This window comes from Ammospiza caudacuta, chromosome 13 (assembly GCF_027887145.1).
Source record: "Ammospiza caudacuta isolate bAmmCau1 chromosome 13, bAmmCau1.pri, whole genome shotgun sequence".
NCBI lineage: Eukaryota > Metazoa > Chordata > Aves > Passeriformes > Passerellidae > Ammospiza > Ammospiza caudacuta.
Genome location: NC_080605.1, coordinates 20,166,741 through 20,289,798, shown reverse-complemented (window position 1 = coordinate 20,289,798; position 123,058 = coordinate 20,166,741). Strand labels below are relative to the sequence as shown.

The following is a 123,058-nucleotide window of genomic DNA, read 5'->3' as shown; positions in this document are numbered from 1 at the left end:
GCATCGCGGGGCTCGGCACGGCAGCGGCAGCGGCAGCGGCAGCAGCAGCAATGCGGAGCCTCCTCCGCCGCCCTCCCGCACGGCTCCCGGCCGCTCCCGCACCGCGCACCGCGCACGCCCCGCGCCCTCCCCCGCGCCGCAACGCTCAGTGCCGGGGGGCCGCGCCCGGCCCTGCCCGCATCCCGGCCCGCGGGGGCCCGCGCCGCCTGCCCCGGCCCGCGCTCGGCGCTCCCGACGGGGATAAATCCCGCTCGGCAGCGAGCAGGATCCCGGGCTCGCCGCTCTGCCTCGGCTTTCTCCCGGCGCCGGGCTCAGGGTGGATTTAAAGAGACAGGAACTGCGTCGCCTTCGCCTCGCAGCCCAGCAGGGCCGCAGCCCCCCGCAGCCTCCCGGGATGCTCCCGCAGTTTTATTGATCGCTCCGGCTCTCCCCGGCGGGGCGGAGAGGGGCCGGCATCCCCCGTGGGCGGGCGGCTGGGAGACGCCGGGCATGGGCCGAGCGGCGCCGGGGTCCGGGCAGAGCCCGCTCGGAGGCGGCCCGGGCGCGCCGCAGCTGCAGCGCGGGCCGGTTGTTGTTTATTGATGGAGAGGCCGCGCTGCGCTTCGCCCCGGGCTGGGGACAGCGCTCCGGGCTGGGTCCGGATCCGCCGGGTGCCGCTCCCCTGCCTCCAGCACCGCGCATCCCACCGCGATCCTCCCAGCCCACCGGGAGCCCCTCCGCGCTCCGCTCCCCGATATCGGGGATTTTCTCCCTGGGATTTTTCTCCCTGGGATTTTTCTCCCCGGGTTTTTTCTCCCTGGGTTTTTCCTCCTCTCCTGGAATCCTCGCGTTGTGCCCCCGGAGCAGGCGGGGTCCGGCTCCGCTGGCGCATCCCCCTGGATCGGAACGTGCCGAAATCTTTTTTGGCACCGGGATGCGTGTGCGGGTCCGTGTGCCTGCAAATATCGATGTGTTTGTGTTAATACACCAGGGGATTCACGCACCACTATTAAAGGGGGAGCTGTGCTGGAGAATGATTTCAAAGATGCTCACAAGTGCTTATAAAGCAAAACCTGCGAGATGGAGGAAAAACTCAGCTCTTCCCCAAAATCTCGGATTTCACCACCAGCGTTACTGGAGTGGGGGTTTTGAGCCAGACCCACCTTGGCCAGGACTCCAAGGAAAAAACAAAACAAAACCAAACAGAACAAGCAGTGTAACTGCTGGTGATGGAAACCCGCGGGATTCGGGCTGTGCATCCCCTCCGAAAGGCTCCTGTGCTCGGTACCTGCCTCTCTGCCCACCCACCCGCAACTTTCAGCCTGTGGCTTCCCACTCAGTTGGTTTTTTTTTTCCCTCTCTCGATGCATTTTCTTGTCCATCCATGGAAACACATCACCACCCTCCTCTGGAAGAAAACCTTCCTCTCTCTCTCTCTCTGGGAGCTGGAGGGAAGAGATGCAACTGGAGTGGGTGGAAATTTTCCCACTGAAGCATTTCTTTCCAGTAGAAAATGTCTTTGCAAACTACACCGAGTCCTGAATGCAAGAACTGTGCTCATTATACATTGGGGGGCTTTGTTGTTTCCTTCCCCAAAAATCCCACACGCCAGGTGCTGCATTTTTTGGCAACTGCAAACTCACTCTTTTTTTCCCCCACAGAGGGAGAATTTGGGTGGGAACCCCCAAAGTTTCCAAGAAAAACACCAGAACTGAAGTTGCTTAAACACATATCAAAATTTTGGCAGGGAACAAAAGAAATTCCAGTCCCCTTCTGTTGCTTTCTCGGTAGTTTTAGACAGTCGTAGTTGTTTTACATGTTAATTATCCAACTAATTATTGTCCAGCTGTTCTTTTGGGGGGGATTTGGTGGGATCTGAGGCAGGCACCAAGGTGAGACACCCCTCTGACCAACGTGGGATGCTGCTCCTCATAAAGCAGGTGCTTGAAATAACAGCAAGTTTAATGGCGCCTGGTGAAAAAGAAACTCCCAACAATCCTGCATTTCCACCGTGGACAGAAAACACCCATTGCTCCCACTGCCCAATCCTCCTTCTTCTTCTCCCATCCATGCCCAGTGATTTATTATAAGCTGTTTTGCCTTTTATTGTATTTTTTCATCATTATTTTTTTCATCCCAAACTTCATCTCACTCATCTCCTCATCCACACATGCACCAGGGGTTTAAAGAATGAACCTGTCAGCCCTATCTGACACCATCTGTGTCCCTGCAATGGGCCACATCTCCTGGGGGAATCCTGCAGCCCAGATTTCCTGACCTGGCGTGGCAGGAGGGAAAAGCCTGCTGGCACTCAGGGCTGCTGTGAAATCCAACCTGGAATCTCCCTCAGCCTCCTGCACATCAGCAGCGCTGAGGAAATGTGAACTGGTGTGCAGAGGACTCCCAGGGCTGCTCACTGGGGCCTCACCTTCTTGGTATCCCATCCTAATTAGGGATTCCCTCCCAAAATCCCATCCAACCCTTCCCTCCTTCAGTCTGAAGCTGTTCCTCTCCTGCCCATGTCCTGTATAAACTCCATCACCTCTGGGATCACTGAGCCATTAAATCCACACCCTAACCCAGCTCCCAGTGCCTCAGGGTGCCAGGGAATTTTCCTGCTGCAGCCCTGTGTTCTATCCACCCTTTCCATCTGATTTCCACTCGTGCTTGTGGGTCCTGACCTGCCAGTCCTGCCTGGAATCCCACTGGGACTGGCTGGGAGCAGCTCTGAGTCGTTAACAACAAGGAAATAAATGATCCACAGAGTTTCTGGATCAATATCCTGGGAAATAAAGCACGAGGCAAGAAGGGTCTGCAGCAGGGACTCGACATATTCTCGTTCTTTAAGCAGCCACATCCTTAATATCTAATAAAAACCATCCATAATATCTAATAAAATCCTTGGGATCCCTGGGGAATTCTGGCTGAGCAGTGGATGCTGGAGGTCCTGAACTGCCAATATTAAAATATCCTCAGAACTTTGTGGGGAGGAGGAAAGATAATATCCTAATGGAAAAAAATATTATCTCCAGCATGAGGGAATTCCAGATTTATCCTCACTCCAGCAGGTGAGGGTGGATTTCTCACTGTGCCAGGCATGGGCCTTTGTGGCTTGATTCTGTTATATGCAAATAAAGTAAAGCTTAATGCAGTAATGTATAAAAATCTGTATCTTTCCTTGCCACTTTAAAAGTGAATCAGAAAATAATTACAAGTCAGATGAATTCAGAGAAGGACTTTAAGTGAAAAACTTGTTGAAAAGGGAAAAACCTTTAAGAATATTTTACCCAAAAAACAGCAACACAGGCAGGAATCTTTGTTAAAATAACCAACACAACTTGGAAAGGAAGGGAAAGAGCTGCCAAGCCTGACACACAAAACATAAACACACAAAAGGAAGAAAAGGGAAACTGGTTGTAATTAATAAACCTCAGAAGCTGGGGAAATTAAAGACAGGAGGATATTTTCCATGAGTTCTGAGCAGCGGGGTGATCCCACAGGGAAATGGGAGGTTTATCAATGACACAGCCATGGCAGGAATGCTCAGTGAGGGATTTATCCTGGTGTTTGGTGGGAAAAAACACAACATAAGCTAAGGAAATTCTGCCCAGGAGAGCCCAGGAGCATCCAGGTGGTGGAACTGAGTGGTTTTAAACCAGCACATCCAAATTACTTGAGATGATTGTGAAGGAGGTGGCCAAGGAGCTGTGGGGACAAATGATGGTGTTGTCCAGGAGGTCTTGGAAGAGGCACTGGAATGCCAGAGGGCTGGGAAATTTCAGGACTGGGAAAGTTGAGAGAATTGGGAAAGTTCAGAGCATTGGGAAAGTTCAGAGAATTGGGAAAAATCCAGCACCACAATCCAAGGGGACAGGACACCACAGGATTGAAGGGTTTAAGGCTGGGAGGTTTCTTGGACAATTATGGAACCACAAAAGCTGAGCTGGGTAATTAAAAGAGGCCAGCATAATTGGTAATTAGAGAGGGTGCTGTAGTGAGTGGCAAAGAGGATGTGAGGGAAAAGGCAGTGGAGAGCTCTGGCTTTCACCTGTGGAGTGATGGGGGTGTGAGGCAGAGATAATCACACCATGGAATTCCTCAGCCTTGCACACAGCCCTGGGCTCGGTGCCTGCCATGGAGGGATTGGGAAAAACACCAAATCATCAGCGCATGAAATAAATTAAACTGCAAAAGTGAGAGGGCTCAAGGCTTAGCTGCAAACAGGGAGGGAGGCACCGAGCAGGACAGGTCTGGGATGAAGTGACAGGACAAGGGGGAATGGTTTTAAACCCAAAGAGGAGAGGTTTAGATCTGATATTAGGAGGAAATTCTCCCTGTGAGGGTGCTGAGACCCTGGCACAGGTGCCCAGAGCAGTAACCCTTGTGGGGATTGCTCACCTTCCACGCCACTCCTGGATTACACAGGTGGTGCAGCCACCACCAAGCACAAGAGCCAAAATATTCCCAAGGTCTCCCACCACTAGATTGAAATGTGCAGCTTTGGAAAGCAGAATGATTTTCGGTTTTCCTTCCTGCTCCATCCCTCCCCCAGTGAATTGAATTCCAGGGGTGCAGCATCACCTGATGTTGCCCCTGAGTTTTCTTTTCTTCACTTGGTCTCTGGCTAAATGACCCCCAAACCAATTAAAGCCCAGAAGGATGTTGCAGCAAGCAGAACTGCTGCTAATCTTCCAGAAGATTGGAACTTACGGAAGTGATTGAGATGGTGGGAAATTACATTACTTGGACAAGGTCAGCCTTGGAGTTGTAAGCAGCATTTTTCTTTTTTAACATGTGGCTGCTTCAATGTTAATAATCTCACAGGTCAGGAGAAGCCAAGACCTGGGTTAACCAGAAAGGAAAACTCCTGTGTGTCCTTGGGTTTTTCTGTGCGAAAAGAAGAAGAGCTGAGGAGAAAAGGATGAAACGTTTGGCTCTGTGCAGCAAGGGGAAATGGGTTTGCAAGGAGAGAAAGGATGGGGCTGGATAATGGGCATGTTCCAGGCATGTGGGCAATAAATTACCTCAATTGTGCTCCCCGTGCTGGGCATGGGCTGAGTGCATGCCCTGGTCACTGCCTGTGCAGCATTAACCTGCTGCACAGGACGTGGCTGTTTATCCTACCAATTACTGCCAATCTAATCAGCTTCAGCCGGGTAAAAATAGAGCCAGTTTCCGTGTGGAAATCAAGAGGCACAAAAACAGCAGCAAAGAAGCTGATCCTGATCAGCCAAGCACATGGGAGGGAAAGGTTTGCAGCAGGAAATGGGTTGGGATGGTTTCTCCTTGTGGGCAGGTGGATCTTTTCCCTCAGGGCTGGGTTTTCCCCAGCATCCATCAGGCATGAAGGAAGGGGCTTGGGAGTGTGGGAATCACTCACAGGCAGGCTGAGAGCTCCTCAGAGCAGGGATGTGCTCTCAGGAGGGAGGGAACAGGGCTGGAATCAGCTGGAAGGGACATAGAAAAGGAGGCTGATGGATGGAATGCCACCCTGGAATGGTTTGGGTTGGAAGGGAACTTAAAACTCATCCCATGCCATCCCATGGCAGGGACACCTTCCACTGTCCCAGGCAGCTCCAATGTCCAACCTGCCCTTGGATCCAGGGGCAGCCCCAGCTGCTCTGCTCTCACCACCCTCACAGAATCCTTTCCTAAAATCTGATCTAAACCTGCTCTCCATCAGCTAAAAGCCATTCCATGAGGATGGATGGATGGATGGATGGATGGATGGATGGATGGATGGATGGATGGATGGATGGGGGATGGATGGATGGATGGATGGATGGATGGATGGATGGATGGCTGGATGGATGGATGGATGGGGGATGGATGGATGATGGATGGATGATGGATGGATGGATGGATGGATGGATGGATGGATGGATGGATGGAAGGATGGATGGATGGTGGATGGGTGGATGGATGATGGATGGATGGATGGATGGATGGATGGGTGGATGGATGGATGATGGATGGATGGGGGATGGATGGATGGATGGATGGATGGATGGATGGATGGAGGATGGATGGAGGATGGATGGATGGATAGATGGATGATGGAAGGAAGGAAGGAAGGAAGGAAGGAAGGAAGGAAGGAAGGAAGGAAGGAAGGAAGGAAGGAAGGAAGGAAGGAAGGAAGGAAGGAAGGAAGGAAGGAAGGAAGGAAGGAAGGAAGGAAGGAAGGAAGGAAGGAAGGAAGGAAGGAAGGAAGGAAGGAAGGAAGGAAGGAAGGAAGGAAGGAAGGAAGGAAGGAAGGAAGGAAGGAAGGAAGGAAGGAAGGAAGGAAGGAAGGAAGGAAGGAAGGAAGGAAGGACAATGGACTTGAGTTCCTGTGTGCTGTAGGACACACCCAGCAGCTGTGCTCAATAAGATCAAGCTGCTCTCCCACATAAGGGCCTGCTGAAGGAAGTATCAACCAAGGAGAAGAGGAGCAGGACATGGCTAAATCCCAAAACCCAGCTCTGCTTGACTCTGCAGCACATCCTGACAGCTTTCCCTGTGGATTCCAGCCAAGGTGGCTCAGCTTTGGAGCCGTCTGCTCCTGTCCCTGCTCCCAGTGGGGACCCAGAGCAGATGGGACCAGGGCTGACCCTGAGCCACACCAGCAGGGCTGAGCTCACCCTCCTGACTGGGAATTCAGGGCAAAGCAGGAGCAGCAGTGTCCTGAGCAGGTGGGTCAGGGCTGTGTCCAGCACACAGCCACCTCTTTCCCTGCTTTTTTGGTGCTTCTGAACTCAAAAGTCAGAATCATGCGTTGGCTGACAGACGGAAAACCAGGGGTGCTAAAGGAGCAAGAGGTTTGTGTGGGACAGCAGTTTTCCAATAAAGGACATGGCTCGGCAGGGGCTGGGATCCCATCCTCTTTCCCTCCTTCCCTCCATCCTTTTCTCATGTTTGCTGAGGGCCAGGGGTACATCTTTTGTGATCTTGGAAGGTAAAAAATTAAACCAAGGGACAACAATGGGATTTCTCCCCAACACACTTAATTTGCCCTTTTACTTTACTGGATCACCCTACAAAAAATGAGTGTTGAGCTGTCTGTCCATTAGACACCCCAGATCCATCTCAAGGAGGACACAGGGAGCGGCCCTTTGCCCTTCTCACCCCAGCTGGAAAATCCCCTTATTTACAGGGACATGGCTTTTCCAGCCACCCCCATCCCCTGGATTTACCTCCCTCCTCCCCTGCCTGGAGCTCTGGGCCACCCTTGGCAGGGCACAAACCCCAAGGTGACCAATTTCCCACAGCTGAAAGGTGCCTGTGGATAAACCTGAGGTGGCCAGGCTTGCCCAGACCAAGCAAGGCCCTCATGTCAGGGCTCAGGATGCTCTGTCTGAGCCCGAGGAGCGGCAACGCTGCCGATAATTAAGGGACATCTGTCGCCCTGTGCTCCTGCTGGGGTTGTCAGGAAATGCTGACATCATGTGAGGAGAAGAAAGCTGCTCTGGAGCAGGGCTTGGCATGCTGGCTTCCAGCTCCAGCCCTGCCACGGGCAAAGGCTGCTCCTGCCCAGGGCTGGGGGAGCTGCTGTGGGGCTCAGCCTGCCCTCCCAGGAAGGGACACGTCCCAAAGCTTTGCCAAATCTGGAGAAAAAGCCATTTCTGCTCCCTCTGCCCCTCCTCAGCCTGGAGACAGGGTTCAAGCTGCATGAGGTTAAAAAATAAGCAGTTTGGAGGGTATTTTTTTTTTTTTTTTGCTTTGAGGGCATTTGGGGTATTTCTTGCCAAGAGCTTAGAGATTTTTTCTGGCTTAACAGATACAGGAAGTTGGGTTTTAAAATTCGGAGTGTTTTTATAATCCAGAGAAGTTGAGGTTGTGGCTGCCTTATCCCTGGCAGTGTCTAAGGCCAGGCTGGACAGGGCTTGGAGCACCCTGGGATAGTGGAAGGTGTCCCTGCCATGGCAGGGGTAAAATGGGATCTTTAGGGTCCTTTCCAATCCAAACCATTCCAGGAGTCTGTGATCCCTAAGAACTCCTGGACTGTGAGAGCTGGGATTTACAAGTATTGGGCAATTGGATTTTTAAAAATTTTTATTATTTCCTCAAGCTCCCAGTGGGCTGAATCCTCAAATGTGGCATCACTGATGGGGAAACTGAGGCAGGGACCAAGGACTCACTCACTCCTCGGCTGTAACCCTTTGCAAAAGGTGCTGCTCTGACCCTTGGGATTAGAATCTGCTCTCAGAGGAAGAAATAAACCTCAACCAAGTATTTTGGCACCTGATGAGAAAGCAGGGCTCCCTCTCTCAGTTTAATGGAGCTGCTGATGGACGAATTCCTGTGTGAATAATGAATGTTTGGAAATGCTCTGAGCACTGCAAATGCAAAGGACACTGTGATTTCCCTGGGCTCTGAGAGCCAGTGGCAGAAGTTCCCAGAATTGTTTGGACTGTAGCAATAGGGATTTATAATTCATAACAAAGAAGAAATGTCTCTCAGTGAACCAGGAAGACACAGGGATGTAAAAAAGTTGAGGTTACTCATATTCTTTTCTTATGAAATTCTGACACACAAGAGTGGTCAAGGATCTTTTTTTCTGGGAAGATAAATACCTATGGAGGGATTTATTCCATATTTGATGTAGGTTTTCAAACAAGGTTTCCTCCTTGCAGTCTGTTTTGTAGGGATTTAAACAGATGCACACTTCAATCTGGAATATCATGTCTGGGCTATCCAAACATGAGAAATTCCTTTGCTTCCCAAAAGCCAGAGCAGAAAGTTATCCTACACATTTCATGCATTGGGTTTAAAGGGAAAAAAAATAATAATAAAAAAAAGCAAAGCACAAAACAAACCCTCAGAAAACTGCAAGGCAGATTCAGATTCGCAGGGTTTTGAGATCTGCTTAAGGAATCAGCAAGCAGGATTCAGGAGCAGTTAATAACAGCCTGTATTACATGGCACTATTAACATGGGATAATCCATGGAAAAGAAAGGGTGAGGGATAAAGGAACATCACCCTACAACAGTGAGACCTGCAGAAATGAAGCCATGAGAATTCTAAACCAGATTAACTCAGCTGTCACTGTCAGGCACAAAGCAGGAGCAGCAGGGATGGGGAGAGGAGAGTGTTTGGATTTTCCCTGGGATGGGATGCACACCTTGGTCCTGCTGAAACAGAGGAGCCCAGGTGCTGATAAATCCCTGTGGTGAAGTGAGGGAACTTTGGGGTTTGGACTGAAACCCCTCCCAGACATGATGGGATGAACAGAGCTCCCCAAAAGGAGCAGAGCTGGAGGCTGCATTCCCTGTCCTCATCCACTTCATACCCAGCTTCACTTCCAGCCAGGAAAACAATCTTCCCTGGGTTTCCACCTTCTGGAGAACCTCTTCTCACAACCACCCCAAGCTCCTCTTTTACCCTCTGCTCATATTTCCAGCATTGCTCGAGCTTCCCTTCAAACTTCCTTCATGGTTTGACAGCATTTCCAAGACCCTGTGAATTTTGGCTGGTTAATTCTGGAGATCTCAGGGTGAAATCTGGTGCCGCATGAAAACCTCCTCCAATTTGCCTCCAGCTTACCTTGAATGCCCCATCTTCATCAGGAGACAGGAGAACACAGGGGGATGAAATTCTAAAGTAAGGGGCCCAAGTCAAACTTTGGAGTAAAAACCCTCCAGGTTATTTGTTGGAAGAGAAAATTTGGAAGGAACTGGCTTTCAATCTGCCTGCAGGCACCCAACTGATTAGCAGAGCTGCTGAGCACTCAGATTTGGCCTTCAGCTCTGGATTTATTGACCCTGAGTGCTCACACAGAGCTCTGGAGTGCTGCAGAGCAGCCTCTACTCCTCCTGACGTGCTGGCAGCACCATCCGTCCCTAAATCTCTGTTCAAGCCTCCAAAATTCCTGTGGGGCTGAGGGATACATCCCAAAATGAGGAAATCACATCCTGGGGAAAAGCAGAACCATCTGAAATGAAACCCTGGCCCAGCTGAAGTCAATGAGAGTTTGAACAGGGCTGAGCTCTGCAACAGGAGCCTGCTCCAGTGTCCCAAAAAATCCTCCTGAAACAAGAGCAGGCTGCCCGTGGTTCTCATCAGTCTCAAGCACTTCCTATGTTTATTTTCTTGGCCCAGCCCCAGCTTTGCCAGTTGCTGCTCTGTGCTCTCTGCTGGCCTGTGCTCGCTCCCATGTCCTCACACGTCCTGGCTTCCCTTCCCTTCCCATCCCAAACTGCTCAGCTGTGCCTCTCTGAGCCCTGTACCTCAGTATTTATATTTACTCCCCAGAATGCCTTGGGATCATTTTGGGAAGGGCTCCCCAGCAGTGGAAGATGAGACCATCCATTGGTGGCTCTTCCCAAGAGGATGTGGCTGCAGCCCCAGGTCCTGCTGCTCCCATCCTGGGTGCTCACAGGGATCAGGGACCACAGACAGGGTTTGTTCTTGTCCCTTGGCCACAGCAGCAAGGAAACAGCCAGGCTTGGGCAGCCTGTGGTCTGTCCAAGCTCCACATGGAATGCACTAAATCCCTCCTTGTGACACCAGGGATGCCACCAGGACCAAAAGGTGGCCACAGCCAACAGCAGTACTCAGCCAAGAGTGGTTTTATTGGAAAACTGCTGTCCCACACAAACCTCTTGCTCCTTTAGCACCCCTGGTTTTCCGTCTGTCAGCCAGAAATTATTGCCAACGCATGATTCTGACTTTTGAGTTCAGAAGCACCAAAAAAGCAGGGAAAGAGGTGGCTGTGTGCTGGACACAGCCCTGACCCACCTGCTCAGGACACTGCTGCTCCTGCTTTGCCCTGAATTCCCAGTCAGGAGGGTGAGCTCAGCCCTGCTGGTGTGGCTCAGGGTCAGCCCTGGTCCCATCTGCTCTGGGTCCCCACTGGGAGCAGGGACAGGAGCAGACGGCTCCAAAGCTGAGCCACCTTGGCTGGAATCCACAGGGAAAGCTGTCAGGATGTGCTGCAGAGTCAGGCAGAGCTGGGCTTTGGGATTTAGCCATGTTGCCTTCCCCTCCCTCACTGCTGGCACCTGTAGCTTTCCAACACTCATCCCAGGGAGGTTCCTGAGCCCTCATCAAGCAGAAATCCATGTTCTCCACAAGGTCCCATGCTGGACAGGCAGGAAAGGGATGTACAAGGATGGATATGCCCAGAGCAGGGCAGGGACACAGATATCTCATCATGGTTGATGAGACTTCAGAGTTTCCCTTTGCAGCACAGAGGAACCACTGTCCACACTGCTGGGAGGGACAGGACACAGGGAATGGCTCCCACTGCCAGAGGGCAGGGATAGGTGGGATATTGGGAAGGAATTCCTCCCTGTGAGGGTGCTGAGACCCTGGGATTTTTGCCCAGAGCAGCTGTGGCTGTCCCTGGATCCCTGGCAGTGCCCAAGGCCAGGCTGGAGCACCCTGGGACAGTGGAAGGTGTCCCTGCCATGGCAGGGGGTGAATGAGGTGAGCTTTGAAGTCCCTTCCAACCCAAAGCACTTCTGTGATTTGTGATTTCAGTGATTCTATGACTGACTTGTCATTTGTGGTTTCAGTGATCCTCTGGCTGATCCCAATAGTTTCACTAACCCTGTCACAAAATTACAGAACTTTTTTTTCTCCAAAGCTTCCAAACCAAGCAGGACACTTTAAAATCTGCTGTGCCTGCTGCAAGCAGCCCAGAGCTGAGGATATTCTGCTCCTCCAAAGGGGCTCCTCTGGGATGGAGATGAAAATCCATTCCATAACTGGGCTGTTTCCTGGTGTTGGGTGATTTTTGGCAGACTTGGAGTAAAAGAATGGGGCCCATCCTTTCCTGAGTGTCCTCACCACTACACCTCGAGCACAACCAGTGACAGCCATACAAACTATTGCTTTCCACCAGAACCACCACTTTCTTGTGGATAAATCTTGTTTTCTTTAAATGAAGATTTCCTATTCACATCCAAACAGTGCCCAAAATTCCTTGGGAATGTTGAGATGTCCACATCCACTTCTTGAAATCACATCTCTGCCTGCAAAATACCCCCAGTAAAGTTTGGACAAAGCTCCCAGGCACATGGTAGGATTCTTGGAAATACCCTCTGCAAATCCAAGGGTTGGACTTGATGATGCTTTTGTGTCCCTCCCAATTCAGAGCATTCTGTCATTCCACGGTTCTACTCTAGAAAGGGCAGAAAAATGAGAAAAATTGTCCAAAAAATGAGTATATGGCTTTGCCCCGCCCCGAAACACACGGCCCAAAGTTGTGTTTTCCACGATTCCTGGGCTCTGTAGCAACAGTAGGTTCCTGGCACCCTCTAATGGAAAAGCTCTGTCACTGAATCACCGTCTCGGGCTGCGACTCTCGGCTCCTGCCGTTCTATTTTTAATCCAATATCACAGGAATAACTAACTGCGAGCCAGGCACGATGCACGGCGTGCCAGGGAGGACCTGGAGAATGAGCAGAGCAAATGTCAGGGCTGCTCCTGGGGAAGGGGAGGCTGCCTGGGGCTCCCAGGGATTGCTGCTTTGCTTATGGAAATGCAAGGAAAGAGCTCACCAGCACTGACATTTGGGCTTTGTTTGTGAATTTAAGGCACCTGCTCCGAGGTTAATCATGTCACATTGCCTGTCCTTCCCTTTCTCCCTCTTCTCCCTGGGCTGCGTTGATAGGGTGGAATTTTTTAGGATATTTTTCCAAGTTTGGCATCCTGGAAGTTGGTCCAATCTCAGGTCGTGTTGTATTCATATTGCTGTATATCATATTTCTAGAGTCTCATACCTTCTCTCGGTGTTTTCTTATGGCTGCTTCTCCTCAGCTCTCAGGCTTCAGATCTCTATCACGTCGGGGTCACCAGTGGTTGTAATCATATTGTTGTTATTAACTAGAATCAGGGCAGGGTCACTTATACAATGCAGAGATCTTTTACTGCAATACATACATTTACTCAGGCCCCTATAAGGTTGGACTTGGCTCTGGAGCTGTTTGTAAACAGAATTCCTGGTTGGATTATGAGGTGTTTTTAAAGCTAGAAAGTGACACCCATAGCCAGGGAAGCTCTCCAAGGGTTTGTCCCCAGCTGGGGGGGGACACCTGACATTTGGAGGCGCAGAAAAAACGGGGTGGTGCCAAGCCCAGGGTTCCTGTCAGCCTCAAACATCCATGGCCAGGAAAAGGGGGCAGGACACAGCAGAAGCTGGGATCCAGTCTGGGGATCCCTGGGCGGATCAGGAGAAAGAATTGGATTTTCCATTGGTGGCTCAGTGAGAACCCTGCCCAGGAAAAACATGGAATTTCTGCCAAGGGAGAGTCTGGCCCTTGCTGAGCTGGGTTGAAGCAGGACCCAGCCCATCAATCTCACCCTTGTCCTTTACACTCTACACCCAGAGACAAATAAAATCATTTAAATAACTGTTTAATACAGGAAAATCCAATTTCCAGCAAACGCTGCTCCATGCCAGTCTCAAAACTGTGGAGGGGAGCTCGGAGTCCTTGGAGAGGGGCTCTTCATCAGGACACAGGGAATGGCTTCAAAATGGGAGAGAGTAGGGTTAGATGGGATATTGGGAAGGAATTCCTGGCTGTGAGGGTGCTGAGGCCCTGGCACAGGTGCCCAGAGCAGCTGTGGCTGCCCCTGGATCCCTGGCAGTGCCCAAGGCCAGGCTGGAGCACCCTGGGACAGTGGAAGGTGTCCCTGCCATGGCAGGGATGGGAATGGGATTAATCTCAGGGTCCTTTCCAACACAAACCATTCCATGATTCAGTGGTTGGCTGCAGTGGGCAGGAGTTTCCAGTGGCATTTCCCTTGGGAAAAGGCTGCCAAAAACCAACAAAAGCTAAAGAAGAAAGCAACCTGCCCAGAGCCTGGCAAATGTGCCATTGGTGACACCGAGGGTTTGACACTCCCATGGCCACCTGTGCATCCTTTGTCTCACCACAGAGAGCAAAAACCAGGCTGGGATGTGCCAGACCAGAAAAACCACAGGGCCAGAACTCCCCAGTGTCCCCTGAGGGTTACCTGAGCCCCTCAGGTGAATTTTACCTGTGAGTTTGAGGCATGGTGGAACACAGACCTCTGGAAGTGAAAGCCAGTCCCGAAATTCAGCAGGTCCCTTCTCAAATCCCTTCAAAACCCTTTTTACTTTTAGAATCCCAGTTTCCACAGCAACAAGACACACAGCTCTCTGCGGAGTTTGGGGCTATAAATAACCCCAAGATCTATAGTTGTGATATTAGCTATGAGGGCTTTAAAAAAAAAAAAAATAAAAATTGCATGTGGTAATGAAGGGAAAGGCTCAGCGCTGAAAGGAAACAAATTTAATGAGGAAAAGATGGTTCCTAACTCGGTTTAGAGAGCAGCTCTGAACAAAGGAAAGCTGCTCCTGGTAAGATCCTGCCTTTTCTGACAGTCAGATTGATTTCAGTCGGATTTTTGGGAGTGGTGCTTTACAATCTCCCTTTTACCTGTGTTGAAACGCTGAGCTGTTTTTAAAAAAGAAGGAAAAAAAAGGAAATTAGGTGTTGTTTCCCCAGCCCTGCTCGTTGAGGGGAGGCAATCAGAAGGTGACACTGAGCTGGGTTTCAGCACAGCCCGACCCCTGGCTGCCACAGCAGCCACTCCATCCCTCTTTGGGGAAAGGATGTCTCCGTGTGCTAACTTTAAACAAATCTTTTAATCCCAATTGCTGCTCTGATCTGGGAGGGAAGCTGCTATTCCTCGGGATGCAGTCAGAGGGCAGGAATTCGCTCTGCTGGCCCCAGAGAAGTGCTGGCCTTCCCCCCTGACATCAGCCTGTAAACAAAGGCACAATCCCACGAGGGAAGATAAATATTGGCCGTGTTGGAAGCAAAAGAGGAAATTAAATAACCATCACATGGCATGAAAAGCAGCTCATCAGGGGAGGGGGGACTGGTGGCTTGGAGCTGGCAGAACAGATTTGTATACAGTAGTGAGGAGGAGGAGATGAGGAAGGAGAAGAAAGGCAACACAAATCAAAGAGTTATTTGGAGTTTCCTCTCTCACAAACAGAAGGTCCATGTTATTCAAACAGATGCACTGCGTGTCACCAGTTTGCTGGTGTTTGTTATTTTAAGGATGGTCTCAGGAAGAAAATAAATTCCACGCCGAGGCTCCTTTATACCCATTTTAGGCAGTCTGTGGAGAGGAGCCCAAAGAGTGGGGTTGTGGAGATTCCTCCAGGCTGAGCTGCTGCTACATCCTCTGCTCTGTCTCTCCAGGAGGGAATTTTAGTGAATTTAGTGCTGGGAAGGAATCCCAGAGCAGCTCCAGCTTGGGGCAGGCTGGGGCAGAACCCACCAGCAGCACTGTGGGGCTGCAATGCTGCTGATCCTTCCCAGGGGACACAAAAACTGGGAGGAAAAAGGTGCATGGTACAGGATGGACAGGCAAAACCCAGCAAAACATGGCACTGCTGCTGATCCCTGCCAGGGGACACAAAAACTGGGAGGAAAAGGTGGCTGGTACCAGGCAAAACCCAGCAAAACGTGGCACTGCTGCTGATCCTTCTCAGGGGACACAAAAACTGGGGGGAAAAGGTGGCTGGTACCAGGCAAAACCCAGCAAAACATGGCACTGTTGCTGCTCCTCTGCAGGGGACACAAAAACTGGGAGGGAAAAGGTTTCTGGTACAAGATGGGCAGGCAAAACCCAGCAAAACATGGAAAATGGAAGTTCTTCTCTGGCCAGACATTTCCTACACAGTCCTGAGTGCCTTGGGCTGGGGGGACAGAGGGGAATATTCATTGAAATGTGATCCCTTCAATTCCAGCTGGGATCTGAGCATCCACTGGGATCCTCTCAGGCCTCAGCACCAGCTGGAAAATCCCTGTGGATGGTGATCTGCTGTGGTGCCTCTCCAAAGGAATTGGTTTTGTAACCAAAACCAGGGAGCAGAACAATGCTCTGAGCCGCACAAAAATCAGAGTTTGTTTCTCCTGAAGGTGTTGGTTTGTCCATGGGGAGAAAAGTGAGATATAAACCACATTATTCTGGCCCCCAGCAAGTGGTCTGGTGGAGATCTGTTGATGTGACACAGGCACAACGAGACAGCTTGGTGGTTTTACCTAACACTGCCACACTCAGAGCTGTAGGAATTTAGGAATTTTTGGTGGGAAAGAACCAGCACAAACATTATCCATATACAGAAAAAAACCCAATTTAAAATAAAATTAAATGCCCAACTGAAATTTCTGAGCTCAGAGTGCAAACATTTAATTCAGCACCTCCTGCCCTGGTGACATTTCTGGATGGATTGTGTTTTCTAAAAGGTTTTCAAGCTTCTCTCCTCCTCTGGATAAAAGCAAAGCAAGAGGAGACATGAAAAACCTTTCCCTTCAGAGAACACATCAGGCACAGGACACACCATGGGACTGAGGGAACATTTCTGTCCCTGTGATTAACTGATCACCGCGCAGGACACCTCAGAAGCTTTTTTATTAAAGACACAATAGATTGGAATCAGTAAGAAATAGTAAAAGGAAAGGAAAACATGAGGCATTGCGGAGGGAGCAGGCACCAGGCCCATCCTCTGAGGGCTCTGTCCTGCTCCCACTGAAATCAAAAAGGAGTTTCAGAGTTGGCTGCAGTGGGAACAGGAACAGTTCTTAAGGCACTAATTAGTACAGCTGGCTGAATAATGCATAATGAACAGTTCATTCAGCTAATTTCATCTCTTTTTCTATTCATGACTTGCCTGTGAACCAATCCCAATTTTCTCATTTTGGTTGTCATTCAGGAGCTATTTGTGGGTTTCTTCAGGAAATCATCCCCAGTGTGTGATTCCAGCGTGCATCCCAACATGTAAATATTGGGGATTTGCACAGAAGGGTCCAAGTGTGGGACCTGCAGGTGGCACAGGTGATATCAGCTCTCCAAAGGTGAGATGGGAGACCTGGGGCTGCTCAGTCTGGAGAGGAGAAGGATCCAGGGAGAGCTCAGAGCCCCTTCCAGGGACTAAAGGGGCTCCAGGAGGGACTTTGGACAGGGATATGGGATGGGGAATGGCTTCCCACTGCCAGAGGGCAGGGATGATGGATATTGGGAAGGAATTGTTACCTGGGAGGGTGCTGAGGTCCTGGCACAGGTGCCTAGAGAAGCTGTGGCTGCCCCTGGATCCCTAGAAATGCCCAAGGCCAGGTTGGAGCACCCTGGGATAGTGGAAGGTGTCCCTGCCCTGGGAATGGATTTTAAGGTCCTTCCCAACCCAAACCATTGTTTCATTTCTATCCAAGCTGATTTTCTATAACCAAGAATTTCAAATGTTGCAAAGAAACACTGAACTTCACACCCACATTCAGCACACACTTGGGCACTTTCCTTTTCTTCCCCATCCTTTCTCCTCCAGCCCTTTAAAAGGATCTAGCTGGTTGTTGGAATACTGACCCAAGGCAGGGAGAGAAGGGATAGGATGTGAAAACACCCCAAGGAATGTCACTGGAATAATCAAGTAAATACTTCCAGATTTTCCTTTCCAGCTCTGAAGTGTTTTGGCCTTAGCAAGGACTAAATTAACATTGTGTAATGGACGAGGGCTGGAATCAGCCTGTGCATCACAGAGGACAACTCTGGGCTGTGCACATCCCTAATTCGGTAAAGTCACCCAAAATGTGACTTTGGTGGGGTAAGATTTAAGAAAGGGAATATTCCAAGCAGGAGTGCAAAGGAAATTGCTGCCTGTGCTGGGGCAGGGCTGAGGGACAGGGAACCCAGGGAAACCCAGGGAAACTCAGGAGTGCTTCTGTGGCAGCAGCTCCCCAGAGAGATGAGGAGCAGGGGAAGGGAGCTGGGCAGAGGAATGGGCAGCCAGGCCCTGTGGATTTTCACTCTGAAGGAAATCCCACAGCGACTTTGGCTCTGAAGGAAGTCCCCCAGGGAACCACACAAAGCCAGAAGGGCATCCTGGCTTCTGGGGCCCGGGAGGGACATGCCAGCACTGCTGGAAGGGACACACAGGGGACACACAGGGCAAGGGATGCTCACGCTTTGAATTTTGAAAGGTGGCAGATAAAGCAGAGAGTGATGGAGAAGGGATCTTCGCTGAGGGAGAGGTGAGCCTCTCTTTTATGCCTCCAGCTGGGAAAAATCCCTGGAAAATCCGAATTTGCAGGCAGCTGTGAGCGTGGCGGAGCCATCGGCAGAGGGCAGTGACACTCGCAGGCACAGCTCAGCCCTGGCAGCCTTCAATCCATCCATCCATCCCCTGTCACAGCAAGGACACCTTCCCCACCCCGCCCAAACCAAAGCAAACCCGCCTTAATCCTTTGAAAATCAGACTCCAAGCGATGCTGCAGACCCGACAGCTGGCCGCTTTTTGGTTTGAGGTTTTTTTTTGGTTTTTTTCCCCCCTCTCTTCCCAAATCCCACGTGATATTTTTCTCTGCGCTTCAAAGCCGGGGTTTGTTTGTTTTTTCAAGCCCGAGAGCTCCAATTCCAGCATCTGCGTGGAAGCCGACAGGAAATAACCCGTGGGCTCAGGAGTAGTTGAGAGAACATCAAGGGCAATATTTATCTTTCTTTTCCGTGGCTCGGAGCGCAGACACGCAAGGCTCCCGCTCCTGCCTCCCACCGCAGCCCGCCTGGATTACAGGGAGGAGCCGCAGGATTTCGGGGAGGGTTGGGAGAGCTGCCAGGGCAGAACCGCCGTGAGGAGCGAGGTTTGGAACAAAACAGCCAGGATGGGATGAGGAGAATGGGGATCAGCATTTCCCGATGATCAGCATCGCGAAATTTGGTGTGACAGGACAAGGAGCGTCTCCAAAGGTGGCGGCAGCTGTGGGGTGAAAAGCACAGAGATCCCACTTTGAACACCCTTTGTCAGGTTTTATGTTCATCCATGTACAGAGTGGGCTTTCAGATTGGATCTCCCTGGGAAGGCAATTCAGTCCCAAAAAGAGGGAAAGCTGTTTTGGCACCGGAGGAAAGGCTGCCCATCCCAGCTGACTCACACCCCACACAGCAGTGGGTCCATCTCTGGCTTTAAGGGTAATTTGGGGAGAAGGTTTGGGATTTCCAGGCTGGATTTCTGGCAGAAGTGTTGAGATTTAAGCCACATTTAGGAGGTTTAAAATGTCAAACCTGTCATTAAATGGGCAGAGGATTTTGCAAGTGTTGAACAGCCTCCAAAAGTCTCTGAAATGTGATGGGGGAAAGCTCTGAGAAGGTCCCTGTGGAGTTCTGTGGGCTGGGAGCACTGGGCATTTGATGGATCTGGGTAACTCAACTGGTCTTTTATCCAGCAGCCTCCCAAATAAATCTCCTCCTTTTCCATGGTAGAGATTGTCATTCCCATTGTCTCTGTGGATGGACACAGAAGTGAATAATTCTCCTTTCACACAGGACTCAGCCACCTGCCTCACACTGAATTATTTCAGTTAATTTTTATAGGCTTTTGGCCATTCTGTGTTGCATGGAGTGAAACTCACAGGAAGGAATTATCTGTGATAATTAGGATATGATAAATCAATCCTGTGATAAAGAGTTTGGCTACAATGGCTCTGAGGTGCTGCTTGGAGGGAAAGAGGTACTTAAGCCAAGCTCCTTGTTTTAACAGGATTGAGGAAATCCAGACAGGAGAATTCAGATCTTAAAACAGCAGGGAAAATTGAGGTGTTGAAGGGCTGGACCCTCTCTCAGTCCTCTGCTGACTGCAACATCCAACAGCAGCCTCTGCATGCTCTGAAAACACAAAAAGAGAAAAATGAGTTATTGCTTACTGATTACTCCAGCAAGGAATCTTCCCCAGCTGTGCCAAGCATGCACAAAGAGAATTTTCGGGGAGAACAGGCAGGAAATGGGATGATGTGGGATAAATGAGGAGTTCTGTGCTCGCAGGAGGGACAGGGCAGCACAGGCACCCCAGAATGACCTTCACTCCCAACCACTGCCTGGACAGGTGGAACTCGAGCTCCTTCTCAGTTGATTTATCTCCCTGAAAGCAGTTCCTGGCTCTGCCCCTGCACAGCCAGGAATTCTTGGTGACAGAATTATGTCACGCCCCTTTTGGTTTCCTCAGGCTTCACCCAAAGCCATTCTTATCAGAGAAAGGCTCCCAGTTCATCTATTACCATTCAGGTTAGGCTTTGTTTTGCTATTTGGCATCAAAGACAAAAAATTTCTGTCTGTAAACAACACAATCACTCTTTTGCAACAAAATTCTCATTCAAACATTTATTTAGACTCAGTCTTAGATGTGGTTCCAAGCAGAAAATTTCAACCTGCTTCACCTTGCTACAGAAACCTGACTTTGAGCACAGCTTGGTGCTTTCAGGATGGATTAGTGGGTAAAGAACATACTTTAAGGATGGATAAAAACATCAATATAAGCAGAAAGGCCACCAAAGAACTCATCACGCCCATGCCAACAGCCTGGCCCGGGGTAGAACTCAAGGCAGACCCTTCCTAAGGGAGTGAGAGCACTTCCTCTGTTTTCCACACATCCCTTCCTCCCACGGACAATGCCAGGCACGGCAGGAAAAGGAAGCACATATGGTTTGCACTCCATGAGGGATCTCTGCAAGGAAAGGACACACAGAGAGGCTCTGGGGCTGTCAAGGACCCTCTCACAGCAGGAGCTGCAACAGAAGCAGGGCTGTGTCTCTTTACAATAAATGGCATTATGCAGCCCCAGCCAGTGCTCCCTGCCTGCTGACTCCTGCATTTCACTGGGGCTCCAATAAATGCGGTCCATGGCCTGTGATATTCCACAGGGAAATAAAAAAGGATAAACTACCAGCGTCTGGAATGTTTGTGGTGCAGCAGTTCGTCTTAGCAAGGTGCATAATGAGATTTCCAATAAAGCACCACCCAGAGGAACCAGACTTTTTCTCTTCTGTGATACCAGCACAAGTGGTCACACAACTCATGTGAGAGCCCACATTTGGGCATCCCATAAAGATCAGCTCCAGACAAAATGCAGTTTTGCCTTTAAAAGCATCAATGTTGGGTCTTTTGTTTATCTGCGGCACAGCGACATTGCACTTGTGAAAACAAAACCCACGGTCCACCTTCCAAGATTACCATCACATAAATACCAAGCCTGGATTCATTCACTGCCTGCCTGGGGCTGCATTTAAAAATGTTATTCCTGGCTTGTCCCAGCTAAAGATCTTCACCCATGTCATTTATCCAGCTGATGCACAGTCTGGCTACTGGGCTACCACAGCCAAACCGCTGAGTCTCATGGAAAAACACCATGAAAAACAAAAATTGTGTCCACCCAATGCCGTCCGTGCAAACCTGCAGCCACAATCCTGCTAGAAAATGTGCATTGCTACAGCACTGTCAATCAGAATCATGGTTTAGAATGGAGAATGGGACTGTGGGGGCCAAAAAAATGATCATTTTGAGAGGTCTTTGGTGTCTCTTTTGTTTCCACACTGTATTTAAAGACAATCTGGAGTCAGGTGCCAAACTGGCAGCGGGTTGGGCTGGTGGCGGCTCAGGCAAGCGCCGCTGCCAAAGCTTTATCGCGGTTTTGGCATCACCAGGCAGCCAAAGCTTCATCGGGGTTTTGGCATCACCAGGCAGCCAAAGCTTTGTCAGAGTTTTGGCATCACCAGGCAGCGGCAGCAGCTCGGGCTGCATCCCCGGGGCTCTTTGTCAGCCTAAAAACAACCCTGAGGAGGGAGAGCATCGCAGCCATTCCCGCTCCTACTCCACGGGCTCCTCGTGGCTGGAATGAGGCGCTTGGACAGAAAAGGCAGGGAAATCTGCCCACGTTGGGAGCAGCAAACAGCACGGGCAGCACTCGGGCCCGGGGGACAGACTCAAAATGCGCCGGCCATGAAGGACAGAATGAAGGAAGGAAGGTGCAAACACACGATTTGGGCTGCCAGGCTGCACCCCGAGCCTCCTCTCAAGCCTGTGGGGAGGACAGGAGCGCCAGGCCCAAACCCTTTAGCTGTGTGGGGTCAGCGGGAGCAGGGTGAGGCACAGCTGTGCCCGGAGCGGGGTCAGCGCCCCTCAGAGCCCCCCGGGCAGCGCCGGCCGCAGCCGCGGCCCCTCCTCACCCGAGGGCGGCCACACACAAAGGGTGGCTTCTCTCCCCCCTCTCCTATTTAAGGACTCTTCGACCAATCAGCGCCAGGGGCGGGGCTAAACAGGGAGGATTGACAAGCCCCCGAGACCCCGCTCCAGAGAGAGCGGAAGGGGGCGGGGAGAAGCGACCGCAGCCAATCGGCACGGGCGAGCTGGCGGCTCGGCCAATCAGCGGCGTAGGGGGCGTGTCCCGCCGCGGGGTCAGGCCGGGAGCGAAGGCGCCCGTCGCTCCCTGTTCCTCCCGCTCCGCTCGCGGCCGAGCCTCCTCACCGCGGGATCCCTCCGCCTGCGCGCAGCGGCCGGCGGGGTGTGCGCGCCGCTCCGTGCCCCTCCGCCCGGGAGGGATTATTTCCCGCGGTCGCGGCGGCGGGGCGGCCCCGGCGGGGCCGGGGGATGGAGGCACCGGGCGCCCGCCGGAGGGACGGAGGAGCCGCCCCGTGAGGGAGGAACGGGAGCGCAGCGGCCTCCTCGGGGCCGCCGGCGGGCGGGGACCCCGCGGCCAGGCCGCGCCTCAGCGCTCGGGCCTGCGCCGCCCTCAGCGGGGCCCGGCCCGGCCCTGCCCGCCCGGGGCTGCCCCAGGCCGGCTGTGCGAGCCCCGGCCGGGGCGTGCTCGGCGCGGGGCACCATGGTGGAGAAGCGGTGCCCGCGGCTGCAGCGGGACGGCGTGTACCGCTGGTTCTCCGAGCTGCCCTCCCCGCAGCGCGTGGAGTTCCTGTGCGGCCTCCTGGACCTGTGCATCCCGCTGGAGCTGCGCTTCCTGGGCGCCTGCCTGGAGGACCTGGCCCGCAAGGATTATCACTCCCTGCGCGACTCCGAGATCAAGGCCAACAACCCCGCCGACCTGGGCAGCCTCACCAACCTGACGGACGAGGTGGTGCGCAGCAAACTGCTGGTGTCCCTCGCCCTGCTGGGCTCTGCCCACCGCGAGGCCGCCGGGGTCCTGTTCCGCACCCTCACCCACATCGACTCGGTCATCAACAACTACGGGCTGCAGCTCAACGAGGGCCGCACGGGGGATGAGTTCCTGTTGCTCTTCACCATGGCATCCAACCACCCGGCGTTCAGCTTCCACCAGAAGCAGGTGCTGAGGCAGGAGCTCACCCAGATCCAGAGCCTCATGGCCAGCACCAGCAAGAATCCCAGCACCTCTACCCTCAACACCATGGCAACCTATCCTGGCTGCCATAAGGTGGGTATCCTGCTTTCTGCGCGCTGGAATGGCACCGGACTGTGCCTCCGGCTCTCATTTTAAACCGTGCTTTAGCACAGGGCTAAATGGCAGCTACAGAAGCATTGGTTGGTGATGGGGATGCTCAGCTGAGGGCACAGGGAGAGGATGGATGGAGTTTTTACGAGCTTGTGGCATTTAAATGAGAAGGGGTTGACGAGCAGATCACCAGCAGCAATATAAACCCTCCCTGATTGCTTCTCAGAGCATCTGCTGGGGGAACAGTCCTGCCAGCTGCGTGGAAAACCGTGATTTAGGAAGGGGAATAAAAGCATCTCCAGATAAAAGCATCTGTTTGAAAGTTCCCCCTGAAGAAGTTGGAAAGGAGCAGTAGCTGTCCAGTGTCCAAAGCAGCTTGGTGAGACTGGGTTTTATTTAGAAGAATGTGATGGCAAACGTTTGGAGTTGCTGGTGTTGAGCTCAAAGAAATGTTGTCGTTTTGTGTCACTCTGCGTCCCTCGGGTATTGATCCTGGTGTCGGGGTTCACCGTCATTAACTTGCTGTTCTTTCATTCAGTTAGGCCAGACAGGGACGTTTTAGGATGTGCTGGAAGTCATTAGATATGTGTCTGCTTAATTGCTCTCAGCCCGCCACAAATTAGGGAGTCAGAGTGTCTGTGCCTGATTTTAACCCGCTTGAAAGTTCAACCTGAGCCCCAGCTTAGAGGGTGCCTGTGAGAAGTGAACAGGCTGCAGCCTTTGAGGGTGAGTGCATGATTTGTTATCCTGCTCTTGGGAAAGGTGAGGAATACCCAAAAGCTGTGAAAACCCCTGGATTGGAGTAATGCCCTAAATAAAGCTGGTTCTCAGGGCTCAGTAGAGATTTCACTGAGTTGAGTGTTGAATTCCAGACTGAGACAGAAATCTGTGCAGAGTCTTGCCCTGAATACAAATTCCCTTCCCATTTCATGTTTCTTTAAACACCTCTGCTTTGTAAAATTGAGATGTTTTCAGCTTCATATTTTTCTTATCCTTCCTTTTCTATCTTGTTCCTAATCTCCTGTAGTAAGGGGGAAGGAACAAGGCATGGGAGAGCCTCTTCATTCAGCTGAGACTCCATGTGGATAAAATATAGCTGGAAAGAATATTTCACCCAGGATGTAGAAGGATATAATTCAAACAGAAAAAAAAAAAAATCTTCTTTTCAGGTACTTCACTACTTGCAGCTCCCCTTATCCAAATGATGCAGCGACCCTGGCTTGGAAAGTTGGAAAGGAAACACTGTAAATCATATCCAAGATAAGACAAGCAAAAAATAGAGATAAAATCAGGCAGGCAGGAAGGTTTTTGAGAGTCTTCTTTCTGAGCTGCAGGATTTATGGAGCTGAGGAACTCCAGCGCTGTTTCTGTCAGTCTAAGATGGACGGAGAATCCATCCTGCCATTTTTCCTGCCAGGAATGAGGCAGCCAGGATCTTTAGATTTTTTTTCTTTTCTTCTGAGCTCACTGAAGGGTTGTCTCTTTGAAAAGCACATTTTTATAGATTCTGTGTTGAAGAATCTTGGTTGCTAAGTACAGAGTTGTGAGAGGGAACACAAAGGTGACTTTGCCTTCACAGTCTCTGAATGTGCATTTTGTTTGAAGTGATGCACATTTCCTAAGGATTATTTTTTTTGTTGTTGTTCTTAACTGGGTAATTCTGTTACTTTTAGAGTGAGCAGTTGGCTTAAACCAGGAGTTGGATGAAGCAAGTGGAAAAAACAATCTCTCTCTCCATTCAGCCCTGTTCTGTTTAACTATACACAAATAAATTCCAACACCGAGTCCTTGAGGTGTTACCAAGTGATGTTGTGACAATCCTTGTGCTGTAACATCACCTGGATAAAAACAGTGTGGCTGTGGAGAGAAACTGAGTGCCCTGGGCTGCTCCTCCTGCTTGGAATTGGAGAATTCCCTCCCTGGTGCCAGCACTTTCTCCTGGCTCCTGTTGCTTTACTCCAGGGTTAGCCATGCTGAGCTGGTGCTGAAAGCTGGGTGTTAAATGGGGAATTCTGCTCCTCTCTGAGCTCATCCTTGAGGAGCTGGAGAGCCACACTTCATTATTTGAGGTCCTGAAAAACTTCAGGGAGCTGGGGTGGTGTGGATGTGAGGGGGGTTGCAAACAGGGAGTGTTTGTGACCTGAGTTATCCTCAGCTTCCCCCTGGGGAGAGGGGAATTGGGTGTAACTCTTGTGTAACTGTACCTGCCCTGCTGCTACAATTTCTGATTCATGGTTAACTTGTTTAGTCAGGGAGATGCAACAGGAATCTGAGCAGTGCTCTTTGTTCTCCTTGCAGAAACCAATGACAATGTGCTGCTTCTGCCTATTAAAATATGCCCCAACCTGATATTTGCAATAACTTTTTCCAGAGGATTGGACCTTGCATTCCTTCTTCCACTCCTCTTTCTTAGTGAAATATCTCAAAATCAAATTGTGTTTAACAGTTGATACAAATTTACTGTAACTATTTCATGATTCCTCAAGTAGCTCTGGGGTAGGTGAACACAGCTGAAGGTGGTCAGTGATACAAACTGCTTTTTGCTGTTTCCTTTTACTGCCTGCAGTTGCTGACTGTGAGATGGCTTAAAACAGCTGCCCATGTGGTTTTTTGTGCTTTTTCTTGTCTTAATCTGAACCTTATCTTTGCAGGAAAAGGTGGCTGTGGCTGGCTTTAAGTAGGTCAGTAATTATTAGGTTGATGGTTTCTACCTGATGGTATAAAATGAACATTTTATGAACAGGAAGGAAAATGCTGCCCTCTCTACATTGCCTTGGACTCTGTGAGGATGGAATTAAGGAATATCCTGAGTGCAGCTCCTGGTGCTGCCCAGGACATCCCAGCAATCCCTCCTGGCTCTGCACAGCTCCTGCCAGGAGGGGACAGCAACAGGGACAGGGACAGGAGCAGAGGGAACAGCTCAGGCTGGGCCAGGGCAGGCTCAGCTCGGACAGCAGCAGGAATTTCCCATGGAAAGGGGGGTCAGGGATGGGAAGTGCCCAGGGAGGGCTGCAGTGCCCATCCCTGGAGGTGTCCCAGCAATTCCTGAGCTGGCGCTTGGTGCTCTGGGCTGGGGACAAGGTGGGGATGGGGTGTGGGATCTCAGCACCTCAGGACTGAGGTGCAGAGAGGCCAAGACCACCCTTGGGGGGCTCGGGAATCCTGGAATGTTGCCAGAAGTGTCTGGTGGCACGATTTTGATCCTACACAGGAGATGAGACCTGTATGAGGACTGGGAGGAATTCACTGGGTGAATGGTGAAGGGATAAGTTAGTTAAAGTGTAAAACACAGGGTTTGGGATTTTGGTACAGGGGGGTCTAAAGAAGTAAGATGGGGGAATTGGGGCGTGTCCTGTCCTTCTTCTTCTTCTTCTTGGCCTCCATCTTCTGTGGTGGTGGTGGCACTTTGGGATTGGTCATTACTAAAAGTGCACCGGTTAATAAGGGTAGAAGGCATTGGGGAAAAATGATAAATATTGTACACGTAACTTCGGGTATAAAGACAAGTGACCGCCCGGGGGCTTGGGGAGTGTGCTCATGGCTGGCTGCTGTGCAGACCTCTGTCGGGCTGAAAGAAAATCTTTTAGATAAACAATTAATAAACACCGAGACCGAGACAAGATCAGAAGTCTCTCCTCGTCCTTTGAAGCGTCGGCTCTCCAAGGCCATCCCTGGGAATTCCCTGAGAATTCCAGAACACCTAAAACAGCAGCAGAAAACCTTACAAGCCTAAACAGCCGAGAAACCCAACAAGCGGCCTCCCGGAGCTATCTCCGGTAATAAATCAGCCGGACATAAATCAGCAGCAAAGAAATAAAGAAGAACGCCGGAAATCTACAATGGGGCACAGGTTGGATTTGATCACCTTGGAGGTCTTTTCCAAGCTCAGTGGTTCTGTGATTCTCTGCTGGAGTGGATGGCAGATGGGAACACAAATCTGAGCTTGAATTCTGTGATCTACATGGATGCTGGGCATCTTAATATGAATCTCTGCATGGACTTTCCTTCTCAACAACTCCACTGCCAGTAACTCTAAGGACAGAACTGCAGAGCTGGGGAAGTTATTCATGAATCTGTCACTCTGTTTCCTGGAGTTCTTTCATCTCCTCATTAAAATTGTGCTCTAAAACCAGGGAAATAAGAGAATGCTTTGGGTGCTCAGCACCTGCTCTGCTGTGACAAGAGCTCTTCAGTGCAGCCAGGGTGATGAGCTGCAGGTTTAGATCAGATATTAGGAAGGAATTCTTCCCCATGAGGGTGGGCAGGCCCTGGCACAGGTGCCCAGAGCAGCTGTGGCTGCCCCTGGATCCCTGGCAGTGCCCCAGGCCGGGCTGGACAGGGCTGGGAGCAACCATGGCAGGGGCTGAAACGAGATGAGCCTTAAGGTCCTTTTCCACCCAAACCATTCCCTGATTCTGTGGTGATGATTCTGATCTGGTTGTGGCCTCAGGGCTTGGAGCAGCCATGGCAGGGCCTGGAGTGAGATGAGGTTTGAGGTCCCTTCCCAGCCAAACCATTCCCTGATTCTGTGATGATGACTCTGATGTGGTTGTGTGTCATCATCAACAGACAGGCTCAGGAACAGCCACCCTGAGTGCAGTTTGTTTGCAGCTGAAGAGAAATAAGGGGCAGTGACCCCAGATTTATGTGCTTGTTTCAGGCTGGTATCTTGTGAATGGGAAGGAGGGTTCCTGCCCAGTCAGCTTCCAAACACTGCCCCAATGGCTATTTCAAGTTTATAGCATAAGGGACTATTTTTCACTCATGCTAATTCCATAGGCTCCTCTAAAACCTCCAAAGAACTCCAGGCTGTGCTTTGGGAGCTGTGGGGTTGCTCTGAGGGATCCATTTCAAACACTTTCACCTGTCTGCACTGTTTGCCCAGGAGCATGAATGGACAGAACTCCATTGAGAAATATTCTGATATTTTTATTTCACCAATGGAGGGATGAGTTATAAAAAAACATCTCTTGCTGGGTTGGAACTGAGTTGTCGAGCCCTCCCAGAGACAGCAGTGCAGCTATTAAGTGATCTATGGCAGCTGCCTTTAGGGCTGCTTTTTGAGCTTTGTAGGGATGGAATAAATAATGCCAAACTTAATTTTTAGCCTCTTTGGGGGTATTTCATGGATTTAGCAGATCCATGTTGAGAGCAGTTGCTGGCTGGGATTGGAGTGTTTACTCCCTGGTATCAGGAGCTGCTATCTCAGAATGATCTCACTTTGCAAACCACATCAATCCAACCTCAGGAGCTGTAGGGACAGGTCTTGTAGCTTCCAGCTGGTGACATTGCCAAGCCCTGCATGTCTTTTGCGTGTCCTTTGAGAATTTTGGGTACTCCAGGCAACATGGATTGCACACACCTCTTGATATTCCACCTTAGAAATGTGAGGCTTCCCCTTCTGGCTCTTTTCTTACTCATGGTTTCATTTGAAATGTGATTAAAATGGTTCAGTCTCAAACCTGCAATATTTTCAGAGCTTTACATATAAAAGAATCCTTGGCCAGTAACAATATTAATTAGCACCAAATTCACTTTGTCTAATTGTATGTTACATGATGAACTTGAGTTTAGGAACCTAAAGGAGTTTGCTTGGGACATGCACTGTGCACCCAAACATCAGGAACAGAGCAGCCAAAAAAAGTGTGTTGAGCTAATGATGATGATGTTTTTTCCATGAACTGTTTTCCCATTTATTTTTGCACAGGCTGAATGAAGTTTTTGTTTTAAGAGTGCATTCCACTTCACTTTTTAAAATTTGCTCTTTTTTCTACCACTTACCTCAGAACTGTTAGTTGTCAGTGCAGAAACACTGAAGTGAGGCTCCTTCTTGTGGGACAAAGATAAAGATGTTGGATGTTTTGGACTGTGCCAGATCCAAAGTGTTTTAATGGAATCTGCAGGAGCTGGAGGAGATCCTGCAGCAGATCCTGAGAGGAGAAGCAGAGCCAGCAGAAGTTTAACCACACCTCACAGGCATTCCAGGGCTGACTTCAAAGGTGCTGAACAGCAGCCTTGTTTGGAAGTGTTTAACCATTTGGTTTGGTGGGTTTGGAAATGTTTGAGTTGCTAAAAAGGAGGTGCTGTCACCTTCAGTGCCAGTGGGCACAGCCCTGGCAGGCAGAGCTTGGCTTCTCCTGGCATCTTTCATATTCAAATACTCCACTCTCCATTTATTTGCTCTGCAGTGCTTTTTATCCCTAAGAAAAGCAAACATTGTCCCAAGAACATAGATAAGATTTCTCAGAGCCCACAGAATTTTATCATAGAAATGCTGGATATAATTTGTCTGTGGAAACAAGAACCATTGTCATACTTCCACTTGAATTTGACTTCAGTTTTGGAGGCAGTTGAATTGAAGCTGTTTCTTCCTGAGGTTTGAGATGGATATTAACTCAAGCAAAAGGATGTTGGTATGGCTCGGATCTGTGTTGCTGTGAATGAGCAGATTTCTAAATTCCTTGCTCTTGCATCATGCTGAACCCGAATTTTTCCACTGATTCCATTGGGATAATTATCCAGTAATCAGCATTGGGAGGGATAAACCTTTTAACAGGTGTTCAGACTAGAGAGTTTCAGGGGTTTTGTGAATAGCTGAAGTGATCCAGAAATAATCAGATCAGTTACTTAAGAGCAAGGTCTTAATTTTAATTACAGACCTGCCAAGTCCTGATGATAAATAGTGAAAGTGAACTTTCCATGTGTATTATGAATTCTTCTCCAATGCTGCCTTCTTTTATCACCATAAGAGGAAGAAAGAAGGACATTGAGAGGCTGGAGGGTGTCCAGGGAAGGGAGTGGAGCTGGGAAGGGTCTGGAGCCCCAGGAGAGGCTGAGGGAGCTGGGAAGGGAATGGAGAATCCTGAGGGAGCTGGGAAGGGAATGGAGAATCCTGAGGGAGCTGAGGGGGCTCAGCCTGGAGAAGAGCAGGCTCAGGGGGGCCCTCCTGGCTCTGCACAGCTCCTGCCAGGAGGGGACAGGAGGAGAGGGAACAGCCTCAAGCTGCTCCTGGGCAGGTTTAGGATGGATACTGGGAAAAATTGCATCATTGTAAGGGTGTTCAGGCACTGGAATGGGCTGCCAGGGAAGTGGTGGAATCACCATCCAAGGAAGTGCTCAGAAAATGTGTGAATGTGGCACTGGGGATATGGTTTGGTGGTGATCATGGTTGGACTTGGTATCTCAGAGGTCCTTTCCAACCTTAGTGACTCTGCTTCCATCATTCTGTGGAGTTTTATCACACTCAAGCCATTAATTTAGTGAATATTGAGGAGGGGAAGGAGGGAGAGCTGGAATTCAGTGGATTTGTGATCTGTCAGTTGTTGCAGGACAGACAGGGCTGGTTGGCTTTTGGTGGCATCAGGTGAAGAAACAGGATCAAGTTTGTGCATCAGTGCTGGGGTGTAGAGCAGCAGTGTCTGTTCCAAGGTCTGCTTAGAAATAGGGATTTGTTTGGATTTTGAGGTGGTTTGAATGATTGGTTTGTAAAATTCAGATCTGATGAGTCCAGTACCTCTGTGGTAGATTTATGTTCCTGTTATTAACAGTGTTCACCATTCTTTAAGCAAAGGGCTTTTAGTGGGAATGAGTCTATAAAATCCAGCCCTGACTTATTTTGGTCCATCTGTTCTCCTGAATTCATGAGCAGCCTGGGAGCAGGTGTGTGATTGTCCTGTGGTGTTTAAGTAGCACATGGCTCATTTCATTCCAGAGAGTCTCCCAGGACAGAACATCTGATCAGTTATCCATTATCCCATTTCCCTGGGAATTGCCTCTTCACCCTTTGTGCTCCTCCTCCAAGAGAAAAGGTGAATTTTGTAGCTGCTGAAACGTGGAGGCACCTGGCTCTTACAGCTTATCTGGATTGTTGGAACCACTTGAATTTTAACACAAACCAAACACTTCCAGCTGCATCCACATGCCAGTCCAACAAAGCAGCTGAATTTGTGTAAATTCAAGTGCTGAGCACTTCACTGGCTATGTGGAGAGTGGGGATATTTGTGAGCACTTCTGAACCATCCTCATGGAAGAGCCTGAATCTTCCAAAGGAGAAGGTTGGAATTTTCTTCTCCTGGGAGAGCAGTCAGGCGTTTGGGTATGAGTAAATGCAGGAGTGCTGCCTGAGGCTGTGGTTTCACAGGACTGCCTTGTTACTACCCAGAGGAAGGTGTTGGCTCACTCCTGCCCCTCCTGGCCTTGTCTCAGTGCATTTGCAACTCCACATCCCTGCATTGGTTGCCCTCATCTCCCACTTGGATTTAGCCTGATGAGCAATGGGTGTCAGCAATGCATTTTTATTCAGATTATTTAAAACCCTGAGTTCGTCCCTTTGGTGGGATCAGCCTGAGCTTGCAGGGGCTCTGTCCTTGCCATCAAACCTCTCCTGGAGCGCTGCTGCCAACAGGATTGCACCATGTTAAAGGCTTGGTGTTAACCTCAAATAAGCTGCTGTTAATACTCAGTAATATGAACCTGGCAGCACAGGAGGTGAGTGGTTCTTACCCCTGGAGTCACTGCTCCAATTCCTGGCCTCACTCACACGTTACCTGCTCCTGGAGGGCAGTTTATGGCTAAAAACTTCTTTTTTTAAAGGAGAATTCAAAAGCCAGTATGGACAGAAGCATTTCTCTGTGGGACTCTCAATTTATCACTGGCCATTGTTGAGAACATGGAAAAGTTTTCCTGTGTGATCAATGAGAGAATTTGTTTGTGTGGCTTGGAGCTGCAGGACCTCACTTAACTCACTCATTGCTCCTATATATTGTTTGCTGTTCCTGTGTAATACATGACCTAAATTTCTTACCTAACCAGGTATAGAAATCCATATTTTGTGCCCTCAGATCCTGTATCATCGTTCCTTGTGGTGCTTTGGGTAGTGGCTCCGTTGATTTTTTTTTTAATGTTTTTGGCTCCACTTCAAACTAAGTCAGCAAATACTTTGCTATTAAACCATGTATTTTCTGTGCTCTGTTTATTTTTCAAAGGAACAGATAATTGCTGTTTTGGTAAAACTCTGACCACATTAAGTTTGACTCCTATCAGTCCTGTTATTTTTATGAAAGGCTTTGCTGTATTCAGTGTTAGCAAAGCTCACAGCTCCCTACATTCCCAGATTTCCCATTTTCCAGTGACTCCCACTATGGAAAACAGTGCCTGAAAGGGCAGCACCACCTGTGGGAAGCACCTGGGTTTATTTTCCTGTGTGCTTTTAATGGATTGAGAGCTTAGGAGAGTTCTAGAGCTGCTTTTGGTGTCCAAGAAGATCTAACCCTGTCAGGACCTCTCTGGTGCTGGGAAGGAAATCACAGAATTAACATGGCTGGAAAAGACCTTGGAGATCATCAAGGCCAACCCATCACTGCACTCTGGGGGAAAAAGGTTTGGTTTGGATGATGACAGGTGAAAAATGGGAGAAATGTGATAATGGCAACATTCTAGCAAGGAATTCTGCTCCCTTGGCACGTTTGTCATCAACCCCTGGGTCAGAGCAATTGTTTCTCTTGCTGGTAACTCCTGGGGGTGGAGGACTCCAGGGCAGCATTTAGTGATCCTTCTGAATAATCTGTGGTGGGAAGATACAAAAAGATACTTTTCAGTAGCTGGTACCAATTTTGATCCTGTCATGATTGCAATGGAGGGTGAGGCACAGAAGAATTCACTCTGAGCCTCAATCGCTAAGCAGTGATCAATTTTCTTTGTTATTTTCAGTTCTGCCTTTAACTTGAGATGCAGGAGACAGCAGGGTTTGCATTGGAAAATCAGAAGTCCATCTGTGAGCCAGATGCTTTGCTGTGGAGGGAGCAGATCAAAGGGTCCCAGGGTGATCAAGGTTAGGAGGGACTCAAAGCTCATCTCATTCCAAGCCCCAGCCCTGGGAGCATCTTCCTCTAGACCAGCGTGCTCCAGTGAAAGATGCAACATTAAAGTGGAGTAAAAATAATTTTAAGGATCCTTTCTGCACCCACTTTCAGCTTTTAGAGGTGTTGAAGGAGCCTCCAGGCCACTGAGGTGTGGAAGGAATTCCTGAGCAGAGCAGTGAAGCTCTGGAGAGGTGCAGCACAGGGTTTTCCTTCTCCCTGGGAATGCTGGGCTGGGTAAAATCAGGCAGAATATTTAACTCTGCTGCTAGTTTTGATTGCTCTGTATGGACTGTTTCTGCTGAGGTTCTCAAGCAATTTCTGTAGAAAAATCCAGTTTTATTCAAAGGTCTAATGCTGTTTTTTCTTAGACCTTGAATGATTCATGGGGACTTTTCCTGCTTTTATAAAATGTCACTCCTGTGGTTTGTTATGATGTATGGCCTGAACATTCCTGGTTCCCGTGATGCCAACTTATCCATCTTCTCTGTGGCCTGTTAGTGCCTCAGAAAACAAGCCTTGAACAGTTCTGGAGCTGCAGATGTTTATTCCTAAATGGCATCTTGGCTTTCTCAGAGATGTTACAGCTCCTAAAAGGTCCAAAGCAATTTGCTCCCTGCTTCTCCAAACCCTTATCTCCCTGGAATGCTTCATTCTTTATTCCAAATCCAGTTTGTCCTGAGTGGCTGTGTGTGCTGAGCCTAACCCAGGGATTCAGGAGTGTTCAGCTATGGAGAACTCTCCTTCCTGAATTTACTTGATGTTGAATTTCTGCAGCTGAATTTGGACAGGTCCTTCCTGTGAAGCTTTTCCCAGTGTTGCTCCCAACCCTCCCAGGACAATATCTCCTGCAGCCCTGAGCTGATGGGTTATTGTTCCTCTGTTTGGCTTGGCCTCAAGTTGGGAAAAAAAAATAAAAAGAAAGAAGGAGAAAAAAATTGCTGTTACTATTTTGGAACTTTGATTTGCAAACCACTTTTCATTATTTCACTTTCCCCTAAACAAATCCAAACCCTTGCAGTATCGTGATGTTTAAGTCAGTGGAAAAAATGATTTCAGAATTTGGAATGGAAGCTTTAAGCAGTGGGATTCAGTGGTTCTAACACCATTCAGCTCCCTAACAAAGTGCTCCATTTGGAACTAATCAGAGCTTTGTGATTTTTCTAGGCCAATTTGGAGCTGCTTTGATGTGAGACGGGATCAGATAGTATGAGCTCAGGCAGACAAGACATATGGGCTAAATTAATCCTCAGCAAGTCTAGGAAAATTAAATCTTTATGGCAAAAAAATGGAGGTTATGTATAAACAAAATGCAAATTATAAGCTGCACGCGATGCTTGTTGTAAGGAGAGTGGAGAGGAGGGAATACAAGATAAGAGGCAATAAATTGTAACAAACTGCTTGTTCAGAGATTTTTCTGGAGCTGTGGGGCTGCTCTACCCAGCTTCAATCATTCTGAGTGTTTATATTTCTGATTATTCTGAATATTTGGGACCTGGTTGTCCAGGATAAGGCAGCTCCTTTCCCAGGCTGCTCCTCTGGGCTGTCCCTTTGCCAGGAGGATGGTGCTCAGCCCTCTGGAACTTCCTCCCAGCAGCCCTGGGCTGGAGGGAGAGTTTAATGAGCTCCAGGAGAGAGGCTGTGTGAGATAAGCCCAGCTAAAGACTGACTCTGGCAAAGGAAATTTCAGCTCTTGCCCACCCTCCTGCCAAGCTGGGACTTCAATGGTTGCTCTAAGGAAAAGCTTCGTGTTAAGTTTTGTTAGTGGTGGGAAGCTGTGCTGAAGAAACAATGTATAATTAGATAAATATAACATTTTTGCATTATATATATAAAATAAACTTCGTTTTTTTGTCAAGAAGTGCTGAAAAGGAAAGCAGCTCCCTGTAACCCTCTTTTTTCCTGACACTCATCTGCCATCCTGGATTGATTTCTTTACACGTAGAAGCTTTCTTATGGATGTCAAGTATATGGAGCCTTTCACTCGTTCCACTGCCTTAAGTGTGTATAAATCTATAAATGTCACTCTTAAAATGGAGCTCACAATAGGTAATTGTGTGGAGTGGGGCTGTGCTATTTCTGACTTGCATTGTGTGTGCTGACTGACGGCACCATGGAGCACGAGGGTGTGCAAAGAATTGTTTTCTGCAAAATTCTCCCAGCTCAGGGGCACTGTGTCAGGTTAGCAGGGTCTGAGGGAGCCTTTTCCCTACCAGGGACCTGGAGCTGCTGCTTCTGAGTTACCCTGAGTGAAGGAGAACTCGTTTTGTTGTGGCAAATGCACGTTTTCTCCTGTCATTTGTGCCAGGCTAAAAATCCATGTGGAATTCTAATTACAGCTCAGGTTGATTCCAGATGGAACAATTGAATTTCAAGTCACACAGTTCCTCTGAGTAGGTACTGGGAGTGTTTTTGTTGGTCTCAACTCCCTCTTTAAAGCACCTTTCCAAGGTTTTTAAACCCTTTTTTGTTTTGATGTTTCAGCCTTCTGCTTGGGCATTGCTAGTGTCGAAGTTTCCATTGAAATATGATCACGACAGGTTATTAAATGGCAAAGACAAGAAAATCAGGGTTTTGCTGAGAATTTTTCATTGCAATTTGTTGTGGAAATGCTTGGGAATGCCTTGAGTCTCATCTCTGGAGAGGTAATGGAGCCCCATGGAGCCACTTCCCTCTTCCCACTCTCTCCCATCCCAATGCCAGGGGAGCAGAACTCCTGGCTTAGGATAAATTTAATAGGGAAAACAGAAGCCACACATGCAAGCCAAGCAAAGGAACCAATTCCCCATGGATGGGCAGAGATTAGCAATGCCAGGGAATTTCATGGGTCACGATGACTGGGGAATGGTATTGGGGTCACTGAATGTCCCCTGCTTCCTTCTTCCCTCAGCTTCCTGTACTGAGCATGATGCCACAGGCTGGAATATCCCCTGGAGCAGCTCTGCTCTGCTGGCTGCCCATGACCTGTCCCAAACCCCTCGTGTCCCATCCCAAACCCCTCGTGTTCCACCCCAAACCCCTCGTGTTCCACCCCAAACCCCTCGTGTCCCCGTCCCAAACCCCTCGTGTCCCCGTCCCAAACCCCTCGTGTCCCCACCCCAAACCCCTCGTGTCCCCGTCCCAAGCCCCTCGTGTTCGTGTCCCACCCCAACCCCCTCGTGTCCCACCCCAAACCCCTCGTGTCCCCACCCCAAACCCCTCGTGTTCGTGTCCCCATCCCAAACCCCTCGTGTCCCCACCCCAAACCCCTCGTGTTCGTGTCCCACCCCAAGCCCCTCGTGTCCCACCCCAACCCCCTCGTGTCCCCACCCCAAACCCCTCGTGTTTGTGTCCCCACCCCAAACCCCTCGTGTTTGTGTCCCCATCCCAAACCCCTCGTGTCCCCACCCCAAGCCCCTCGTGTCCCACCCCAAACCCCTCGTGTTTGTGTCCCCACCCCAAGCCCCTCGTGTCCCCACCCCAAACCCCTCGTGTCCCATCCCAAATCCTCGTGTCCCCATCCCAAACCCCTCGTGTCCCCACCCCAAGCCCCTCGTGTTCGTGTCCCCACCCCAAGCCCCTCGTGTTCGTGTCCCCACCCCAAACCCCTCGTGTTTGTGTCCCCACCCCAAACCCCTCGTGTCCCACCCCAAACCCCTCGTGTCCCCACTCCAAACCCCTCGTGTTCGTGTCCCCACTCCAAACCCCTCGTGTCCCCCCAGCCTCTGTGCTGGTGGGGTAGAATAAGAACCCAAAAAGGCCTCATCTTTGTCAGCCCTGTTCAGCAGTGACCAAAACATCCCTGAGTTCTCCACAGCTTCCAGCACAAATCCAAACCAGCCTCACACCAGCTACTGTGAGATAATTAACTCTAGGCCACCCAAAACCAGCACAGCGTCATAATGTAAAAGTGACATTTTCCAGGAGCCCTTTTCCCCAGTTTTCTTGTGGAAAAGTTAAAATGTGTTGTGTGCAGAGGTTAAAGGTCTTGCAATCTCTCTGCAATTGACTGCTGGGTGAGTATTGTTTCAAAAAGAATTATGCTGTAAGGAGCTTTTTAGATTAGCCAAGATAATCTCCCTTTGTGAATAGCTGCTGACTGAAAGCACTTCCCTGAACTGTTACTTGGGGAATATCAGGAGTAACACCCTCAGCTCTGAGAGAAACCAACTTCTCCTGAGTGCCTTCCCAGGGGATCCCTCACTCCAGAGGAGGTGTGATGTTTGTGTGTTCCCTCTGCTTATTTTAATGGATTTTTGTACTTTTCCTTCCAGGTCACTCCAAGGTCAGAGACCCCCATCAACAGTGTCAGTAACAGCTTGGAAAATGTGCTCCACACATCCACACATTCCATGGAGGAGTCACTACCCAAGAGGCCTTCAGGGAAACACTCCAAAGGTTTGTCCTTCTCCTTGTGCTGCTGCCTCAGATCCTTGGTGATGCTCAGTTTTATTTTCATTGGGATTGGAGGCTGGAATTTTGCTGCTTCACTTCTGGCTTAGCAAAGTTGCACAGAAATTTGTAGGAAGAGTGAGTGTCAGGGAGAAATGATCAGTGAAAGAGGAATATCCTGATTTTTCCATTAGGAAATAAACAAGAAGGTTTTTTGAGATACCTCCTTTTGAAATGCCAGCCTTGCTTTCAAGAAATATTCTCCAAGAGTGGGTATCGTGGACATTGCACCTCTCAGCAGGTTATTTCTTGGATAAAGCAAGAAATATTTCTTGCTTTATCAAAGGGGAAAAGCATTTAAACAGTTTGGCTGCCACTTCCACCTTTCTCCTGCTTTATAAGTATGAACTGAATGAAGAGAAGTGGAAGAGAGGAGACTTTGCACCTTTCTCTGTTACAAAATAAATCTGGTTTTTCTAATGCTGTATTGGATACTGACCTGGCTAAAAACTGGCCTTAGCAAATCAGGGTTAATTATTCCATTTCCACACTCCAGGCTCTCTTTGCAAATATGAAAATGTCTCGGCTAAAATGTGACTAGCAGTATTTTTATTTAATGCATTTTAAAGATCACTGGTAATGAGGAAAGTCTTTGAACTGGGAGCTGCTCTTTGTGCAGAACAGCTTTTGTGAGCCCTGTAGGGCAGAATTAATCAGGGGAAATATCTGCCCTCATATGTTGCCTTCCAATACCATTAAAAATACTGTCAGGCACCATCTACATTTTTTAATTTGGATTTTGTTCTCTTTTCTTCCACTGGCTTCCTATAGAACTTTGCAAGTAGTATTTGATACCACAGAAATTCAGTAATTTCACAACACATCTTCACTCAGAAGATCTGATACAGCTCAGGAAGGGTTAAATGTCCCAGGAAATGTTGAGTTGCCTCCTTCTCAGTGACACACTCCCCTGTAATCCCAGAAGTGGAAGGAGCAGGCATTTTTTACAGCCCAGTAATGCTGCAAGGAGCCATTTCTCCAGCTGTAAAAACCATCAGGGTAGAAGAAAACGCAGCACTAAGCAGAAGCATGGCTGGGTTTGTGGCTTTCATCTGATTAAAAATAGGACAGGGTTCAACACTGTTTTCATTTGTACTCAGTGATTGCTATTCCAGTACCATATATGCTAAGATTAGTCATGGTATGCTGTGAAAATTAATTAGGTTTTGCTCTGATCTGTTTTTCTCTTATAGAATACCTGCCTGGTGTTCAGTTGAATTTACAGACTGCCTCAGTGAGGGTTGGGAAAAGGGGGTGTGGAACAAATACTGATATTCTGCTTTCTGCTTCAACAGCAGTGTTGAATTCTCCTTCATGTGTTGGAGTTCTCTTTCTTCAGCTTGGAGTGCAATTTAGGATTATTTACCACCTGAATGCACTGTTCCTGACTTATATTCCTCATTTTCATAGCAAACACAGCTCTTCATTTGGCAGGACCCACCAACTTTTTAACCTGGAGCACAGAAAGCTCCTGGAGCGTCATGGAAGCACGGGATGCTTGGTTTTCATGTTGTTTTTTAGTGAGCCTGGTTTCAGGCAGCTTGACAGGACAGGATTTCTCCCCAGAAGTAATGAGCTGCCCAAGGTCAGCATTCCTCTCCTGGCAAAGCCCTGGAGCTGGAAGTGTCTCAGTTAAAAAGGCTGGAGCTGAAACATGAGAAAGAAAAGAAAAATGAGAAAGGTGCAGTATTTGTTGTGCTTAGCTGGATTAGAGACAGTTTGTATTAACCCAGGGAATGTTTTAATCCTCATTTGGAGACATGTCAGTAATTTAATTTACTCTCCACAGCTGAACAGTGACTGGGGTTGTAGTAGCTTGGGCCTGGAAGCTCTCAGTGACTGTTTTCCTTAATCCACCACTTTTGGCATCAAATGTTGGAGTTCCTGCATGGGAGGGAGGCAGGGAGAGAGGAGCACTCTGCTGGCTCTCTCAGGGGCAGTGTGTGCTCCTGGATGTGGAGCTGCAGTGTTTGCACAGCTCGTGCAGAGACTTGTCAGGTACCTGGCAGGGATTTCAGGACTGTGCTGCCTCAGGACATGAATTTCTAACAGGACTGTCAGCCTGAGAAGTGCACCAACCTTTGCTTTTACCTCAGGGGCCCAGCTCGCTGTGGGAGCACTGTCACGCATTAAATCAGAAATTGTGGGATGGTTTGGATTGGAAAGGACCTAAAGATTGTGTGATTCCATGGGCAGGTGCTGGATCTGTGCTGCAATACTCAAGTTATTGAGAGTGGTGAGCAGCAAACTCTTGGTTTTTTATCAGAATTCCTCAAATTTTTTCCTGCTCTTTCTCCAGGCTAAACCCCTTTGTCCCTGCATACATATCTGTGGTAAAATGGGATAAAGCAGGTGGACATTGCTTCCAAATGAAAGTTGTGGCACTGGGAAGTTCTGTGCCTGCTGGCATCAATGTTTTGGGGATCTGTGCTCTATCTGGGCTTTTTTTTTTTATAAAACAAAGTTTAAAAAATTGCCATATGCGAGTAGAGAAAAAAAATACAGGTGGGTTCTGAAAGAAGGATGTGGAGCGATGTGGGATCTCAGCACCTCAGGATGGAGGTGCAGAGTGGCCGAGATCACCCTTGGGGGGCTCGGGAGTCCTGGAATGTTGCCAGAAGTGTCTGGTGGCTGCACTTTGATCCTACACAGGAGACGACACCTGTATGAGGATGGGAGGAATTCACTGGGTGAATGGTGAAGGGATAAGTTAATTAGAGTGTAAAACACAGGGTTTAGGATTTCTGTACAGGGGGGTCTAAAGAAGTAAGATGGAGGAATTGGGGCGTGTCCTGTTCTTCTTCTTCTTCTTCTTGGCCTCCATCTTCTGTGGTGGTGGTGGCACTTTGGGATTGGTTATTACTAGAAGTGCACCGGTTAATAAGGGTAGAAGGTATTGGGGAAAAATGATAAATATTGTACACGTAACTTCGGGTATAAAGATAAGTGACCGCCCGGGGGCTCGCAGTGTGCCCATGGCTGGCTGCTGTGCAGACCTCTGTCGGGCTGAAAGAAAATCTTTTAGATAAACAATTAATAAACACCGAGACCGAGACAAGATCAGAAGTCTCTCCTCGTCCTTTGAAGCGCCGGCCTTTCCAGGCCACCTAGACGGCACAGAAAACTTACAGAGCCCTTGTGAAATCCAGCAGCTGTAACATGCTCTGAATTGTGCTTTTTATTCCTGTTTTGACCAGTGATTTAGGGCTGTTCAAAGCTGTTTCCACAGATGAGGAGTTGTTTTACCTGGAGGTAACTTTGGGAAGTGGGGGCTTTCCCTGTCCTCAGGATCTGCTGCTGTGCTGGAAGCTGCACCCAGGCTTGTTCACAGGTATTGAGGCACTGACAGATCTCACTGGTCAGAGATAAACACAGATTCTTGGGTTACATACAATTCAAATTCCAAAAGAGATCTGTTGCTTTCTGTCTCTCTTCCCACTGTTCCTAGAATGCAGTCAGGTTTTAGTAATGGTTTTAACAACATTTGAACAAAATAAATTAAAATAAAGGTTAGGCATTTTTTTATCTCCTGAGCCTTTCCCTGTAGCAAAGTGGTTAAAAAAAGTCACGAGTTAAAATTGCTTTTCACTGTTTTGTTTTGCTGGCAATCCTCTGCTGGTAGCAAAGGGAAATTCAAGAAATTCCATTTTTATTCCAAAGTTCAGGAGGAGCTGTGTGGCCCATGGGAAGCCCTGTGCACAGAGCTAATTTTTAACAAGCCTGTGGATGTAGGGTTGGGGTAATTCCCAAAAGAGAGTAGTTATTGGTTATCACAGCTGACTGAAAAAATCAGCTTATTTTTATTTGTTCAAAAAAGCAGTAGGAATTTTCCATGCTCCAGAGATGTTGTTAATTACTCTTTTGCTGTCAGGTTCCAAGGATTTGGCCATTAGGTGGAGAGCAGTGGAGGCAAGTCCTGCTCTGTGCATGTGACATATTTTAGCAATGTATTAAACATGCTCACTGACCACAGCATATTTTCCAAAAGCACAGAGGAATTAAATGCATTAGACCAGATGTTGAAGTGCAGAACAAAAGCAGCTTTATTATAAAGTCAACATAAGTTACAAACATCCCAGGAAGAGCCTGTGCAGGCTTCATGCTGCCACTGCTCTCAGTAAAATCAGTAAAAATCTCAGTAAATCAATAAAATCCTGATTTGTCACAGCCTCTGGGTGAAGTTTCCTGCTCTGGAGGTTTAGAAGTTGCTCATCCCTGTTCATTTTGCAGGTGGCCCTTGCCCTGTCCCTCCCAGAGCCGCCTGGACAGTGATTTCCTCAAGTGAACAAGTCTCATTTTCTGCAAAGTGACAGGAACTCTCCTATTCTTGTGTTTCCTGTGTATTTTTCTTGCCTTTTCTCTGTTGCCACACAAAACCCTCCAAATTGTCTCCACGCCAGCCTGATTTCAAATGAGGCAACTGTTGAAATCTGATCCTCCTGGAGTGAAGCTGAATCATAATCCTTGCGACACAGGATCTAAGGATAGGCACAAACTGCTTCTGGAGAGTGAGGAGTAAAGCTTTGAGATGGAAAATGGGGACAGGAGCCTTTATTCTACAATCTCTTCTCCATTTAGCTCTGCTGAGCACAGGAAAACCAATTGCTTAATTGAAGGGATGCTCTGAGTCCACACTCAAGGTCCTGAAAGCTTTGATGTGTCCCAGCCTTGGACAAACACATGGAACAGCACATGGCTGACTGGATAAAAGTCTGTGGGCATGAAGGAAAGCAAGCTCTAAATGCATCTCGGGGATATATTGATTGAGTTTTCAATCAATATTGGGGTGTAAATCTGTCCAAAGCTTGCAGAATGCTGCTGGGCCCAGGTGGGATCACTGGGAGGTGGCTGTGGTGGCTGTCACGTTAACCAGGGCTGGGATCTGAATTATTTCATGACAATAGGCAGCAGCAATGGGTGATGTCAGCCTCCCAGAACTTCTCAGCACTATTTTTGCTGCTCTGTTTTCCTTGGCAAAATGTGTTTGTACGGTCTTGCACCTTTTTTTTCTCTCCCACTTCCTTGACTCATTCTTTTTCCATAAGAAACCAGGCTGCAGGAGCTCTCCCAGTTTCATGGTGACCAACAGCCTTTTCCTCTTGAAATGTTTGACACCAGCAGAAAATACAGAGGGAGGAAAAAAAAAAGCTCTGAAATCTATTTTGTTTAGGTCCAGACTTTAGACTGCCTTGTTCTGCATCAGTTGTGGAGCTGGATTATTCTATTTTTAAGTAACTGCATCATTTCCAACAATATTGGGTCAACTACTGGTATGGTACAGCTTAAAGAAATATTTAGGCTATGATAATCCTTCAGGAAAAATCTCCCTCTCCCAACTGTATATAATTTTTCAGCTGTTTGTGTATGTCCTTGTTCATTTTCCTTCTGAAGGGAGAGCTCTGCTTCTAAACTTGAGCAATGTAGGTTGAGATCACACAGCAGGCAGTGCATTCCTGACCTTCTGTCTGTGCCACACAAGTTGTTTGAGGAATATCAAGTATTTAAAGTGAATTCTAGAAGTCAAACCCAAGGATTAGCATGCTCCAAAAAAACATGTTTGGCTGTTGCACATTTTCCCCTGTGGTACAGGATTATTGTATGGTAAGGGATTTTTTGGTGATGCATAAATCACGTTGCTCAATGTGGAGTTGAGAGTTCAGTTCAGGTTGGAGCTTTGATTTTGCAATGAAGGCAATACTCAAGTTTAGGGTTTTAAAAACCATCAGAAATGTATTTCAGTTCATGTTTTTATTGATAGTTCAGTTGTCCTGTGCTTACAGAAAGCCATTTCATGTCCCCAAAGCCAGGGTGAATGGTTGTTGTAGAGCAGGGAGTGGAGCTCCTCATGCTGGGGCTGCACTTGGACTCTGGCAGATTGATGTTATCAGCTGTTAATAAGGTAAAAGTTAATAAGTTAACTTATATCTTCTCTCCAGGCTGGAATCAGTATTTTGTCACCCTCACTGCCTCCTTTTCCCTGTAATGAGCCTTGTCAGGAGAGATCTGGGATGGCTGTGATAGGATGGGAATGCGAGGAGGCAGCACAGACACTGCCTGGTGGATGGGGAGGAAGAGGAGGCAGCACAGACACTGCCTGGTGGATGGGGAGGAAGAGGAGGCAGCACAGACACTGCCTGGTGGATGGGGAGGAAGAGGAGGCAGCACAGACACTGCCTGGTGGATGGGGAGGAAGAGGAGGCAGCACAGACACTGCCTGGTGGATGGGGAGGAAGAGGAGGCAGCACAGACACTGCCTGGTGGATGGGGAGGAAGAGGAGGCAGCACAGACCCTGCTGTGGTGCATGGGGAGGAAGAGGAGGCAGCACAGACACTGCCTGGTGGATGGGGAGGAAGAGGAGGCAGCACAGACACTGCCTGGCTGGGTTTGGGATCCATGGCCCCCATTCCTGCCCCTTGTGCTCCACAGGGAGGACCCCAGCACACCCAGAGCTGCAGTGAAGGATGCTCTGTGTGGGTTTTCCTGTGGCTCTTTTGGGGTTCATTTCCCAGAGCATTCTTTAATTTCCTCTGAGCAGTTTTAGTTGTGTCCACACCATCTGCCTTGATCCCATATTCCCCTAAAATGATGGACATCAAAATAATGGATATCAAGCATTTAACCTGAGGGCCTTACCCTGAAGCTGCTGAGTGATTCTCTAACTTTGGTTTTGTTTGGATTTCCTGCCTGTTTTTCCTCAGTGAGGAGGTAGAATCACTCTGCTTGGTCCCTACCTAATTAACTGCTGAGCCTGTTGATTAAATTCATTCAAATTTAACAAAGCTATTTAGAGATTTTATTTACAGTGGTGTCTGCATAGAAGAGACTCATGCATGCTTCCTCCAGGAGAAGTGAGAGCAGCTGAGGTACAGCCTGGATCTGTGGGAAATCAGGCCTTGTTTTGCTCCTTGGTAATCCATAAAATCCCAGAATTTGTGTTGGAGGAGACCTTAAAGTTCATCTCATTCTTCCACTAGCCCAGGTTGCTCAGAGCCCCATCATTCATCTTGATTTTATTTATCCTTGTGTTAAAAATAAAGATCTGTGTGCTGGGCAGTACAATTTCCTTATTAAACAGTAGGAAATGAGCAGTTTTCTGCTACAATAGGATTTGACAAAGAACACTTAATTTGGAGGAGTCCATTCAGTTTGGCTTCAGTGGGAGCTGGATGATACTTTTGTTTACAATTAATTTAATCAAGCTACTCAGAAAAATTTAAATTCTAAGAATAGGATGCTGGTAAATCCAGCTGTGCCAAGTATTTTACCTCTCTAATGCCATCCTCAGGAACATTCCTGATCTTGGGTAAGGACTATGTACTCATCAATATCTACTGTGAGATTATAAACTCTTAATTAATATTATTTGCATTTTTCCATGGCTCTCTCAGGAGGCCACACACAGGATGTGCATTCCTAGAAGGATTCTCCCATTTCCATGTCTTTGGAGTCCTGGAAGTGCCTTCAGTGGCACAGGAGTTGTTAATGAAGGTGAAATTATTGGTCATTACCTCAACAGCTCTGGAAGCAGCAGCATGACCTCCTTCCCATAATGGAAACAACAAAGCAACTCCAGCTTTTCATTAAAATCACATTAAATGGTGAAAAACAGTTTTTCTCACATCTTAATGGTAATGGTTTCATACAGCCCATCTTCTGAGGCAGAAAAAAGGTGTTGGGAGAGCTTTTCCTGTGGTGGAACTAATGCTTAAACCTGCATTATTACTGAAAATCCTTAATTAAAAGCAGGAGATGAAATTTAAAAGTTAAGAAATTAACAAATAGGGAGGGATAACAAATATGTAATTCAAGACTGAGAAAAGAACCAAAAACCCCAAGAAGGGACATTTTAACTGCTGCTTTTTGCCTCCTGGCAGTGGCTCAGTGGGGCTGGACATTGCTGTGTCTGCAGATGGAGAGAGGGGTGTGAGAAATGCTCAGAAATGCTCAGAAATGCTCAGCTGTTCCTGCTGCCTTCAGAATGCAGCACCCTGAACATCTGGGCGTTTCTGAAATAGCCCATTCTGCTGCCATCTCAAACAGGGCCGTGCAAAAATTTAGGAAAGAATTTAAGATAAATGCCTTGCTTATCCTATATAGGCCCACATAGCCCTTAAACAAAATTGGATAAAAATTGGCACTTCAGAGAAGAAAGCAGGAGTGATTCACATGTATTCCTAGAAATCCAACACATCCCTGCCCATTTTACATCCTGACACCACTGTACTAATGACTAAATGGCAATTTTCTGCTGCATGTCATGCTCAGGAAGCTTTTACAGCTGGTTACTTGTTCGCTGGTAAATGTTCCTTCCCTTAACAGTTTATTCCTAAATCCCCCCATTTTCCAATGCACATTTTTCATTTCCATCTACCTTTCCATTTAGATGAATTCTTGCCTCCATATCTGAGGGTAATAGGCTTAAAGCACAACAATTTTCTCAATAGGTAGCTGGAGATTTTAGAGGTATCTGAATATACAAGTTAAAAATGGAGTCATCTCTCTCATAGTTGTGGGTCCAGAGCTGCAAATTTCTGGGTATTTAAAATAAATCTGAGGTTTCTTGCTTGCCTTTGATGTCAGCATTAGAATTCTCACTGGGGGCTTTTCTCTGCAGACATGGGAGGCTGTGAGTTTGGAAAGAATCAGACTGCAGCAGGGAAAAGATACCAAATATTGTAGGAGAAATGGGTGATGTTGGGAATTGGAAATAATAAATGAATGAAAATGGGGCTCAATAATAATTGAGCTCAGTTGAATTCTTGGGAATTGGAAATAATAAATAAATGAAATTTGGGCTCAATAATAATTGAGTTCAATTGAACTCTTGAAATTGGAAATAATAAATAAATGAAATTTGGGCTCAATAATAATTGAGCTCAGTTGAATTCTTGGGAATTGGAAATAATAAATAAATGAAATTTGGGCTCAATAATAATTGAGTTCAATTGAACTCTTGAAATTGGAAATAATAAATAAATGAAATTTGGGCTCAATAATAATTGAGTTCAATTGAACTCTTGAAATTGGAAATAATAAATAAATGAAATTTGGGCTCAATAATAATTGAGTTCAATTGAACTCTTGAAATTGGAAATAATAAATAAATGAAGTTTGGTTCAGCCTGCCATGGAGCTGGGCAGGGACTCTTCATCACGAGCTGGAGTGACAGGACAGGGGCAGTGGCTTCAAACTGAAGGAGAGTTGGTTTGGGATGGATATTAGGGAGGAATTATTGGTTCTGAGGGTGGGCAGGCCTGGCACAGGTGCCCCTGGATCCCTGGCAGTGCCCAAGGCCAGGCTGGAATGGACTTGGAGCCACCTGGGACAGCAGAAGATGTCCCTGCCATGGCATGGCTGGCACCGGATGAGCTCTAAGGTCCTTTCCCACCCAAACCATTCCATGATATGAAAGAACAAATGTGAGAAGAGTCCAAGCAGTGGAATTGTGTCCGCGATTCAGTTATTTTGGGGTTGTTTAAAGGAAGTTGTGTTCTCATGTTTAATGACAGCTTAATGGAGTTGTGATGAATGGTGTCTGTTGGAAAGTGCCAGAGCAGAGCCTGATCCTGGGACCTGCATGCAGACATTGCTGGGGAAGGGAAGCAGCTGGAGCTGTTCTTGGATTGGTTTTAGGGACTGAAATGAGAATGAAATCTCATTTGTGGGTTGCAGACAGTGGGAACTCAAAGTTTGAGGGGCACTGCTGCCCCAAACCCTCTGATTGTGGTCCCTTGTACTCCCTGGAGCCTTCCATGGAATTGTGGATCTCATCTGCTCCTTTGTGCCACACAAGCAGAGGAGACAGACAGTCAACTTTGGCATTGTTTAGGTCCTTCATTTCTAATTTAATTTTCTTTTGTTCTTTTGAGCTGGAGAGTCACAGGCTGTAATTATGCAAGACAATGCTTTTGATTAAAGTAAATTTTCTTTCTTGGGTGCACAGAAATGCTAAGCTAAAAGGTTAATGTTTCATTTGCTTTCTGCCTTGTTCTTTTATTTCTCCCTGGAAAAAAAAGAAGGAGAGGGCTTGCTGTGCTGCATGACTTCCCTGCCTGGAGTGGATGCATTTCATCAGTGCAGGGTGTGGGTGCTATTTTTAGCCATCACTCAGAGGGGCAGCCCTGCTAAAATTACATCATTAATATCCCCAGTGAAAGGAAATGGCAGAAAACACCACAGGCCCTTTGGAGTTTCTCTCCCTATTGTGTTTTCCACTCCTGGGGGTGAATTATTCCAGGTGTATCATTCCAGCAGAGTTGTTTACAATCAGTTCTTGTGAAGAGGCCTGAGGAAAAGTGTAATAAGTGAATTTGTCTGCAAAACCAGCAGGTATGAAATAGGTCTCAGTGGCCTGGAGAGCTCCTAGTTCGTATTCCTGTTATTAAGGAGTTCAGGGATTTGCTGGATATCCAACTTCTGCTAAAGAAGGTGAGGACCAGGAGCTTTAAACATGAATTTTTCCTACAGGTGGGGTTTGTTTCATTCTGTAGGCCCTGCTAAAGGTCTGCTAGTGAGTCTGGAGATTCAGAGCTTCAGGACTTGGAGATTTTTAGTGGATGGAGTCTGGTGATTTTTGCATTCTTTTAGCTCCGTTTCTGGGCATTCTTATTGCCCTGGCAATAAAATGTACTGTGGCTTTTCCCTCCTGCTTCATAGATGTGTTACAGTTACCCAGCAGTGGTGTGGTGTCTCCACATCAGTTGAACTGCTGAATTAGAACTTCCTTCTGCCTCTGAATCACTGGTCGAGTCTTGTCTGGGATCCAGCAAGAAGGAACAATGAGTTGTACAGAAGGAGAAAAGGGAACAAGAATCTTAAAGCCTGAGAACAGAGACATGAAAATTGCCACAAAAGGGGAAGCTCACAGAAGTGGCTGTGCAGGGATATTTGTTCCTCGCTGAGCTGAGCACTGAATGCATTTGTGGCTCTTGGCAAGACTGTCTGTACTCAAGGATTTTCTATTCCACATGAGTCCCTCAGTCTGGTGTTTTTACACAGCGTGCTAAGAGAATTTTTGTTGTTGTTAACAAGGCTATAATTCCTTAGAAAATAAAAATTGAAGCTGCTATAAAATGACTTTGTCCTTGCTGCTCCTGCCTGTTATTGCAGCCTTAGTCATGAGTTTCTAATGCTGAGCCTGGTCTCAAAAAATGCAGCAAACAGCACGTGCTTATTTCCAGGAGCATTAAACCCTGCTGGCCTGGAGCAGCCCTTCCAAAGCAGGCAGGCTGCTTCCTTCATGTGCCTTGGAGGCTGAAATGCTGCATTTCTGTGCACTTGGAATCCCTTAACTCCTCTGGGTAGGGACAGGAATCCTTGGAGCCATCTGATCCCGGGGCTGTGGTGTTTTAGCACCAGATGCCCTTCGAGCCAGGGCACGTTGGCTGAGCAGCTGCAGCCTCCTCCCCTCCCTCTGGGCTCCAGCCATGCCGATATATGGTTACAAACTGCACCCTCAGGCTGCAAAACAAACAGCCCTGTGCTGGAGAAATGTATATTTATATATGGGGCACTCCAAGCTGAAATCCTGCCAGGCAAATCCTCCTCAGATGCACTTGGGGTTGGGTTCATGTGGGGTGTTTTAATAGAGCAACAGAGATTGTGATTAGCTGAGTGGTCTAAAATCTTTATTTAATCATGAAGTGAGTAAAATCTTGGGTGATTTTAGGGAGGGAAGCTAATGGGTAGTAACAGCTTTAGCTCAGTGCCCATTTTCCTCACCGCCAGCCAAGGTGGTTTGTGGTTAGTTCAAGGTGCTTTGTATTTCCCTGGGTGCTGCTGTGAGACTCCGTTTGCCCATTGGTATTTAGGACACTGCTCCACACTTCAGAGCAAGCCCCAGCTCATGTCCCCAGCTGTGGGGACCAGCTCAATGTGTCACTTTTTGCCTGGTTTCCTTTCTGAGGCTGGAATCCCCTCTCTGAGCTCAGGGGAAGCAGCTGCTCCGTGCAGAACTCAAACTTCAAAGCCCTCAGCTCAGCTGGGTTGGGATATTTGGGGTTTAGGGGAGTCTGGATTTCTGGGCTTTGCTGCACTTCAGCAAAAAATTGAAAGTTTTCTGTCAGTTTTTCCATGGAGAGTGACTTTGCATGTGTGATTTTTGTAGGTGAATACAACTTTTAGATCAGAATTAATCATGAGGCTCACCTTGGGTTTGAGGGGGCTCAGGGAATTTTATGTGCCAGAGAAAATCCTTTCTGGGGAAAAGCAGGAGATTTCTCTATGATGAGCAAAGCTCCTCTTAAGAATGAGAAACAAAGCCAACATTTTGTTTAAAAGTGCTCTAAGAATAGTAAATAAAATAAGCACTCCATCAGATAAAACCAGACTAAATATACAACTGCAGCTTGCTTACCCAGAAAGTAAAATTATTTATATCCAAAGTTGAACATTTCTCTTGATTTCAGAGATGTTTTTGTTAGATAAATTCAACACAGGCAGCCTGCTTATTTAAATTTTCTGTGCAAGGCTGATGTCAATGGTTACTGGAGCTGCCCTTCAGCCCAGGCTCTGGGGCTTTGCTCACTTTTGCAGGAATTTTTTTCCATGTTTCTGAGCTAACTGGGAGAAGAAAATGAGTCAGTGAGCAAATGAGGTCCAGAGCTACATCCAAAACTTACACAGCTCACTTGTGTGCAAGAAGTTGATCAGCTGCAGTTGCAGTAAATGCAGTGTGCAAATGGAATTCCTGGAGCCCACAGGGCACAGAACCTGAGCACGTGTTGATCCCCACTGTGGCTGATCTCTCTGAATTTGTTGTAGAATATCCTTAAACCTTCAGTGTTGCACATATTTACCTAAAACCATGTTTGAAAATGCCGTGGTATCAAATCCCATCCTTCAGGATTCCTTTTCCCCTCCTTTTGGCCTGATATCCCAAAGAGCTGCATCCATCCTTGGTTAAAGCTGTTGCAATTCAGGAATTTATTGCTGGGTTGTCCCTGATCTAAACTCCTGCAGCCTTTTCTGGCTCTGTACACAATTTTTGCACCCAGAGCACCATTCCACATTTCACAGCAGATCCTGGGGATGTTCCCAGGCCCAGCACCTGCCCAGTGGTTTGTGTTTGTGTTCAAATTCAGGCCAATCCAGCAGCCTTTGCTGGGTACTTTATTCTGCAAAAGCTTTTTCTAGTCTCAGAAAATTAAAAAAAAGACAACTCATCAGGCATTTGTGTGCTCAGTGGCCATGGCAGGAGGAGCAGGGATGCAAAGTGGCCTCAAGGATTTGGGCAGAAAACCCTTCAGAACAGTGCTTGAAGCCATTCTCAATTCTTTCAGAGCAGCTGAGTGGTTCTTCAGGGTTTTACATTTTCCTGTCCAGATGGGAGCTTTCTCCAGCCTCCAGCACAGGCACTTTGGGCTTTTGGGAAGCTTTTGAATCCAGGGAATTTGCACAAACCATCTTTAGGCTGATTGACTTTTGTGGTTGGCTGAAGTGCTGACAGGATCATTCAGGATTACTCCAAAATTGCATGAATTCAGTTCAAAGCTGAGCTATATAGGTTTTTTTTTTTTAATTTTAAATATCTGTTTTGGAGAAACATAAGAAGGTCACTTAGTTGGCAGCTTAAATCAGCCAAAGTGAGGAAATAGCAGGGACATGAGAACTCCTGGTTTGGTTGGGGTGAGTGATACAATCCCAGCCTGTTATTGCTGCTCTGGGCTGCCAACACTCAGCTCATGGCCTGGGGTTTCAAAAAAGCTCTGGAATTATTCTTTCCTGTGGAATATTGCACTTCATAGCCTTGCTCTTCAATTAAAGCAGCATTGATTTGTCACCTGAACTCCTGGTGGAGGGGGGTGTTGGTTTGGATCTTAAATACTCTGTGCATTGGAAGAACCCTTATTTTTCAGAGAAGAAATTTATCTTACACAGGAAAATGCCAGATCTGAGAGCTTTCCTTGCTGACAGAAATTTTTCATTATGTCCATGAAACTTTAATTTCCAGGGTTTTCCTGTTGAGGAGCAGCCAGCCAGAAGATTTTCTTGCTAAGTAGTGAAACTGTTCTGTTTGCTTACAAGGTTTTTCCCAGCTGCACTTTCCTTTTCCATGGAAAAACTGTTGTCTGCTCATTCCCTTTTAGTTTTAAAGGATAGCAGCAGAAAACTGGATGGTGGATGTTGTTTTGAGGCTGAGCAGGATCCAAATGAGTCCAACTCGAATTGTATCTTCCCTTTACTGTAGAACTTCAATAATTTAAAATTTAATTTTTTGTTTTCAATCTAAACATTCAGTTTAAGTATTTAACATTAAGTATTTAACATTTAAGTATTTAACATTCAATTTAAGTATTATTTACTTGCAGAAAGTATTTGAGATCACTTCATTGTACAAATTAGGCCTCTTCACATGGTGTTTTCTCCATCCATAACCAGTGCAGGATGTGAAAACAGGTTAATATCTTTATAGATGATCCTTCTGGAGAAGTCTGAGATGTCACTAATATAATAACAAAAGGTCATTTTCACGTGACAACTCAATGCACTGAGCAGCAGATAGAATTGCTTCATCTATTCCTACTTTTGACTTTTCTAGAAGTAGCAAAGTAAGATGATTTTCAAGAAGAAACATTTGTTTCTTTGCCTGTTTTCCCTCAATATTTGAAATACTTCTCCATGCTGTTGAGTGGGAGCGTTTCCCCCTCTGCTGTCTCCACAGACAAGCCCATGGCTTGTCAATGAAGTGAATGATGCTTTAATTGTTTGCTGCAGTTCCATGCCAGGGTGTGTTTGGTGGTTTGGAGCAGTTCCTGCACCTGAGCACTCCTGTGCTGCTGCTCTGGACTCTGGCCCATCAGCTGGTGCAGGTCAGAGATCTCTGGGGAGTTTGTGCAGCTGTCAATGTGTCACGGACACACCAAGGGGTGTTTTTGCTGGCTGGGGAACGGAGCAGAGTTCAGCTTGAATGGTTTCAGTGCCATCCTCTCCAGATATTGAGTGTTCAGAGCCTGCTGGGTGCAGGGCTGGAAGTTGGAAGTGAAGCTTTGGGATGCTCTTCCAGGGAAATTTTCCTCTGAAATCACCTCAGGGACACTCAGCAGCGCCAGCCTTTAGTGACAGATCAGATAATTAGAAGATAATATTAGAAGATCTGTTAGAATATCTGTTAGAAGATAATATTGTCATTCTGTGGTTTGTTAAAGGAGTTTCAGTAAATAAACACAATGATCTGAGCTCCTGGGACAGTCCCCATCCCTGGATGTGGCACTCTGGGCTGGTGTCAAGGTGGGATCTGTCACAGCTTGGGTTTGATGGCCTTGGAGCTCTTTTCCAGCCTCAGGGATCTTGGGATAGCACCCACACCAACTTCTTGGCACCCTAAAGATGCTGATCACATTTAAATCTCAGTTCTCATCCTACAGATTCAAACCCTAATATTTGATTCTGCAGGTTTTCCTCAGGCCTCCATTATTCTAGTAAAAGAATAATTGAAGTTTTGAGGAGTAGGAGAAAGGGAAATCAAATTTGGTGATGAGAAAACTCAGTCCTTGTGTGTTTGTGCAGAGGAGGATCAGTGTCCGTGCTGGGAACAAGAGGGGATCCTGAATTTTTATCATAGCCTGGATAAAAAGCATTAGAAAGATTTAAAAAGTGAAAGCAGGAAGTTTTCTACAAAACAACCCAAAAACCCCTCTCTTAAGCTGATACTTATAAGCAGTCAAAAAACCCAAACAAAAAGCCCACAAACCCCTTTAATTTCTGCTCTTTTGTTGCCATGAATGTGCTTTGCATGGAGCAAATAAATTCTTTTCTGTGTTTTCCTTCCCTCCTGCCTGTGTATATGGGAATATAAATCCTGGTGGGTTTGTGGGGAGCCTCTGTGGGATTTTGTTCCCAGATTTTGGCATCTGCTGGGCAGCAGGAATTGGGAAATGCTGCTTTGGAAGCATTGCTTCAGCACAAAGAGGAGATGATGATGCCTTGTGAAAGTGGTGCTGCTGCATTTCTGCCCACTTCTGTGTAAACAGGGATGTGGGAAGGATTTTATGAGGTCCCTTTTGTTCCACTTTTTCAACACAAACTCAGTTGCTTGTCATGGTTTGATCCCTCTTTCCATGAAAGAAAATGTAATAAATCTTTCAGTGCAGAGGCCTCATTTATGATTATGGCCTCCTATAGGAAGGATTTAACGTAGGGTTTTTGTTTGTTAGTTTTTGGTGGTTTCTGTTTGTTTTTTGTTTGTTTTGGGGTTTTATTTTTGTTTTGTTGTTTTTGTTGTTGTTGTTGTTGTGGGGGTTTTTTTACCTAGTTTTTTTTTATTATTTACAAATAACTTCCAGCCTTTCTGCTGTTTTTGGTCAAGTACCACAAACCAAAATGTTCAACCCAGTTTCAGGAGATTCAGATTTTGCCATTTGGGGAGTGGCATTTCCATGGTACGTCGCACCCAAACTGACCCTGCATCCTGGGATTTCATCAAAGGAAATCCTCTAGGTATGGAGTGGGGAAATATTGGATTTTCTGGAAAAGGGTTGGGCCACAATCAACACTCCTGATTTATCTTTAATTACTTTACTTTTTTACTTTACATTTTCAGGAGGAGCACAAAATTCTCAGTTTGGGCTGAGGCACTAATCTATCTAATCCTTTTATTAGGATGGATCCAGCAGCTGTAAAGAGGGAATTATTAAAAGATCAATATCTGATTGATGTGGCTTCTCAAAATGTCTCTTCTGCCCTTGCCCACATCCAGAGCAGGTTTTACCCTGACCTTTTCCAGCCAGGAATGGCAAATCCTGAAGGGTTGGAATTGCCCTTTTGCTTTGTGTTTCTGCTGACATTTTGGGAAGGGGAGGAGATCCAAGCTCCTGCTTTTTTTGGAGAGAGAAACCAGAAATCCAGAGGATTTAACACCTGGTGTGAGCAGAGGGAGGGAATTGTGTGTCCCTTCCCAGGAGCACTGAGTGAGCAGATGAGAAATGCTCCAGTATCAGCCAAAGGGGTGAAAATCCCCAGCTGGAAAACAGAAAATAGGAAATATGAAAATAGGAAAAAACAGGGGAAAAGCCCCCAGGAAACAGGAAAAGTAGGGAAGCAGAGCTGAATACAATGTCTGCAGGCTCCTGGCTGCTTTCCCTGGCTCTGGGGCAGGGTGGGAGGCAGGGCTGGAGCAGCACACGAGGTGACATCGGTGACATCGCTGCTGTCCTGGCTGTGCCTCAGGGCTGGAGGGTTCCACACTCAGCCTTCCATGTGGATACCCTGAAATGGACTCCAAAACTACATGGAAATGCTGCTCTTGTGTTCACAGAAAGCAGCAAATAATAATAATTTTAAAAAGCCCTTAAGGGATGATGCTGGAAGGTCCTGGCAGGTGGTGCCACAGCCCTGATGGAGCTTCTGCACCCTGAGCTTCTCCAACCCCCTTTGTTTTCCTGTCCCCCTCTCCTGGGGATCCCATCCAGCTGTTGCACTCACCTGCTGCAATTTCCCAGATATTTCTGGATAAATCTCCACAGCAGAAAGCCTCATGTAATATACTCTGGGAATCTCCTGAATTAGGAACTTTAACTTGTTGTGTCCCCTGGGTTGAGAAATTGGAGTTTTGCTGGATTCAGCATCCTGAAAAGCCATCAGTATCATGTGTCCTTAATTCTGTACAGAGGTTTTTCTGCTCTGGACTCATTTATTGGGGTACTGGGTAGAGTCAGCTCTTTGAGCTTTTGAGAGTAAAAGCAGTAAATAAAAATCTCTTTCTTTTTTTCTTCCCTTTGTACTTGGTGGATGGCACCTTTTCTTCTGGAGTTCTGTAGCACTGATTGAATAAAGTAAAGCTTCAGGGCAGGTTTAGGAAGGTTATTTCAATAAAACCAACCAGAAGTTAAACAACACACAGAGTAGGTGAGAGGCTACAGAACACAAACATACAACTTGATAAATTAAACAAGATTTCTTCAGGCAGATGATGTTTTTCAGGATATTTTAGGTAGCTGAGAGAAAATTCCTGGAGCTCTTTGTGTGATATGAGGAATTATCCAGTTGGTTGTCCCTAAAGCCTGTCCAGGACAGGAACTGCATTTCCTGCTCTAGAACAGAGCTCATCTTACAGGATCAGTGCAGAAATCTCTACCTAAAGGTCCATTTTTCTAATTGCAGTCCTTTTCCAGGATAAATTCACTGCAGTGGGTTTTATTCACTGGGAGGTTCAGACTTTGAGCAGGAAAAGGTTGTGGCACTGTCAGCACCACCAAATCCAGGGGTGATTTAAGGTTTGTCATTAACCCACAGAGTAAAACAGGAATAGCTTGGGTTTATGTCTCTGAGTAATCCAATTCTGCTGCAATTGCTGGAGATGAAAAATGAATGTCTGGAAGAGATGGGCTTTGAATCCTTTAGAAATGCCAAATGATAAGAACACTTGCAGCAAAGTGATGCTGGGTTTGCTATAAACAACAAATGTTGCATAACACAGGCTGTGTTTTTCAAAACCAGATGTTGCAGCAGTTGACACCAGGATTTCTGCAAGTTATTTGCTCATCCTTCAGCTGCTTCACCACATTCCCCCTCTCAACACCCATTTTACACATTCTTTCTCATTATGATCCTGTAGTACTCACAATTCCAATCAATATTCAGTTTATTTTAGCTGTGATCACAACTCAGGGGGCCCTGAGTTCTCTCAAATAAATGTACTGAGGTAGATTTTTTTTTAATTAACCTTTTCAAATCTTCATGTTCAAACCTTCATACCACTGAATATTGTGTGGATGGCTCAGCAATGTCTGGTGAGCAGATTTATCCCTGTGGTGCTCAGCATGGGGCACAAAATCATTTCAGAAGCGTGAGAGGAGCCCAGTGAAATCTTTTGAAAGGAACAAACCTCTCCAAAAAGCAGAATGTGCAGGAGAAAGCAGTAAGTAATGAATTGACATTATTGCTAAGCCCAGGGATTGATGTCATTGTAATTGGGAATTACATGGAGGAGGATCAGAACAGGAATGTTCATTTTCTCCATGTAAAAACAGCCACAAACATCTGTAGAGCTGAATTTGGGGGGCTTTCAGAATTTTCACTGTAAATAAAATTTAAATAAGAGATTTTTAAGCAGCCAAGACCCAGGTGACAACACTAACATTTGTAAATGAGCAGGACCTGCAGAGCTGTGCCCAGCTCTGGGATTGCCAGTCAGGAATGCTGGAATGAGTCCAGAGGAGCCCAGGGAGCTGCTCCAGGGCTGGGACACCTGGGGGGGCTCACCTGGAGAGGAGAAGCTCAGAGAGAGCTCAGAGCCCCTAAAGGGGCTCCAGGAGAGCTGGAGAGGGACTGGGGACAAGGATGGAGGGACAGGACACAGGGAATGGCTCCCACTGCCACAGGGTGGATTTAATGGGATTTTGGGCAGGAATTGTTCCCTGCAGGGTGGGCAGGCCCTGGCACAGGTGCCCAGAGCAGCTGAGGCTGCCCCTGGATCCCTGGCAGTGCCCAAGGCCGGGCTGGATGGGGTTTGGAGTAACCTGGGATGGTGAAAGGTGTTGGGGTTGGACCTGGATGGGCTTTAAGGTCCTTTCCCACCCAAACCACTCTGGGATTCTCTGAGGACACAATAAAAGAATTTAGAAGGTCTCAATGGAACCTTCAGGCCACAGCTGTTGGGAAACAGAGGGAACTCAAGCTTGGGTGGAGCCTCCCTGGGGACAGGGACAAGCGAGGTGACACAAGGCAGGTGTTGTAATGGTGCTGCTGTAATTTCACTGCACTGTTTTCTTGGGCACTCAGGAGGGAGTTCCATGTGATAAGCATTGGGTTGAGTCTTCCTGATAACAAAAAGTTAATAATAAATAGTGCTGAAAACAGGGTAACAGCTTGTAAATGGGGATTCTGTGGAAATAGTAACAGAATTCTGGGCTTTGCTTGTGAGGACTGCTCAGTGAACACACAGCAGGTATAGCACCTGTCCCTTTGGGCACTGGCACTCACAAGTGAAATTTTACTGACTTTTGGTTGGGATAATTCTGCTTTTGAAGTTTTAAGCCAATGTAAATTGGCTTTTTGTAGGAAAAAATTCATGTATGTATCCCCATGAGTGCAGTCAAAAGGCAGGAGGAATTTATAAGAGAATAGAAAGTTGATGAAATAAAGTTTTTTCATGGTGAATTCTTATCTGGGTGTCTTGGGAAGTGGGAGTCTCCCAGAACTCAGCACACCAAATATCTGATGTGTAAGGTGACCTGTGCTGGCATTCCATCCTTTCCACACTCAGATCCTGCTTTTACTTGCACCTTATTCCAAGTGATTTTTTTCTGTGAAGCTGCAGGAAGGGAGGAGTCAGGATGTGAACAGAGCCATGAAACCACACTGAACTTGTAAAGCCAGGCCCTGAAAACATGGAGAGTTCTTCCTCATGCCAGTTCCCCTGGCACGGATGGTGTTTGTTCCTTGATGCTATTCAGATAATTCCATGTGTGTTATTACAGAGATGAGTGGGGTGGTAAGAGCTTTGCTTGGAGTGGATTATTTGGGTTGAAACTGCTTGGAATGAAACTTTCCCAAGTCTGGAAAACAGCATGAAGTGGTGGTACCAACATTCCTGAGGGAGGAAGTTGGAACTGGGCACCTGGAGCACCTCCACAGGTCATGGGATGCTCTCAAAACAGGGCCTGGCACTTCCCAAAAGTCATCACTTCTGTCTGTATTTAGGAATATCCTCCTCATTCTTCTTCTCTCTTTGTTTTTCCATAGTGAGTGTTGAAAAAGTGGAATTGAAGGGGCTGGCACACAAGAAGAATGAAAGAAATGTTGAGTATTCCTTTGAGGTAAGTTTGGGTTTCCTTTCCTGTAAAAGAAGGGAGGATAAAACCTAAGGAGGAGTTGAGGAAATTTTCAAATTTTATTGTTAGATCCCAAAAATCCTTTGTGAAAGCAGAGCACCTTTGGGACTGATAGCTTTTAATCAATGATTTGAAAGTCATAAATGGCTGTGGATGATGCAGAGGTTGGTAGGTGGGGATTGGCAAAAAAATCCCCAAAAAACATTTTAATGCAGGAAATTTTGGCAGTGTTTCTTTAGGGGGAAATATGATGCCACCCTTACAGGATATTATCCATATCTACATCCAATGTTCATTCTTCTGCTGGAATGCAGAAACCAGAGGGAATTTCAGTCGTAATCTGGACAGAGAACAATGTGGGCTCTGAGGGCACAGCTGCTGGAAAGGGGCAGGGAGGGAGTCTCTGGTGGGATGTGGCTCCAGAAGGTTGGGGAGTACAGAAAAGCTTTGGGAATTCTTCAGGGCAATGAGTGCTGGGTTTCTCTTGGAGCTCTCATAGGAACCCATCACACCTGAGATAGCCCAGCTACCCCAAACAGCATAAAATCAGCAGGATGGCTTCTGAGGCAGTGCTGGAAACAGAAAAAGGTTTGATAAAAAGGCAAAATAACAAACTCTTACAGAGAAGAACCAAGCTAGGGGCAAGAGGTTCTTGCTCCTGCTAGAACATCCCACAAAGGCAAATATTTCCTTTGTTCTCTTCCTTTTCTAGTGAATTAGCTAGGTGGGACATTTTGGCCTCTGTCCAATTGGCAGCCCCAGGTTTGAGGTGAAGTCCCAAAGGTGCTGTGAGGTTTCTTTGGGAGAGAAACTTCTGGGCTTTCTGCCTTTTTAAGCAGACAAAGAGTAATTGAATCACTCCATCAACAGGGGGCTCATTCCTACACTTAAGGAAACCTCAGTGGAGCAAAAGCTGGGGGAGCTGACTGGAAAGGGGATTTCACCATGGTCTGAAAGTGCTGTGTGAGCTGGAGGCAGCTTGGCCTGGGTGGCAGTGGGAGCAGTGCTGTGGCACAGAGAGAGAGTGGCACTGACAGTGGGAGCAGTGCTGTGGCACAGAGAGTGGCACTGACAGTGGCAGTGGGAGCAGTGCTGTGGCACAGAGAGAGAGTGGCACTGACAGTGGCAGTGGGAGCAGTGCTGTGGCACAGAGAGAGAGTGGCACTGACAGTGGCAGTGGGAGCAGTGCTGTGGCACAGAGAGTGGCACTGACAGTGGCAGTGGGAGCAGTGCTGTGGCACAGAGAGAGAGTGGCACTGACAGTGGCAGTGGGAGCAGTGCTGTGGCACAGAGTGGCACTGACAGTGGCAGTGGGAGCAGTGCTGTGGCACAGAGTGGCAGTGGGGGCAGTGGAATGAGTGTGGCTCAGTTTCCCCCTGCTGTAGCCTGGGTTTGCTCCCATCCCACTGCAGGGATGAGTTCATTGTTCATCCCCTGGAACCTGGGGCATTGGTGCTGCTGAGCAGCTGACAAACTGGAGTAAAGTATTCCAAAATTTGGGATGCACAGCCCAGAAAACAGCTTTGGTTTGTTTGATGAGACAAAGTAGGGGGTGAGAAAAGGAGAAACCAGAAGGAACCCAATTATCCACGACTTTCACCAAGTTATTCCTTAAAACTCCTCAGCATCTGTTGGGATTTTGGCAGCATTAACCTCTGCAGGGCTGGATTCATGGAGAATGTCCCAAATTTGCTGAATCCCCCAATTGTTCCAAATGTCATCAGTCACAGACAGGATTTTTCCGAGGGCTTTTCAAGCTCTGTATGAAGCTTGCAGTTGTCTCCACTCCAATTAAGATCTCGTGAAACTTCTTTTCCTATTACAATTTTTTCTATAAATAACAGAAATTACTGTACCCAGTGTTTGCCTCAACAGCTTGAACTGAGGGAAGAGCAGAGACTTCAGCTGAGTTGATAAATTGCTGTTTGCTGGGTTAAAAACCCAATTATGGAATGGTTTTGTTTTGTTTAGGAGCTTGGGAATAGCAGGTCAATGGATGGAGCAGTTTAGTGTTTGTAGTGCTATTGTTCCCCCCATTTACAGTTCACATTATTGTTTTATAAGTATTGAAAATTCAAGTTTAAACAGAAGTCATGACAGTTGTTGAGTTATTACAGAACTAGAAAAAAAGAGAATATTTCCTGTACTTTCTGAAATTCTTTGTGAATTAAAAAAAAAATAAATATTTACCACAAACTTAAAAAAAACCAACCCACAAATTTGGTAAAACTGCTCAAGTTTCTGTCTTCTTTTTCCCCCCTTTTTTTTGTATAACAGCTCTGCTGAGAGGAAATTCCTCCCTTATGTAATATATTTTGAAATCCTCTCCTCTCCCCACTCATTTTGGCAGCGTTTGGATGGCTGGAAAAACTTTGTGTATGTTTGGAGTTGTCATTGAAACGAATGTCATGTGAGAGGCTGCTCTGTGATCCCCAAACTCCCACCCAGCTCCTTCCCCCTGGATCCAGCTGCCTCCAGATGCTCCAATGGATATTTTGGATCCATAGGGATTCACCCCTGGCCTGTCTCATGCTGATTTTCCAAAAATCCTGATTTTTGGCTTCATTAAACCTCATCTCCCAAGGAATAAATGCTTCAATATCCAAGGGTGTCATGGCTTGTTTGTGTGGGCAGAAATAGTGAATATTCCCTTTTTTTAGAGCATGGACAAGATGGAGTCTGGAGCAGGAGCTGCAGGAGGGTTTTGCCTGGATTTTTGCTGCCATTCTCAATTTTTCTGGCATATGGAGTTGATTAATTAGCAATAGGCAGCTTTGTGTGGGGGGAGCTGTTCCTGTTGGAAAGCAGATCCTACAAACCAGCTGTTTTCTTTAACAATAATGAGGGGAAAAAATTCCATTACTCCGTGGTTGCTTGCTTAACTCTGGATGTCTGCAGGGTGTAAGGGCTGTGTAAGCTCTGAGGGCTTTTCCAAGCACCCAGAGCAGTTGATAAATGTAAAAACAGCAAGAATTGGGCAGCAATTTTGTCCTTGTGCACATAAAAAATGTGTTTCCTTCTTGCTGTCACCCATCACAACATCTGTGAGGGAGAGTTGATACCAATGAGTGGATTTTGAGGAACCAAATTAAATTAATTACTAAAGCAAATGCTTCTTGCTCCTCCCCAAGGTCCTGTGGTCTGATTCTTCGGTGACGTTGGTAACCAAATCTTCTGCTGAAGTGACTGAATTCATTTCAAAGGTAAAGACAATAAGAAAAACACCTTGAAAAGGAAAAAAATGTTTTGTCCCTCTCTCTAATTTTGTTCAATGATACTTCTCAAAATGTGCCAAGATAATTCAGATTGAATTTCATAAAATATTTGATTTATAACAGGCAATGGCCTGAACCTCATAGAAATAACAAAACTTTTCAAGTTTAATTTTTCATATCCTCCCCATTTAGCTGTCTCAGCTATATCCAGAAGAAAACTTGGAGAAATTCATTCCCTGCTTAGCTGGTCCAGATTCCTTTTACCTGGAACGGAACCACATGGACCTGGAATCAGACCTGAGGTATGCTGGGATCTTGTGGGGTTTTTATCTTGACACTGGGCTTCTTTCACTGAGAAAAAGAAAAAAACCCCAGGAAATAGAAATATTATCTCCATATTCTAAATTACTTCAAAGAAATTAGAGCCTGATCCTAAGCTTTTTTCCTGGATGTTCCATTAATTTCAGTGCATAACAATTTTTCAGGAATTCTTTCTTGAGAAATACAGATGGTAATAATATTCTTTTTTAAGCTGGAGAATTGATATTTCCTCATTCCTTGTGAAGAACAAGTAGAGGATCACTGGCTTTGCAAAAGTTTGTTTTGGACTCAAAAATAACCAGAATTGTTTAAAACAACCAAAACTCAGGAAAAAATAGAAGCTTGAATATTCACCCATCTGTACTGAGGAATGGGTTGTGGGGATTTTTTCTCCCCTTTCACAGAGTTTTTATTTTCTCATTTTAGGTTGTCATTTTATTGAGGTGTTTATTTTACTTTAATATTTAAAAGTTAGGTATGTATTTAGCTCTTATTAAAAGATTACATTTTTGGAAGCCTTTAACAGTTAAGAAATTTTTTGAAGTCTTACCTTGTACTTCCTTAAATTATCACAAATCATCTGGCCATTATTTAATATAAAGTATATTTTTAGTGTCATAATCTGTGGCAGATCACATCAGGTTTCTCTTTCTAAATATGATTTTCCTAAGAAAATAGGAGTGACTCAAATTCCTTTCAGCTTCTACTGTCTTTATCTACACAAAACAAGATTATTGTAATATTAGTATTATTCTGATCCTAATATGTTATTATTATAAAATTAAATGACACTTTAAAATATTAATTATTTATTATTTCTTAGAGCTTCTCCTTTCCACTTTTTTTTTTTCCCTAAGCCATGGTGGATGTTGGTTTTCCATAGGCAGCAGCCAGCAGGTGCAAGGCTGGATTGTTTTTCATGGCAGGCAGCATTCCCAGGGCTTGCTGTGCTCCAAGGAGACTTTGGGAGGCTGCAGGGAATGTGTGTGCCTGCTTGGGAACAGCAGCCTCTGCAAATCTGGGTTAATGGAGCAGCACCTGCCCTGCCAGGGCTCACTGCAGCTCTGCAGCAGGGGAGAGGCTGCTCCAAGGTGCTGCTCTGCTGTGAAATTCAGCCCTGAACTCTGGGGTTTCCAGCTGGGAAACACCTCTGCGTGTGCGAGGTGCAAAGCTTTGGGAAATTGGATTTTTTTGGTGGAATCCAAGAGTGGTTTGGGTTGAAGGGAGCTCAAAGCTCATCCCATCCCACCCCTGCCATGGCAGGGACACCTTTCACTGCCCCAGGCTGCTCCAAGCCCCAGTGTCCAGCCTGGCCTTGGGATCCAGGGGCAGCCACAGCTGCTCTGGGCACCCTGTGCCAGGGAAGGATTTCTCCCCAATATTTTATCTAAATCCATCCTCTTCCAGCTCAAAGCTGTCCCTCCTTGTCCTGCCCCTCCATCCCTTGTCCCACAGCTCCCTGGAGGAGCTGGAATGCTGTTAAAGGGCTTTTTTCCCTTAAAAGAGGCACAGGGAAAACGTGACAGAAGTTTTGCCCTAAACTGCCAGACTCTGCATCTGCTGTTTATCTCCAAGAGGAGGAAATTCAATAACAGATCCATCTCTATTTTATATTCCTCAGGTTCCAGCATTTGAAAGGCAATGTTCAAGTTTACATTTGAACATTTTCTGCCTTAGGAGTGTTCAGGGTTGCTGAATGAGGGGTCTTTGCTGAAACACTCACCAGAGTGAAAACAACCCCAGGGTAACAGGGTTTGGTATTAAAAATAAGAATATCCATAAATTTCCAGAATTCAGAATGGCATGGTGTGTTTCAGCTTTTCAATTTCCAATCTGATTTCCAAGTGTGTTGTCCAGAGTGCAATCTGATGGATTTGGGAGGCTCTAACAGAGCAGGGCCTTTGTTTGCTGCAGGTACCTGGCCCCGTTCCCTTCCCATGTGGTGAAAAACGACCACGTCAGGAAGTTCTTCAGCACGTCATCTCCCTCACAGCAACTTCAGAGCTCAAGTGAGTTGAAATAAAGTTTAAAAAAATTTTTTTTTTGTACTGCATTTCATAAACTGATGCCATTTGTGACTCTGTTCCTTGTTTGCAGATCCTGGCAACCCCTCCCTGTATAAAGTAGGAACTACGCTGGGAACATCTGGAAGGTGAAATATTTATCTTGTTTAAACTCATTATCTTAAAAGGCAATTTTCATGTCCTCCAACAAAACCCAGACCCTCTTTAAGGAGCCAGTATTGTGGCTTCCATATGGAAAGATTAAAAATTTCCATGGGATTATATTTGGGCATCTTTACTTCTTTTTAATAATACAGAGGCTGTTCTGTCAAGCTTTTTTAAATCACAGAGAGGCAGCAGAATATTTCTGATCTGTGATTAGTGAAGGAAATTATTGAAGGAAAATTCTGTTTAGGTGGAGATCAGCTTCACCCTTTGCCAGAAGTGCTTTGTTACAGAGCTGTGGAGCAGGGCAGCTACAAATCCATACCTTGGCTCCAACTGGGGTGGTTTTTCCCAGAATTTCTGTGAATTTTTCCAGATTTCTGTGGCTGATCTCTGGGTGTCACAGCTCATCCAACTAACCCCAGCCCTGTTCCTGTTTTGCAGACCTATATGTGGGGTGGCTGGAATTCAGAGTTCCCAGAGCCACGTGCCGCACTCGGGCGCTGCCCCGGTGTCCCTGGCGCACTGCGCGCACTCCGGCGGTGCCGGCTCCGCGCTGGGATACCGCTCCCAGCTGGAGAGCTCCTCCCCTGCCATGCTGATGTCTTCCAGCCCCCAAACCCCTCAGACACAGGAGCAAAACGGGATCCTGGACTGGCTCAGGAAGCTGCGCTTGCACAAGTATTACCCCGTCTTCAAACAGCTCACCATGGAGAAGGTAGGGCAGGACGTGGAGGGGAGCAGGCAGCTTTGAGTTATCCCCACCTTCTCCAGGCTGGGAAATCTGCACTGAGGGTCACACCAGTTTCTGGTACTTGCTGGGGAGGTTTTCACTTTGTGAAAGCAGTAATGAATTGATGAAAACCTTCTTGCTGTTCTCACTCTGTGTTGTGTCCGGGGCTGTCCAACAGCTGCTGCTTCTCCCAGGCTTCCTCGTGGAGTGCTTGGAGATCCAGCTGGGATGCTGCCTCAGGAGCTCTGCTTGGCTCCCTGAACTTCCCTTTGTGTGCTGCAGATACCTAAATATATTGATTTTTCTTGATTTCTGCTTCTTGATTGATGTTTCTCCCAAAATATTTGGTTATCCTCATTTTAAGAACTAAATTTTCAGAGACTCGTGGCATGAATATGAACATGAGTGAGTGAGGTTTGTTTCCTGCAGAAATTCCTGTGGAAAAATCATCACATGTGTCTTTGCACTGCAAGAGTCCCAGATCACACCTGTGTGTGCTGGATTTGATCTCAATGAGGTTTTGGAGCATTTTCCCTGCTCCAGTGGGAGATTCCTTGTCCTCTGTCTTTTGGCCTGGAACGCCCTCCAGTGGAGGGAGGGCTTGGGCTCAGCTTTGTGCTGCTTTGGAATATTTTATGGATTTAATTTCAGTCTCTTACCAGAGGCTTCTGATTTAATTTTCTTCATTATAAGAAGTGAAATATACTGTGGTTCTTTTTTCTTTAATAAAGTAGTAAAACTCTATATATTCCACTGTATTTTTAAAAAGCAAATATTATTATGCATACTTCACTGGCTTTCATTTTAATTACATTATAATATAAATGTCTGTATCTATCTCTATATTTTATTATTAAATTTACTATTGGTGTATATTTTTACTCCACTTCTGTGGTAAATGACACACTGGGAAAACTGGAGTGATTTTCTAAGGTCCTTAAATTCACTGATAGCACCAAGTTCTGTTTTAATTTAATTCTATTTGAATATGTACACGAGTTATTTCATCTTTATTGTGACTGGTTAATACAAGCACACATCTAATTAAATTAAATCTGCAGGTTTCTTCCTTTCATGTCTGTCCCCCACACTTTCCTTTTACACTATAATTGAAAACTGGAGTAGAGACTTTCTTTGAATTTAAAAATGGTTTTAAAGTTGGCTTTTGGAATTTCTCTTAACTAAAAATGGGAACAAGAATATTTCAGGGTATAAAACTAAACATATTTTTTCTTTCCAAGTTTCTGAGTCTTACTGAGGAAGATCTGAATAAGTTTGAGTCCCTCACCATGGGAGCAAAGAAGAAGCTCAAGACCCAACTAGAGCTGGAGAAGTAAGTGAGGGCTGGCTGAACTTCTTTTATGGTCAAAAAATGCTAATTTTACTTCCCAGAGCACAAACCTGCCATGATTCCCATCTGGAGATATGGATGATTATTATCTCCATTACTGAACAATATTTAGCACTTTCTGGTTTACTGCTGCCTGGTCAGGGTTGTGATAAGAATACCAAATCTTTAAATCTATAAAATACACACATTGTGTTTAGGTGTTTTTAAACTTGTATCACATTTCTTGCAAAGATTTTGGGCTTCCCTGGGCTGTTGGGTTTGCAAGCCCAGGGGATGCACTCCCAAAGTCAGGCCTCTTTTCCCTAGCAAGTGACAATTTTCTGGCTCCCATCCATGTGGATGGAGCACAGCTACTTCAGGAGCTGCCTCAGTGTCCCACAGTGACCCCAGGCAGCTGTGACAGCCCTTTGGGGACACTGATGCAACAGATTGTCCTGGTTTTTGCATCTCCACTCACAGGAAAGTGTTTATTCTGCAGCTACTGCTGTTCCTTAAAAAGCAATTAGAAATCCAAATCTCTGCCCATTTTTCAGAGCTCCTTGGCAGCGTTTATCAGCAATCTTAGTTTTTCCAGAGTTTGTTTGGAAAAGGAAAACTTGGGGCTGTGTTTGTTTTCTCTTTGGGTTTGGGATGTGCTGACATAATATGTGACAGAATTTTAGAGTTTAGTCAGAGTTTGGTGATGTTTTACCCTGGACAAATAAGAGCATAGGGCTGTAATCAGATGGCAAATAGTTCAGCCCTAACTGCTGGCAGTTCTGGTCAGCACTGCTGTGATTTCCAAGTGTTTCCATTTGAAATGGGCACAGCAGCAGTGGATTGTTCATTGGGCTTTGTCTGCTTTGGGTTCATTCAGAAATGGATTTATTTATTTATGTTTTAGCCAGTTTCTGTCTCTTCATGCTTTTCTCCATCCATCACCCTGTAGGGAGAAGTCAGAGAAACGGTGCCTAAACCCCTCCACACCTTCCTCAGTGACCAGCAGTGGGGTGGCCAGGGTTCCCCCCACTTCCCACGTGGGGCCCATCCAGAGTCTCCGGGGCAACCACGCTGCAGGTGAGGGGAGCAGGGGACACTGCTGTGCCCAGCTGTGCCTGCACAAGGGTCACCTCACTCCTGTGCCCAGCTGTGCCTGCACAAGGGTCACCTCACTCCTGTGCTGCTGCTTCCCCGAGCTTTATCTCCCAAAAGCCATTGGCTTAATGGGGAGCAAGCAAACTGTCTGATTTTGGTGATTACTGGGGGTAATAAAATGCGATTTTCCCATGGCTCTGGTGGGAATGGGCAGCCGCTCTGTTCCACCTGTGATGTGTCCCTGTAAATGCCGAGCATGGCCTCAGTGTCCTGCTGAGGTGCTGTCAGTGTCACCTCCGTGTCCCCTGTCCCCGCAGAGCTGCGAGTGGACGTGGATCAGGCAGCCCACCCCCTGCCCAGGGAGGGCAGCTCCTCCGAGTACTCCAGCTCCAGCTCCAGCCCCATGGGGATCCAGGCGCGGGAGGAGAGCTCGGACAGCGCCGAGGAGAACGAGAGACGTAAGCTGAGCCCCGCGGCCGCGCCCCCTGCCCCGCCCAGGGCTGTCCTCACCGCCCCTCTCTCCGCAGGCCTGGAGCTCCACCTGGACGCCGCGGACAAGGAGAAGCCGGTGATGCTGCTGAACCATTTCCCCTCGAGCTCTGCCAGGCCCACGGCCCAGGTGCTGCCCGTGCAGAACGACGCTGGCTCGGGCCCTGGCGGGCACCACGCGCTGCCCATGCAGATGCTGTCCCCGAGCCCCTCACACATGGCCCCCATCCGCATGCTCGGCTCCGTGCACAAACCCGAGCGCGGCTCCGCCGACATGAAGCTGCTCTCGTCCTCCGTGCACTCCCTCTTGTCTTTGGAGGAAAGGAATAAAGTGTCTCCCGGCTCGAGGGGCAGCATCAAGATGGAGAAGGGCTTTGGGAACGCCGTGGTGGATGTCATGTCCGCGTCCTCGCCGCACCAGCCCCTGCAGGTGCTGTCGGGGGGTGCCGAGAGCAGCTCCCCAACGTCCACCATGAACTTTGGGCCTCGCACCAAAGTCGTCCACGCTTCCGCTCTGGACAGAGTGATCAAACCAGCCCAGCAGCCAGGACTCATAGTGGAGACGAGCACGGCTGCCACGGTGACGTCCAGCACAGTCTTCCACGTGGCTCGTCCGCCCATCAAACTCCTGGTGTCGTCGTCTCTTCCCACCGACTCCTCCATGGCCGGACAGACTTCCTGCTCCAGTAATATGCAAATAACGGTGTCCCCTGCAATAATCAACCCCCGGACTGCTCTGTACACAGCCAACACCAAAGTTGCCTTTTCTGCCATGAGCAGCGTGCCCGTGGCGCCCATGCAGGGCAGCTTCTGCGCCAACAGCAACGCGGCCTCCTCCAGCAGCCACCCGTCCCTGTCCTTCACCACCATGGCCAACCTGCCCAGCTGCCCCGCGCCCAGCTCCAGCCCCACGCTCTCCTCTGGCGCCGACAACAACTTCTACAGCAGCAGCAGCAGCAGCAGTAGCAGCAGCAGCAGCAGCGGCTCGGCCGGGAGCGTGCCCGTCCCCAACCAGAACCACCATCACCACCACCACCAGCAGCCGCCGCCGCAGCCCCCCGGCTGCATGGTGTGCAGCTCCTGCGGCTGCAGCGGCAACTGCGGCTCCAGCGGCATGACCGTCAGCTACGCCAACTATTTCCAGCACCCCTTTTCAGGACCTTCCATGTTTACTTTCCCTTTCCTGCCCTTCAACCCCCTGTGTAGCAACGGCTACATCAACACGCAGCAGTACAACAGCAGCACCACGTTCCCCGTGGTGCACACGGCCTACAACAGCGGCCTGGCCCCTGACTCCGTCATGGCCGGCCAGTCCACCTTCGCCGTGCCCCCCATGCAGAACTTTATGGCGGGCACGGCCGGGGTGTACCAGGCACAGGGGATGATGGGCAACGGCAACGGGTCAAGCCACAAAAAAAACGGGAACCTCTCCTGTTACAACTGCGGGGCCAGCGGGCACAGAGCTCAGGACTGCAAACAGCCACCCATGGATTTCAATCGGCAAGGTAAGGGCTGGGGGGACACACGGGGTCCTTTCCTGGCTGTAGAGTTCAGGCTGATGTTTCCAGCCTTTCATTCCTTTCTTCGGGATTGTTTCCTTTGTGTCAAGTTATGGCTGATGTTTCTTCAAGTGGCTCATGGCTGCATTTGGATGACCCTTTGGAATGCTTGTCTCTGGGTTTAGAGTAGGATCCAATCCAGAGTGTGGCCTTGAGACCAGCTCCTGGGGTCTGATGGTGTCTTGGAGTCTCTGGCTTGTAAAAATATTTTGTTATTAAAAGTTGATGGTCTGAGCTATTGGCAGATTTTAGGCAGTCCCATGAGGAGGACTCAGACGAGGTCCTCGGGTGTGCTCTGTGGGGTTGGCACTGTTTTTTAGGGAGGGAAGAAACCTCCAGGAAGGGAGGGAGCTGCTGTGGACAGGTTGCAGCCGAACTGCTGTTGCTGCCTCTGCATTGTCAGCCAGATCACCTTTGGTCATTATTGCAAGTTCCCCTGGAATTTTAGAAACTGAAATCTCTGATCCTCTTCCCTTCCTCCCAACACAATAACCTAAATAAAGAATTGCTGTTCAAACCCTCCTGTGAGGGTAGGCAGGCCCTGGCATAGGTGCCCAGGGAAGCTGTGGCTACCCCTGGTTCCCTGGAAGTGTCCAAAGCCAGGTTGGACATTGGGGGAGCACCCTGTGCTAGTGGAAGGTGTCAGGGTTAGAACTGGACGGGCTTTAAGGTCCTTTCCCACCCAAACCATTGTGGGATCCTGTGATTCCATAAAACAAAATTGTGCCAGCCCTAAAATTGCACAGCCAAGCTCCAGCGATTCATTGCACGGCTAGGAGGCAGCAGGTTGGTTTGGGAGGCCGTGGGAGGAGGCAGCAGGTTGGTTTGGGAGGCCGTGGGAGGGACTGATGTGTAACCCTGTGTCCCTGTCCCTGTCCCAGGTACGTTCAGGCTGAAGTACGCCCCTCCCTCGGAAAGCCTGGACTCCACAGACTGAGCTTCCCCAGCTGGCACCACGATGCTGTAAAGCCATGGAGAGCGACGGAGATCGAACTGCAAAACTGAGACGTCCAGTTGCTGTTAAGCTTAATGTATTTTTTAATCCAAAGGTGCTTTACTTTATTAGACTAGGTAGAAAATCTAGCGTAGGGGTGCAGCCAACCCAGTTGTGATTGCCAAATTCAAGCTTTGTTGTTGGAACTCCTGACTCGGTGTCCTCGGAGCGATGGATGGACAGATGGATGGATGGATGGATGGTGGAGCTGGCCAGCTGCAGTTCCTGCTGGAAGTACAACATCCCCTGTACTTTTTTGGCTGGAGAATGTTGCCACAAATGGACTTTTCCAAGGTGAAAGGCCTGACTCCAGGGCAGCTGTGTTCTGAGGTGGAAGGTAGGAGTGGCCAGAAGGACTTTGGCACCCCTGGGCTAGGTAAAATGTCTACTTTTTTTCAAAAGTGATCAGGCACTAATCTCTGGGATTTTTAAGGATTGCACTACAGAAGAATGTAAAACTCTTCAAGCTTTCTGCACTTTTAGCAGACAGTGTCACTCTGAGACCAGTGCAAGAGGCAAAGAAGTTCCAACCTTTACAAATTGGCACCAGCAGGCTTACGGGACTTAATTCCACAATAAAAATCCTAAAAAGTCTCTTTTTTTCCCTTCCAAAAGAACACACACGGCAGTTTCGGTTCCTTCTGGAAACAAACTCGTGCTTCATTGTCTCACCTATTACTAGCTAGTGCTGGCTTCCCAGCACTGGAATAAACTTAGTTTCCAAGGGTCCAAGTCCCAGAGACTCCAGAGTCATAAAAGCTTCAAGGATATTTTCCTGTAATACACAAAACCTTTACGTCCTGTTACTGTATATAGGTCTCTTTCACAGAAACCTTATTATTCTGCTTTTGTAAATGAATTTTAAACCATCCTAAAAAAAAAAAAAATCAAACTAAGGAACTCTGGCAGCAGAGTTGATAAGCTTTTGCTTTACTTTATATAAAATACCCTTTGGCTCCTACCCCAGGATTCAGGAGTGGTGGGAGTCAAACATGTAAAAGGTAGTAAAAACTTCATTATTATCAAGACTTGGAAGGATTTCTTGTCGGCCTCCTTCGTTGCAGTAGGTTGTAGATGAGTAGCTTTGGTGTTAACTACTTAGTCCATCATTTGTGGGTGACAAATCTAAATTAGGACTCGAGAGGAAGCCAAACCCATCTCGAACTGCTAATTTGAAACACTTTGGTCCTGTCTGGTTGAAAGAAGATCCTAATCCTCATGGCTCTCCCCCCTGGGAATATGACAGCATTAAATGGGTGAGGCCTCCTCTGTAAAAGTGTCTGACAGAGAGAAATTTGCATCCTGTAATTTGGGAGACACCTTTAAAGTCTGAAGCCTTGTTTACACTCGGAGGAATTCCTTACGGCAGGATGAATCCATAGGATTGGCTTGGGAAGTCGTCTGGCAGCAGGAGGGTGTGGAGCTGCCCCCAGGAGCTGGGGCTGTGTCAGGGGGGAGCTCAGCCCTGCCTGGGCCCTGCTCATAGGAAAGGGACATTCTGGGCCATCCCTGTGTCCCTGCCTCTCCCAGGGCAGCCTCAGCCTGGTGGGATCACGAGCATCAGGAGAGCCTCGGGAATGTGGGTGGGCAGAACCCAGCTGGGCCAGGGAGGGATCCAGAACCTCAATTTGCAGAACAAACAAACAAACAAACAAACAAACAAACAAAGATACTTTTATTGCTATGCAATAAGAACCCCCTGATTTGTGTATCCCCAGCCCAGCTCCCTGTTGGCTCTGCCTGCGTTTGAGGACGTTCCCTGTGTTCCCATGAACAACCTTCAGACCTACAACACTAAAGGGATGAAAACTGACAATGCAATTTACTTTGCCTTAATGAGCTCAAGACAATGGTAGGAACAGTCTGTCCCACTGCATCATGCCCAAGGAAAACGTGCAGTTCCGTGTTTACTATTTGCAGCTTTGAGGGTCTCTCCAGTGGCCTGGAACATGTGCTGAAAGCCAAACTTAGTGTTATTATTATTATTGTTGTTGTTATTATTTTTTTCACTTTTTTTAAACAGTATTTTAAAATTGTATTTAAAGAAACTGTATTTCAACACACATGTGAGTGTTCAAAAAACCCTCTTGAAACAGCAAAAAACAGCAGCAGCAAAAAAAAAAAGTCATTTCTGTACCAGTTGTGTTTTGTTTTACTGCCCAGGGCTGGGCACAGTTGTGTCTGATCTTCCTCACAGAAAAAAATCATATCAAAAGGACTGTAAAACTGAATGTCTGTCCAGCAAATTGTTTCATTCCTTTCTCCAGAGCTTTCTTTAGGATCCTTTCCTGTGTGTAGAGTTCAGGCTGATGTTTCCAGCAAACTGTTTCATTCCTTTCTTTGGGATTGTTTCCTTTGTGTCAAGTTCTGGCTGATGTTTCTTCAAGTGGCTTGTGGCTGCGTTTGGGTGGCGCTTTGGAACGGTTGGGTCTGGGTTTGGAGTAGGATCCAGTCCAGAAGGACCTGGAGGCAACACGAGTGTCCTGAGAGGAAAATCTGGTGAGTCAGCAGCAACCTCAGAGCCTTCCCCAAATCCCAGCGAGCTGGGGCTTCAGACCTGCCAGTGAACACCCTCCACTCTGAACCCACAACAACCAAAGTTGGTAAGTCCGAACAGAGCACCTTAATTCCATAAAATTATCCTTAATCTCTTCTTCAAAGGCACAAATCCATCTTTTTACCCCTAGAAAGCAAGGCAGCTTGGGTGGGAATAGTAGAGTTCCAGCTGCCCTGCCTGAAGGAACCAGTTCTTAAACCCTATTTTTGTACATTGAAAGATGGAGATTTCAAAGAATGTTATTTAGCCCTATCTTTGTCCTGCAAGTATAAAAAGAATTAGTTCTCCAGATGGATTTCACTGTGGAATGGGAATGATTTTTCAGTGTAAGAGGGAAGGGAATCCCCAGTGATCTCCCTGCAGGGGCAGGAGAATCAGTGAGGAGCCTTTCCCAGGGGAGGGAGCAGTGGGTGGGGCAGTTCCAGCTGCATTTTCCATTTGATGATGGAAAGACTCGAAATAGGATGGAATTTCCAGTGAACTCCTCCTCACCCTGCAAATTAAGCATTAATAGATATTCTGGGCTCGACCCTAACAGGTAGTGCAGAGAGGGAGGAGAGGGAACTGAGATACTGATCAGAGGGTTCCACCTGACTTTTATTGAAAACCACATTTGAACCAATACTAAAGTTTATCAGAACTGGTTTTTATCCAAACCAGCTCTGTCACACTCAGTTTTTTGTGAAAAATTTTCATTAAATCTTCATTAAATCTTGGCAAATTAAGCACCAGACTTCCCAAAGGAAGAGTCCAGCACCAGGCCATGGCCATGTCCCCAAATCCCAGAGAAATCCAGGCTGGGGCACCAGGCACAGCAAAGCTCCTCCCAAAGTCCTGCAGGGGAGCAGAGCTGTGCCAGAGGGACCCTGGGAGGGCTGGACTGGGGCTAGTCTGGAACACCTGGAAATGGGATGAATATGGGCAAATCTGGACAAAAATCCACATATTGGAGTTTGTGAGAGTAGGAATCACTTTGGCTGGTTGAGGCCCCACAGCTCTTGTAATAAACCCTTGGAATTACCCATTTGTTCCCTGAAATTTTCCTGATGTACACAAGAACTGTGTTGGTACTGAAGCAGAAAGCAAATCCCATGTGTTTTCAAGTGCAGATTAACAGCTTCTCTTGGACATAACTTTCCATTAGGAATGAAGGAAATTCCTGCTCCATTTGAGCCATTTCTTTTACTTCGATCACTTCTAGTATTACAAATTCTGCATGTAACTTTATAAATATTTTAAATAGTTTTGTAAATATTTAATATTCAGCTAATTTGATTTTGAATTGTAAATGTCAAGTATTCTGGTATTGGGATTTTTATGTTTTATTATACTTTGTTAAAAGTTAAATTGTACATTTTTAGAATGTTTTTATCTGAGTAAATTTAATGTATGGAAAATAAAGAGTTAAACAGAATCCCTTGCTATTGGCTTTCCTTTTAAAGGGATTCAGCTGTGTGGGGGCTTCTCCAGCTTGGCAGTAGCACAGAATTATTTTTAATTCCTTTAATTATTTTGCTGTGAAAACGCCTAGGAATAACCACATGAGCCGGAATTAAGTTGGGATGTAATCCATCCATATCAGCACTGTATTAATTTTAAAAAAGCAACATTTGTATCAGTCGATCACATCGTAATTACAAGTACAGTTGTCAGTTATGAGTTAAACGAGTTCTTACACGAACAGAACTAAACAGAGAACAAGCTGCATCGAAAAGTTCACGTCGGAGTAAAAACACAAAGGACAATAAAAAACGGGCAGGGGGCCCCGGGAAAAGGAGATGCATGCAAAGAGTGGAGGAGGTACGAGGTGAGGAGGTACAACGCGTGCACCCCGCGCAGTGCCAGGCGCTGTAGTATTGCTTCTGTCCCCGCCAGAGCCGGTGACACCGGGGACACACGGACACCGCGGGGATCCCGCCACGCCTTGCTGACAGCCCTAGAGAAACACAGGTTATCCCACGGGAGAGCTCCCCTCTGCACAGCCTGCTCCCTGCCCGGGACACAGGAGCCTCCAGCCGTGCCACAAATCATTTGTTCGGCAGCTCTGGGCAGCCGCTCCCGGCCCTGAGCTGCTCCTCCCGACTGCCGACCTCCGGGCCAGGGGCAGGATCCTATGGATCACTGGAAGCCAGCTCAGATGAACACACAGGGATTGGGAATTCGTAACAGACTGGAGTTTATTTCAGTGTTACCTGTCTGGGTGTGCATTTTACAGTTAGACACTTCCTAAATCTACGATAAAGCTGTGGTGTTTGGTATGAGTATTCCAGAAAGCGGCGCCGCCCCTGAGCGTGCGGCACCCAAAAACCGGAGACACAAAGAGTTGTCCTTCCCCAGCTCACCCCGAGCACTTGCCTTAACTCCCTGCAGCACTGACACGAGTCTGATGGAGCTGCAGAAGAAAAAGCTCCCCTTTGGACCATTAAAATGCATTTGCTCTCATGAGAAACCTTCCCATTTAAAACCAAAAAATTTAAGGAATTGTAGGGAGAATTTCCAGCAAACTCATGCGAAACACTTTAGTTCCTCCCTGGTGCCTGTTTGCTCATTAAAAGTAAATAGAGTGTCCCTTTCTCTGCAAGTGTCACATGCACAATTGGGCTCCTTTCGTCAGGTCCAGACCTGTAAATGTGCCTGTGTGGAATAATATTAGGGCAGGTTTCAAAGCTGGAGGTGCTCGTCTGTACTGTTTAATAGTCACAAACAAGGCAAGGTGAGATGAGACACCTGCTAAAGCAAGACTATGCTAAGGACTGAGAGCGTAGGTGACATCCGGTTCTTTCCCTGGGGGGTGTGTGGGGAAGAGTGGGGGTGATGGCCAAGGCTCAACCCAAATCCTGGGCCAGGCCCAGCGGCGTGTCCTAGGCGCAGGCCGGCGCTCCAAAGGTCTCCTGGGAGGCGTAGACCATGTAGAGGAATCCATCCTCATCCTTCTCGCTCTCGTACACCTCGGAGATGGGCGTGGACACGCTCACCATGCTGTGCCCGTTCACCAGCAGGAAGAAGGCCTGGTTGGAGTTCAGCTGCAGGCGCCGCCTGGGGAGGGGTGAGGGGGAAGGGAGACAAAGGACAGATGGCAACTGTCACAGACATCTTTCATGAAAAATCCTTTCCTTAGGATTTTTCCTCCTGAGAAGCTGGAGGCCTCAGGAACAAAATGTAAACAACGGAATGCAACAGGTGGATCTTTGATTGGCTCATGTTGGTTGTTTCTAATTAATGGCCAATCACAGTCAGCTGGCTTGGACAGAGAGTCCGAGCCACAAGCCTTTGTTTTCATTCTTTCCTATGCTATTCTTAGCCAGCCTTCTGATGAAGCCCTTTCTTCTATTCTTTTAGTATAGTTTTAATATAATATATCATAAAATAAAAAATCAAGCCTTCTGAAACATGGAGTCAGATCCTCATCTCTTCCCTCATCCTCAGACCCCTGTAAACACTGTCACAGGCAATGGACAGTCCTCAGCAGCAAGGTCAGAGCAGAGAGTCAGGGAATGGTTTGGGGTGGAAGGATTTCAATAAAGCTCATCTCATTCCAACCTCTGTCATGGGCACCTTTCCCTGCATGTCCCCACCCAGCCCTGTCCCTCAAAACTGGGCTGAATTGCTAAATCCAGGCAGGTGCATCCCCTGGCAGAGCCCTTACTCAGGGGCAAGGCTGCACTCCAGAAGGGCACTGAACTGGAGGGACTGGGAAGAAGCACCCCTGGCATAACCAGGGACCTCTGGCTGGCAGCTCACTGGAATGAAAACCCAGAGATCCTTGGGAAGACTGGGAAAGAAAGGCAGAGCTTCCCTGCAAAACCTGGGCAAGTTTTAAACTCACTTTGTCACCAGCTCTGTAATGGCCTGGGCTTAACCTTGGAGCATCTTGCTCCCTCTCCTCCTCTTCCCTTCCCAAGAGAAGCACGGTGGGAAGGGCAGGGAGCCACAGGCTGCACAAAGTGCCTGGCACAGGAAACAGCTGATTTCTGATTTCTGATTTCCCTTGGATCATTCCAGCTCGGGGAAATGGGTGTTCCTGCTAAACTGCCTCCTGCAGAGCAGGTCTGCAGAGAGCAGCTCTTCCCACTGGATAAACCAAGTGAGAGCAGCAGCTCAGGAGTGTGCAGCTGCCACCAAAGCAAGGAAAGAATAGATCAGAAGAGTTTCCTGCTGCTTCTACTCGCTGCTGAGGGGCAGCAGCAGCTGGAAACAAGGATTTATTTAGCTCCCTGGACAGGGACCCTCCCAAAGCCACACTAATCACTCCAGAGACAGCAGGCTGAGGGAAGGCAGCAGCTCTCCAAGGTTTGGGAAAGATGGGCTTTGCTGTGCATCACTGGAGCTGGCTGAGGCCCAAGTCTGGCCAGTACCAAATTATTTATTAACAGTAAAGCCAGAGAAAAAAGGTGAGAAAATCCTTCAGCCTGCAGTTAACCTCTGTGCCCAGGGGCTTTCATGTTCCTGAGAAACTCTGCAAGACTTGAGCAACCTGGTTCCTGTCTCCAGAGCCCTCTCTGCCTTTCTGCCTCCGGCAGGAGCTGGGATTTGCCTGTGACAGTTTTTGTTTGGACACCCTGGACAACTCCACAGCCCGTGGCCTCCACAAACCAGCTCCTGCTGCAGCCTGACCAGCACAAAACAAGCTCTGGTTTTCTGCTCACTTCTGGAGAACCCTTCCTGAGCCAGCAGAGATGCACTTCTAGCAGAATTTCTGACCACACAACTTCCACTCGGGGCTGTTCCCCTCTGCCTTTCCTGTAAGCTGAGCAAGCAGCCAGGGCAGAAACACTCTGGCCTGAGCTGGGGTTTCCCAGGCCTCAGTGCTGTCACTGAGGGAAACCTCAATTCCCAAAGGATGCCAGGACATCCCAGCTCTGGCTCTGAGCCCAAACTCCCCTTCCCAGTGGGTGGCAAGAGGCAGCCACTCCCGAGGGGGACTCCATGGCAGAAGAGAGGAGGAATCCCAAAATAGCCAAGGCAGAAGGACCCACGGCAGCCAGGGATTCACAGCCCCACACTCCTCCTACAGCTCTGGGAATGTGATTTCTCCTGGAGGCAGACTACCAGCCCAGCTCTCTTCAGAGTGGGGTTTTTCCAGCAAAGCAAAAGGAAAAGCACCTTCTCCTGATTTGTCCTAGTGCTCATTAGATGGATTTTCCATTTAGACCTCCCAAGTGCATCAGGGGGGAATTAACAGAGCATCACAGTCCGAGGTTGGTCAGTTCACACTGGAATCCCAGCAATAATACCTGATAATTTTGATTAGCTCGCTCATGTTGACATGATCTGGCACCAGGAACTTGGTCTTATCCAAAACTGGAAGCTGCTTCTCCCCCTTGTACCTTTCAATGATCACCTGAGAAGAAACACAAAGAGCAGAAGATGTGAAAGGCAGGAACAGTGTCTGGTGCCCCCATCTCCCCCTCCCAGCTCCATTTCCCTTCATCTGTGAATGCAGCATCTCCAGTCTGAGAAGCAGCAATCCATGGTTGGGCGCAGTTATCTTAAAGGTCTTTTCCAACCCAAACAACTCTGTATTTCCATGAGAATTAATTACCTTCACGTGCTCCTCTGTTCTGTTTGCTAGAGCCACTGCACAGAGGGGTAACACACAGGGATTTTACAGCACACATCCACAGCTTCAGTGCAATTTTAAGAGAGTTCCTTTGCTGCAGTCATTTAACCCAGCAACAAGAAAATCCAAGGAAAGACCAAGCCCACTCCCCTCTAACACACTGAGAGGCTGACCAGGGCTTTGTGCTGCTGTACAAGTCTGACAGATCAAGCAGTTGTCTCTGGAATTTCTCCAGTTTCAGGCCATCTCTCTAAGATCCACCACTCCAGATGACTCTGCTGTTCCATTCACCTCCCATGGTTCCTTCTAATACATGAGAAAAAGCTACTTTGGAAGAGTATAAACCCTCCAATTTCCAAATTAAGGAGAAAATTTCCTCAAGCACGCTCAGGAACCAGTAACTCTGCCAGGACTGCTGTGCAATAACCACTTAATTCACAGAGAAACTGCAGATTTCCCAATTTAAGGAACACCCTGCCCAGCAACTGAGGGTAGTTCCTGCTTTAGAGAAGTGATCTCAGAACTCGTGTGCTCCTGTTTCCAGGGCCATGTGGGGTTTGTTGATTTCCAGTCACCAGGAGCTACGTGACACCAGTGCCTTGGATCCTCTCCATGCTCACGGGGTCTGGCTCTGTTGATCCTAAAAAGCTGCACAGGTGAAGAGATGCTGATTGAATTCTACCAGAGAAAGAGCCTGACATCACTCTAAATAAATGCTGGCTCATTCTGGGTAACAAAGCCCCACTATTTTTAAGCAGTAGATATTTCTAACAGCAGAATGGAGGATGTTGACAGCACAGGAGGGATTTATTATCTGGTGTGACATTGCCACCTTATCTCATGCAGAACTGCAAATGACAATAACGAGGCAGTGACTGGCCCAGCAAGACTCCAGGGAGGGAGAGCTGGGAGTTTGCATCACCACATCTCCAGCAAGTTCCTTAGGTACCTCTGAATTTTTGGTTGGAACCTGGCCATGGCTGATTTAAAGTGAGGGTTTTGCCATAAATCCCTGGCTTTCAATCTGTGGTCACAGAGCTTGGGGACTATGGCTAAGTGGTCTCTGAAAGGTGAGGGAAAAAGCAATATTTGTCAGGAAACAGATTTGCAAGGAAAGCACCTTTTGGGAAAATGAAACATTCCAAAAAAGTCAGAAAATCTCTGCTGTGAAGTATTCCTTGTTCCAATGCCCAGCTGCACAGGGAAGCAGCAGTGGCAGCTCCAAAGTGAAGGAAGGAGTTTAAAGCCCAAGAAAAGCTGAAAACCTTTCAGTTTCTGTTTCTACAGCAGCTTCTGTCAGTGAGTTTGCTCGGGGAGTGGGGACAGTTTGCAGCAGTTGGTTCACAGCAGAATTTCCACACACTGGGGTCACCAAATCCCATCACAGAGCCCAAGGCTGAGGGTCCCATTCAGTTCCCTCTGCTGAAAAACTCATCAGTGACAGGACACAACCCATGCCTTTTGCTTGAAGGATATTCTCTGCATTTTAACTTTGAGGATGCAGTGAATAAAATAAAATACAAACTTGGGCAGCATTTGGAGCTGAGCAGCTGAGGAGTGACAGGGTGAGGGGTGACATCCAATGTGAGCTGGACAGCCCAGCAGCATTCCTGGAGACCTAAGCACTGGCCCATCCCAGGAGAAAAGGATTTTTTTCTGATAAACAAATCCATCTCTGCCTCTGCACTCCTGTCCACTCTTCTTGCTGAGCCTCTGAAGACTCTTAATTCAGAGAAGAAAACCACAGAGAGAGGAGCTGAGTGCTCAGGAGGACCTCAGAGCTCAGCTGGGGTGTGGTTTTGTTCCAAGTTACAAAACACAAGTGCAGAACTCCGGAAATGCCACTTCCTGCAGCCCCTGAGAGCACCTTGCTGCACCACACCAACCGTGAGAATTGCTGCTTGAGAATGCTCCTGAAATCCAGGCTGAGCCACCCTCAGCTGCCAGGTTCTCATGTGGTCTCCTCAGGACAGCTCTTTCACAGCTTTCTAACTGCAAAAAAGACCATCAGGCTGGAAACTGAAGTAAAAAAATTAAAAGAACTGGACTTACTGGTATTTTAGTGGGATGCTGATCCCGAATCAGTCGTACATCTTCCACTCTTTGTTCTGCAAGGGATTAAAAAAAAACTGTTTAAACATTCACAGTTAATGCTGTTATTTCCTTATTTCTCCACCAGTGAACAGAGGGACCATGTGTCAGGAAAAGCCAGAAGAGGAAATTCAGGCAAAGCAATTTCCAAATGGGCCAGCATTATCAGGAGTACAACCTCTCCTGTGACAGCTGATCCCCTGCTCCTTAAGCCAAGGTGACAAGCACTGTGTGCACCTGCCAGGCACTCCTACAAAGTGTTAAAGGAGATCCTTTCCTCCCCACACCCCTCACTTGCTGCCCACTGAAGCACACATTTCACCTCACACAGCTAAGGCCTCAAATTACACCACCCAAATGAACAACTAAATACCCTGTGCTATTTCTGTCGGGTCCCAGAAGAGGAAATGGTCAACAATTATTTGAGCCCCGGGACTGGCCCAAGCCTGGCAGCATCAGCTTTCCTTGTGTGCTCTCCTGTTACCAAATTCCAGGTTTTATTTTGACTCAGCCTCACCCATTGTTGCAGGAGCTGCTGGACCTACACGTTTTGCCCCTCTCTGTGCCAGTTTTCGGGATAAAGTTCAGCTTTCCTCAGACAGGAATATTAATGGAACAGATATCATGAACCTGGCTAAAGTACACGAGGCAGAGTAAACAGCCCAGCTGCTTTCAGGGGCTGCCTCGTTTGTCTGTCCCCTGCCTACTTTCACATTCAGTGAACTCAATTTTAAGCCTCTCTGCAGCAGGACGGGGCTTTCCAGGCTGTTTTCAGGTTCCAAACAGCTCCGAGAGAGATGATTTAGCGTTGCATCACGCCTTGAACGCACACCTGCCCGGGGAGAGGAGCACTCAGGCCAGCTCCTGTTGGAATGCTAATGGCAGGACACTCAGCAATAACATCCCTGTGTCCGTGTTTGTGCCCATGGAGCACATCCTGCTCGGGAGCCCGGCAAGGAATGCAGCTCCCTGAATCACCGTTGGGAGCTGCAGGTGAATCAAGCAGAGCTCAGGCAAGGAGCATGCGAAGCCTTCACCTGAAACCACCTCACATCCCGAGCCACATTCCCACAGCAGGAGCGCTGCAAGGGCACAGAGCTCCACCTCGTTAAAACACTTCTTAAGATTAACCAAAAACACAAAAGATGCGTGGAGAGAGTGAGACCAACCATCCACCTGGCGCACACTGACTTTTCAGCTGGAACGGGTTTGTTCACAGCAATGTTATTCAGCAGAACTCCCCGGAGTAGAAGGAACATAAACCGGGCAAATCATGGAGATTATTGTGTGTGGTGTGTTCAAAACCAGGCCCCAGTCAGGCACAGATAAACACTGTTCTCTGACGACAGTAGTTGCAGTGGCAACTGCTTGGCTGCCATCCTAGCTGAACTTTATACCTGCAACAGAGGCTGCTGACAGCCGATGGGGTCAGCAACAGTTTTGGAAGGCTCTGAGAAAAGGGGTGGCATAAACACAGACTTTTGTCAGACCCACATCCTCCCCTCTTCCCTGCAGGGAACTGCTCACATTTAGCACAACAGCCAAGGCCAGGGTGGGCACATCACAAAGCTCTCTTAAGCAGCTTGACTCTAACCCAAAGGCAGGAAGAAAGGAAAATCTGGATCAATTACTTCCACCAATTCCATCTCACGTACGGGATTTTATAGTTCATGCAGAAATAGGTTACGCTGCCAGTTCGCGTTACCCTCGCAGCGCTTGAGCCTCCCTCCCTGACACACATGGGCAGATCCCCAGCCCTTTGATTGCTCCGGATCCATCCTGAGCGCACACACACAAGCGTGCCACGGCTCTATGGAGCCTGCTCCTTCTCCAAAGGCACTAATCTCATTTTCCCAGCCATCATTACACAGCTCTTTTCGATGCCCTGCTCGTTTTCTGAGCCAAACAGAGACAGGAGCCACACGCCCCGGTGGAGAATTGCCCTCCCCGCGCCAGGCACCGGCTGCCAGCGGGGCTTTAACGCCGCTGCCACTGGCGCAGAGGCCGCCGGACACTGAGCAGACACCGGAGGGAAGGGCAGGCCCAGCTCCTGGCACACACACCGAGGATGTTTTCCAGGCTCCTGGGAGTTTTGCAGTCGATAACAGACGATGCCATGAAGAGATCTCCCCACCCCGAGCACAGATCTCCTCAGCCGGGCACAGCACAGCTCGCCACACCACAAAACCCCCATGTCCCGAACAAACAACCCGGGTAAACAACCCCGGAGCACGGGCCGGGCTTTGACTCCGCCGCAGCCCGGAGCAGGCCGGGGCACCGGGGCAGCCCCGGGCCCGCTCCGCCCGCGGGTCCCCGCTGTCAGCAGGAGCCGCCCGCGGACCCTCGCTGCTCCCACCGCCCTCGGCCCCCTCCCCTCCCCGCCGCGGCGATCCCCCCGCAGCCCAACGGCACTGGCAGCTCCGGCTGGGCCGCACCCGCCGCGTCCCTCCCCGGGGCGCTCACCGAAGGTGCGGCGCTGCTTGAAGCTCTTCTCCGAGGGCATGGCTGCGTTCGCTCGGCCCGGGCCCGGCGGCGGCTCTGCGCGGCGGCAGCGGACACCTCCGAGTGCCGGCGCCCGCCCCCCGCGCCGCCGCGGCCGCTCGGCCGTCAGCTGACAGCGCGTCAGCCGGGCCCCGCCTCGCCCCGCCGGCATCTTGAGTGTGGCACGGGCCCCCGCCGGCATGGCCGCTCGGTGACACACAGACATGGTGCTGGGGGAATGTCACGGTGCCCTGGCGGTGTTCCTGCTCTGTGACACACGGCCATGGCCGTCTCGGTGCCAGGCTGTGTTGTGTTTAGTGACACAGCCACGGCCGCCTCGGTGCCAGGCCGTTTCCCTCAGTGACGCACAGCCATGGCCACCTTGGTGCCAGGCCATGTTCTCCTCAGTGACACAGAGCCATGACTGCCTCGGTGCCAGGCTGTGTTCCTCATTCAGTGACACAGCCATGACCACTTTGGTGCCAGGCCGTGTTCTCCTCCGTGAGGCCGTGTTCTCCTCAGTGACACAGCCATGGCTGCTTCAGTGCCAGGCAGTGTTCTTCATTCAGTGACACACAGCTATGGCCACCTCAGTGCCAGGCCGTGTTCTCCTCAGTGACACAGCCATGGCCGCCTCGGTGCCAGGCCGTTTCCCTCAGTGACGCACAGCCATGGCCGCCTCAGTGCCAGGCCGTGTTCTCCTCAGTGACACAGAGCCATGACTGCCTCGGTGCCAGGCTGTGTTGTGTTTAGTGACACAGCCACGGCCGCCTCGGTGCCAGGCCGTTTCCCTCAGTGACGCACAGCCATGGCCGCCTCAGTGCCAGGCCATGTTCTCCTCAGTGAAACACGGCCATGGCCAACTCGGTGCCAGGCTCTGTTCCTCATTCAGTGACATGGCCATGACTGCCTCGGTGCCAGGCCATGTTCCTCATTTAGTGACAAGCCATGGCCACCTCGGTGCCAGGCCATGTTCCCCTTCAGCAACAAAAAAGAGCAATGTCCCCAGGAAAGTGGTGGATTCCCTAATGTTGGGCATTCCAATATTCAGCCATCTTGTCTAGATGGTGCTTTTGCCAAGAAAGGTTGGGCCAGATGATCCTCGAGGTCCCTTCCAACCTGGTATTCCATTATTCCATTATTCCATGAACTCGCTGGATGGCCACCTTGGAGTGGCCCACAATGTCCCCTTCAACATAAACACTTTTCTCCATACAATAGTGCAAGTTCAATGATCTGTCACCAGTTTGCCTTCACATTGGCATGGATATGGGCAGAGTTTACACTGGAAGAACAAAATTTCAGGAGCAGGTGCTCCGATTCTCTTGGAAGGCAACCCCGGTTTCATGCGGTTTGTGAGGAATTGATTAAATCACAACTTCAGTCACAGATACCACGTTGTGAGTAAAACTGCCCAACTGTTTCCTGCTTAGCAGCTTTCTGACACAAGCTGTTGACTGGAGCCTTTCAGCTGCATCTCTCTTTCTCTCTCTTTCTCTCACATTCATTCCTGGCACCGTGGTTTGAAGTTAAGGATGATTTTGCATCAATAGGGCACAATCTCACTGAACAATCCAAGGAACAGGGAGCTGTGACCAGGATTGTCCTTAGGGGTACATGGAGAAGGACAGCTCTGTAACCATCTTAGAGATTGTCAGTGTTTTTGCATTTTTGGGGTGGAGAGATGCATTGAAGTTGGAGTGAATCTCCACTCACACAAAGGAATGAGGGTTCATGACCTAATTTTGTGATTCAAGGTCACGCAGTTCCAGTGGCCTGTCATTACGAGGCCATTAAAGATGTGACTAACAAGGAAATACAGCCCTGAGGTGTGTGTTTGCTCTGTCCATCACATCACTGTCCAGGGATAGCAGGTGAGACATGCATGACCAGCAGAACACTGATACATCTGCAACTTAAAACACCAATCCCAAATTCCTGTGTCGACAGGACTCTTCTTTATTAAAATGCCTGCCTTTGGAAAAAAAAAAAAAACACTTTCCAGGCTGATGAAATTCCACCATGCTCTCAGAATTGTGTCTGAGGGCTGAAGGCAGGAGGATGAAGCCACATAATGTTATTTTTGGGGTGTACAGGTGCATCCTGGTGTCAGGGCTGACAATCCCAGGCTCTGTGTGCCGTGTGGTTTGCATCCACGAGCCGACTGTTAGCAGGGCTGCAGCTCGGGCTGAAAGCATCCATATGGTGCTTGGGGAGAGCCACAATCAGAGTATCTGCTGACAGGCTGGGCTATCACATGCTCCTCTCATAAATAATCTGCGGAGACTGTGAGAAGGAAACTTAGATCCACACCGAGACTCGCCTGACCTTTCCCTCCTCGGCGCAGCCCTCGCCCGTGTCTGCGTGTCGACAGCACAGACAGTTGGCGAGTCTGGATTTGGGGAAGGTGTTAGGAGCAGTTGGAATGACAGCATGGACACAGCCTTTGGGATCAGCTCTGCCTCAGCACAGCTCCCCAGCCCTGCTGAGAAAACGCTGCTTTGGAAAATGCTTTGGCTTCAGCGATGGCGCTGGAACAGAGCCCTTCAAAAATGGAGCCACAGAGCGTTTCTATCCTGGCCTTAGAACACTTTATAAAGCATTTAGGCTGAGGAAGAGGAGACTTAACCCAAAGGGGACATTACACGGTCTTCAAATATGCAAAAGGTTTCTGCAGAGCGGGAGGGAATTAGCTCTTCCCTGCATGCTGTGGGACCAGGATGAGAAATAATGAGCTTACAGCTTGGAAAAGGCCATAGAAATTAGGGACTGGGATAAGGGTAAGAACTGTTGAGCACCAGAAGAAATTCCCTAGGAAATAAATAGAATAATCACCTTTGGATGTTTTTATTTAACGAGAAATTAGTAAAACATCTGCTCTGAAGAGCTCAGGGAGAATTGTTCTGATCTCAGGGAGAAGGATGGGGTAAATAATCCCCCACAGTCCCTGTCAGCCCTAGTTTTGCATGAGGCAAAGGAGATGTGATTTCCCAAATTTACCAAGCAGGTTAGAGCACAGGCTGGGTTTGGATTCCAGCTCAGATCCTCCTGTCTGCACCTAATAAATACTAATACTTAATAAATACATCAGACTAAATACTAAGTAAAAAAAAATGCAACACAGGTTTTCCCAACTGTTCTTTCTTCCACAAGGTTGGGTTGGTGTTTTTTTGTTAAAAATCCAGTATGAACAGTGACTTCAAACCGTGGCTGATATTCCCAGCATTTCCCTTGGGAAAAACTCACACTTTTCCTATTTTTTTCCCACATGAGCTCCCTCACAATGAAACGAGTGTATTTCACATTCAGAATAATAAATCATCCCCTCATTTTTCTGGTACAACAGAACTGAAAAGGCTTTTTTTTTTTTTTTTTTTTTTCCATTGAACAGACAAAGCTGTTCCTCTGGAGTGCTGCACCCTTCCTGGAAGACAGCACTCTGTGTGGGGCTGGGAGCTCAGCAGCTGTCAGCAGTATTAAATTCAAAATTCACCAGGAACACAGAGAGAAAAGCCCCATAAAATAAAAGGAAGGACACTGTGCTGATAATAACTTGCATTTCAACCTGAATTAAAATACCTCCCCTTGGTTCTTTGCTCACAAATTGTTCTTATCGATCCAGCTCAGCTCAAGATTAATGTGGGTTTGGTTTCTTTATAAGTGTGCAGCTATTACCCAGCTGCTATTGGAGATTTTCAGGCAGAATCTGACTGTAGAGAATTGTTTGCAGGGCCTTAACATAACTCTTCTGGGAAGTTTTCATCTTGAATTTGCCTCAAGATGGTGGCTGCCTTTAAGAACAAATTCCCACACTACAAATTTCACCTTCTGAGTTAGGAGAACTTAAGGAAAAAGTGGTGAGAATGGCCAAATATCTGTTTTAGGGGTAGAAAAGTGTAATTTGAGAGAAGTGAAGCTAGAGAGGAGCCCCACATTTTGCCTGGGTGGGTTTTCTCTGAGGTCTGACAACAGCTGAGCCTGTCTCTCAGTGGGAGCACAACACTTTTGGAATATCACATGTTCTAGATTTTTAGACATGCTTTTTTGTGGATGGCAAATCCAAGCCAACACACAGATGTGTGCAGTGTCATCACAAAAACATGATTTTCATTGAATGTTTGGCCAAAATCTCCCCCTGCAAGAAGGATTGCCCAAGACATTGCTGGGTACCATAACTGACGTCAGTTCCTGCTGTTCCCGCTGTTGCAGCAAACAGCTCTTGGCTGCAGGATCAGGTTTGAAATGGGAGATGCTGCTTGATGGACCACGGTGAATCAGTTGGTGTGAGCAGCACTGAGCTCTGTTTGTGTACTGATTTCACTCACAAAATCCATAACATCTTGGCGAGCAGCAGCGACAGCGCGGGAGGCAGAGCGGGGAAGCCGTGGAATAACCCAGCGTGGAACAAGGTCTTCCCCTGGATTTGCTATCTCTAGGATTGAAGCAATCCCTCACGTGTTCAAATATTAGCTGAGCACTGTGTTGCCTGTGGTTCAGAAAGCACTGTCCTCACTGATGTTGAGAGGTTCTGGGGTTGCACAACCACAGAGCAGCAGCCAGGAATAGCACCCCAACACCTGACCCCTCCAGAGCAGGAGAATCCTTCTGCCAGCTGAGCTGCTCCAGGTGTTGGGCAGAGCTAAATTGTTCAGGCTGGACTGGAGCCAAATCTGGAGGGACAAGAACTGTTTGTGGCAGAAGTGTTGAGATGTCTTGGGTGACTCCAGACGCTCACAGCCTTTAGATCGACTGATTCCTCATGGAAGCAAGGACAGCACATTGAAGAAAGATCATACCCTCTTCCATAAGTCATAGAATCATGGGATGGCTAGGGTTGGAAGATTGGAAGTGACCTTAAAAGTTTGACTTGGAAGGGGCCTTTAAATTCATCCACTGCCAACCCCCTGCTGTGGCAGGGACACCTTCAACTATCCCAGGTGGCTCCAAGGGGACACTTCTAGGCATGAGGCACTCACAGCTTCTCTGGGAACCTGTTCAGGGTCTCACCACCCTCCCAGGGAGGAATTCCTTCCCAATATCCCATCTATCCCTGCCCTCCTGCCCCTTAAAGAGAGGGCATGGAGCTCTGCTCTAAAGCAGAAGGAGGTGACCACTTCCTGAGCCATCAGCAGCTTTTCTGCACTGCTCTGGATTTCCCCTGAAGAGCCCAGCCTGTCCAATGCTGTTTGTCCTGCAAATCTGGTGAGATCAATGTCCACAAATCAAGGAAGTGGGAAATCATAGACCCAGGACAAGAAGAGCTGTTTTCCAGCTTAAAATACACACATGACTAAAACAAAACTCTTCAGCCTTTCTATTTGGGATATTCTCTCTTTGATGTGTCCTCCCTCCAAGGATGGGAGCAGTTTTTTAGGAGGCAGGAGCAGTCTTTGTTTTTTATTACAAAGCAGAAATCTCAGTGTAGGCTCCTGCCAAAAAAACATGCTGCAAATACTCTCAGTGGCAAACAGGGCTTGCAGACAGGGTTTGTTCATCTGTCTCGGCCTGCCTTGCCATATTTTTCTGTCCCTCTTGCCAAATGGAAAATAAATCATTCTGCCCTCTCTGTTCTGGTTATAATTGGCTGGATATGCCATCAGCTGCCTCGTCCCTGCTCAGAGCCTGGGAAGGCATAAACACTTCCAGGATTACAGAAAATGAGGACACTAACTTTGGGACCCATCCAAAGCCCTTTAGTGGGTGTGAAGACTAATTGGCTACAGCGAGAGCTGCATCAGCTCCTTAATTGCTGAGGGGAAATGAAACAATAACATTTCCCCTTTCCCTACATCCTTTTCCAAGAGCCCTGTGGTAAGGGCTGTGAGCTGCCTGCCTCAGACAGCAGCACTGGAGAGCTCCAGGCCATTACTCGGGAATGTTTTCCAAGGAAGGTGCTCAGACAGTGCCACAGAGGATGGGAGATGATGATAACGCACTTTTCCTGTTTTCCCTACTGTCACAAACAAAGCTGCTTGATTCAGATAATGGGTTTGGTGAGATAGGGGAGAAAGCAGCAATTTTAGGCTTTAATGACTGAAGTTGAAGGTGATATTCAGTTATAACCTCCCTGTTGCACACCAGGTGTCCATCTTCTGGCCCTCAAGGACCTTGGAAATTGGAGACAGCAATTGTTTCTCCTCTCTGATGTGATGAAGGGCTGGCATTCCCTCACTCTGTCCTGTTAGAAGGGAAAACATGGTGACTGGGAGCTCTGTGAGCTTTGCCTCAGGCTTTGCTGGGCTCTGGCTGGCATCACTGTGTGGGATGGAGGTGGGCACTGCCTTCTCCCTTTGCCCTTCCTCGTCTGCAGGAAATCAGCACGGGGCAATGGAGCTCCGTGGGAATTGGCATGGATTTGTGATGGGCCGTCCATCACAGCCCTTTCCAACCCTGCCTTCTGCTGGCTTGGACAGGAAGGGGGTCAGTGGGCCAAGGGAAGGCTGATGGATGAGAAATGTGGCTCAGCACCCATGGAGCCAAGGTGGGTGTCAGGTTGTAGGGGTCAGGTGGGTGAGGGAAAGGGGAGAAGGTTGTAGGGTGATTAGGCAGCAGGAACATTCAGTGAGAAAGGAGAAAGTTCAGATAAAAATATAAAAGCAAAAGAGGGGAAAGCATGTGTGTGCTGTAGACTGCTGTGGTTCTGCTCCAGGCAATGTCACCCAGGACATCTTTTGTTTCATTCACACAAAAATCCTTGCCATCAGTGCTTTCCCCTGTCCCCTCCATGAACCCGTCACTTCCTAAACAAACAGACATGACAAGGCCTTTGAAAGCTGTGTCAGAACCTTTAAGTACCAGCTGAGCATAATGTAAGGTGGGGAAAGGCAGTGGTTCCCTACAGGTGGAAAACAGCTCACCGTATTTCCAAAGCCCTGATGTTTGCTTTACATGACTCACTGCCCATGTGCCTTGGTGTAGATGCTTGGAGCAGCTTTTTGTAATGTAATCAGAGCTGTGGGCACTCCATTTGTCCATCACTGAGGCCCCAAAGGATTAGCACAGCACTAAAAATGACACCTCATCCTGCCTGTGGGCAGAGTCAGGGGGTGGAATGCAGAGGTTCAGCCTGGGGAAGCTGAGCATTTATTCATCCCAGGGCTGGAGCAATGTTGTTTGTACCATGAGCCAGCCTGGACTCGTCATGTCATCATCCCATATCCAGATCCTTGGCAATCAGGGTGTCCTGACCCTGATAACACCACCTGCCCATCAGACTCGTGGCAAAATCTGTGGGCAGCTCAAGCATCTCATCTGCTCTGGCGAGACCATGAAGGACTGTGAGCAGTAGGACAAGGAGGGTGATGCTCCCCTCTTCTCTGCTCTCATGAAATCCCACTGGAGCTCTGTGTCTATCCCTGGAGCCCTCAGTGTAAGGAGGATGTGGAGCTGCTGGAGAGAGCCCAGAGGAGCCAGGGAGCTGCTCCAAAAGCTGGGAAAACTCTGCTCTGCTGGGAGAGTTGAGGGTGCTCACCTGGACGGGAGAAGGCTCCAGGGAGAGGTCAGAGCCCCTCAAGGGGCTCCAGGAGAGCTGGAGAGGGACTGGGGACAAGGGATGGAGGGAATGGCTCCCACTGCCAGAGGGCAGGGAAGTATAGGATATTGGGAATAGGAATTGTTCCCTGGGGAGGTGCCCAGAGCAGCTGTGGCTGCCCCTGGATCCCGGCCAGTGCCCAAGGCCAGATTGGACAGAGCTTGGAGCACCCTGGAACAGTGGAAGGTGTCCCTGCCATGGCAGGGGGTGGAATGGGATGATTTTGAGGTCCTTTCCAACCCAAACCATTGTGGGATTCTACAGTGTCCAAAGGTGCGTTCCTCCTTCATCCTCTGCCATCTCCTTGCTCTGCAGAGCAGCCTCCCTGCAGCGATTCTCGTGGGCGATGCTCTCAGACTTTCTGCATCAATTAAATCTCTGTTTTCCCTTCTTCTGCCAGTTTGGGGATTTGTTGCTCGATTGTCATGGCGACTGCATCCGTGGGACCCTCACTGAGGGTGAGGCTCCTGCATTAGCATTCAGGGCAGCACTTCAGCCAGCATCACTGGGGACCCTCTTGTGCTCAGCACTCTCTGAGAGCAGGGAGCTCATTCCACTGCAGAAATCCCAGCTGACCAGCGTCTCTTCACAGCAAATGAGGCTGCCTCTAATTTTTGTTAATTATGTGGAAGCAATTTGATTTCTTCGTGAGCCTGTTGTCAGCACAGCCCTCACAGTCTATTCCTGGCCAGCAGGATGAGGATGCTTAAGAACCCCAAAGGACTCTGCAGCTGTTTTGCAGAACAACATGGAATAAAAAAGGAGCCATTTCCAAAATAAATAAAAAAATACCAAAAAAGACAAAACCCAAGATATTTCTTGCAGAGCACTGTGGGAAAGAGGAGCCATTTTCAAAAAGACATGAGGTCTGGCTGGCAGAGAAGCAGGGGAAAGAAGGAATGGGGGAAAGAACAATGAAACGATCAAAAGAGGTGCTGAAAATGAGATTTTTGTAACGAAAGAGGTTTCTCAGGCAGCACGCCGGGAATGGCGGTGAAGACAAGAGCACCAAGAATGGCCCGGGAAGGCGGAGGCCGAGAACAAGACCCGTGCGCGCAAAGTCGGTTCTCGAGGAGCCTCGTTAGCGCAGTAGGTAGCGCGTCAGTCTCATAATCTGAAGGTCGTGAGTTCGATCCTCACACGGGGCAAAGATGGTTTCCTCCTTTTTTTTTCTCTTCCCTCTCCCGCAGCCAGACTTTTCCAAGGAAAGGGAGTGTCTGTTTTTTTTTCATGGGATTGGAGCAGGAAGCGTGGCGGGACGCGGCGACCACGGCCCCAGCCCCGCACCGGCCCGCAGCGCGGCGGTTACCGGGCACCGGCCTCGCCATGCGCACGGTCCCTCCGCCCGCTAGGGGGCGCGCACGCTGGTTGTGTCTGTTGTGCACCAGGCGTCCGCTACCTGAGTGGGGCGTGGCGCGGCTAGATGCGGAGGCGCTGATTGGAGGAGCCGCGCCTAGTCGCGGGGTGGGCGGTGCTGATTGGCGGAGCGCTGCAGTGGGCGGGGCCAGCGGCGGGCACGGGCAGCGGCCGGCACGGTGGCGCGCCCGGAGCCGCGTCAGAGCGGCGGCGGCCATGGCAGTGTGTGCCCGGCTGTGCGGCGTGGGGCCCGCCCGCGGCTGCCGCCGGCGCGGCGCCGCCAGGGAACAACGCCGCGGCAACGCCGACAGCGAGCCCGACACCGATACGGACCCCGAGGAAGCGGGAGGTGGGGCCGTCACGGAGGACGATGAAGCCGCAGAACGCATTGAGGGCGGGCGGCCGCTGCCGCCTTCTGTCGAGGCCGGCCCGGCCGGGCGGGCCCCGCTGTCCTTGTTGGAGCTGCCCCCGGAGCTCCTGGTGCAGATCTTCGGCTCCCTGCCCGGTACCGACCTGCCCAGCCTGGCCCGGGTCTGCACCACCTTCCGCCGCATCCTCCGCACCGACACGATCTGGCGGCGGCGCTGCCGCGAAGGTACCGCCCGCCCGAGGGGCCGCCCGGGCCGGGGCTGAGCGGGGAGCGCCGCAGCGGCCGTGAGGGTGCGGGAGGGGATGGGCTGGGGACCCTGAGGGGCTGGAGGTGCAGGGTAGAAATCAGATTTGGGGTGCGGGCTGTGGGGCCGAGGCTCGCGGGGCTCCATGTGTGCGGGGAGGAGAACTGGGCACGTCTCGGGTCCCTTGGGACACCGGCCCTTGGTGGTGGCACTTGACTTGAGGCAGAGGGCATCGAGCTGGGGGTGTCCCCCGGAGGAATGGGATAGGAGGTGATGGCTCCATGTAGAATGTCCTTGGGGAATCCCGAGGACTGGGAATGCTCAGCGCCTGCACCAGGGAGGAAAGGGGGGACCCTGGGATTCCTGGAACCACGGGGGAAACACCGGGAGCTGCGTCCGGAGAGGCCGGGGCTGGGTAGGGGCATCCTCTGGGGGAGTACAGAGCCTTTGGGGAGTACACAGTGTGGAGAGGTTCCCGGTCCAGGTGAGCGTTTTCCAGGAATGCTCCGGTGCCAGGACGCTGTGCTGCAGTAGTGTGAAGGCCTGGGAGGTTTTTTTCCTCTGTGATGCTGCGGTTCTCCCTCCTTACTCCTCATCCTCTTCCTCCCACCGCTGTGCTCTGTGTCCTCTGTTTGTTATTTCAGTCGTGTCCCACCTCCCGAGGTCTGCCTTGCTGTGCTCATCCTCTCTCCAAGCGCTGCCATCCTGCCAGGGGCTCCTGCTGCCAGCACATGAAGTCATGTGTATTTTCCTGTCTGCTTTCCGTTTCTAATAGCAGAGAGGGCACGGGGATGAGAGATTTGGGAATGTCAGTGGCTGCCTGCAGTGGGATCTGCTGGAATGCCTGAAACCTTGCAGGAATGAATTTGTGCCTTATCAGCACTATCCAAGAACCTTTGGACAGCACAAAGGCTGCACCTGGAAAATGTAAACCAAAGCATTATTCCATAGTTCAGCATTGTCCCAATAATTAAACACTGGTTTTAGGAGACAGGCTAATGAAATGGTGTTAATTCTTTGCTTATACTTCTCTAGTGATGTGGAGATTTGTGTGTTTGATGAATGGTTTGCAAAACTTCACTGATTCATTATTTTAATAGGTTGTGATCCTGGCAAAAAGTGTATATAGAAATTTATGTCACTTGTAACTCTAGGCTAGGTTGGCTTGTAAAAAGACTTACTGAATTAGGTCTGGTGGGGATTTACATTTATTTATCAAATTCATGTCTTTTCTGGGGATTTTCTTTCCAATGGATAAAGCTCAGCTGAAATTTAAGGAAATGAAGGAAACAGTGGAATTTTTATGGCTAAAACTAACCTGGACAGGAGGGAAGGTATCAAGACAACACTTTTGTCTATGGCCCCCCTTAGCTAACTGCCAGGTGAGAGGTGTATAAACCAAATTTTGATTCTGTTTGCATGTAATGTCTCCAGTTTCCCAACATATCCATTCCAAGCAGTGTCAGAGAGAGCTTTGGTGGCTGAGGAGGATCCTGTGCCCAAGGCAGGTGCCCAAGCTGTGCTGAGCAGATAAGGGGCAGTTCCTGGCCATGGTGAAGCTCATTCTGAACCTTTTAACCAGCTCTGGTTTTCCAGGCAGTTCCTCAGCTGGACTTCTCAGGCTGTTTGTGGTGCTTTGCATTCCCTGCTGAGGTAGGACTGTAACTTTGAGTGGTTGTACACACAAGGATAAAATTGGGCATTATTTTATAGGTAAACATCAGGTGTTGGTACGTAAATACACATTTAAAACTTAAAATATTCTGTGCTGTGTTTCTGCACAGCCATACACTGTGTGATAGTCAAGCATAAAATGTAAACATAAAATGTGATTTTTTTTGTAATATTTTCCAAAACCAATTTTAATTCCATCTGAGCTCAGTGTTTAAGTGTGTGTGTTTGTGTCTGCCTGAGCCTTGTTGTGAGGCTGCATGTCCTAAAAACAGCACCAGAGCACGTGTGCCCTGCTGGTTTGTTCACTCTGATGATCATGGAATCACAGAATATCCTGAGCTGGAAGGGATCCACGGGGATCATCCGAGCCCAGCACCATGTTCCAGGAGTGACCGGGGAACTTCATCTTGCTGTCAGCTGCATGTGCAAAAGCACTGCTGTTTTTAGGAGTGCACAGCAGTGCAGAGGCAGGGAAGAACCCTGGAACAATGAGAACAGAGAGGAGCTGCTCTGGGAGAAGCTGTTGTTGCAGTGCTTTGTTGTGGCTGTTTTTCCCTCCCCCTTGGACAGGAGCAGCCTGGCTGTGCCCCAAGCTGGATGGAGCCCTCAGTCCTTGCAGTGTTGATGTCTCGCTCTGCCCTGGGCCAGCCCAGCTGCAGATCAGTCTGAAAACATGCTGTGATTATTCCAAGTGTCCAGAGCATTGTCTGCCTGAAGGTGGAGTGGCTTTTGTGCTGCTGGAGCCCTGGGATGCAGCAGGGGGAATTGTGTGACACTGGCAGAGCTGTTGTCCTTTTATCATTGCAACTGTTTGGGGTAAACAATGTCTCTGGATTGCTTCCTTGGCAAGGGGAGGGTTGCAGTCACTTCCATGTTTTCTATAAATAGGAGATTGCTGATCCCTGCAGCAGGAGCAGAATTAAAGTCATGTCACCCTGGCTGGTGGCCTGACCTACCTTGATTAACACCTCATAGTCCATTTTTAATCTTTCATTTCTTTCATCTTTAACCAGAACAGGGCAAGTGCAGCAGAGCACCTGGGAACAGAGCAGCAATGCAGAATAACCAGTTATAGAGCTTGGAAGAAAAAGATTTGTTTGTGAAAACAACCTCCAGCAGCTTTTGGGCCTGCTGCAAAATGTCAGCCAAGGTGCTGAAGTTTGTGACCTTCAGGTTGTGTGGAAAGAAGGGTGGGAAATGTGGTTTGTACACTCAGTGAGGAGACTTTTGGGTGAGGTTCAACTCTTAAAGACTCCAAGGCATCCATGCAGGAGTTGATGCACAATTCTGCCACAGCAGGAACCATTTCTTGCAGAGCTGTCCCCTGGTGAAGGTGGCTTTCATAGGCCACAAGGCTCCAAACTCCCTTTGTGTGATGTGTAAACGTTGTGTGCTGTGTTAGTCTGGCTTTTCTTCATCTCTGATGACTTTTCTGGCTTTTAAACCCCAGCTTGGCAGTGCTTGGCAGTTCCTCACCCCTCAGAGAGTCTCAGACCTGTCTGCAGCTGAAGCTGCCCCTCCTCTGCTTCAGGGTTTCCACAAATGGGTGCATTTATTGCATTCAATATTAATGCAATATTGAAATCTCCTGTTCCTTGATGGTACCCCCAGGCCTTCCCCTGAAGAAATGTTTGGGAGAGGAGTGGATGTGCTTTAATCTGATTGCTCAACCTTTGGAAAGGAGAAACCAATTCCACATTTGTCCAGCTGGTACTTCAGAGCTGCTGACCTGAGAATCCCCCATTTTTGTGATATCTGGAATATTCCACTGAGTTTTTATCCTCTCTATTCTATGTCCAGCCTTGTGAGCATGCATTTATCCAGAGATAATTGGAAGATTTGATTAGCCAGGGCACAGTGGAAGTTCAGTAATGGTGAAGGGAATCAAGCTCTGCCAGACATCCTCATTTCCTCTGAATTGTGGATGTGCACACACAGCTTCCAGCAGCTCCCTGGGGCTGCCGTGCTGGGAAAGGCAGCAGAGAAGCAGGAATTTGGGCTTTGATGTGAGCACAGAGTTATTCCCAACCTTTTAAACCCCAGACTGGTCCTTGCAGGGTGAAGGGGACACAGCTTCTGTTGGGGAGGAGCAGGGAATGTGAGGCCTGGGAGTGCTGGAGCAGGGCAGGGGATAAATGATAAATGATAAATGCCACTTGCAGAAGTGTTGGTGCAGCTCATAGCAAATGGAGATTGCTTTTCCAATCCCTAAAATCCCATGCATGTGGCCATGGAAACAGCAGCATGTCCCTGTGTTTGGGGAATCAGCACTCCTTAAACCAGCAGCCTTTCCAGCTGGTCACTGGGAACCTGAAAACCAATTTCCATCCTTGCTTTGCCAGCAGGATTAAACAGCCATTTTCCAGGGGTGTGAATTTGGTGTCTATTAACTCCTTAAAATAAAAATGCTTTACTCAGTGAGCTCTTGCACTGAGATATGTTTCCTTAAAATAGATTTAATTGCACTGAAGTGGAATTTTCCAGGAAGCTCGAGCCCTTCAGAGCTTTCTTGGAAAGGGATTTCTGTTCTCTGTAAAGAAAACCTTACCAGATTTATTTTTCTCTCATTATCTTGGAGCCCTACTTGCTGTTTATTTATGTTCCTATTGCCTTCTGGGTTAGAAGGAGATGGCCTTTCTTGCTTATGATATTTGGAGGGGTTTTTTTTTAGGCACTGTGAGCCAAAAAATTGATTTTTTCCCATAAAATGGCCATGCTGGTGTGAGCAGCTGGGTCAGAAGAGCTGCAGTAATGCACTTATGGAGCTCAGCCATCACTGTGGCATTTTCACTCTCTGTAGCTGTTTGCTGACCAAAACAGGATAAGAATTAGTTATAAAATGAGTCTTAAAGCACATTAGGATGGGATTTTTTTAAATAATACTCTTTTGGATATCTAGTGACAAATAATGTGTAGCAATATAAAAATCTTCAATTTTTGTATTATTTAAAGGAGTTTATTTGAATCTTTCCAGGTGAGATTGGAATTACACTCACTTCAATAACAGTTTGGCTTTCATAAAATTTCACTGCAGGTTGTCAGGGGCCCTTGCATGGAGCTGTGACATCAAATCCCTTCCCAGGCTGTTATTTGGAGGAAACAGCTGCTGGTGGCTCTCCCATGGCACTCACCTGAGGGATTTATGGATTAGGGAGGAGGTTTTGGGGAACTGTGGGAAGAGGGAATGTCACTCTTGGTGCTGTTGGGGATTCCATTTAGGGAGGATCCTCCAGGTGTCTCCTCTGGGATTTGCAGTCCAAATCCCTTCCCTGCCTGCAGTGCCCAGGGCTCCTCTCACCTGTCCTGCTGATGCCTTGGGAAGGCTGAGCTGGAACAGAGGCTGGACAGAGCTGCAGAATAAAGCAGGGATTTATTGAAAGGATCTCCTCGATGGCTCCACCTGGGGCAGCACAAGAGCCCAGCCAGGACTGCACCCAAGGTGAACCAAAATGGCCCCAAAATGAACCCAGGATGGACCAAAATGGCCCCAAAATGAACCCAGGATGGACCAAAATGGTCCCAAAATGAACCCAGGATGGACCAAAATGGTCCCAAAATGAACCCAGGATGAACCAAAATGGTCCCAAAATGAGCCCAAGATGAACCAAAATGGCCCCAAAATGAACCCAGGATGGACCAAAATGGCCCCAAAATGAACCCAGGATGAACCAAAATGAACCCAGGATGAACCAAAATGGCCCCAAAATGAACCCAGGATGGACCAAAATGGCCCCAAAATGAACCCAGGATGAACCAAAATGGCCCCAAAATGAACCCAGGATGGACCAAAATGGCCCCAAAATGAACCCAGGATGAACCAAAATGGCCCCAAAATGAACCCAGGATGAACCAAAATGGCCCCAAAATGAACCCAGGATGAACCAAAATGGCCCCAAAATGCTCGAGCGCTCCCGGGGTCTCTCCCTGGGATCAGTTCTGCTCCATTTGCACCTTGCAGTTCATTGTCCCATTGCAGCTTTAGCCCCTGCAGTCCCACCCTGCTTGTTTTTCTCTCTCCAGCCCACGGTGTTTGTGCTCTGGGGCTGAGATTTGGATCATTTGTCCTTGGTGCCCAGCTGGAGCAGGAATTGTTTTGTGTCCCTGCTCTGTGCACAGAGCTCAGCATCCCCTGATGTGAGTCCAGACCCGCACACTAAAGCAGCACAGAATGTGAAAAATAGAAAATCTAAAACCTGAGGCATCCCTGAGGCCAGGTGAGTTTTGTTCAGGTGCACAAGAGTTGCCTGATCCCAAGCCCTGCTGTTCTGCCCTTTTCCAAGGACTTTCCAATCAGCTGGGGACATCACACTGTTCCTGCCCTCCCTGGATGTGTTTACACCCCCTGGATGTGTTCACCCCTCACTCCCACGTGCAGAGGGGAGCTGGGAGCCAGGAGGGCTCTGCCAGGGTGGCTCTGCATTGCCAGGCTCTCCGTGGCTCTGCAGCACCCAGCTGGCAGAGCCCCAGCCCTGAATGCTTTGTTTGTGCCGGGCTCTCCTCCCCGCCAGCTCAGCTCTGCTCACTGAGCTTCCCCAGCCCACCTCGGGGCTGGGAGCCCTCAGAGCTCCCTCCAGCAGGGACTCTGCCACTGCCCTTGGCATTTTTTGGTGAAGGGCAGCATGTTTATTGTGCCCCTCTCACCCTTGCTGCTTAGCCAGGGTGTGCAGGATGGGTATTCCCTGGAGACAGGCTGTCACTAAACCTCTCTCATCCTTTGCTTGCATTTATAGACAGGAGGGGGCTGAATTAATTCAGGGAAACTCCTGCTTTTCTCATGTTTGGAAGCTTTCTCCTGCAGCAGGTTTCCAGCATTAGGTGGTGCTTCACAGCCACAGTTGTTGATTCAAGGATGCTCAGCTGAGGATAAATTTTGAATTTAATGGCTTGATGAAGGTCTGCAGAGATACAGTTTGGTGTCAAATATCTGGCAGGTGTTTGTGCTGCTGAGGAAAGCTGCTGTTTGATCTGTGCTGTTGATGTCTTTGATGTCTCTGTACTCAGATCTGTCAGGGTCACTGCAGCAGGGTGGCATTGTCACTGCTGATTTTTTGGGATCTCCCTCCTCTCAATTCCTCCCTCTGCTCTTCTGAGAATTCCTGGCATAGAGACATTAGTACTTGCTTTTATTTTATTTTTTTGAAGTTTCTTAGAAGTTTGACGTTGACTTCCTGAAAATAAAAGAAGAGAATCTCATTTTCTGCTTCAAAGCTGCTCCCAGATCTCCAAGTCCCTTTGTTTTCAGGGGGTTCTGGAAGCAATCAAAGGCATCTGACTGCACAGCAGCCCTGTCTCAATCTGATCTGCTTTCAGTGTAACCATATTTGTACATGCTGGGGCCTGTTTTATGTCTGTGTTTCATTCTTTTTTGAGCCTGTGACCTTTCCTTCAGGATCCTAATAAGCAGTTTTCCCTGTCGGGTACCTCAGTGAGGGAGGATAATTGCTGCACACAGCGGTGATTTGCTGGGAGCAGGCACACAATCCCAGCTGCAGTGGGGATGTCTCCCACATTTCACACTCCTCCTGGCTGAGATGTGAGCAGCTGGCACTTTGCTGGGTGTGTTTGTGGCAGGCATTGCTTCTGAAATGTCTTTGAATCTGCAGCGGAATCACATCAGGTTTTTAAAGCAAAAATCAGATTCTTGGCGTGCTTTGGCAGCTTCAAGAAAGCACAAATCAGATCTCAGTAGTTATGTCAAGGCTCCAGATCTTTTTGTGCCAGAGTTGACCCTTTTTTGCTGTGTTGTTGCAGAATATGGGGTGTGTGAGAACCTGAGGAAGCTGGAGATCACAGGAGTGTCCTGCCGAGATGTTTACGCCAAACGTAAGTGAGAAATCCAATCCAAACCTTGCTCAATTCCAGTTCTGAGAGCACAGAAATTATGAGTATTTATTCAACTTTGGTGGCAGAAGTTGCCCAAACTGACTTGCAGGGGTTTCATTGGGAAATTGATGTGTTTGGAATTTTATTTAATACCAGGAGTTGGGATTTCTGTGCCTCCCAGTTTTTTGGTGGGAAAAGAGGATGGAGTTTCATTTTTAAATGGAGTTTATTGAGGGGTTTTCATCCTGTTTTGCTGTTTTCAGATCTTGCTAAGGAATTAACAGGTATTTTTTCTAAGCCTGGAGCTCAGTGAAAGGGAATGGCTGTAGGAGAGTGGGAAAGGGATGAGCATTCCCTGAAAGAGGAGAGTCTGGCAGGAGCTGCCTGTGTGTTTGGGAATGTCTGTGGGTGTGGGACCCTTTAGAACCCTGAAATACCAATGACCCATTGATCTTAAAGCTGGGAAGAAGAAGAGGTAGAAGAGCTTTAATCCCATCTTTAATAGACTGTGCTGAGCATCCACAGGAAAATTATTTCATCACCTGATATCTGTCTTTCCCTATAACACTACACTAGGGATGGAACTGCCTCATTTTCCTGGCTGGGAGGCCTGAGTGATGCTGAGCCAGCACACAGATGTCCCCAAAGGAATCCCATTAACCCTTGAGGCCTCCCTTAATTCCCATTTAATCCCATATCTTGGTATGGTGACAGCCACACAGCACACACCAAGTCAGATCTCAGCTCTTCATTGCCATTTTTAAGTGGCACAACACCTCTTCATGACCTGCAGTCCTTTTTGCTACGTATCTTCCATGGTTCAGAGATCCTAAAGTGGTATTTAGTGCTTTTTATGCACAAGTTGTGGGTAAAAATGGCTTCACTGGCTCAGGACAGTGGTGACTCTCCAGCCCAGTATCTCCCAGCCATGGCTGTGGGCAGGGAGGCTGAGGAGAGATGAGCCTGTGGGATGTTTTCCCAAACATTCCTACTGTTTCCAGCTTTCCAGAGTGTGAGCAGGTTATTCATTCAATAACCTGCAATAAATCTGTCTCACACATAAGTTTCCATGAGTAGTTTTCAAATCCATGGCATCCATTAGCAAAGGGTCACACTTGATGTGTGAGAACACCCCTGAGATGGCCTTTCCTGCCCTTCTGTGTAGGATCTGTGTTTGTACCCACCCAGCAATCCCAGGCAGGGATGGTAACCCCAAAGTGGGAATGCCTGGCAGCTCTTCCTGCCTTCCATGGTGCCCCATCTCAGCTCAGCTCACATTCTGCACTTTGCCCTGTGCCAGGAGCAGTTTGCTGCTGGTGTCACCCCATTTCTCTACTGTCCCATAAACCTCTTTAATTGCACAGGAGTTAATTTGGGATTATTGCGTTTTCCATTCCCTGAGTGTGTTTCTGTGAGAAATGCTGGGGGAGAATGGGAACTGAGCTCAGGTGCCTGAAAGCAGAACTGATGCAAGGCCCATGGAGTGACTTCTTGAGGCAGCAGTGCAGAGTTTGAGGAAGGGCTTTGATCCCACTTGGAGTTCCCTGGATGCCATTTGAGGAAGGGCTTTGATCCCACTTGGAGTTCCCTGGATGCCATTTGTAAATAATGTCTGTGGGAACCTGGAGCAGCTCTGTGTGAAAAGCCCTGCTCAGTGAGGCTGAGGGTGACAGAAACAACTGGAAGCAAAGTCAGGAGAGAGCTGGGCTTCCCTGTATGCTTGATGCAGATCCATGGAGGTGTTTGCTGGTGCCAGTGGAGCAGAGTTTGCCGGCACTCACGCTGCTCTGTCTGTTCAGGTATAAACCCCCGGGTGAAGTCGGGGCGGTTCATGCGAATCCTGCCCGACTACGAGCACATGGAGTACAGAGATGTTTACACCTGCCGTACGTACCCGCTGCTGCTGCTGCCCCCAGCACGCCAGGCTGCTGCATGGACTGTGCCCTGCCCCGGGGCAAAGCACTGGGCTGGCCCTGGGACAGCAGGGACGTGGCTGGAGTGTGTCACAGGAGCACCGAGACCCTGCGGGGTGACAGCGACAGCAGGGCGGGCACTGAGGGCTGCTGGGGTATCCTGGGGAGCTCCTTGGAGCATCTCTCGCTCTGCTCATTGGGAATTGCTCCTTTCTTTGAGGAAAGAATTCAGATAGCCAGGTGAGGCCTCCCTCTGGGCTGGCAAAGAGCTTTGTGGTGGTTCACTGTCACCCTGGTTTTTTAAGATTTTCTAAGCTTTCTGATGTGGACATTCTTGTAGTGAACTTTCTCACACACTTTGTGTAAATAACTCATTGTTTTGCATTCTTTTATGGAGGAAGAGAGAGTTGATAGACTGTTGGTTTGACCAGATCATTGGAGAGGTGTCACTGTCACCCTCCAATCGCTGTCACTTTTGTAAAACTATAAATACTGGAGTCAGAAAATAAACTTCCCTTTTTTCTTTCACCTTGAGAATGGTAGTGAGCTTATATTCTTTCATGTCCTATAGCAACAGTCCACAGTGAAATCCACAGCCCTTTCCAGGGAAAATGCTGAGTGTTCCCGCAGTAATTCCCCCCCTGCACACTCAATCCTTTCAAGCACCATCTCTGTCTCTAGGAAACGTTCTGCTAATGTTTTAAACATTGTGATTTGCCTTCCTCACTTTGGATAACCTTTTTTTCCCCTCCTCATGTTGTGTTGAGGGAGGAATAGTTAAACCCTTGGAGGTTAGTGTTCAGCAGGAATTGAGGGGGAAGGACTGATTAGTTTACATCAATTAAGGAAGCCAGGACTCTTTGGTGTTTATTTAGAGGGGGTGTTGAGCTGTCTCTGATGCTCCTTTGGGTCTGCAGAGTTTGGCAGACTCCAGTTCCTAACCCACTGCTGCTTGGGAATGGAGTTTTTCACACACATTAATCAGTGGATGCTGCAGAATTCCCTGTGCTGAGGGAAGCAGCTGAGCAGGGGCCATGCAGGGGAGGTGGTGCCTTTAATGTGAGTCAGGATGGACCAGCAGCAGGGCTACAGCAGGAATTGGGACAAAGTTTGGGGTTTGGCAACCTGGGATGCCTGTTCTGGAGCTGGATGGGATGGAGAAGCAAATCCAAGCTTCAGGATGGATTCCTTTGGAGACTGGATGTTTGCTCCAAACTTAAAAATGGCATTTAGTGCTGTTCCCTCAGTTGTTATTTCTTTAGCTGCGGCCCCAAATTTCTGATGTGCCCCTTTTCTCTTGGAGAAAAGCTTGGATGGTTGGAATTGGTGATTTTAGAGGTCATTTCCAGCCTGAATCATCCAGTGGTTCTGAGCCCATGTGGTTTAAGATGCAATGGCCCATTTCCCCTTTTTCCCCTCCTGTGCTGTCAGGATTTTCCATGCAACTCTTCCCTAGTTCCTGTTCATGCAGGGTCAGCCAGGTGAGCTCAGATCACTTTCCCCAGGGGTTTAAGCTCCCCTGGATTACTCTGAGCTCTTCCCACGAGCAGGTCAGGTGTCACCAACCAGGGCACTGCTTTCATTGCTCCAGCTCATTTTGCTTCTTGAGACCTTCCTGCGTCCAGGAATCTGGGGGAATTGCAGTGGATTAGATCTTTCCTGGTCAGGACGTGCCCCAGGCAGCCTTTTGTCCGTGGCAGCTTGGCATTCCCTGCTTCCCCAAGGCCATTCCCAGCTGGATTCAAGCCCCCTTCCCATCTGGAGGGTGTGCAGAGCTGCTTGTGGAACGTGGGGAATATCCAGCCTGGGTTTAGGCTGTCCTGGAGCATCCAGTGGATGTGGTTTTGCTCCTTTTGGCAGGATGTGGACTCAGAAATTTGGAAAGGCAGGAGGCTTCTCCAGGACTGAGCACAGGCAGTGGAAAAGCTTGGAGAAAAACCCAAGTGCTGTTTTCTTTCGAGGAGCAGGAAGGGAAATAGATGCCAGATCCATCCTGTGTCCTACCAGGAGCAGCCAGAGCTGGAATTCATCAGGTTTTCCCTGCAGTTAATATTAGCTGCTGTTTTGCTGGAGCTCAGAGACAGCCCAGGCTTGAAAACTGAGCTGTGTTTTGAGACTTGTTTGGGCCTTTGGCCAAGCACCAGCATTTCCCCAGTAAGTTCTGGAAGTGAATGGCATTTATTTTGGCCTCCTGTGTTCAGAACTCAGCTCTGTTTCCTGAAATTGCTGCTAACAGGAGCTGGGCTAGGAGAGACATCCCCATCCCCCTGGGACAGCTTAGTTTTCTGTCCTAAAAAATAATAATACATTAAAAATGGCTGGGTTTTATCAGCTCTGTGGCAGGCAGAGTAGAAGGCAGAGTGTGGTGGGTGGAGCAGCTCATGCCATTAATTATCATGTAATTGCTGAGCTGGGAATGGGGTTTGCCTGCTTGCCTTAGAGTTGTTTGTGCTGCCCTTGGTTCCCTGGGTGAAAGCAGGCCAGTCTGAAATTGTTTACTGCCCAGGAAAAGGCTCCTCCAGGCCAGCTGGCACCAGCTCTGGACATCCCTCCCTGCCATCCTGAACTCCTGTGCAAGTTCTTGCTTTTGGTGGAATAAAACCACTCCTGTAGTTGTTGCTGTCTGAAGTAATTAATGCACCAAAGCTGCTGCAGCAGCTGCACTGAAACACAATTCTTGTTTTAAATTAATGCAAACCCAACCCTGTTATTCAAGCCAGTCCTGGAGGTTACAGTGAGTTACTGTGGCCCTCTGAGTTGGCCACGGACATTGAAAAATCAGTGAAATTTCTTCCTACCATGGAAGAAGGAATTTCTTCATGGAAGCAGTGTGCATGCTGCTGTTCCTGCCCAGAATGCCAGAGTGTGTAATCCCTTCTTTTGAGGATTGCTGGTTGTGTGAGGAAACCAGAAGGACAAAAGGGAATTAGATGGACAGAGGAATGGCTGTGTAAGGACTGGAGGTGGATCCCATCTCTAAGCTTTCCTCACCACAGGAGGTTTAAGATCACTCTGTAAAAGCCTTTATTTCCTGCTTGCTGAAAATATTCCTCTATTTAGGTGGGATTGGAGGGACTTGAGATGAGAAACAGGGAAGCCTCAACTGCTAGAGTAGATTTTGAGTGGGTTTTGGAAGCAGCTTTTGGGCACTGCTGAGGTGTAGCTGCTTCTGTAGAATTTTTAAGTCTGTGCCTGATGTGGCCACACCACCAGATTCCCAAGCTGGAGTGATCCAAGTGCTTTGCCCTTGCTCCCAGTGGCTGTTTCTGAGGATGCTTAACTCTGGAGCCAAGTTTGTCTACACAAGGCAGTGAAATGCTTTCAAAATCCTCCAATTTCCCTGTTCCTTCCTGCCTTCCTGCCCTTCCCTGTTTTCTGTTGCTTTGCAGTGTGGAGCATTGAGTGCATTTTTGGTAACTGGAGGTTGCAGATGCTTTTATTTGTTTTCAGCTCTGGTTATTACATTGTGTGATTTGCACTAATGGGCCTGTGTTGCAAAAGTTTGTTGGGAATTCCTGAGGTAGGTGAATTCCACAGGGCCGGGAATAAAGAACACAAATGTGTGTGAGCTTGGGGGAGCGCTCAGCTTGTCCACAATCACTTTTCCTGAGTGAATGCAGCCTGGCAGCAGGGATTTCATTCCCCACATCCCAAATTCTGGGCTGGAAGTGCTGATGAGTGTCTCCCTTTCCCCAGTGCTGCACCGCTACCGGCACATCCTGGGACTGTGGCAGCCGGACATCGGGCCCTACGGGGGACTGCTCAACGTGGTGGTGAGTCAGGGCCTCAGCCTGGCCCTTTTGGGGCTGGGAGCTGCTTTTTCACACTTTCCACACCTGCCAACGATTCCCAGACCACCAAGAAGTCTGAACAGTCAGCCTTGAGTGGGTGATTTGGACACAGAGGGTGCTCTGTGGTTCTTTCCTGGTTTCTCTTAGGTTAGGCATCAGGAGGAATTGCTTCACAGGAAAGGTTGTTAAATACAGGAGGGGGCTGCTCAGGGGAGGAATCCTCATCCCTGGAGTGGATGTGGCACTCATTGCTGTGGGTGGGGATTGCTCACAGGCTGAACTCAATGGTCCTGGAGCTCTTTTCCAGCCTGAATGGTTCTGGTATTCTCATCATCACCAGACAATTCTTTTATATTTCGGCTCCACACCAAACAGCCCCAGGAGCAGGTGGAAAACATGATCAGGCTTGATTTAGAGTTTGACACTGATATTCCAGTGGCTGGCACAGAAATCTGTTCATTTACTACATTTTCTCTGCCTGCAGCTGAACCTTTTGCAAAGGGCTTTGCAGTTGTGTGGTTGGCAAATCTTTACCACAGCCCTGAGACTCATGCATCAGGTGTGGAGTGACACTGGTGCAAGATGTGTGGAGCCTGGCAGCTCTGGTGCTGCTGAGAGCAGTTAATGAACAACATTTGACTCTGAGCTGTGAGAGCTGAGGCAGGAGTTTGCCTGGAGCTCTCATTCTCTGCACCAGGGTTCACCAACTGCCAGCCTGAAGTGAGCAAATCACGAGGCCTTTGGGTTTTGCAAGATTCTGGGGCATGAACTGGTGTAAGAGGGCATCCAACTGCATCAATACTTCCCCTGTGACCTTGTAAAGACTTTGTCTGAGGTCTCTCTGTTTGGAGAATATCCTGCCTGTATAAGAGAAATTCCTCTATCCTGAGGGAAAGGATTGTTAGGTGTGCAGGAAGGGGCTGCCACTTGTGCCCCTCAGTAGAGGAGAGCTGCTTCCTGTGTTCTCTGAGTAATAAAACTAAATAATTCCTCATCTAAAAAGCAGGGATAGTCATGGGAAGTACAATATCTGCCAGCAGGAGCTCTCAAACCAATTAGAGCCTGACTTGCTGTGTGGTCTTTCCCTCTGGATGCTGCACTCCAGGCAAGTCATTTGCAGCAATAAAGGCCTGAGATTTTTCCAGTGGTGCAGGAAGCCTTGTAAAGAAACCCTCCTCACCCTGGGAGTGCATATGGTCTGGGTTAGTGGCTGGAAAGCTGTGTGGGAATGCAGCAAACTGTTCTGCAGCTCCTGGGCCACGAGAGGCCTCAGAGAGACTCCTAAGGAGTTGTGCCAAGCTGATCCCCTGGGCTCTGTGTGCTGTCCCTGTGCAGGTGGATGGTTTGTTCATCATTGGCTGGATGTACCTGCCCCCTCATGACCCTCACGTGGACGATCCCATGAGATTCAAGCCCCTCTTCAGGATCCACCTGATGGAGAGGAAATGTGCCACGGTGGAGTGCATGTATGGCCACAAGGGACCTCATAATGGCCACATCCAGGTGAGCTGCTCTGCCTCCCTTGTGTGCACTTTGGCTCTGGAAATGGATCCATCAGGAAGCTGGGAGAATTTTATTTCAGAGAGATGGCTTTCACCACCCGGCTGTGTGTGTGGGCAGCACCTTTACTCTCATTATGTGTCTGACAAGTTGTGTGGGCTGTTCCCTGCTCTGAATCTGTTCCCTGGCTGTTGTGCTGATTTCTGTTGGGCTGGGAGCACGAGGATGTGTAAGCTGGCCTTGAGCAGCTGCTGAGTGTGCCCAGGCAGACACAGACTTGTTCTGCAGCTCTCTCCATGGTGACACCGTGAGAAGGGGATGCAGCATCCATTGGATGCTTTGAAAAGCTTCCTGACAGATTTTCTTTGAAGGAGGAAGCTGAAATAGGGAAGCAGCTTAAAACTGTTATTTTCATTTGAGTGCATTGAGGTTTTATTGCTTTTATTTCTCTGTTCTATAGCTGCTGCACTGGGTAGCAGTGAATGATTTCTCTGTTGTAGTAAATCCAATAATGTTTGTTTTGTAAAGCATTTACTGGGAGCAGTCTTAGCTACATCATCCCAAGCATCTCTAGACAGATGTGTAACCTGTTCAATTCTCCTCCCTGGTCACTGCAGATCGTAAAGAAGGACGAGTTCTCCACCAAGTGCAACCAGACAGATCACCACCGGATGTCAGGGGGCAGGCAGGAGGTGAGTGCTCTGCCAGGGCTCTCACTGAGCCCCTTTGTGTGTCCCCTCCTGAGATCTGCCCTCAGCTGCTGCCGTTCTCATTTCTGTGTCACTGGCCATGGATGAACCCCCAGGCTGGGAGCTTTTGGCTCATTCCCTGTTTCAGGCAGTTTTGTGTCAAGGTGCTCTTTGAGCCCCAGCACCTTCCTCCTGTTTTGGTAGCAGAGCTGTCCAGGGAGGGTCAGCAGCACCCCAGGCTCTGATCTCAGTGCCATTGCTGTCTGTTTAATTAAGATCTTTCAAACACAGTGAGCACCAGCTGCACTTGGATACCTGCTGCTCAGTGAGGCACCTCCCCACTGCTTGCCTTGCTCGAGGGATTAAAAGCCTCATTTGGTTGTTTCTCCTGTGTGTGTCAGCTCTGCCCAGCAAGGCAGATTCCTGACTGAAAGAGCTGTGTTTAAATGCAGGTAGAAATGGCAGGATGAATACCTGTGCTAGGTACTGCTGTTTGCTTCCAGCTGGTTCCACATGACAAATCTGATATTTCAGCTGCTTTCTGAGGAGCGCTGGAAAATGTCTGTCTGCTAATGGGAAACAGCTGGGTGAAAGGTTTAGTTAAGTGTTTTCTGGTGCTGGAGCAGATGAGAAATGCTTTAATACTTTCAAAGCTCCACGTTAAGTGTGCGTGGCTTTATGGAAATTGGAGGATCTGGCTTGGGAAGATAAAGGAGGCAGGTTTGGAATATCACTTGGCAGGCTGCTATCTCAGTGTAAGCTGTTATCACACCAACTCATGGCAGGGTATTAACTTGTCAGAGCTGCAGTAGGGGTACTTCAGGAGATGCTTTCAAAGCACCCTTTGGATTTAGATGCATCAGTATTAAATCAGCAGGATTTAACCTCCTAAACCTTCAGTGCTTTTCAAAAGCTTTTTTCTTTTATGTTGAGCATGTCAGGACAGGGCACAGGAGTCAGCTTGTGGGCACACAAATGAGTTACTGTGAGAGGAAGAGTAGATGAGCCACTTTGCAGTGACAGGCCATGCTCGTACCTTTATTCTGAGGAGGTTTATGCTTCTACCTGGGATTTATTTGAAGGAGAGCCTGTTTGTTGTGTGATCACCATAATCACTCTTTGTTCAGCATATTTCCAAACTTGTTCCCAAATCCAACCACGTTTCCATGTCCTTGGCAGAGGAGGTGCCCTGTCTGTGGCTCTGCCAGTGAAATGTGTGTCACAGAGTCACACACTGAAGCCACCCTGGGGCACATCACTGAAGTGACCTCATCCTCCCCCTTTTCTCCTGGTGCTGCAGGAATTCCGGACGTGGCTGAGGGAGGAGTGGGGTCGGACGCTGGAAGACATTTTCCATGAACACATGCAGGAGCTCATCCTGATGAAGTTCATCTACACCAGCCAATATGAGTAAGGGCTGCTGCAACTTCACACTCTGCACACTCTGGAGCATTTTTCCCTGAGATGAGGTTTTCCATGGGCTTTCACAGCCAGAGGAATGTTGTGTCTCTGCAGTGCTTCCCAGCTGTACAGGGAGATGAGGTGGAATGACAGCAGTAGGAATAGGATTCCAAGTTCTACACAATAACTTTGCACAGTAAGGTGCTTTTGAGTCATTTAACTCTGTTTAATTTGAAGACAGAGCAAATGCCTGTGATCCCAAGGAGTGTCTGGCTATTATCCATATTAGTCAGTGTGCTCTGTAGTGCAGGAATTAGAGAGTCCCTGAGAAACTGGGGATTTTAACCAGCTCTCCATGCTTCTATTAGCAGGCACCTCACTGTAGCAGATGTTTAAATATGCTTCACTCTCAGGTTCTCTGGGAATCTCAAGGGCTGAGGAAGTTTCCTTGCTGCAGGAATCTCCTGCTGTGCTCACAAGGATGGTGGGGAGAGCAGCACAGGGAGGGAGGGGGGAAATGCTTGCAGAGCTCTAAAGCAAATCCTGAGCTTGCTGCAAACACTGATCCTGCCTGTCTTGACAACATCCCCAAGCTGCTGGAGGAGCAGAATGCAAACACAGTGCTGCTGAGAAGGGTTTTTTCTTGATTTCTGTGATGTTTTTCTCTTGCACAGCAACTGCCTGACGTACCGGCGCATCTACCTCCCCCCCAGCAGCCCCCAGGACCTCATCCAGCCAGGCCTCTTCAAAGGCACCTACGGGAGCCACGGGCTGGAGATTGTCATGCTCAGCTTCCATGGCAAGAAAGCCAAGGGCACCAAGATCACTGTGAGTGCATTTTCCTGTCTCTCAGGTGCTTTGTGGAAGTGTTCTCAGTGGGTGTGCAGGAGAGGTTTCTGTCTGGGAGCTGTTCCCCGTGGGGATTGGTGGCACTGGGTGAATCTCAGCACACACACACAGTGACCAGGACCTGCTTTGCAAAGTGTTCCTGGCTCCCCCTTCCTTTGCTCTCCCTTCCAGCTGCTTGCTGTGAGCAGCTGGTAGCAGGTCACTGGAGATCCCTTGTGTGTGTGTGAGGAGCAGGTACCAGATGTTGGCAGCTCTGCACTGAAGTCAGGCAGGGGAGCTCCTTTCCTCCCTGCAGGGAGGATTCTGCAGCTGCAGCTCTGACTTTCTTTCACCCTTGCAAGTACAGCTTTTGATTTAAAATTCTACTTCTGGGAAGGGTAAAGCAGAGATGGCAAAAAAGGTCCAAGCAGTGTTGTTTGTTTTTTTTTTTTTATTGCCAGTTGGTGATTGTAGAACAGGGTGAACTATTAACAAGCTCAGGTGATGGCTCTGTAGCACTGGTGTGTGCAGCTGTGCTGTTCCTTCCCTGTCCCTAGGGAGATCCCAACATCCCAGCTGGACAGCAGACTGTGGAGATAGACCTGGCACACCCTCTGCAGCTGCCTGACATCGAGACCCTGCGTGACTTCAGCGAGCTGTCCCGCATGGTGCTCGAGGTGCAGGAGCAGGTCCGGCGCGAGGAGCAGGAGCGGGAGCAGCGGCAGGAGGAGCAGGAGCATTCCCAGCAGGCTGCCTCCCAGCCTGCCAGCCCCCTGGGGGGAGAAGGTGCTGAGGGGGGAGAGACTGCAGCTGGGGCTGAGGGGACGACCCAGGACAAGGCCCCGGCTTCCCAGCCCTTCGTGCTGCCCACGGGAGTGATCTCGAGGAATGAGGATTATCCCCGCACCTGCCGAGTCTGGTAACTGCTGCTTTTATGGCTGATTGATTTTTGAAAGGGAGGGGAAATCTTTGAGATGTGTCCTGTATTTGTGTGCCCTTTACCTGCCTGTGGATCTCCCAGCCCCTTGGGCTCAGATTTCACAGAATCCCAGAATGGTTTGAGTTGAAAGGGACCCAAAATCCCATTTTTTTTCCAGTCCTGCCAGGGGCAGAGACACCTTCCACTAGACCAGATTTCTCCAAGCCCTGTCCAGCCTGACCTTGAACATTTCCAGGTCAGGCTGGACCTGGAACATTTCCAACCACAATCTCTGGTTCCTGCCTCTGCTGCCCAGTTTCCCAGGCTTTGGTTTGTTCCCTCTCTCACCATGCTGTCATCTGCCATCCCACTTCCTTGCTAGATTTACTTCAGAAGCTGGCACCTCTCCTCAATTCCACACGCCCCCTTTTTTTTTTGGTGTGTTTCATGTCCCAGAGCTGCTCAGCTCATATATTTAGAACTGTTGAAGCTGCTTCCCATTCCCATGTGTGTCATTGATGCTCCTTGCCTGTGGGAACACAGTGCTCTCTCCCACCTTTCCCTGGCCTCTGGTGCCTTGGGGCAGCCCTGGCAGGTGCTGAGCACCCCAAGCAGGAGGTGCAGGCATGCAGAGAGCTGTGCTGAATGGGAGCTGGAGTTGGTGAAGCAGCACACTAAATGAAGTGTGGAAAAAGAGCCCAAAAGCTGAGGCTTAGACAGGTGACCTTCAGCCAAACATCTGTGCTCGTAGAAAAACCTACCCAGAGCTGGTTAATCCCAGAAGGCTCCTGCTGTCACAGCTCAGTTGTGTTTGGATAAAGCCCTGCTCCACCTGCTGCTTGCTCAGAGCTTTGCCTGACCTTTATTCCTCCTCAGGTCCTGGTAGATTTTTCTGCTTTTTAGATTTTTTTCTCTCCCTTGAATTGTGCGTGTCTGTTTGCGCTCTCAACGTGCCTGGGAGGATTGAACCTGTGCTGATCCTTGAGTTGCACCAGTTAATCTCAGATGGGTTTGGGGGCTGAACTACTGAAAAACCCAGTTTTGGTGTGCAGGTGCTAACTAGGATAACCCAAAGCAGGAACTTGAAAATAACAACGGGGAGTTCCTTGTCTTAATAGAAAAAACGAGTGTAAACCTCGCTCTTCTGTCAGAGTGCCTTCACCAGAGTTTTGTGCTGATTTGTAACTAAACACTGGGTGGTGCTGGCTGTTCTCACACCTGTTTTGTCCTCATCCCCTGGCAGTTTTTATGGCACAGGTCTCATTGCTGGCCACGGCTTCACCAGCCCCGAGAGGACGCCAGGGGTGTTCGTCCTGTTCGACGACGATCGCTTCGGCTTCATCTGGCTGGAGCTGAAATCCTTCAGCCTCTACAGCCGCATCAAGGTCTCCTTCCAGAACGCCCAGGCACCCTCCCAGGAGGCCTTTGATGAGATGCTCAAGAACATTCAGTTCCTGGCTACTTGATGGGTGTTTGTGGTGCAGGACAGGGCTCGGGGTGGCCAAGGCTGCTGCGCTCCCCAGCCGGGCTGGCCGGGGATCCTCGCTCTCGGTACCTCTGGATAGAAGCATGCACTTTGAATAAAGCCTTTGTACCCCAAATGTACACACATCCCTCTGCAGCCCTCCCTGACTGCCCTTTCCTCCGTGCCACTCCACGCTGCTTCCCAGCAGTCCTTGTTTCCCAGGCTGTGCTTTGGAGAGCTGAAGGATCCTGCAGAGGAGGGAACAGACCTTCCTTAGTGCAAAACAGGAATGTATTGGGACAAAACCAACTTCTGGTCAGAGCTGGACAGAGGAACAGGCAGTGACAAAGCACATCCTCCTCTCCAGAGCCTTTCTGTGGGTGCAGCATTGCCAGGAGAGGTTGGTGTGATAACTTCATCCTTGCTCATTGCAGTGTGTGGTTTCCTCTGGAGAATCCCCTCAGCCAGGGCAGGATCCCCACTGCAGATGAGTGTGTGCAGCATTGGCCTGGCTTCTGGAGCTTGATGGATGTGCTGTCCCTGGAGCTCCGGGTCTGGCTGAGACCAGAGATTATTTTTTCTCCTTTCAGGAGCTGGGTGTGGGACTGGAGATGGGTGTAAACTGCAAAAGCTCTGATGTGTTAGGCTGGTTTGTACCTGAAAGGTTTTCTCTTGTAGAGTGAATCCGAAAAGGCACAGGAAGGAGCCAAAAGAAACCCAGGTGTGAGCTGAGCCCAGTAGGCTCCAGCTGGGCAGCAGAAGGTGCCACAGGTCCTGTGTGACCCCAGGGCTGCCATTCCTGCTCAGGTTTGCCCTTCAGAGTGCAGAGTGACAAGGGGTTGTCCTTGTACTGTGTGGCTTGTGGCTGCTGGAGTGGTGGGTGCTGTGCCCCACTCACAGAGCCCTTTTTCCCTTTCTTTTGCACTGTTTGATCCCAGATGGTTTTGTGGCAGATCTGAGCTCCAGTGGGAATTGTGTGCTGCAGGAGGGGAGCAGGTTCCCTTTAGCTGTGCAGGAAAATCCTGGCCAGTGAGTGGTGCTCACAGCCATCTCCAGGCTGTGAGTGGTGCTGGGAACCATCAGCATTAACTGAGCCCTTTGTTGCAGCTGCCCTCTGGCTGTGGTGACAAACTCCAGGTCCCTTCTCTTCTCCCCACATCAGTGTCTAACAAACCCCTGCTGTTACAGCTCTGCAGTTTTAGGTCTGTGAATGTGTCTGGACCTGCTCTGGGAGGTTTCAGGCCCCTTCTGTGGAGAAGCTTCAGTCCCTGCCTGGTTCCAGCGCCTGTGAGCAGCTTTTGTTCTCACTCTCACAAGGGCTTTTTGCTTTTTCTGGCTCTCATGTGTTCCCTCAGCTGTGTGAGAAGCCAGGCTCCAGCAGCAGCTCATGTCAGTCACAGGATTCATTCCTGTCTCTCTGGACAGAGTTCTCCAAACCTCTGGGAATTTGAAGGTGATTTAGGGCACTTTTTGCTTTGTTTCCTGCAGCTTTGTGAGGAGTGGCAAGCCTGCCTCAGTGTTGGGGTGAGGAGCAGTTTCAGGCTGGAGAATGAGCTGGGAAAGGCAGGGTGGTTGTGAGATTTCCTGCAGAAGGAGGAACCAGCTGGGATCTCACAGGGCTGGGAGGGAGGAAGGGGCTGCTCTGTGTGCCTTGGGTGGGCAGAGAGGGGCTGGAGCTGGAATTGGGCACCCCAGCCTTGTGCTGCTCCTGCCTGGTCTGCACAGAGGTTTCCAGTTTGGTGCAGGTTTCTGGGACAGCTGGAGGTGTTCAGTGCTGGGTTAATGGTTGGACTCAATCTCAGAGGTCTTTTCCAACCTAAATGATTCTGTGATTAGGACTTTATTAGGTGTCTCAGTGGTCTGTTTATATTGGAATTTGCTGTTGGGCTGCTGCAGCTGCAGCTCTGCCTTGTGTCTGACAGCCCAAAGGGATGGGAGATGTCCCCTTGGGCAGCTGTTCCCATTGCCTGTCCCTAAAGCCAGCTCTTCTTCAGCTGCATCTGTAGCTCTGATTGCAGTTTCCTCCCCACTTAACATCCCCACCAAAAAAATCCTAAAGTTTTACACAACTGACTTGATAATTTTTGCTTTCAGCTTTTAAATTACAATTAATTTTTTTTAATGGAGGTTAAAATCCAGATTGCATTGATTGCCCTGCAGGTACCTGAGGCTTGAGTCACTCTCCCAGGTACTGACCTGTGTGTAGCCTCTGTCCTGTGTCACCTGGGCAAGGTGTCACCCGTTTGTTGTTGGCACAGGTTGTGCATCTGCTCTGCTCCAGGCTGCCTGTCCCTTCTGAGCCTTTCCAGTGGCAGTGCCAGGGGTCTCCTGATGGCCAAACCTGCCAGGAGAGAAGGGCTTTGGTGGAGGCTGATGCCCTGTGGGAATTTTCCCAGCTCTGCCTTGCCCCTGCAGTGGCATCTCTTTATTTATAACTCACCTGGCTGGCCTCAAAATGTCAGGATAATTCCTGATTAAAGGGAAAACTGCATCTACCCCCTGGCTCCATTCTGTCTGGAGCAAAGGAAATAGGAAATTTTGTATTAATATTCCTCTGATGCCTTTTCTCACCTTCTGCTGCTCCAAGCCTGGCAGGCTTTTGTGGCATTTCAGAAGAAAACTCCCTCTGCTTTGGCTGAGGGTGAGGAAAGCTGAGGGAAACATCCAGTGCAGATGGATTTGGGAATGCTGGGATGCTCCTGTGCCTGTTCCTTTGTGCATGGCTCTGTCAGTGCTTCCAGAGCAAAGCAGGATAACATGGAATTAAAACCTGGAACCTTTGGGAAAGGGGAGGCAGATTTAGGATCTGCAGTTTGGGGATGCTCCTGCTTTCCCTGTGCTGCCAGGCCAGGCTTTGCTGTGCTGGGTACAGGCTGTACCAGCCCTGATTCCCCTCTGCTTCCCCAAGCCCCTCTTTTGCAGCCCTTGGGATCCCTGTGAGAGCTGTTGACAGGGGGAATGTGTGCTGGGGCCCTGCAGATGGTGAGAAATCTCTGCTGCCGCCGTCTCCCCGTCCTGGTGGCTCTGCAGGAAATCTTGGGGACAATTGGCTGGATTCCTTCAGCCCAGATGGGTGGGAAGTGCTGGCAAAGATGGAAAACAACTTGTCAGGGGTAGGAATGCTCTTGGCAGGAGCCTTTTGGATTGAACAAAGCCTTTGCAGGGAGGTTGCAGAGCCCCAGTGGCCACTGCAAGACCTGGGGCTGAATTCTGGCCTGGGGACAGCTCGGGGACAAATGTCTGGTTCATGTGGGATGGGTTCTGCTCCATCCTGCTCCCTGTGCTGTCAGGACACATGGATTTGGCCAGCTGGAAAACAGGAACATCAAAGCCTCACTTTGTTTGCCTGGTTTGAGAGCTGTGAATGTGCTGTGCTGAGGCTGGGGGGCACTCACTGCCCTCCCCGGGGGTTTGTCAGGCTGGATTTCACTGAGGAGGAGGAGAAGGGATGGAATGGTTTGTGAATTTGGGTGTCAGCTCCATGGGGGAGCTGCTACAGCTGCCCTGGGATGGGAGGGCAGCTCCTGAGGAAATGTGTGCTGGGGAAAAAGGGAATTAATTGTGTGCAAACGTGCCTGGAGGTGCCAGCTCCCAGGAAAGGCCCAAACCGCAGCTGGCTCCTGTTCACTTCTCAACAAGGATGACTTCTTCTTGCTTTTTTTGTTCATTTAAACCTAGTGGAACTCGATGGGAGTGTTGGGTGTTGTGTGGAAATGGGTTGTTTAGGCTCAACTTGCTAGTTTAGGGAATGGTAATGTGTTAACTCTGTCTTGTAGCTGGCTGCTCACGTGGCCACTGATGCTCTGTGCTGTTCAGCCTCCAAAGGCTCCTGCTGCCCTTCCAGTGGGACAGGGAATTCATGATTTGGGATGTGCAGTGGAGGAGAGAGGTACCAAACTGGGAGCGCCACTGACCTTTGGGTGCTTTGTGTGCTGAACTAAAACGTGTGGTTCTGGTTTTTGTTGGGATTGCAATCCTTGGAACTTCTGAGGCAAAGAGCACTTGGCTCTGACTGTGTTCATTAGCTTACTTAAAGCAATCTGCACTTTTGTTTTGTCATTGATTACTCCCCCTTCCCATGTGGGTTTTGCACTCACCACTTTAACATGACACTGATGGATTAATCTGGGCATTTCCTGTAGGTTTTGAGTGTGGATAAGTCTCTATAAAAGTATTAAAAATGAAAGTGAAACATAAATCCCTGCTTTGTACAGAGGGCAGTGGGGGGAAACCATTGGACATGCACCACCACAAATACCCATGTGGAACATGAGAAATTGCATTTTAACCACCTCACCTGTCCAAGGGCTGGGGTTTTGCCTGTTCTTTTCTCGGTGGCTTTGAGAGGAATGGGATGTATAAAATGAACACCTGGCCTGCCTCACTGCAGGTTCTAGAAAGCTGAGCAAGCCCTGTGTGTTACTTTTACACCTGATCATTGTTACCCAAGGAGCCTTTTCCAGTTTCAAATAATAAAAAGCAAAGTTTTGTGAACTTAGTTCTGTTTGCTTCCTTTTTTTCCCCCCTTTGTCCCAAAGGAGAATGTTGGGCCAGTTCCCCCCTCCTGACGTGCAGCTGCTGGGGTAGGAAATAATTCTCCCTTTTTTGGGTGCTGGGTGAGCAGTTCTGGTTCCTGAAGATGTCAGACACACATCCCACAGCTCATGCTGTGAAATCCCAATTCCTGCCTTATCCCTTTTTTCTGTCCTCTCCTTTGGGCTGCCTGTGGTCCTTGGCTCCTTCCCCAGCAGGTTTGGGGTGGCAGAAGTGACACCCAGACCCTGACAAAGCCTCCTGCCCTCCCAGGCCCAGCTTTCTCTGTCTGAAAGGAACCCTGAGGAAATCCTGGATATTTTTCTCCCCATTCTTCCACTTGGTCTGAAAGGGATCGGCTGGCAGCAAACCGGGGATGAGGAGGGGGATGTGGTGGTGTCAGCCCCTGCTCTGTGGGATCAGACTGAGAGTTGTCTGTGTTTCCTACACTTTGAATTCACACCCACTCCAGCTCTGCTTTCCCAAGGGATTCTGTGGAAATGGGAGAGCTTGTGCCATGAGCTCAGCTGCCACCAAGGAGCTTTTCCTCCTCCTCCTCCTGCTGCAGGTGCCAGCCCCGTGTTCCCTGTCCTGCCTTTCCTGGAGGGAATTTCATGCTTTGAGTTTTGCAGCCCGGTTTTGCTGGTAAGTTCATGGCAGCTGATGGATTTTGAGAACAAACCCTGGCTGTGGAGCTCTGAACTGCCCAGGTTCAGGCAGGAACTCCTCCTAATCCTTGCCCTGTGCCATGACCCAGGTGTCTTGAACCTCTGTGGGTGATGGGCTCTGCTCCTGGTTTAATGTCACCTTGTCCCTCCAGAGCCCCCGTGGGGTCAGTCCCGAGGGGTTTGATTGTTTGGGATTCAGTCTTGAGGGGTTCGGTCCTGTCCTGTGGGATTCGATCCCGTGGGGTTCAATCCCGTGGGGTTCTCCCCGAGCAGCCGCTGCCGGGCGAGGCTGAGCCGCGCTGTGTCCGCCAGGGGGCGCCTGGAGACCGGACACGGGATTGGGATCGGCACGGACACGGACACGAGTGGGACTGGGATGGGAATGGACACGGACACGAGTGGGACTGGGATGGGAATGGACACAGACACGAGTGGGACTGGGATGGGAATGGACACGGACATGGACACGAGTGGGATTGGGATGGGAATGGACACGGACATGGACACGAGTGGGACTGGGATGGGAATGGACACGGACATGGACACGAGTGGGACTGGGATGGGAATGGACACGGACATGGACACGAGTGGGACTGGGATGGGAATGGACACGGACACGAGTGGGATTGGGATGGGAATGGACACGGACACGAGTGGGACTGGGATGGGAATGGACACGGACATGGACACGAGTGGGACTGGGATGGGAATGGACACGGACACGAGTGGGACTGGGATGGGAATGGACACGGACACAAGTGGGACTGGGATGGGAATGGACACGGACATGGACACGAGTGGGATTGGGATGGGAATGGACACGGACACGAGTGGGATTGGGATCCACATAGGCATGGACATGCGTGGAATCAGGATCCACATGAATATGGACACTCGTGGGATGGGGATCCACATGGATATCACCATGTGTCAGACACGGATTCACATGGACACCGACACTTGTGGGACCGAGATCCACACAGACACTCGTGAGATCAGGATCAAATGACATTTCTGGGATCAGGATCCATGTGGACATGGACCCTCAAGGGATCAGGGTCTACGTGGGCACTCGTGGGGCTGGGGGCCGCACAGACGTGTGAAATGTTGCACCCTGAGGCTCTTGGGTGAGGCCACCTGAAACCAGGACCGCTGGAGGTACCTGTGGGACACTCCGGTGGGACTCAGTCCCTCTGTCCCTACTCCAGCACCAATCCACTGTCCCACATCCCACCCCTCTCCAGCTGATCCCAAGTGAACCAGTTCCCATCATCCCATCTCCACTACCTGAAGGACAACCCCAAATTCCCTCCTCTCTCTCTCTCCCTTCATATCTTACCTCTCTTGGAAGCATTTTCCTCCATGGGTCACTTCTCCCTGAAGCTTTCTGCCACTTTGTCATCCCTCTCCTCACCTCCAGGAACCCAAATTATTCCTGCCTGGGGACACCAGGGCTGCAGTCCCTCGTGTGTCCCCTGTCCCTCGATCCCAGCCCTGCTCCCAGCCTGTCAGGGTGCTTTTCCTGATCTCCCAGGATCCCGAGCTCCATTACCGGCCTGGCTCAGCCCTGTGTGCTCCTGCTAATTAGAAACAAACGAGGGGATGCTGCTGAGTGATGAGCTGGGTGGATCCGCTCCATTTCGGAGTTCTTGGCTAAATAACATGGAAATTTCATTTTCTGGAAAAGAGAGGCCTTGGATATTACTCGTGCACCTTTCCAAGGGTTTTTGCTGTGAAGGGAAAACTTGGCTTTGCTTGGGACATTTCCCAAGGATTCTTACATGGACAATGTGCTTATTTCACCCATGATGGATGGATGGATGGATGGATGGATGGATGGATGGATGGATGGATGGATGGATGGATGGATGGATTGATCCATGGAGGGATGGATGGATGGATCTATGGATGGATGGATGGATTAAGGGAGGGATGGATGGATGGATGGATGGATGGATGGATGGATGGATGGATGGATGGATGGATGGATTAAGGGAGGGAGGGATGGATGGATGGATGGATGGATGGATGGATGGATGGATGGATGGATGGATGGATGGATGGATGGATGGATGGATGGATGGATTAAGGGAGGGAGGGATGGATGGATGGATGGATGGATGGATGGATGGATGGATGGATGGATGGATGGATGGATGGAGGCACTGGAGCAGCACACAAGCAGCCAGAGCGGGTCCCCGCTGTGCTGACAGAGGATTTACCACTTTCCCTTCAGCCTTTTGGGGCGGGACATCAGCTCCTCCCGCTGGGTTTGAGCTCCCTCCTCTCCCCCGCCCTTCCCTGCCCGTTTCCCATTGGAGAGGGCTCAGGGAGGCGAGGTGGAATTACAGCATTACAAAGCTTTAACATAATCTTCCCTGCACGGAGAGCAGCGTTGCAGGGGGAGCGTTCTGCGGGGCGAGCTGCAAATGAGGCACGGGCGGTGCAGGATGTACCGGGAATTGCTCCATCACCGCTCCTAATGGCTTAACCAGCAAAATCCATATTCATAAATCACGCCAGGAGCGGGAGCCGGCCTCTGCTCAGCGGTGCAGCCAGGAATAAAGGCAGATTAGGAATTGCAGGGAGCCGCTGCAGCTGCCACGGCTCGGCCTTGGCATTAAAGGGAGCCCAAGGAGAGGAGATGCAATCAAAGCTGTCTGGCGGCTGCTGCAGGATTAGCTGAGTCAAGCAGCAAAGAGCTGAGCTCATTTATCGGGCTATTTTCGGGAGCCTGGATGGAATTTTACCCTCAATTAGCGATCTCACACTTGGGCAGAGGGGGATCATCCCAAATGGGCTTTTTCCGTGTGTTGGCTGCTGGCGTTGGGCATTGCAGGGGAGAGATGGAGCTCGCTGGGGTGGGCTGGGGAGGGCTGGAGGGGAGCCAGGGAGGGAGGGAGAAAGGGATGGCTCTGTCCTCTCTGGCCAAGGGGATTGGGGCACAGGGAGTGTCACAAATGTGTTGGCAGAAGGACATGGGGGTCTCTCACTGGGTCAGGCCAGCTGGGGCTTTTTCTATCCCTCTCAGGCACACAGGATTCATCGTTTTCCAGCCTGAAAATGACCCCTAGAATGTCACTGGAAAACCCAGCACAAGGTCTGGCTCTGCCCCTTTGCAGCTGAGCTTTGGGTTATCACAGAATCCTGGAATGGTTTGGGTTGGGAGGGACCCCAGAGCTCATCCCATCCCACCCCTGCCATGGCAGGGACACCTTCCATGTCCCAGGGTGCTCCAAGCCCTGTCCTGGGGACACTTCCAGGGATGGGGCACCCACAGCCAAGGCCTCCCATCCTGCCAGGGAACAATTCCTAATTCCCAGTATCCCATCCATGCCTGCCCTCTGGCAGTGGGAGCCATTCCCTGTGTCCTGTCCCTCCATCCCTGCCCCCAGTCCCTCTCCAGCTCTCCTGGAGCCCCTTCAGGGGCTCTGGGCTCTCCCTGGATCTTTCTCAGTGAGCCAGCCCAGGGTGATCCTGCAGCTTGACCCAGGGCTGCCTCAGTTTCCCCTGCAGCCCATCCCTTCCCTGGGGTGTGCAGGGAGGGAAGGGGCTCTGCAGGGCTGGCTCCTCTCCAGCCCCAGCTCCCTGCGACAGAGGGGCCAAACACAGAACCTTTGCAGGGAGAGGAGAGGAACTGCACTTTCCTGACACCCTGCAATAGCCTTGAGGCCGGTGATAAGCAGTTGTTTGCCTGTGCTCTGGAGCAAACGTGGTTTATCTCTTCCTTGTTCCAGCCCTGCAGGAAAAACCCGGCGATTTCACTGCTGTGGGACCTCCCAGGTCTGTGTTTGATTATTTCTCTCTCTCTTCCAGCAGCAGCAGCAGCCGGAGATTGGGCTGGAATTCCCAACCCTGGCAGGGCTCAGGATGAAAAGCCAGGAGCAGGAGCTGCAGGGAGCTCTGCAGGTTTTGGGGGAGATGAATTGTAGGAGGTGCAGGGGAGACCTGCAGGTTTTGGGGGGACGATCTGCAGGTTTTGGGGGGACGATCTGCAGGTTTAGGTGGGGACGATCTGCAGGAGGTGCAGGGGAACTCTGCAGGTTTTGGTGGTGATGATCTGCAGGTTTTGGTGGGGAATATCTGCAGGTTTTGGGGGGGACGATTTGCGGGTTTTGGTGGGGATGATCTGCAGGAGATGCAGGGGAGCCCTGCAGGTTTTGGGGGGTGATCTGAGGGGATCTGGCTCCTGAATTAGAGGTGATTTGGAAGCTGGGGAAGGCAGGGGTGTGAGTGCCCATCCTGGGGCTTTTCCTGCAGGAGGAAATGCTCACAGGAACCTGCACAAACAAGAGGCCCCGAGGAGGAAACGCATCAGGCTGGGGGAAATCCTGAGCTCCTCCTGCCAAGCCCAGGGCTCCAAGAGAGCATTAAATCCCAGAGAAAACTGGGGATTTGTCTCTGGGAAAAATTTTTCTCCCTCTGCTATCATGGTTCTGGGTGAGGTGGTACCACTGCCCCGTGCAGGGTTTGATGATGCTGCTTTTAATGTGGGACTTTGGTGGGCAGGAGAACCTGAAAACCTCGCTGAGACCCTTCCTAAAACACTGATATTCCATATGAAGCTGATTTTAGGCATTTTTTAGCCGGCAGCTCCTGGGGGTGATGTCTCACTTGGTGCTCTCAGCCCTGAGAGGTTCAGCCGAGCTCTTCCCTCCACAAAACTCCTCCAAATCCCCCCTTTTGCTCCCACCTTCCCCGGGCTGATACAAGCAGAGGCTTTTCCCATCTCCGGGAAGCAGGACGGCATTAAACCCGAAACAAATTACCCTGTGCATCCGAGCGGGGCTGCTCGGCTGCGTTTTCCCTCCCTAACGATGGGGGCAGCGGGAATTGCAGCCCCATTAACTCCTCGCCTCTCCCCCGTGCCCGGTGAGCGCCTCATGCTCGGCTCCGATCCCTGGAATATTCCGTGCTGAATCCGGGGATGCTCTGGGGATCCCAAAGAGCTCAGGAAGAGCCACCCCGACCTTGGCATCCCACAGGGTTTGGAGCTTTTTGGGGTCTGTGATAAGGGGATGGAGCAGCTGCCAAAGCTTTTCCAGCCTGCAGGGAAATCCTCTCCTTGCTAAGGTGGAGAATTTCCAGCTGTGCTGCCAAAAAACTGCTTCTCAGAGCACAGTAAAGGTTATTAAATATCAGGATGAAGTAAATCTGTGTTTCCCACAGTTTTTCCCCTGTTTTTTCCCCCTGCTTGTGCTGTTTGTGCTGCCCTGGGGCATCGCAGAGGTTCTGGGTTTGGGATGGGGATCCCTGGGGTTACTCCTCGAGCATTTTGGGGTCTCAGAACAAGTCAGGGGTATCCAGGCCCAGCCTGGCTCAAGGACAGATTAAATGTGTTCATTCCCTGGGCAGAGCCAGGGGATTCAGCTTTGGGGTTTTTATCAGAACTCTGGGGTTTTATTAGAACTTTGGGGTTTCATCAGAGTTTTGGGGTTTTCATCAGAGCTTTGGGGGTTTTTTATTAAATGTGGGATGGGATGGGATGGGATGGGATGGGATGGGATGGGATGGGGATAACGTGTTCATTCCCTG

General features: G+C 48.9%; 3 protein-coding genes and 1 non-coding gene across 6 annotated transcripts; 3 read left to right on the top strand and 1 right to left on the bottom strand.

The window, feature by feature from the left end:
- The first annotated feature begins 22,583 nt into the window (after nucleotides 1-22,583).
- On the top strand, nucleotides 22,584-74,075 carry ZCCHC14 (zinc finger CCHC-type containing 14). The gene is made up of 13 exons (XM_058813455.1): nucleotides 22,584-23,147; nucleotides 37,276-37,399; nucleotides 58,137-58,210; nucleotides 61,357-61,428; nucleotides 61,633-61,742; nucleotides 63,676-63,770; nucleotides 63,859-63,913; nucleotides 64,374-64,647; nucleotides 65,904-65,995; nucleotides 66,942-67,069; nucleotides 67,405-67,545; nucleotides 67,615-69,081; nucleotides 70,017-74,075. The coding sequence occupies exons 1-13, from the start codon at nucleotides 22,584-22,586 to the stop codon at nucleotides 70,070-70,072; spliced, it is 3,252 nt and encodes a 1,083-aa protein (XP_058669438.1). The 3' UTR covers nucleotides 70,073-74,075.
- A 163-nt stretch (nucleotides 74,076-74,238) lies between these two features.
- On the bottom strand, nucleotides 74,239-82,929 carry MAP1LC3B (microtubule associated protein 1 light chain 3 beta). Its single transcript, XM_058813315.1, has 4 exons — nucleotides 82,801-82,929; nucleotides 80,299-80,354; nucleotides 77,921-78,027; nucleotides 74,239-75,722 (listed from the first exon to the last, which is right to left on the bottom strand). Exons 1-4 carry the CDS (start codon nucleotides 82,838-82,840, stop codon nucleotides 75,548-75,550), a joined length of 378 nt encoding a protein of 125 aa, XP_058669298.1. The 5' UTR covers nucleotides 82,841-82,929; the 3' UTR covers nucleotides 74,239-75,547.
- An 8,495-nt stretch (nucleotides 82,930-91,424) lies between these two features.
- On the top strand, nucleotides 91,425-91,497 carry TRNAM-CAU (transfer RNA methionine (anticodon CAU)). The gene has a single exon. It is a non-coding gene; the product is annotated as a tRNA-Met (tRNA).
- A 424-nt stretch (nucleotides 91,498-91,921) lies between these two features.
- On the top strand, nucleotides 91,922-116,807 carry FBXO31 (F-box protein 31). Of its 3 annotated transcripts, XM_058813270.1 has the most exons (10): nucleotides 91,922-92,300; nucleotides 99,745-99,816; nucleotides 101,616-101,702; nucleotides 105,426-105,502; nucleotides 106,856-107,023; nucleotides 107,638-107,712; nucleotides 109,010-109,119; nucleotides 109,785-109,938; nucleotides 110,496-110,857; nucleotides 112,101-116,807. In XM_058813270.1, the coding sequence occupies exons 1-10, from the start codon at nucleotides 91,922-91,924 to the stop codon at nucleotides 112,321-112,323; spliced, it is 1,707 nt and encodes a 568-aa protein (XP_058669253.1). In that variant the 3' UTR covers nucleotides 112,324-116,807. The 3 variants fall into 3 exon arrangements, with proteins under 3 accessions (XP_058669253.1, XP_058669254.1, XP_058669255.1); XM_058813271.1 differs by lacking the exon at nucleotides 101,616-101,702; XM_058813272.1 differs by lacking the exon at nucleotides 101,616-101,702 and having other exon boundaries at nucleotides 92,262-92,365.
- Nucleotides 116,808-123,058: the final 6,251 nt, after the last annotated feature.

Bases quoted from the DNA above. Each gene is read 5' to 3' on its own strand.
- ZCCHC14 (XM_058813455.1), top strand. From the start codon at position 22,584: ATGGTGGAGAAGCGGTGCCCGCGGCTGCAGCGGGACGGCGTGTACCGC. The intron at 58,211-61,356 runs GTAAGTTTGGGT...CTCCTCCCCAAG, and splicing joins ATGTTGAGTATTCCTTTGAG to GTCCTGTGGTCTGATTCTTC. The intron at 67,546-67,614 runs GTAAGCTGAGCC...CTCTCTCCGCAG, and splicing joins CGCCGAGGAGAACGAGAGAC to GCCTGGAGCTCCACCTGGAC.
- FBXO31 (XM_058813270.1), top strand. From the start codon at position 91,922: ATGGCAGTGTGTGCCCGGCTGTGCGGCGTGGGGCCCGCCCGCGGCTGC. The intron at 92,301-99,744 runs GTACCGCCCGCC...GTGTTGTTGCAG, and splicing joins GCGGCGGCGCTGCCGCGAAG to AATATGGGGTGTGTGAGAAC. The intron at 105,503-106,855 runs GTGAGTCAGGGC...GTCCCTGTGCAG, and splicing joins GGGGACTGCTCAACGTGGTG to GTGGATGGTTTGTTCATCAT.
- MAP1LC3B (XM_058813315.1), bottom strand. From the start codon at position 82,840: ATGCCCTCGGAGAAGAGCTTCAAGCAGCGCCGCACCTTCG. The intron at 80,355-82,800 runs GTGAGCGCCCCG...AATCCCTTGCAG, and splicing joins CAAGCAGCGCCGCACCTTCG to AACAAAGAGTGGAAGATGTA. The intron at 75,723-77,920 runs GTATTATTGCTG...ACCCCTCCCCAG, and splicing joins GAGCTAATCAAAATTATCAG to GCGGCGCCTGCAGCTGAACT.